At 29.2% G+C, this 110,436-nt stretch overlaps 6 protein-coding genes across 6 annotated transcripts; 2 read left to right on the plus strand and 4 right to left on the minus strand.

Annotated features, from left to right (window-relative positions):
* Positions 1 to 26,962: 26,962 nt before the first annotated feature.
* On the minus strand, positions 26,963 to 33,189 carry Phum_PHUM097020 (hspc200, putative; the record flags this gene model as incomplete). The annotated part of the gene is made up of 8 exons (XM_002423877.1): positions 26,963 to 27,316; positions 27,539 to 27,835; positions 27,914 to 28,252; positions 31,157 to 31,527; positions 31,633 to 31,905; positions 32,213 to 32,539; positions 32,974 to 33,001; positions 33,064 to 33,189. The coding sequence occupies 8 exons, from the start codon at positions 33,187 to 33,189 to the stop codon at positions 26,963 to 26,965; spliced, it is 2,115 nt and encodes a 704-aa protein (XP_002423922.1).
* Positions 33,190 to 49,823: 16,634 nt separating this feature from the next.
* Positions 49,824 to 61,959, minus strand: Phum_PHUM097030 (hspc200, putative; the record flags this gene model as incomplete). The annotated part of the gene is made up of 10 exons (XM_002423878.1): positions 49,824 to 49,966; positions 50,627 to 50,798; positions 50,880 to 51,096; positions 51,210 to 51,301; positions 53,324 to 54,031; positions 54,131 to 54,350; positions 57,489 to 57,726; positions 57,831 to 58,057; positions 59,717 to 59,988; positions 61,711 to 61,959. The coding sequence occupies 10 exons, from the start codon at positions 61,957 to 61,959 to the stop codon at positions 49,824 to 49,826; spliced, it is 2,538 nt and encodes an 845-aa protein (XP_002423923.1).
* Positions 61,960 to 65,335: 3,376 nt separating this feature from the next.
* On the minus strand, positions 65,336 to 66,190 carry Phum_PHUM097040 (uncharacterized protein; the record flags this gene model as incomplete). Its single annotated transcript, XM_002423879.1, has 4 exons — positions 65,336 to 65,354; positions 65,758 to 65,897; positions 66,013 to 66,068; positions 66,154 to 66,190. The coding sequence occupies 4 exons, from the start codon at positions 66,188 to 66,190 to the stop codon at positions 65,336 to 65,338; spliced, it is 252 nt and encodes an 83-aa protein (XP_002423924.1).
* A 2,469-nt stretch (positions 66,191 to 68,659) lies between these two features.
* Positions 68,660 to 85,716, minus strand: Phum_PHUM097050 (Paired box protein Pax-6, putative; the record flags this gene model as incomplete). The annotated part of the gene is made up of 9 exons (XM_002423880.1): positions 68,660 to 68,748; positions 68,831 to 69,069; positions 69,172 to 69,347; positions 69,432 to 69,514; positions 70,018 to 70,203; positions 75,104 to 75,323; positions 84,660 to 84,810; positions 84,927 to 85,170; positions 85,575 to 85,716. The coding sequence occupies 9 exons, from the start codon at positions 85,714 to 85,716 to the stop codon at positions 68,660 to 68,662; spliced, it is 1,530 nt and encodes a 509-aa protein (XP_002423925.1).
* Positions 85,717 to 89,545: 3,829 nt separating this feature from the next.
* Phum_PHUM097060 (uncharacterized protein) lies at positions 89,546 to 89,932 on the plus strand (the record flags this gene model as incomplete). The annotated part of the gene is made up of 2 exons (XM_002423881.1): positions 89,546 to 89,740; positions 89,855 to 89,932. 2 exons carry the CDS (start codon positions 89,546 to 89,548, stop codon positions 89,930 to 89,932), a joined length of 273 nt encoding a protein of 90 aa, XP_002423926.1.
* A 14,562-nt stretch (positions 89,933 to 104,494) lies between these two features.
* Positions 104,495 to 108,280, plus strand: Phum_PHUM097070 (uncharacterized protein; the record flags this gene model as incomplete). Its single annotated transcript, XM_002423882.1, has 2 exons — positions 104,495 to 104,578; positions 104,774 to 108,280. The coding sequence occupies 2 exons, from the start codon at positions 104,495 to 104,497 to the stop codon at positions 108,278 to 108,280; spliced, it is 3,591 nt and encodes a 1,196-aa protein (XP_002423927.1).
* Between the last annotated feature and the right edge of the window lie 2,156 nt (positions 108,281 to 110,436).

Below are 110,436 nucleotides of genomic sequence, written 5' to 3' on the forward strand. Positions count from 1 at the left end.
AAAAAAACTGCGTCGACGGTGGTTGTTGTTGTTGTTGTAATAATTTTTGTGTTGTGTTCGAGTTGTTTGTTAATTTCATAGGTCAACGATTATATATAAATTTTTTTCTACTTTTCTCCAGAAGTAAAAAAAAAAAAATAAATTTTAACTACAAACTTCCAAAAGATTCCAGAAAACTGGTAGTGGAGTGAGTTGCCATTTAACCTCATTCACTGATCATTATGAACTTTAAAATCGTTATTACATAAAACGAAAAACAGACAAGAAATAAAGAAAGTTTTTTTTATCATAATCAATGTTATTCATATTCCGCTACTACCACCGCCACCGCCACCGTTACTGCCGCCACATCTGCCACGCCTGCCACTACCAAAAATAAATAAATTTTTCCGTAATTTAAAAAAATTTTTTTAATTATTATTATTTTTTTTGTGTCAGGATAATGAACCTGTTTAATAGGAAAAAAATCGTGACTCTCTCGTCAAATTTCACATAACCTCTTCTTCTTATACATTATTATAAAAATGTTGTAGTGTGAGTGGTGGTAGTGGTTGTGGTGGTGGTGGTGGTGGTACGAAGCTACTACTACTTAAATAATTACAAATAAAAAAACGCGCGTACAATTTTTTTTTTTTTTTTTTTGACTCTTCTCAGAATTAATTTTGTCGTTTGTTACCTAATTGGTTTTTTTTTTCTCTGTCGTAATTATTGCAATTTTTTTATTTTTCTACGTATAATTTATTTTAAAAACGAGAAAATATCATTCGCGTTAAAAAGAAAAGAAAAGAAAGCAGAAGAAAATTTTTTTTTTTTGGATTGAACGCACGCGAATTTACTCTCCAAATAACGTCTCTTATGTTTTCCTGTCGTATTTACAAGCCCTCAATGACGTCACATTTTATTAAAAAGTACAAACTTACGTAAACAATCATTTAATTGATTTTTTCTTAAAGGGATTCTCCTTAAATCCGCTCCTATTTGATACCCCCAACAAACAAACACCAAAAGAAATTTTTTTTTCCAGGCTTTTTTTCTTCACAAAACTTTTTGTTCGTTTCATTATTTAATTATTAATATTTCACCTTTACCCTCCTCCTTTCCCTTCCCCTTCCCCCCTTCTGCACCGACACTCTCCCCCATTCCTCCGTTCCCCCAATCCCGAAAAAATGAATAAAAGATTTCGCATGAGAGAAAATTTAAAACATAGAGAATGATTGTCATGTGATTACTTTTATAAATAATTGAATTTATACCTGTTTGTCGGTCGGTTTTGGTTGTTGTTGTTGTTGTTATTTCAATTCGAATCTTTTCATATCTTTATTTGTATGACGATTAGCGGGTTTGTTATAATACAAACGTCTTCACCTGATTAGACAGTTTTTTTTTTTTTTTTGTTTGTTAGAATAATGAAATTAATAAGGAGGATGATGACCTCATAGTTGAAAATGCCGAACGGATTTTTTGTTTTGTTTTGTTCACGAACAATAAAAAATATAAAGAACAAACGAATGAAAAGGTTTGTCGTCGTCTTTGTCGACGAAGACGTCGACGTCTTCATCACATCGAATTCTTTTTTACACGCTAAAAAAAAAACCGACAAACAACAACACACAAAACAATCAACTTTTTTTCTTTTTTTTCCTTTTATTTTACGTCATTCGAAATAATCAACGATGATGATAATAATAATAATAAATCATAAATCAATAAATTAAAAAAAAAAAAAAATTATTTCCGATTGCGTTTAAATTTATTTCTATTAAAATAATAATAATAATAATGACAATGATAATAATGATGATAAAAATTGATTTTGTTTTGTTTTCGACAAAAGAATGAGAATAAAAAAGGAAAGAAAAACGACGTTACGAATCATCACAAAGGAAAATAATTCCATTTAAAAAAAAATTATTATTATTATTATTATTATTATTATTATTACTAATTATGCCAGGAAAAAAAGGAAAAAATTTCCAGGAAGTGGAAGAAAAAGAAAATTTGTTTTGGAGAACACAAAAACGTTTATTTAATCTATCGTATCGATCGTAAATTTCAATAATAAAAAGTTATTTCCAGTTTAAAAAAAACTAATTAATTTGTATTATTATTATTACTATTATTATTAGTATTATTATTATCAAACGGAAGATGAAGTACTTAATTTATTTGTTTTATAAAAATTTTTTATTCTACTTATTCGACCCCGACCGATTTGTACTTCTGGAAAAATATGAAAATCGATAAATAAATTTTTTTTTTTTTTTAATTACAATGTTGGCACCGCCGAAAAGCCGTAGGTTAAATAATAAATGGGGAGGTATTAACTCTCTCCATAAGTTATAAATAAATAATATAAATCGTGTCTTAATGGACAGTAATTACAATAATGTTTTTTTTTTTACATAATAAAAATCAATTCATTCACACCTGGAAAAATTTTGGAGAAAATTTTTTTACGAAGCATAAAGCATCATGCATTTTTTTTTATTACGACAACAACCGCACTACGAAACCTTTTTTCTTTCTTTCTTTCTATTACTTCTTGTTCTTAACAACAACAACAACAACAAACAACAAACAACAATTTTTTTTTATCCAGTATGAAATCCTGTCAAACAGGATCTCTTTCATTTTGCATTGTAACACATCGATAAAATACCAATTAAAATAATTAAATCTGAACATTCGAATAACCTTTCAATTCTTTTTTTATTATTATTATTAATTCTACAGGTAATCCTGTATACCTGACGTAAAAAAAAAACAAAAAGTTGTTTAATTGTTTCGAAAAAAAAAAAAAAACAAACTTGTCAACAAACAATTTTTTTTCTTTTTGACATAAATTTTTTTATTAAAATAATTTAATTCGCTTCGTTTCCGTTTGTTACCGCAAAAAAAAAAAAATTTGTTTTGCTATAAGGTAAAGAAATTTCAAAATAAAAACATTTGGCACATTTTTGCTACGAGCTCGACGGTGATTCGATAATACGTTTGCGATGAACAATAGCAAAGAGTTTGCTCGTAGCCGTTTACGAACACAATAGGTAGATGAAATGGGAAACAATGAGAAACGTAAGAATCCGTTTCCGTTAAACGTAAATCAAACGCACCGTTAGTGTTTTCTTATAATAAATATAAAAACAATTGTTCGAATTAATAGAATTATAAAAAGACCAACGATGTCGTTTAAATTAACATTAACGTACAAAACATTTTATAAAAAAAATTTTTTTTTTCGTTTTTCTTTATTGTTGTCTGCGCTTACTCGAGTTTGACGTTTCCGGAGTTTAGTCTCCCCAAGTAATGATGACGATAATAAACCTCCCGGTTAAAAAGAAACGCAAACAATTGGTTCGTTTAAAATATACATAATATATATATAAAAAAAAAAATGAAAACACGAAAGGGGGAGAAAAAAAAACCCTCCTACCTTTTTTTTTTAATTACTTTAATATTTTCAAAAAAAAGAGAGAAAGAGAGAGAGAGAAAAAGAGAGAGAAATTTTAATCGTCAGATTTTTCTTTCCTGCGTATACATATACATATCGTTTTATTCGAAAAAAAAGGAATCCTTTAAAAGGAAATCCTCTGTTTTATTTTAATTTATTATTTTAAATGATAATGATAATGATAATAATAATAATAATAATAATTTTCATAGGTTTTACAATCGTTTTCACTTACCTTTTTTTCTGCAAATTTTCTTGTTTTCCCTTTTTTTTCCTTCCTTTTATTTATTATGCAACCGTTAAAACGTAACAAAAAAAGAAAATTTCACTAAATTTTTAAACTTATTAATTAATAATTATTTAATTTAATTTTAATAAATAAAATAAACTATAACGTCACTACCACCACTATAATTTTTTTTTTTTTGAATTTTTTTTTAATACACAATTTTAACAAACAAACATACAAACTAACAAACAAAAGACAATAAAAAAAAAAAAAAAATTTTTTTCCCATTTAAAATTCGCGTCCGTTTCTTAAGGAAATCCGTCGAACAATGACGATTATGATGATGATGATTTGACAACGTGACGTTTAATAGCATCAACAACAAAAAATTAACGTGGCATTAAAAATTTGTCGTGGTGTAAGAATAAGTAAACAAAACAAATTTATTTATTTATTTTTTTTTTTAAATCGCGAAGTTTACGTAAAGAAAAAAAAATTTTTCCTACCCCCCGCCGGAAAAAAAAAAAAAATTCGTTAAATGTTTTTAGTTATCGATCCATTATTATTATTATTATTATTATTATTATTATTATTAATCATTGTTATCATTATTAATAATTGATAATTATTTTTTTTTAATATTAAACCGTGTAATTTATTAATAATTATTATTAAATAATTAAATTAAGTCATTCTACGAATTTAATTAAAAAAAAATAAAAAAACACGGCGAAATTTGTAAATAATAATAATAATAATAATAATAAATTTTGTACGGAACATTATTATTATTATTATTATTATTATTATTTTACTTAAAAACATTTGCCACGGGAAAAGAGTTTTAAATCATAATTATGTTTATAAATTTAAAAAAAAAAAAAAAAAAAAAAAAAAAACATAAAATATGTTAATTATGTTTATGAGGTGAGCTGGTTTTTTTTAAAATTTTTTTAATAGATTTTGATAAAACTAGACACACCCGATCGATGAATGACAAAACTTTTTCGTTATTATCATTATCATTATCATTATTATTATTATCATTATTATTATTAATTTTTCGATAATGATGAAGATGTATATGAATTTTTTTTTCCTGTAACGATATCGATAACGCAGCATTTCCAAAAAAATCAATTCCGTCGATCCCCCAAGTTGGTTTTTAAAGTCCCTGGAGAAAAGAAAAAAATTGAATGATAATTTCTTATCAGTAAAATATTATCTAATTAATTAATTAATAAAATTATTTTAATTATTATTATTAATTTTTATTAATAGATAAGATAGAGAGAGAGAGATTCGATACATAAATTATTGATTGATAAATCAATAAATCGAAAAATTATTTTAATTTTTTTTCAGGTTTTTGGCGGTTTTTTTTTTTTTAAATTTTTTGGAATGATTGATAATGATAACGATTTGAACGAAGTCGAGATTTGCGTGCGTAAAAAATGCCCGCCAATTTTTAAATTTAAATTGCGACAAAATGGCGGGAATTTTTTTTTTTTAAATTCGAAAAAATAAAGAAAAAATGGCGAAAATTTTTTTCATCTTTTTAAAACCTGGAGAATTTTTTTTTTTTGTGAAAGAGAAGGGGGAGAAGGAGATAGGGAGAGAGGGGATAGGGGGAGGGTGCAAAGTGGGGGTGGAAGGGGAGGTGGTCACAATAGAATAGGTTGTGGAAAATTAATAAAAAGTTTAAGGAGAAAAATTATCGTGGCAATGACAAGAATTAATGGAATTTTTTTTTCTCTCTCTGTTCAACCTACAGGACCTCATGTAAGATGATGATGATGATAATAATAATAAAATACGAGTGGAATTTCCGAGTGAATCAATGTCAGATTTTTATTTGAAAAAAAAAAAGAAAAAAAATCAATTAGAGTCTGGAGAAATCTATAAAAATATTTTCCCACGGAAGTTAATGATAACAATAAAAATCATGGTTGCATTAGTACCTGTTATCTAAAAAAAAAAACCGCTTTGCCCCCCGGGAAACGACAAAAAAAGTCTATTTCCGCTTCTAGTCCGCTTTTATCTCCCTCTCTCTCTCTCTCTATCTCTTTCTAAGAATGATTTTGCGATTTTCTTTCATTATAGTAAGCCACTTATCATCATTTGTGTTAACGTGATTAACGATGGATTCTTTCTTTTTTGATTCATTTTTTTCTTTTTTGTTAAAATATTTGTTGTTGTTATCATTATTATCGATTTTTTTTTTTAACCTCCCTGTTCGAACATGAAGATAAATAAATGATAACTATGTTATTATTATTATTATTATTATTGAAATTCGATAGAGATTTTTAAAAAAAAATATTAATCGATCTAAATATCGCGTATGCATTTTTCCGTTTTTTTTTTTTTTTATTCAAGTCGCCCACGTACGTTTCCTAAGAATTAAACGTCCATCTAGTGAATAATGATTAAATTTATTTACGCAGCATCCCTTAAGAGGGCAGCACCTATCAATGTAAAGTTCATATATAGAAATTGTACTGTTTTTCTTTTCTTTTTTTTTTTTATTTCATCCCTTATCCGGTTTCAGATTGTCGTGATTGTTTTTTTGTTTCAATTTTCTTTTTTTAAATGATTTATAAATTTGTTGATAAATATTACCACGTGGTATAATATTTATAATAATTTATTTTAAATAATTTATTTTGAAATTATTTAATTTTTCCCGACAGTTAGATATTTTATTTTATTTTTAGCATAAGCGACATCTATATTTTAAAATTGAAAACAAGATTGACAAGTTTTATAATAAAACCGTTAAATGTCTCTTGCCTCTCGTAAAACGTTTAAATGAATGAAAAATTTAAATGGATGCCATTTTTTATTTAAAGTTTTTTTTATTTAAAAAAAAAAAAATGATAACTCTCGATTCTTATCAATGATAAAAATCAAATAAATAAATAAATATCGGGGAATGTTTTGGAAGTGCGGGATATACCGAAACGGGTACAACGTAGGTGAAATTTGAAAAAAAAAAAATTATTTCGACCGTATACTTATATTCCATTTAAATTCACATCCTGTTGAACAAAAAAAATCAACCTTTAAACGTCATCAACAACAGTGCAGCAAGACAGGAAATGAAAAATCGAAAAAAATGATGATGATATTTACATAAAAGCGGGAAATATTAACACGTTTATGAAAAAAAAAAAAAAAAACAATCGAAATTCCGGTAGAAAAAAAAAAAATGGACACATGTGAGCATATAGGTAAAACTTTTCTGGTCATGTCCACAGGCAATAAAATGTTTGTAGTAAATCTACCGTAAGATTAGTCCAGGCGTAAGTGACGTATTATATATATGTTTTATAGAAAAAAAAAAAAAAAATTTTCCCCGTGTTTCTTATGTTTCCTATGTTAACCTTATGAGTAGAATCAAATTTACGTCAGATGAGAAAAAAAAGAAAAAAATGAATGAAAGAGGACTTACGGTTGAGGAGGCCTTAGACTCGGTTCCAAAGTCTCCATCCATCGGTTCTTGAATTATGAGGTCACTTTTTTTTTTCCTTTTTTTCCTTTTTTCTGCATTTTTCAAATATATTTTGTTTTGTTCTTCTGAAAGAGAAAAGAGTTGAAAAAAAATTTTAAGAAATTCAATTTTAAAAAAAATGATGTTCGATTCAAAAAAAAAAAAAAAAATTTTAAAACGACCCTAATTCGCCCTCGATTTACAAAATTGTTACGAATTTGTTTTAGATGAATGAATTGAGAAAAATCTGTGATTGGCAGAACATCTATATGTATCAGCAACACCTCATCGAACACGCACTGGCGGGGGGAAGGGGAAGGGGGAAGGGTGATGAAAAAGAGAAAAAATTAAAAGCGGTCGTTGAGTTGGGAGTGGCGATGATGACGATTCTGGTGATTGCGACAGCGGTGGCGAAGACGGTGGTGGTGGTGGTGGTGAAAGAAATGGGGAAGGTGGTGGGGAAGGCGGTGGTGACGGCGGTTACAGCACTAGAAAAAATAAAAATAAAAGATTCGGAAAATGCACGAGTGCAGCGACATAATTTTCCAATTTTTCTATACGTTAATTTCATTTCAATAAATCCATTCTTTCTAGAAAATTCTAGAAAACTTATTACAGACGTTACGCGCACACGCACACACTTAAAACGAATCCTTATTAAAATAAATAAATAAATCATTTGATCGGAAATAAATAATTAAAAAAAAAAAAAAAAACCTGAGGAAATTTTTTTCTTTTTAATTTTTATTTTGTTTCCGCCACGCTTGGAAACCAAATATTATTATTATTATTATTCATTTCCGGTTGAAAAATTATTTTAAATGACAAAAAAATTAATAATTAATTATTATTATTTTTCAATTAAAAAAAAAAATGGCGTTATTTATTAATTTATTTAACTGGAAAAAATATTATTATTATTTCATTCATTCATTGATTGTATCGAAATGCAATTCGTACGAAATTGTATGATTTTATTATTACTATTATTATTATTATTATTATTATTATTATTATTATTATTAATTAAATGGAATACGTAATGTATTAAACAGGGAAAAGGGAGAAAAAAGAAAAAAAAAGGTTTTAAAAAAAAAAAACATCCCTGCGGTTATAATAAATAAATAAAATATAAAAAAAAAAAAGGAAAGAAAGCTGTTGTGTGTTATGTTGTTGTTCTCCTCTCCAAAAACAGTGTGGGGGGAAGGGAGGGGAAAGAGTGTGGATTTCACGCTGGGATGCCCATCAATGGATTCATTTACCATATCCTGATACAATCCACCCAACCAACTTGCCCCTTTCGCTTGCTTTCAAATTTCTAACGCAATCCCTGCAGTGACGTGCAGCTGACGCTTCAAAAAAAAAAAAAAAAACGGCTCTGACCTATTTCAAATCTTTTACTAAATCGCACTTGAGTTTTTATAAAAAAAAAAAAAAAAAAATTCCTGGCTCATCCAGATTCACGTCATCTCCAGGGAATCATCATCAAAACGGACAACAACAACAACAACAACGGCAACAACCACGAACACGACAACAACATCAACATTTGATATTATTCCCATTAGCGGTGAACCAAAAAACGAGACACGAAAAAAAAAAAAAAAATGCTTTTTTAATAATTATTATAATTAAATTTGTTTGTTTGTTGTATTCGATAACTTATCGACGCGTTTGTTCGCCTGTTTGTTTGTTGGTAACCTTCATCTAAATTTAATAATCCAAATCATTTATAAAATTAATAATAAACTAAACGAAATTTTATAAATTTTTTTTTTTTTTTTAAATAATTTTTCGCGACATTTTCCATTATTATTATTATCATCATCATCACATCGTCATCATTATCATCATTATCATCATTATTATTATTGATTCGAAAAAAAATTTATTCGGTAACATTTTACAAAAGGAAAAAGACAAAAAAAAAAAAAATTAACAATGCATAAATAAATAAAAATTTTGTCTTTTCGCGTCTTTCTTGGAAAATATTGATATGACGTCAAAATTTATAATGACGTCAAATTATTTATAATTAATTTTGAATAATAATAATAATAATAATGTAAAAGCGTAAACGATGTGTGTGTGTGTGTGTGTATGTATGTATGTGTAAAATTTAATCAAGCGAAAAATATTAATTAGAAGAATTTTTTTTTTTTTTTGATTTTATTTCGTCGAGAATTTTATTTAAAATGTTTTATTTTTTTTCCGGAAACAATTCGGTTGTTTGTTTGTTTCTTTGTTTGCCGGGTAAAATTTCGAACGCGTAAAAGAGTAAGTAAAAAAAATAATTATAAATATTTTGCTTTTTTAAATTTTGAAGGGGAGGGAAAAACCGTTAGCAATTTTATAAAATTATTTCACACTGGGAAAAAAGAATAAAGGTGGAAAATTCAATGAGTTTGACCTTTTGACCCTTGTTTTTAGGTTAAAAGTACTAATTATCACACACTGCCTAACGTTTTGTTAATTTTATAAATTATTAAAAAAAATTTTCAATAAGTCAATCATCGCGTTTAAATAAATATTTTTTTTTTATTTATTTATTAAAAATTTTCGTGAATGCCAAATTCAGGGAAAAGTCAAAACGACGACGACGACGATGATGATGACGGCATTGCTGACGTTTTCAAAAAAAAAAAAAAAATAAAGAAAAAATCTGATTTTGATGAAATAAACGTGAACCGAACGAAAGAAATTGAATAACGTTCAACTCTACGACGAACGGGGAAGGGGGGTAAAAATTTGTCGTAAATAGGAAAAAACCTATTAAATTCAAATTTATATATATATATAAAAAAACAAGGCGGAACCTGGGGGAAGAATGGGGAGGAGAGGGCGAAGGGGAAGGATTGAGGGGAAAGAGAAAAGATTCAAAGTATGAGAATAAATGAAACTCCACCGAGAAAAAAAACGGGGAGAAGAAACGGGTGGGGTGGGAAAGAAAAAAAAAATTTTACGGGAGGATTGCGAACGGTTTTTCCCTCCTCCCCCCACTTCTACTTCCTTTTCCTTAAGAAAAAAAAAATGAGAAAAAATAAGAAAAAAAAAAGGAAAGAAAACACAAAACAATTTCATATTGATTTATAATAATATAGAAATATTTTTTTCTCTTGGATGATTTCAACAATTTGTATCAAAATTTTTATTATTATTATCATCATCATTTCATTTTTTTTTCTTTTCTCATTTTTTTTTTTTTTCGTTCGAAAACTTTACAACTTGAAATTCACTGATTCAGTGAATTTTCTTTTAATTATTTTCGAATTAATTTTTTTTTTTTAAATGTAAACAAAAATAAAAATTTACCTATCCTTATTATTATTATTATCATCATCATCATCATTATTATTATTAAACTAATGACGTCACATACCGAATTTAAAAAAATATATATATTCGTTATTGTTATTAATTAATAAAATGTAAACAATACCACGTTTCGTGTCCATTTAAATTTTAAATACCCGACGTTCTTCGTTTTGATTGGTTGAAATTATCAGCACGTGGTTATTGTTTTGAATGAACCGAAGTTAAACGATGATTACCGAATTTACATTAATATGTTTATTATATTGTATATATCGATACAAATTAATTGTAAATGAATGAATGTGATTCTTTTCCAATGTGACGTCATCAACAACATTCGTTTTTTTTTTCTTTTTTAATCACGTGAGATTATTAATTAATATATTGTTAATTATGTTTATTATATTATTATTATTATTTATTGACGTTTACTGTCAATCAATTTCATCCCTAAGGAACTCGGTATAATTAAAATTGAATTTTTTTGAATTTAATAATCATAACGTCATTTTATTATTATTTTTAAATGTGAAATATATTTATTATTATTGTTGTTGTTGTTTCCGTTTTCTTTTCGTTTTTTTTTTCTTTTCCGGAGTTTATTTTTTCCGACCCCCCCCCCTCCCACTCCTTTTATTTAAAAAAAAATATATATATATATAAATGAAAAAAAAAAATCTTTTGTTTTTGTATTTTATTGAAATTTATATAAAAAAAAAAGGTTTCCCAACCTCTTTTTTTCCTTTTTTTTTTCTTCATTCCTTTTTTTTCCTTTTTTTTGCCTCTTTTCAGTTTGTTCTTCCTTGTTTCAATTTCTGTTCTGGTTGGAAATTAAAAAAAAAAAAAAAAAAAAAAAATGAAAAGAAAGCGAATGAAATACGAAGTGTAGTTTTTTTTTCTCTTTCTCCCTATCCTCCCTTTCCCTTACTTCCTCTCTCTCTCTCATTCCATTCTTCTCTTCTTTTATTTTTATTTTTACTTTATCTCTCTCTCTCTCTCTCTTTTTTTTTCTTCCTGATTTTTATGAGGCAGTTCTTTGAAAACTATTCGAGCAAATTCAAAATATTTTTTTTTTTTTTTTTCTTGAAAATTAGAAGAGGATGAATCTCTCCTTTTTTTCCTTCCTCCCATCCTCCCCCGACTCCCACCCACTCATTTTTCTTTTATTTTTTTAATAATTTCTGAACTCTTGGAAAATAAAAAAAAATAAAATTATCATTAGCATGGAAAGGAAGAAGAAGAAGAAGAAAAAAAAAAGAAACAATTTTATTTATTTTTTTTTTCTTCTTCCATGCCACGAAAATAAATTATTATTTTATTCGTTTGTTTGTTTATTAAATTTATTATCATTATTATTATTATTATTATTATTATTATTTTTAACGAGACAATTTTTGATTTAGAAAACAATAATAATAATAATAATACTAAAACAAAAAGGAAGTAAAAAAAAATTTAAGAAAAAGAAAAGTTACCAACGACGCCATATTGTTTAAAAAAAATGACTTAAAACCGTTACGAATCGTCGTCTGCATTCGAATCGCATACGCACACGCACGCACACACACACGCATAATAAGGGATTTTCCACGGGGGTCGATAATAAAAAGAGAAAAAAAGGGTTTTTTTTTTTTTAACAGTTTATTATTTTCGCACATAAATATCCGAATCAATTTTCCAAGGTTTCATAATATTAGTCATGATAAGAAATGACTATCATTATTTTCCAGAGCCCTTTTTTCCCTTTTTCCCTTTTTTTTTAAACATAACAACACTCCATTTTTTTTACTATTTCAGTGGCGAGTTTAACCTTTTTATCCCTTCCCCCCCCCCCGAAAAAAAAAATAAAAATCATAATAATAAATTTATAGTAAATAAAAAATCAACATCGTGAGAAAATTTTTTAAAGAAATTAAAACGCGAAACTGGAGAAAAGTAATTATTTTTCTAATTTTTCCAGCATTTATCATGGAATTTTTTTTCTTTTTTATAAAATACTGGAACGTATTTAAATATATATATTTGGATTGAATCCGACCCTTAAAAAAAATCATCATCATCATCAATCATTTTATGGTAATTTTATGTCAGTGCATTATACTAAACAACATCATTACACTCGAACATAAATGTTTTTTTTTCTTTATCTAACGAGTTATGCAAGGGTTGTTGTTGTTGTTGTTGTTGTTGTTGATGATGATAATATTCGCGTATGTGTCATAATTTAAGGGTTGTATTTGACATTTCACAAAAAATATTCGAATTAATTTTTTTTTTACGTCAAATCCCGATCGAAAAATTTTTAAAAAATAAATGCGAAATGATAATCGTATAGCAGACGAAAAAAAAAAAAAAAAAAAAAAAATAATAATAATAATAATAATAATTTTTCATCGTTTTATCGTATGCATACAACACAGTTTTTTTTTTTTTTTAACTCCATAATGATTCGTGAATTTGAGATTTTAGTCGGAGCCTATGGAGAATTGAAATACAATTAAAATCTAATTTGTAAATTATATACAACTGAGTGATCTGCTTTATCGGGTAACCGAGTGGCGCTCACAGGGGATGCTTTATTGGGGGATGTTTTCCCTTTAGAATGGGGAGAGCATAAGCAGGTGCTTGAGTTTGGGTAGTTTGTTTTCAATTCGAAAAACGTTTTTTCGTATTAAACTTTCTCTTTTTCTTTCCCCCAAATTTTTTTTTTTTTTAAACTGTAAGAGAAAAAAAGATTGTTTATTATTATTATTATTATCATTATTATCATTATTAATAACTGAAAAAAAATAAAAAGTCAAAATAAAAATTTTCATTTCATTTAAAACGATGGAAAAAAAAAAAAAAATGAAGTCACATACATAATGAAAAAAGAATAAAAATTTAACGACAATAATGAAAAAATGTTTTCTCCCCTTCCGCCCACCCCCTCCCCCGCTCTCTACCCCCCCCACAAACGTTAAATTTAAAATTTATTAATGGGAATAATGTCGAGAAATGCAAAAAAGGTCATCACATACAAAATCACGACATGTTTAATATAGAAAAAAAGAAAAAAAAATTTTTTTTTAAAACCCGGCAAATTGAGATGTTAACTTTTAAACTCCCTTAAATCTAATATAAAATTGAGTCACGTGTGCGTGTGCGTGTGTGTGCGTGTGTGCAATTGGTAGTAGTTTCGATTCTTTACTTTCGATTCGAGATGCCTGTTTTTTATCGATAAAATATATTTCGATACGCACGTGCGACATGGATTTATCGCTCTGACAATTTTTTTAAATTTAACTATCATTTTTTTCATTAATATAGTATTAATAGTCATTTTAAATTAAATAAACAGTGAGAAAGAGTGAGATAGAGAGAGAGAGAGAGAGAGAGTACGCACGCACGCACTCGCACACGCACACACGGACACATTTTACACCATTCACGACAATAATTTGATTGAAGTTATCATAGTAAATTAAAAAAAAAAAAATGGCGGAGGGTAGAGGCATTATAAAACAATAATAATAATAATATATTTTTTTTCCTCAACCCACCCTTTGTCCCTCCCCTCCTCCCCCATCTCATCTCCTCTTTTTTCCCCCGTCACTCTTATAAACTCCTTATTATTTTTTCTTTCCTTAAAAAAAAAAAAATTACAAAACAAAAAAAAAAAAAAAACAAAAAGAGAGAGAGAAACAGAGAGAGAGGGAAATATTTAGAAAAAAAAAATGGCGACCACAACAATATAAATTTTTGTTATTTTTTTTTCTATCTCTCTCTCTCTCTCTCTCTTGGAAAAAGTCATTTTGGAAACTTTTTTTTTTTTTTTTCATTACGACAAGTCTACCGTTAAAAGTTAATTATTTTAATTTTAGAAATGAAAATTTACTTTCTCTCTCTCTCTCTCATACCTTTTCTCTCGTTTGTTTTCTCTCTTACTCTTCTTCCTTTTTGTCGTTACCTCCCCAACTTTCTTTTCCATTTTTTTTTCTCATTCTTTTCATTTTACTCACCCACGTTACATCTACTTTTCCTCTTGTTCCTTCTCTTTTTCCCTCCCTCTACCTTATACATGCACGCACACACATATATATCTTTTTTTTTTTTATATTGTTATGGCCGGAAAACATTTCTTTGTTGCTGTTTGTTGGTTGTTGTTGTTTATCATTAATTAATTAATTTGCACAACCGCAAAAAAAAAAGAAAAGAAAGAAAAAAAAAATTACGTTATAGTCGGTTGACCGTGATTTTCATATATATACATAAATTTTTTTTATATTTTCTCCAGCTTCTCCAGTTTCTCCAGTTTTTTTCTCCAGTTCGTTTGTTTTTTTTTTTTAAAGGATAAAATTTTGGAGAAAGTAAAGAAAGAAAATTTTAAAACTATTCGTATTGTAAATAGTTTTAAATAGTTTTTGTCTTCTTCTTCCTCCTCATCCTCATCATCATCATCATCATTACTATCATTATTATCATTATCATCATTTTATTCCTTTTTTTTCGTACATAGTAGGAATAATAAGAAAAAAGTTATTTAGTTTGTTTTTAAAATTTTTGGGGAAGTATAACGTGACGTTTTCCTTTATTAACGGTCCATTAGATGTTAAAAACCGGAAGTTATTCGTTAAAACCACAATACTAAACCAAAACGTGCACGCATCAACTTCCTTTATTTTCCTTTGTTGTCGTCATTGTCATTTCCTGTTTTTTTTTTTTTCCTTCGTTCGTTCTTTTTAAATGTTTAATGATTAGAAACGAAAACAACTTTTAAAAACTTTTTTCCTTTTTCCTATTTATTTTAAATAATAATAATAATAAATTGTTTTAAAAACGGTTTAAGGGAACAAAATAGAAAGAAAGAAACGTGGCAGAAGGAAAATGAAATAATAATAATGATAATAAAATGAAAAAAACCGATTTTTAAAACCAATTGATAAATTCATTATGTGTATATATGAGAGATAATCGATTTATTAAGAAAATTTGATTTGAAACAAAATAAAAAGGAGGTTCCCCAAGGGATACAAAGGAAAATTCCGACAAAAATGAAATTTTATTATTAAACTACCCCCCTACCCTACGCTCCCCTTCGATAAAAACAAAGGAAAATGATGTTTGATCATTCGTCGTCTTCTTTTGGAGACAATCAAATTTTTTTTTTTATGTTTTACCCTCACGTTTTTTTTTTTTTTTACAGTTACTAACTAAGAAATTTTAAATAAATTCGACGACAGCAAGGACAGCAACGGACAGCAACAGCAAAGACGGCAGAAACAAATAAAAAAATAAATAAATTTGTCACGATAAAAAAAAAATTTTGACGAAGGGTATTACGAATTTAAAAAACATGTAATTATCTGAAAACAACATGCTGACTGGTCGTGTGGCCAAACAATAACAGTTAAAAAAAAAAAAAGAAACGGGGAAATAATAATAATAATAACAGCGACACGATTTATTCGTGGAAATAGAAATGGAGACGATTCAAAGATGATAAACGTACCGTTACGACTCTATATACGTTCGCGTATATATCACATCTCAATAAACAAATCAAAGTTTCGACGGGTGTTGTTGCAATGTTTCGACAATGGGAATAAAAAAAAACAAGTCACGTGACAAGTTATTAAACAGTAACAACACTTCTTTATTTCGACGCCTGTACACGTGTCGGGAAAAAAAAAAAAAAAATTTTCCTTTACTAAAAACTTTTTCTCCTTTTTTTTCATGTTTACTTTATGCGGTATTAAAAAAAATTCCGAATTTTTTTTCTTTTTTTTTTTTAATTTCCTTCCATCTTTTCCTTTTTTTTATTTATTTTCCCGTCTTTATCCCGATTGTCACACGTTTCAAAAAAAAAACGAATAATGTCGTAGCTTTTTTTTTTCGAAAAAAAACGTGTCATTAACGATTAAACGTCTTTGTTATTTATTTTTTTCGGTTCGGATAATGTATTCCGTGTAAGAAATTTATTTTATTATTAAATCCTGGAAATATTTATCGCTGGAGAACATTACGTATCACGTGGTATTCTATTTTTAAAAAAAACGCGCGTTTATTTTTAAATCGTCCTTTTCCGAAGCGTTTTCATTTCGTTCTCATTAAAAAATTTTTAGTTAGAAAAAAAAATTTAAAACAAAAAAAATTATAAATTGATTGTTATTGTCATTTACTAAATATAATAAATTCCTTTTTCTTATTAAAAAAATGTTTCATTCAACGTATAACGAGAGCATAATTGATATGTCAACTCATGCGAACTGTTTCCTTTTTTTTCCTTTTTTCCTTTCCTTTTTTTTTTTTAACGTACACAATCGGGAGCGGAGTCACACACGCACACGCACATGCACACAATAAGGGTTTACACGAATCCCCCTGTCCCTTATACTACTACTACCACTACTACTAAAACTAATCCATGCAAATTTATCCACTTTTAATTGACAATGTGAGACGGACCTTAAATAATGTTTGAATCATCTTTTTTTTTTTTCATTCTCCTTGACGAATTTTAAAAAATACAATTGTTCTTTTTTTTTTAACTAACTAACTAACTACATCTTCTCTCTCTCTCTCTCCTCTTCTTTCTGTATTTGAAAAAAAAAAAATGGCGTCCGTTCGTTAGTTTATTTTCTTTTTTTCTGAAGAAATTTTTATTTAACGGTGTAAAGTAAAAACCATTCGACAGAGTGAAAAAAAAAATAATAATAATAATAAACCGCACGTGAAATAAGTAATAATAATAATAATAATAATAATAAACCTGCAGCTGAGACAATATTATTTACCTTCCATTAAAAATTTGACCAGGTGATGATGATGGCGTGGTTTTAAAAAAAAAAAGGAATTCTTTAAGATGTATATGGCTTATCTGTACGGTTGGATAAATTAATTGTGAAAAAAAAAATATATATAACTCAAGTATTAACACAGGAAAACAATGGAAACAACAAAAGGAAAAAAAGGAAAAAAAGGAAAAAAAAATAGAAAAGCACGAGCCTTAGTTTAAAAAAAAAAAAAAAAAAAAACTTTCGCTCGACTAAACCTTTTTTTTTTCTCCCTACCCTCCCTCTCTCTCTCCCTATTTAATACTTTTTCTTATTATATTCTCTCTCGCCCGTTTTTTGTTAGTATTATTATTATTATTATTAAAAAGAACCAGACACCGAAAAATGACAAAAGATTACATAAAAAAAAAAAAAAAACTCGGGTGTTTACCATCATCATTACAACATCTCAATGAAAAATTTGGGTAAAATATATATATAAATTACAAAACCTTTTTTTTTTTTTTTATAAACATCATCAATTCTTCTTTTTTTTCCCCCCCTTCCCCTCCCCCCTGCCACGACTTTTCTTTCCTTCCAATTTTTTTTTTTTAAACCTAAAAATGCCCCGTAAAAAAAAAAAAAATTTTCGCATGAAAACTTAAAAAAAAAGAATTTGCAATGGTAATGTAAATCTTTTATTTATTTATTTATTTTTTTTTGTTGCTCTTTTGTGGGCATGCGTGCGAGTTTTCCTTTTTTTTCCTTTGTTTTTTTTTCCTTTTTTAAAACGTATCTGGAAGCGTCGAAGCAAAAAGTTTTTTGGGGAAACAAAAAAAAAAAAACCGACGACGAAATTTTTTTCCTCCTTCTTCTCCTTCTTATTCTTTTAAATCTTAAACCTTTTTTTAAATAAATTATCATCATTATCATCATCATCATCATCTTCGTCGTTACGTAATAAATATGAGATCGAAAAAAAAAAAAAAAAAACAAAAACAAAAAACGAAAAGAAAAAAAAAATTCATAAACGAGAATTAAACACTCATAGAAATTAAGGAGATTGCCTTGCACGAGGGGGGTGGGGAGGGGAAAGGGGGGGCACAAAAGATTTTAAAAGAGTTTAAGAGAGAGAGAGAAAGAGAGATAGAGAGTTTATGAAAGTGAATTTTTGTTATTGGAAAAAACATCCGGAACGACGTCAAACAATATCCGTAATCAAGTAGGACAATGAATTTTTCACCCTCTGACCAAAGTTAAATTTATTTTTAACGAGGGATATCAGTTACTATAATGGGGATGTTTTTATTCTTTATTCTTTTTTTTTTATATAAAAGAACAAAAAAAAACGAGCGCGACGACGACGACAACAACAACAACAATCGTAACAACCGTTACGAATTGTTATGCAAAAATAAATTTATAATAATAATAATAATAGGTAAAAAAAAAAATGAAAAAAAAAACCCGAGTAATGTTTTAAATCTTTAAAAACATTTCAATAGAAAATTCTAGAATGTTTTTCCTATTGACTTTCTAATAAACAGGAAATAAAATCGATGATAATGATGATAATAAAACAATAAACGATTACGTGGAAGTAGAAAAAAAGAAGAAAAAAAGAAAAAAAAAATCTTCGTTTTAACGTTAAGTGGTTACGCGTATAATAACAATAATACGCGAGAGGGACGGTGAGGGGAGGCAAGGGGTTGAAAGGGAATGGGGGTAGCAGGGAGGGGAAGGTTTTTTCCCGATAAATTTTATAGATTTTCTGCCGAAGCTGTCTGCAACACCTGGTCTCGTTTATCAATGCGGTAAACCACCCGTGAAATCGAATGGTAATGCCAAGATAAATCTCATCTGCCATTGGTTTCACATTTTCTATCATTCAATATATATATATTTATAAATCTGATTAGTTTAGATTGATAACGATGATAACGATGATGAGACTGATAAGGGAAGTGATAACGATAACGATAAGAAATAAAAACAAAAAAAAAGAGTAAAAAAAAAAAAAAAATTTCTTTTTAAACGTTTTCTTTTTTATTTAAAAAAAAGAGAAAAGAGAAAAAGAAAAAACGGAAATCTTAATAATTTTACCGGATATAGATCGGAAAAAATGGCACAACCGGAAATACCTGGAAAATCTCATTTTTAATAATAATAATAATAATAATTTTTCAACAAAAGATTTTTTTAAAAAGTTTTTTAAACAAATAAAAAAGAAAAAAAACAGGAATTTTCCGTTGCACCTTGAACCGGAAGTGAAATATTTAAATGATGACGTAATGTGCGAATTTAAACCGTTAAACGCGCACTTACTCACACATATATTATTTAATATAAATGGGTATAAGATGGGAATCTTTAGCAAAAGGGAAAGAAAACGAATTTTTTTATTTTTTTCTTGGGGAAATTATTAGAAAATGAAATAAAGCAGAAGAAATAAAAAAAAAAAATAAAAAAAGTCAAAACGGACAAAAGAATCCAATAACTAAACGGAAACTCATTTTTTTCAAATAAACAGACACGCACACGCACACGCACACACACGTGAAAAGAATATATTGAGATTTTTTTTTATTTTTTATTTCTTATTTTTTTCAGGAAAAAAAAAAAAGGATAGAAGAAAATTTTCAACGACATATTTTTTTACTTAAAAGAATATTGGATATTTCTTTCCTTTTAGGTGATGGTGGGGGAAGAAAAAGGTATATGGAGGGGAGGAAAGAAGGGAAAGAGGGGAAAGTGATAAGAGAGAAGGAAAAAAACGAGAAGAGATTTATAAGTTGAGAAAATCTATAGAAGAAAATTTTCTTTATCTATAAACGATTTGATATTTAAAAAAAAGTTAAATTTTCTCGTTTGTACGGGCTATAATAAGCTACTTCTATAAACTATAAAAATTTTATAGTGCTATAAAATACTATAAAATATAAACTAAATAAAAATGGAGAAGTAGAAAATATTAGAAAAATTGAAGTATTTATCAAAATCGCGAGTTTTCTTTCCTTTTTTTGTTTTTTTCCGGAGTAAAATTTTTTAAAAACGAAATGATAATAATAATAATAATATGTGGATTTTTCTTATACAGAATCTTTAAGATTTAAAGAAAAAGGAAAAGGAGGAGGAAAAAGAAGAAAAAGAAATACCAGAAGTAAATGTTTTTTTTTTCAATCGCAACGATCGGCGACATTTTTTTTTTTTAAAATCGAAACGAAAAAAAAAAAAAAAACTCAAAATGGAAATTTAAAAAAAAAAATGCTTGAGGCAGAAGAAAAAAAAAAAAATTTCGTCGGGAAATTAGAAAAGGAAAATCCCTTCGCATATGACTAAGAGAGAGAGAAAGAGAGAGAGAGGGGCGGAGCAAATCCGCCATTGTGAATCCGAGCGTAAAAATCTCGATGAGCCAGCAGCCGCCGCCGCCGCCGCCACCACCACCACCTTTCGTTTTCTCTCTCTTTTCCATTATTATTACTACCACCCCCTTGTTGTTGCCCTTAGGTAGGGTAGGTGAAACATGTATCGATGGAGGGTTAAAAGAGGGAGGGGAGGGAGTGAATGAATGAGTGAATGAATGACAAAAAAAATTTTCGAAAAAAATTTAAATGACTATAAATAAATATTTAAATCGTTTGTAAATAAAAAAAAAATCGAACGTCTTCTGCTATTTATTTAAAAAAATGGGGGAGGGGGTTAATTAATAATATTAATTGATGGTAATAAAATTTATATATCGTTTGCCCGTTTGTTGTTGTTGTTTGTTCGGATATAATTAATCGAAAAAAAAAAAAAAATTCATCTAACTTTTTTCTTTTTTTTTTCCTTTTTTTTTATGATTACTTCCTAGAGAAAACAGGTTTCCTTTCTATTATTATCATTAATATTATCATTGTCATTATTATTATTATTATTATTATTATTATTATTATTATTATTATTATTATTATTATTATTATTATTATTATTAATTTTTCTGTCGTGTGAAACAAATGTAGAAGGAGTAAAAAAAAAAGTTTTTTGTATAATACGGATATAATTTCAGGTAAAAAGTCAAAAACACGTTGAAAATTTTTTTTTTTTGGGGGAGGTTGAAGAAAAAGCAAAAAAAACGACAGGAATTTTTGCTGTAGTTCATATAAATTTCGCGACTCCATCCCATTCGAAGATCAAAATAATAATAATAATAATTTTTTGTCCGACGAAGAGGAAAAAACGTGAAAGTAAAAATATTTTTTCTAAAACGAAGCAACGACAGGAAAAGCAGCAGCAGCAACAACAGCAACAGCAGTCGTTGAAATGCGGTTGGGAAGAAAATGAAAAATGAAATAGAAAAAAAAAAAAATGAAGACGAAGAAGAAGCAGAAGAAGAAAAAGAAAAAAAAATTAGATTGAAATCCGATGAAAGAAGACCGAATTGATAATCCAAATAACTCCCTCGGGTGAAGACAAGTAGAAAATCTTAGATTTCCATTTCTTCCCCCCTGTAACCCTCAATCCCACCCCCTAACTCCCCATTTCTTTCTTTCTTTCTTTCTTTCTCCAGACCGTCTTTCAGAATCAGACATTTTCTCATTTTGGTTCACTGGTTAAATTGTCCCCAAACTACAACAATTTGAAAATTTTCTCTTTTTCTTCTTCATACCACCATCACCACCACCATTACCATCACCGCATTCTTACCCTTTCGATTTGAAACTACCACCGCCACTACCATAACCACCCATCGACGAAAACCCAATCCACCCTTATTTTAAACCTAAAAAAAAAAAAAATCTTTCCGTTATTGATTTTATTGATTTTATCGAAAAAAAATTTTCTTTTCTTTTCTTTTTCTTTCTTTTTCATGTCCTGGAGAAAAAAAAAATCATTCGTAAATCGAATCGAAATCATTTTAATTAAATAACAAACTGGAATAATAATAATAATAATAATAATTTTTTTAAAATTTCTCCAGTAAAAAAAAACAAACAAACAACGACCATTTTTTAGGTTTTTTCAGTCGTAATAATAAATGGTCGTCGGATGGAATCGACTAGAAAAAAAAAAAAAAAAAAACAAAAATTTTCCAAGTAAATATTTTAAAACAGTAGGAGGAGGAAGAGGAAGAGGAAGAAGAGGAAAAGCAACAGGGGGTGGGGAGGGGAGGGAAAAGGAGGGAAAAAACTCCATACGTTCATATAAAACACAATAGTTCCAGTTGCAATACAAAAAAAAAAAAAAAAAACCGGAAAAAGATATCAATATCAACAATACACGTGCTCCTGCAATTTCCGATTCGTTTTTTTTTTTCACGATAATAATAATAATAATAATTCAACGCCTACTTATTGAACGATACGACGGTTAAATGCGTGCGTGCGAACGTGCGTACGTGTGTGTGCGTGCGTAAGTGCGTGTGCATGAACGTTTGCAATTTTCAAACCGTTCCAATTACTTTTTACCAATTTACTCTCTCCCTCTATCTCCCTCTCTCTCTCACTCACACACAAAACGATTCTTCATCCCTCTTATGTATACATACATACATAAAAACGTTTATTAGTTAGTCGTCTCCTTAATAATAATAATAATAATGAATCACATATAAAAATTTTTTTTCCTTCTTCTCCTGTAAAATTTTTACGGCAAAACCGGATAATTAAAATAATCGTCATCGTAGTAGCCAAGGGTCGAAAGTTAAAATTGGGGTTGAAAAATTTTCAACAAAGGGTAGGAAAAAACTGGAAAAATTAATTAATTAATTAATCGCGAGTTAATTAAACTGCGAAAATTTCGCGTTTAAATGACCGTTAAAAAAAAAAATCATTTACATAAAATTATCATTATTATTATTATTTATAAGTTATTTTATTTGCCTGGAGTGTGTGTGTGTTTAAGGTGGTGAATATTTCCAGGTGAATGAATTTAAATATATACTATTATTATTATTATTTTGTTAAATGGATGCACGGAGGGATGATGATTAAACGTACCATAACAAAAATTTACAAAAATTATCGTTTTATTATCATCATTATTAATTATTTAAGGTTTGAGGGAGTCGAGGAGGGGGGAGAGGTAGAGGAGGAGAAAGAAGGGGGTAAATAATTTTTTTTTTGGAAAATTTCCAAGTAAAAAATTTCCCAGTGAAATCTTGAGTGTTTGTGTGTGTGTGTGTGTTCATTTTTGGAAAAGTCGAGATTAGGGATGAAAATATACAAAAAAAAAAAAAAAGAAAACCCTCGACGTTTTCCATCTCTCTCTCTTTTTCCTTCTCTCTCTCTCTTTTTACACACTCGAACGATTCCATATTAAACAATAATAAGTTTATACGAAATTGCTTGTCATAAGTGTTGTGCGTGTAGAGAGCTTTTGACGAGATGAGAAAATAATCAGTTGCACTTGAAAAAAAATATTTTTATTGAAAAAAAAAATTATTATCATCATTATTATTATTATTATCATCATCATTTCTATTTTATTTCTTTCTCCAGTTTTATATATATATACGTAATAATTTTTTTTTTTTAAAGAGTTTTCCATTATTATTATTATTAATAATAAAATTGTTTTTTTTTTTATTTACTTAAACGTCTTAAATTGACTTTTTTTATGCGTGAGTGAGTGAGTAAGTGCGTGAGTGCGTGCGAAAGTGTTGGTGAGAGGAAGGGGTAGGAGTATGGGGAGGGAGGGAGGGGGTGGAAAAAGTTTCGGGCATATTTGAAAAATTGGGGATGAGGAGAAAAAGAAAACATTTGTCAATTTCGATGAATGGTCGTGATCGTAAGTTTTCCAAACGTCAAAATCAACGAACGCTTTTGACTTTTAAATAATAATAATAATAATAATAATGCGTACGGACACGTACGCACGTACACACCCACGCACGCACACACGTACACGATTCGATATTCGTTTAATTTCGTTTAATTGTGCGTGTGCGTGTGTGTGTGTTTAACATCGTGAGAATTTTTACGGAAAATATAAAAAAAAAAAAAGAAAATTTTGAGAGTCATCTGAGAGTAATTAAATTCAGGAGTGGGTGAAAAGGTTAAAGGTTAAAAGGGAAAAAGATTGATCACTCTTTCAAGTTTTTGGCACTTTCTTTATTTTTAACGAAAGGTTTTTATACTTTCTAGTCATCTCTTTCCATTAATCTTTTTTTTTTTTAAATTTTCATTCCGACTCTTGTGCGTGTGCGTGTGCGTGCGTGTGTTTGTGCGTTCATGCGTGAGTGTCACGACCATTTGAAAACTTTTTTTCGTTTTTTTTTTTGTTGCAAATTCCATAAAGTTTAACAAAACGAAAACGAAAAAAAAAACTTTTATATAATAATAATAATAATAAATAAAAGAAAAACGTTATTATGATAATAGTAATAATAATAATACGCAACGTTTATTAATAAAAGGTTAATAAAAATTTTTATGTATGTATGTATAATTTATTATTTTTTTTTTAATAACTAATCTAATTCTAAATAATTTTTTATCGAAAAAAAAAAAAAAAATTGTCATTATTTTTTTTAATAAATTTTAATCGATGCATTTTTATTAACTTATTTATTTATTTATTTATGTAAATAATTATTTTTTGTTTTTAATTTTAAATAAATAAATAAATAAGTTTTTATCGGTTATTTATTTATTTAAAAAAAAAAGAGATCACAATAAATCGCGATTCACGTTATTTTTTCCCACGTATATTATTAAATAAATAAATAAAATAAATCAATAATTTTTTCTTTTTATGTACATAAAAATCTTTTATATTATTAAATAAAAAAAAAATTAAAATTAATAAAAAATAAAAAATTCAACTTCAAAAAAACAAACAAAAATAATAATAATAATATTGATTGTAAAATTTAAAAAAAAATAATAACAAAAAAAAAAAAAAAACAAAAAATAATTAATAATTAATAATAATGATAATAATAATACTCGCGTACATAATAAAATCAGACGATGACAATAATAATAATAATAATAATAATAATGATAATTTTTTAATAAGACGTTGTCGTCACCGTCGTTTGATATTATCAACGCGTTATCAAACGCACTTAATTCATCATCATTATCATCATCATCATCATCATCATCATCATCGTCGTGATAGTAAAACGTACGCGTGCGAATTTAATGTGCGTAACAAAAAAAAATAATAATGATAATATTCGAAAAAAAAAATTAAATACATACATAATTTTTTTTATATAAATGCGTTGTATATATTTATATATAAATAAATCACGTGACGTTATCATTTATTTATTTAACTTTTCCATTATTGTAACGAATCGGTATACTGCGTTTTATTTATTTATTTATTTACTTATTAACTACGCGCGCGTTTCTTAATTATTTATTTATTAATTATCATTAATAATGCTGCGTGTATGTGTATGTGTATGTATGTCACTACTAATTTTAATAATTAATTATTAATTATTTATTTATTTATTTATGTATTTATTACTAATAATTCGGCCGATTCAAAACGGTAATAATAATAATAATAAATATAAAAAAAAATTATTTATTTATTTATTTTTTACTTATGCGGGATTATATATGTATGTTAATAAATAAATAGTGAGCTTATGTATGAATTTCTCCCCCCCCCATTCCCCCCCACCGCTTTCCCCCTTCATCCCCTCCCTTCTACCTTCCTTTTACCCCTTTTTTTTTGTGTATCGTTTTGAAAAATACATGAGCGGCCGTTCTTAACAAACAAACAAACAACAACAAACAACAACAATACTGAATAATAGTATAATAATGGTACATGATGATCATAATTTTAATAATAATAATAATGATAATAATGATATTATTAATGTAAAATCACGATAAAAATGCGAAAAAAAAAAAAAAAAAAAACTTTCTAACTTACGTTCAGGACTAGCAACATTTAAAAAATTAATAAAAAAAAAAAATGTACAAGTATATGCATTTGTATATATATATATAAAGTTTTCAAAAAGAAAATTTTTACAATAAAATGGGGAGACTTTCGAATCCCCCTATCCCTATCCGTTCCCCCCCCAGCTAAAAAAAAAAAAATCATATTTTTCTCATATTTGAAAAGTATTACAATACTCGAGAGGAGATCCTTTTTTGTTTACTCCGGTTTCTAATCTCCTCCGACCCCATGACCCCCGCCCCTCGCCCCGCCCCCCACTTCAAACAACAACTTTTTCTATTTTAGCTACCTTTGACGAAATTTAACTAGTTTTTATTACTATTATTTTATTTTTTATTTTTTCTCGTACTAAACAAAGAAAAATTTTTTAATCTTACGTGTATGTCTATCTCTATCTCTCTCTTCCTCTCTCTTTAAGGACATACGACGTCGTTACTCGAAACGTCGTTTCATCACCCCAGGTTATTTTTATATATATATATTTGTACTACCAAGGGGGGGTTGAAAAAATTACTCATTAAATCACCCTATTTCCTAAAGAGCTGCTCCGGAGTAGTAATAAGGGTCTCTCTCTCTCTCTCTCTCTCTAACTAACAATGTGTTTATATATAAATTTCGAGCTAAATAGAGAAAATAGAGATCGAAAAAAGAAATAAAAAAAAAAAAAAAAAAGAATGGTGGTGGTATCCATAGGAAAGAAGAAGACAAGAACAAGACATGTTTTTATACCTTCTTATCCGCAATTCTTCTTCTACCTTCTTTTTCCTTTTTCTCTCTCTTTTTTCGATATCTCGAATCGCGACGAGTTTTTATAAATCGTCGACGGCTACGACTCCGTCTCGCTCTTCGATTTTCTTTTCTTCGACTTTCGATTTCAAACAATCCCCTGGCATTTTCATTTCGTTGACCGACAACGATCTCGAATGATTAGGAAGTTGAGAATGATTATTTCCGGTGGTGGTGGTGGTGGTGGTGATGGTGCCGCCGCCGCTACCGACGGTGTTGTTCGAAGTGACGACGCCGCTTCCGACGATTTGATTCGCGGATTGCGATCGAGTGTGACCGTTTCCGCGTCTATTTCCACTTATTTGTTCTCTCAGAGTTATCTGATAAGCTACTTCGAAAGCTTGACCCAGAGTTAATATCACTTCGGTGGCTTGATCCTGCGAAGAGAAACGAAAGAAAGAAAGAAAAAAAAGGGTTATTGGGTCATAGTTTCTTTCTTTTAGACGGTGGTGGTGGTAATTTTGGCGGGTGATAAGTAGGCGGTACGTCAATTTCTATATGACATATGTCTTGCGTTAATCAATGAGCGTGACGATGCGAGTCCGTCGCGCGATTCATTAATTAACGTCGTGTAAAAATTCATGCTCATTCATGCTTACCATGGTTTCGACGCAGAAAACGTGACAATAGTGACTTCTGCTTATGTGATCTTTTGTTATGTATGCAAAATGTGTGAGATCGTCCGCGTCCTGACAGGCGCAATGAATGTTTCTGATTTCATGCTCGCAAACCAATTCTTGAGTTCCAGTATTGAGAAATTTAACGCCTCGATATGATATTGCCAACATGATATCCGGCGTCGCCGTCAATTCCTTACTCGTCTTTTTCAATTTTTGAATTGATTTTTTCGTTGATTCAGTTCCTTTGAGTTCTTTCACCACGGTCGAACCCAAATACTAAAACAAAAACAACAAAGAGAACATAATTTTCAGTTTCGGCCGACAGACGATGCGGAATCGAAGAACAATACTCACATTCGCGACGTAAGTTATATTTCCGGTAACTAATTCTTCGGGTCGGTGCCTCCACTGAGTCGTTAAGGTTGACGGAACTCCCACGAGCAATTCCGACGGGTTTCTTATGGGCAAATTCGGAGTCACGTTGGATTTCGCGGGCGTGGTTCCGCCATCTCCGATCGCCGTCGGAGGCGGCGGTGCGGGCTTATTCTTTTTGTGACTGTGCCTCAAAGTACCGCCAGAATTTGGCACGGTTAACAAGGGAAGAGAATTTTGAGTCGCGGTCACGTTTGTACAAGCATTTCCTCCCGGTAACTTTTCCCGTATTTCTTCTTTCAATTGTTGAATGTTTGATTTCTGAAAATTCAAAAAAAAAATCAAAATAAAATGTATAATAATAAAAAGTAATAAATAAATAAATAAAAATGGCGGAGAAAAGGTAAAAAAAACGTTTAGTTAAAAATCATAGAGTAATAAAAAAAAAAAAAATTTAAACGGGTAAATGAAACTTATGTGTGGTAAGTCATTGAACCGACATTTTGAAAAACTTTGATATGCTAAAGACGTGTGTAAACAGATTCATTCGCGTGTCATATTTAATTCAATCACGATGACATGCTACTCCTGCTGCTGCTCTTCTTCTTCTTCTTCTTCTTCTACTTCATCTTCATCATCATCTTTCATTCCCTTCCCTTTGCCCCAACTCATCATTTCATTTATATATATTAACATTAATTTTAAATTTTCTCAAAAATCATTTTCTCCCAATGTTTTCTTTATAAAATGTTTCCTCCTCCTTCCCCTCCTTGTTTAGATTAATTCGCATGGAATCACGTACCTAAGACGTTTTCTCTCTCTCTCTCTCTCTCTCTCTTTTACGTCGAAATGAACGCAAAAAAAAAAAAAAAAAATTAACACGTTCGATTTCGGTGGGAGTGGTAGTGCGTCGGAATTTAGATAAAAACTCGCTTGTGCGTACGTGAGTGAGTGCGTGACATATAATAATAATAATGATAATAAAAACACGCACTCCTCCTCCTCCTACTCCCACTTATCATTTCAAGGCGATTAATCTGACGATAGATTTCTTCGTTCAAACACCGGGTTCACCGTTTTAAACGTCGGTCGGTCGGTTGGTATACCACCTTCAAATATTCATTTCAAGGTTTTCTTTTCGATTTTCTTGTTTTTTTTTTTTCAAGGACAACCCGAATTTATCTAAACGTTATCTACCATTTAAAAAGTTACCGAAAACCTGCTACCCATTCCGCCGATACCTCATGGAAAAAATTTTTGAGTACTCATTCGGAAAAAAAAAAAATTTTGAAACAATGACTGAAACAATGACTGCAATGTAACGAAACAAAAGAAAACTTTTTTTTTATTACAAAATTAGGCATACGTTTGTGATTTAGGCTCGATATAAAAAAAAAAAAATAGGTCAAAGGTCAAACGTAAAATTTCCTACCCATTTATCCGAATCATCATTTAAAACAACAACAACAACAATGAAAATAAAATAAAAGTAAAATTAATAAAATATTTATTTGATCAAAAACGACGCCCTTTTGGACAAAGTCTAACAATTCACTCTCACTCTTCGCTTTTGGAAGGGGGGAGGGAGAGAAAGGGCGGGAAAAAAGAGAGAGAGAGAGAGAGGAAAAGTGGCAACAAGGTTTTATACCCATTGTTTAATAATAATGCGTTTATACCGCCATACGTTCGTAGTCGAGAAAATAAAATGATCCGCCGATTTTCTTTCTTTTCTTTTCTTTTTTTTTTTTTTTCTCTGTCATGTTGGTACGAATAACATATCACACCGACGATTTCGTTTACATTCTTCTTCTTCTTCTTCTTCTTACTCATTCTTTCTTTCTTTCTTTCTTTCTTCGTGTTAAAATGTGTTCGCGTTTTTCTTTTGTCTTGAAATATTTTATATATGACTCGCGATTAAAAAAAATTTTACACGTTTCCTCTTCCGGTTTTAAACCAAAACATTATTATTATTATTTACATCGTTTTCCGCATATTCTCTCGTACACCTTTTCACATTTCACATTTTCCTTTTTTTCCCTTTCCCTTTCCCTTTTCCTTCCCTTCTTCCTTTTCCGCCATCATTAATATATATTTTTTATATTATTTTATTTTTTCCTTTTTCTTTTCTTTTTTTTCTCTTTCTTCACCCTTACTTCCCCTCACGCCACGCGCGAATCCTTTCGTTCAATTTTTAAAATTTAATAATAATAATGAAAAAAAAAGGGAAAAAAAGAGAAAAATTCCCTTAAAGTAAAGCTGCTTTGCATTTTTTTTTTTTTTATTTTTCATTTTTTTAAATGAAAAAAATAAAAATAAAAGGAATTTTCCCTTTTTTTCTGTTTTTTTTCCCTTTTTTTTTCTTTTTTTCATTTCAAAACTTATTTAAATAAAAAATCTAATTAGAAAAATGCAAAAAAAAAAAAAAAAAAAAGAAAAACAGAAAAAAAACAGAATAAAAGAAAAGAAAGAAAGAAAAAACGTATTTATTTATTTTCATAAACCAGTTGTTGTTCCTAATATCAATATTTGCTTATTTAATCAAGTCAAGAGTATAGTATAGTATCCTCTTATGTACAAAATAAAAATAAAAATTCTCCGTCCTTTTCTTTCACCTTTTTTTTTCTCCCCTTTCTTTTCCTTTCCCCCTTTCCCTTTCCCTTCCCTACCTCCCACATCCCACCCATCCCGAATATAAAGAAATCAATAATTTATTTACTTGTTTTTTTAAAAAAAAAAAATTCTGATAAAATCCCTTCTTAAAATCCCTTTTCTATAATATTCCAGGTTTATCTATATGTGCGACATACGAAATAAACTTTCTAGAACTTTCCTTTTATTTTTTGAAGGGGGAGGGGGAGGGGGTGCGCGCGAGTTCGATATGTCGTTTCCCTTTCCAAAATCTTTTCTTTTCGCGTTAAATTTTTTTTTTATTTTTATTCTTCTTGTAAAATGGGCGGAAGTGAAAATTTAACAATGAAAAAAAAGAAAAGAAAAGAAAGCAGGCGGTGGTGGCGGTGTCGGCGGCGGTCAATCGGAAGTAACAAAAGCGTTGACGGGTGACGTAAACGCGTGAAATATTTCTCACGGTTTATAATCCCACGTTTGGCGGTTTTTTTTTTTTATCAGGGGGGAGGAAGGGAGGGAAGAAGAGTGAGAGGGATAGGGAGGAAAGAATCGATAAAATTTCGATCGATTTAAAAAAAAAAAAAAAAAAAAAAAACTTACCAACTGACTGAGATCCGCGGAAAGTTCGTCGAGGTTCGGACCGGAAGTCCGGGATGAAGAAAACAAAACATCCGTTTTATACGGCGAACCCCCACCCACGGAAGCCAAAATCCTTTTCCTGTGACCTCTTTTTGTTATTTCCAATACCGACGTGAGTTCCATTTCCCATATTTTTCTTATTCTTTCCATATCCAGGTACGAGTGCCTTTTAAACGTTTCCTTATATATCCCCAAATTTATCGAATCCAACCAATTACTTATCATTTCAAATTTTTTTTCACCATTTTCTTCTTCTTCTCCTCTTTTTCCTTCTTCTTCCTCTCCTTCTTCGTTGTTTTCACTTTCTTCACTTTCTTTACCACCGCCGTCATCTTTATTAAACATTTTTTTAATTTTAACATTGTTATTGTTATTGTTATTATTGTTGTTGTTAAAGTTGTTGTTGTTGTTGTTGTTATTGTTGTACAAATTATTACCGAAATTATTTACGGAAAATTGTTTTTTAATATCTTTTATTTTACAATTTAAATTATTTAACTCTTTTAACACAATCGCTACTTCTTCTTCTTCGGTTAAACCGATGTTTTTCAATTCTTCTTTGTCTAGTAAACCGTTTAGAAAGTCTACGTCGTCGTAGCCATGATCCAAAAAATTTTTTTCGTATCGTTCCAAATTCATAGTCGATAACCATTGCCCAACTTTTGTCAAGACCTTGGACACGTCCTCTGATTTCTTTTGACTGCTAAGCCCTGAAACAACACGTGAAAATTCTCTTGTGAAATAATAAATTAACATTTTCTCCTTCGGGAACAAAAAAAAAAAAAAAAAGTTGTTTTCTCTCTCACTATCTCTCTCTCTCTCTTTCTCTCTTTTATTTTTTCTTTTAAAAAAAAAAACTGGATTTTCACGCGTTACAACCAGTTTGATTACAAAATGTGTAATTTTTACTTCTGAAAAAAATTATAATTCATTAAAACTCCTGGAGAATTAGAGAGAGAGAAAGAGAGTGAGAGAGGTGGGGGAGTGAGAGAGAGAGATAAAAAAACAATAATGTACCTAATCTCGATTGTATTTCTTTTTCCATTTCTGCGACGAATATGCTATCGCGTACCAAACCCGAACTGAAACTCGCCATTATCTCTGATATTTTTGCCCATTCTTCCTGTTCGTCGAAGGGGCTCAATATTGAAAGACTTTTATCTGTTGTGCTCGAAACCAACGAACAACGGGTTCCCTCGTCGTTTCCCGTCGCACACCCGCCGTTCCCTTCTTTGGTTACGTTTTCGTAAACGTTTTTTAATTTTCTCAATGTTTTCGGTCTTTCGGCTGGCGTCACTCGATGACTCGAGTCCATGAGCTGACTCGTCGATCCCTTGTAAAGACCTGAAACATAATTTTTTAAATCAAAAAAATTTTCCAACGGACGAAGACTTTCAGCTACCTGAAAAAAAACGACAACTCGAGTTTTTTTTTTTTTTTTTGTTTTTTTACGCGAACGAACGTCAAAACAAACATTCCGACTTTTTTTTTTTTGCGTCCGTTAAATACAAACAAACATTTTACTCTCGTTTTAAAAGGTTACAACAACCTTAATTGCAGTGATGACGTAAAAACGAAAACAAAAAAATCCAAAATGAAAAATTCGTGAATGTCGTGACATTGCTTTCGTAATAACCTTTTGACCTTTCTTTGCAAGAAAAAAAAAAACTATAAACGCTCTTTAAACGTCTGTCTGAACACAGAAAATTCTAGAAAGATTTTTCTCTTACCGCCGCCACCTCAACAAATAATGGAAACCCACTTGATTTTTAAATTACTCGCAACCGCTTCGGTTATCGTTAAAGACTAATATTATTATTATTATTATTATTATTATTATTATTATTATCATCATCATCACTTTTTACAGCGTTCATTATCGGTACGCTAATGAGTTGTCGATTGTTTTTCGGTTTCAATTTGAACAATTTCGACAATCGAACAAAGCGATGAAGTGAAAACGAAATCAAAAAATTAACTCCACCGGAAGTCATCGACGAGATAATTATTATTATTATTTCTTTCTCGTCTCATTAACTCAAGGAAATACAAAAAAAAAAAAAGGAAAGAGTAAGAGGAGGGGAGGGGGCAACAAAAAAAGGTTTAAACCAACTATCCTGTCGCAATCTTTAAAAAAAAATTAAAATTAAAAATTCGTCTTACTTACGTTATGCATTTTCATTCTCATAATTTTTTTTTTTTTGCGTTCGGGATAAACAAACAACGAAGAAAATAAAAACAAAACAAACAAACAAAACAACAACCGCGCGAAATTCACATAGAAACTTTCATAATTTAAAAAAATAAAATTAAATAAAAAATAATAAATAAAAAAATTTTTTTAAATTTAATTTAATTTTATTTTCGTGTGGGAGAATGCAAAGAGGATGAGAAGGAGGAGGAGGAGGAGGAAGAGCGGAACGGAAAAAAATTATAAAACAACAATTACGTAAACGAGGAAAGAAAGAAAGAAAAAAACGAGCAGAAGACAAAAAAAAAAAAAAAACTCGGTAAACTAACTATACCGTCGCGCACATTATTACACTTTATTATAACCCGTTTGTTTCATGTTCAATTCAAAGAATCCAACTGTAAAATGCAAACAAACAAACAAACAAACAAACACGCATCGCATCGCATCCCATCGTCCATCCATTGAAAACAATTAAATGAAGTAAAAAAAACCGGATTTTTAAAAATGTTACCCGTTCTTAAGCTTTAACATTAACTTCTTCTTCTTTCTAATTTTTTTTTTTTAAATAAAACCTTGGCCTTAATCTTTTAAATTCTCAGCCTCGAATATAACACAAACAACAAAGACAACAACAACAACGACACAAACGACAACGACGACGACGACAATGACAAAAATAATAAATTAATAACAATAAATAATTGAATCATCATCATCAAATCATTTTGACCGTTTTTAGCTTCATTTTTTGGTAACAAAAACGTGGGAATAACAAATTTCTCTCTCTCTCTCTCTCTCTCTTGTGACCACGCACACTCGCACACGCACATTCATTATAAATGATTTACCAACGCAGTCAAATTATATTTATGACGTTAATAATAATAATAATAACATGCGAAACATGAGATTTTTCACGTTCTCCAGCAACACAAAAACTTTTCCTTATTTTTTTTTCTCCAGAACATTCGATAATAAAAAACGAACTTACGTCACAAATTATAACGAGTATAATAAATAATAAACTCGTGGTTACGCGCTTTTTAATTTCGGCTCTTGTAAATATTCTTTGTACCACCATCACAGTCACCACCACCTCCTCCTCCTCCGCCATCATCATCATCATCACCAATTTCGCTTTTATTTATCGTAATTACCATTTCCGTTTTTATTTTTTGAAATTATATTTAATAACGGTTACATGACAGCGAACATATTGTCGTCCTCGTCATCACCATCATCATCATCATCATCATCATCATCATCATCATCATTATCATCATCATCATCATTATTATTGTTTCGAATGAATTATAATTTTTCGCCATTTTTTTTTCTCGTTTCGTTTACGTAATGATAAATTTCTAAGAAAGAAAAATGAAAACAAAAAACTTTTCCGCACCGTTTAAATTTTTTTTTGTTTCCTTTTTTCCATCGACGTTCTTCTTATATCATTTTTTTTTGAAATTCCCGCCATTTTTTTTTGTTTTTAAATAATTTCAATCCAATTCCTTTCAATTCGTCGTAATCATCATCCGACCAATTTTTTTGTTGCTTTTGTTATTTTCGTTAAATCGCAAAAAAAACTCATCAGATTGAAAACTTATGCAATGGATAATTATGCAAACCCACGTGGCGTAATAAAATATTAATAATAATAATAATTATTATTATTTTTTAAAATCGATATTCTCGAACTCGCTCGAAACGATTTTATATTCTTCGATTCTTCCTCGACTCTGCCTGCGTTCCAAATAGCATTTAATAAATAAATAAATAAATAATTATTTATTTATTTATTTTTTCGATCGTAAAAAAAAAAAAGATGGAGGTTTGCTAACCGTGCCGTCAAATAGAAAATATAAAAAGCACCGCCATCGCCGCCACCGCCGCCGCATTTCATCCCTTCGTTCGTACGCCCTTAGTTTTTTTTTTTATACAAAAAAAATAAAAAAGAAAAAGTAAAGAAAGTAAAAAAAAAAAATTATAAAAAGGTCGACGAACAAACGACGAACGAGAGAGAGTGAGAGAGAGAGAGAGTGTTTGCATTATGTTAAATTATGGGTTGTTAAACTTTCAGGAAAGGTTTATTTTGAAAAGATTAACAAGTAGAAGAAACGAGAAAGAGAGAGAGAGAAAAAAAAGGTTTGATTTGATTTGAAGCGAGGAAAAGAAAAAAAAAAAAAAACCGGGAAAAACCTAATAGAAACACAAAATTTTATTTTCACTCTCTCTCCCCTCGACTCTTCCCCCCTCTTTCTCTCCCCACGACTCTTGCCCCCCCCTCTCACTCTCTTCTCCCTTTCGTAAAAAAAAAAATAAAATAAAAAATTTATCGCGTTTAAAATTTTAAATTTTCCTCCAAAATTCAATCTTTCCCTCACCCCCCCCCCCAAAAAAAAAAACTTCAAAAAAAAAAATTAAATTCCCATCGACGACGTCGGGTCCCCCCCCCCCCGAGCGATTTAACGAATGAATTTTCACCGTCAAAGTTTTTTTCTCCCCCTTTTGCCCTTTCCTCCCTTCCCCGTCGCGTAAATTCACTTTCTTTTTTTTTTAGTGTATCCCTCCTCCGCCCCCCACCACCACCTCCCCTTCGACCTTCGAGTAAGGGGGATAAAGGTTAAAAAATAATGATGATAATAATAAAATAATAAAAATCACGCAAAAAATCATCATCATCATTCTCTCGTACGGATTTTCTTCCCGAAAAATTTCCCTGGAAAAAAATCCCGACTTTTCTGTAGAAAAAAAAACTTTTCAAAAAAATTTTTTTTTTTATTAATTCGATTTCAATGACGTGGAAATTTTGCCTTTTTTTTTTTTTACTTTTCATTTCACGCGTGGCAAAAGAAAATGAAAAAGAAAAAAAAAACTTTCGAAACAAATTTGCAAAACACGAATCATTTTCATTTTTTTTTTATTATTATTATTTTCTATTTCCACGTTTCGATTGATCGATCTTACGATCGATAGATCGATGGATCGATCGTAACGAAACGTGTGGTATTTTTATTCATTCATTAATTTTTATTTTATTTTATCCATTTGAAAGCGTAATATATATTACAAAAAAAAAAGTAAAAATTAATGGATTTGTAACGGACCCCCATATGATATTAAATTATTATCTTGCCCCCCTTTGGGGCCTCGTTATAATCATTATTATTATTATTATTTTAATGATTACCGGTTAATTACGCAACAAATGGTAAAAAATTAAAAAATGTCGCGAGGCGAGCACGTAAAAAAGAAATTTTCCTTTTTTTGTCTAAATCCAATTAATTGTAAATTTAAAAATAATAATAATAATAATAATAATAATAATAATAATAATAATAATAATCGAACGTACGAACGCCCCCAATTTTTATTTACCGAAAACTTCAATTATCCGTTAAAAATTTTACAAAAATACCAAAACGACAACGCACGTCCGTCGTCGATTCTCGAATGGCCTTTAAAAATCGGCTTTTATGCGTTTCTGACATTTAAAAAAAAAAAAATTTCAGGTACAAATGTTTCTTATTTCTCTCTCTCTCTCTGTCTGTCTGTCTCTCTCGATTTGATTTGATTCGAGTAAAAATTTTCGTAATTCATTATATTTTATTTAATTTTTGTTACATCCTGTTTATCATTTCCTTTATCGAATCGTTTTTCGGATTCCGCGGCGGAAACGTTTTCATCATCATCATCATCATTATTATTATTACGTTTTCATCGACGTTAGAAAACCACATTTCGTCAAATTAGAAAATAAACCTGAAAAAATTCGAGTCTCCGCAAGAACAACAACAAAAAAAATAAATAAAATGTTTCGATCCACCACCGGATTCGTCTACAAACAACAACTACCACTACTATCTCTCTTCCCTCTCAACAAACAAACAAACAACAATCGAATTCTTTAAATAAATTTTTAAAAAAAATTTTGTTGAAAATCGAAAAAAACGAACCTGAAAAAAAATTTTCCGCCCTCCAATCAGTTATATCGACTTAACCATTTTTCACCACAACCGCTACTACCGTCATTATTATTATCATCATCATTATTATTATTGCTGCTTTCGTAACGTACGTCGTCGTCGTCGCCATTCGATTAATTATAGTAACCGTTTGAAAATTCGGCTCCAAATCTCCGGAAACGTCGATGACTAAACAAAAAAAAAAAAAAATGGCGATACGAACAAGAAAACGTTAACGTCAAATCCAAACCGTTCGCCAATTATTATTATCATTACTATTATTATTATCACTGTGAGAATTTAGAAAATCTCGGTAAGGCTAAATGCCAAATCGAAAATTTTCATTTCCATATATACATAAAAAAAAAATCGATAAAGAAAGCCAAATCGATGACGTCACGGTTTTCGAACGATTACGTTTTTGTTTTTTGCAAATTGCACCACACGACGGACACAATAACGGTAAAATCATTCGGTTCCATTTTTTTTTATCATTATCATTATCATCACCATTACCATTATTATTATTATTAATTTATTTATTTATTTACCTTGACGATATCGTTTTACGAAATTGGAAAAACGATATAGACGGTTGCCCAGAAAAAAAAGATTAATAATACCTGTCGCCAGTAGTCTGAGATCTTTTTTTTTTTTTTTTTTTTTTAACGAACTTTCCCCCCCTTTGCCCCCCGTCATCGTTTTGAATTTCGAAAACGATTTGATTACAATTTCCATTTTATTGGTACGGATAATAAAAAGTTATTATTATTATTATTATATTTATTATTATTATTATTGTTTCGAAACTTATTTTTTTACGAAAAGTTATTCGAGTCTCACACTCGTGCGTGTGTGCGTGTGCGTGTGCGTGCGTGCGAGAGAGAGAGATAGAAATATTTAAAAAGTCGTTTTCCGTACTATAACGATGACGTTTTCACTTTCATTTTTTCTATACTTTATTTTTTCCATCCAATCCCAAATTCCAACCTTGAAAAAACTGGAAAGTCTTGTGAAAATAAAAAATAAATAAAAAAAAATAATTGGAACAACTCAACACAATCAAAATTAAATTGGAATTGGTCGATTAAAAACCGTTTCGAACGGTGTATAATTAATAATAATAATTAACAAGACAAACAAACAAGCGAGCAAACAAACGACGACAATACGACACGCAACCGTGTTGTCCTGGTACGAAATCGAACGCTAATTAAAAACTCATTTTTTTGCGGATATTTACGGTTGTATTCCACGGTATCGCAACAGCAACAAACAGCAACAACAGCAGCAACAACAACAACAACAGCCACAAAAAAAAATTTTTTTCGACGCTCAATCTTTACAAACCGTAACAAACCAAAAAACAAAATTCATTCTGGAAATTTCCAGGCGTGAAACAACGGCATGACCTCGCGAAAGTATTCATTCGTGTTTCGCCTCGTAACAAACCGTAAAACAACAACAACTACAACTTTAACAACAAGTTACATTTCTTCTTTTTTAATCATATTTAGTTTATGACGATATCAAACAAACAAACAGTTTAAAAATTCAAGAACCGACAACAACAAAAACAAAAGAAAATTTCGGATAAGTGTAAAAAAAAAAAATTTCCCAAATGACAATGACCTAAAAGAGAGAGAGAAAACGAAAAGGAAGAAAGAGATAGACGAATCGTCGTCAGACGGAAACAGAGAGAGAAAGAGAGAGAAATAAATAAATTTAAATTCATGATGAATCTTCATGAAACTCACGCGAATACTTATTTGAACAAACAACAAACAACAACAACAACAATTACACCATTTTTATTAACTCACAAAAAAAAAAAATTAATAATAAAATCAACCAGGCAATACTGACATAATAGACGAGGATAAAGATGAAAAGAGAGAGAGAGAGAGAGAGAGAGAATAACGACTTTTTATAAGATCACATGATTAAGATTTTCAATTTTGAAATCGTTTTTTATTTATTTACAATCCAGACCTTAAAAAATAACGCACTTCACAGCTTTTGATTTTTATGTGCGTGTGCGTGTGCGTGAGTGCGTGTGTGTTTGCTCTTTCTTTCCTTTTTTTTTTTTTTTTTCAACATTTCGATTCGATGATTTTGACTTTCACACTAATGAAAAATAATCGAGAGATGAAAGATTTTAACATAAAAAAGCATAAAAATGGATGACTGCTCTCACTACTCGAACTAATGCTAACGTTTAATGGTAACGATTTTCAAGGTCAAATAAAACTTTTCAACTTTGAAAACCCTCTCTCTATCTCTCTCTCGCACTCTTAACGTTAATTATAATTATCATTATCATCGTCGTAGTTCGAGCACTTCGTACTTTAACCGTGCATAAAACGATCAGGAACAAAAAAATTTTTTATTTCTTATTCGATGTGCAAACGGATGAGACCCCCCCCTAAAAGCCTCTTATTCCTATTTTCGGTCGGGGGGGGGTTCTTGCCACAGCAAAATCACCAACTCGCCTACCTGCTACTGACGGCAAAAATCGATCATTATTATTATTATTATTATTATTACGGTTTTTTCTTTTCAAAACATTCCAAACAGATAAGTTAACGACGACGACGACGACGACGCGATAAAAATTGAAACCGCAATTTTACTTTTTTTTTTTTTTTTTTTATTGAGTCATACGATCTCATGCCGAAATGTGAGCAACGCCCCCCAAAATGAAAAATTTTCTCCCCCACGCATTCGTGCAAACATACAACAAACATACAAACACACACACGCACACGCACGCACGCACGCACGTTTAAACGATTCAAACACAGACGAGAATTTCGCCCACTCGATTTTATCGTTGTTACTATTATTAATATTATTATTATTATTATTACTATTCATTACTTTTATTTTATTATTATTATTATTGCTTTTTCTTAATCGTTTTTTAATTCTTCTCAACTTACCTTCCCGAAGACAAGTTTGCGTGGCAGCATCGGATTTAGGTTTGACACAATGCCGATTGTGTTCAATCGAATAATATCCTTCGTCTTTTGTCGACGTCGTCGTTGCCGTCGCACTCGTCGTCGTCGTTGTCGTCGTCATCATCATCATCATCATCATAGCTTTTTCGTCGGCTGCGTTTCGTAGTTTAAGATTTTCTTCGCGTTTACTTTCCGAACGTACGGTTACGAGCGACGAAGTCTTATATTTATTATTATTATTATTATTGTAATTATTGTAATTATTATTAATATTTATATTATTCTTATTGTTTTTATTATTATTATTATTATTATTCGATAAATACCCCTTCGTCGCATCGCACGCAGGCGGCCCGATCACTGTTCCATGAACAAAGAAAAAAAAAAAAAAATTTTTTTTTTTTTTTCCCTTCTTTCCTTCTTATAATTTCAACATCATTCAAACATTAAAATATGAGATTTTTCCAAACCCCCATCCGTGAACTGGCCCCCACAAAAAAAAAAAGAAGCGATTTCCAAACAAAAAAATTAAGCGCACACACACGATCGTTCAAAAAACGGTAATAATAATAATAACAATGTTAACAAACGATAAAAAAAAAACCGAACGGTGTGACAACGACAAAAAAAGTACGACGAATACGTGAACAATCCAACGCGAGTATACAAACAAAAACAAACAAACAAACACAAGTTTCTCGTTTAACTTTTTAAATACCGTGAGAGTACAAAGTTTCGTTGTTTCAAATCCGAACGCACTCGCCCGACTAATTTCCTCAAATAATATCACGCGTGATAAACTGCGAACACAAATAAACAAACAAACAAACAAAAAATTAAATTCTCGTTTATAAAAAAAAAAAAAATGGCACCTTGATTAAGAGAGTCCAAGAAAAAAAAACCGTTTAATAAGACTGATAAGAAGAATAAATCGAGTAATTACGCAAGATGATGATGATTATACGTTTTTCATCATGCCTTGTTAATAATAATTCGAGACAGACAAGAAGAGGAAGAAAACAAAGAAGAGTGGGGGGGAATGTACGGAATGTATCCGCGAGATTCACACACACACACGATTCACGCAAACAGAATGTGACAAGAAAAAAAAAATAAAGCCGACAGAAAATGCAAGAAAACGTGAAACCCGCTGATGCTGCTGCTGCTGCGGCATCGAAACTCACCTCACTCACGGCAAAGACAGAAAAAACAGTAAAGCAACCGTAATCTCAACTAACAGAAAGAACAGAAAACAATGGAAGACAAACAACAACAACAAACGAAACGATGATGACGGCATAACGACAGACCCCGTGAATTCTTTTATCCCATTTATAATAACAAAAGAGAAAGAGAGAGAGAGAAAGGAAACAAGTCATAATGAGAAAACGAAAAAGGAGAGAGAGAGAGAGAGAGTAAGAAAACAAGGAGCAGACGATGAAACAGATAATGTGAATGAATCAGAAATGATTATGACGGTGTTATTATGTTAAGCAAGCACTTTAAAATCCGATGAATGCTAATAATAAAAACTTTCCTTTGTTTCATTAACACGAAGCCAAAAAAAAAAAAAGGGAAAATTCCGTTCTCTCTCTCTCTCTCATGCAAGCACAACCCTTCCCGCTTAGAAAAAACCTTTTCTTATTATTATTATTATTATTATCATTTAAATCCGCGAAAATTCCAACGTAAACGAAAAAAAAAAAAAAAAAAACGTGTGAGACTCCTGTCGCGACACTCACGCACACCGGTCAGTGTCAAAACGTGATCTTCAAACGTTCGTTCGTCCGTTCGTCACTCGTCTCCCGTTCGAGTCAATTCGTTTCTATTAAAAATAATTAAATTTTTCGAAAACGTCACACGTCGCCGACTCCATTTAATGCATGAGAATCAACTCATCGAAATCGTTCGATGGGTTAAAATAATAATGAAAAAATTTTTTTTTTTGGGGGGGGAGACCGCAGAAACGACTTTAAAAGCAAAAGAAAAATCAAAATTTCACTACTGCTACTATTAGTATTATTATTTTTATTATAAAAATAAGCCGGGGAGCGCGCACACCTGTACACACACACACACACACACACCTGGTCTGGTACTTTAACCTATTGTCATACGTCATCCTCGATTTTACTTTCCCTTTTTGTAACAATAAACGATTTTTGTTTTTTTGTTTTTCTACGATCGGGAAAATTTCACCCAAACTTATTGTTAAGCAGACGATAGATCTCTAGTTCCAGGAAATTCCTGTAGGGTACAAATAAGTGGTCGGATTCAACCTGGATTGTTTCGTTCGGAGACGGGAACGTTTAGCACACTCGTAGCGTAGTTTTGCAAAAGTATCATTGTTATCATCGTCCCCACCTTATCATTATTACCGATAATAAACTAATAATAATAATAATAATGATGATGATGTCGTATGAGTGCAAAGACCGGATGAGTCGTTTGTCCACGTCTTTGTCGATTTTCTTCGAATTATCTCATTTTCGCATCGTCATTCGCTCTCGTAAGACTTCGGGTCATGCCATTTCTTGGAATTACGAACGACGAACAATTTTTTAACCGTTTTTGGTAGAAAAAAAGAAAAAAGAGCAAAAAAAGCAAACAAAAAATAAATAAATAAAACAAGAGTAAGACAAGAAGATTACGTGTAACGCCCCCCTCACAAAAAAAAAAAAAAAAAAAAAAAATTTCAACATTCAACAAATGAACGACTATTGAGCAATAGAGTTCAAAGTCAAAGAAATCTACAAGCTTTCTTTTTCTTTTCCTTTTCTTTTCTATTTTTTTTTTCACATTTTGGCACCCTGAGGCGGGAATTTACGTATTTTTAAAAAATAATTAATTTAAAAAAAAAAAAATCTTGTTTTTGATTTGTTTTTTACTTCTGGCAAAAACATTTTTTTTTTTTCGATTTTCGATTTTCGTGTTAGCGTAAAATTAATAATAATAATAATAAAGGCGATTTCACTTGCTTATTTTCTTTTTAAAAAAATTTTCCCGCCAAAAACCGACCGAAATTTAAATCGTTCTCATACAAAAACAAACAAACGGATGTGAGTCGATGACGACGTCATCGCGAGATATGCGGGCGACACGTTTCGACGACACCTGATCATCATGCACAGGTAACAAACGTGAATCAGAATGATAAAAAAAAAAAAATAAATGAATTCCGAGAAGAAAAAAAAAAAAAACGAATCAAAAAATCAATACGAAGTAAAACAACAATAATAATAATAATAATAATAATAATAATGATAATAAGCTACGACGAAAAGACAGAAAAAGAAAAAAACAAAAACAAATCAAATTCGTTCCATTCATTCATATTCCCGTATATTTTCTCTCCCCTTCTCTCTCTCCCACCCCTCATTCCCCCATCCAGCCAACTCCTTTTCCCTTTTTTTAATCAATCAATCAATCAATCTCGTTTCGATAAATGATATTAATTTTTTTTTTTTTTTAATAAGCGTTAGAAAAAGTTAGTCCCACAAGCAGGAGTGATTTAATGATGGAGAAAATAAAAAAAAAAAAAAAAAGCAACCGTCGAAACAAACGGTAATCGTGCGTACAACAAACAAACACTCACGCACACAAACACACAGCGAACTACGCGTCACAAAATAAATAAATAAAATTAATTAATAATAATAATAAAAATTAAACGGAAAAACTTCACACGTAAAAAAAAACTTTTTTTTCCCCCGATTGTATAAACGTTGTCGAGAGTATGCATATACTACTACCTTCATCGCACCGATGAGATGAAATCCCTATTAACAACATATGTTCTTTTATAACGTATCAATTCCAACAGTAACTAATTAATTTAACACGAAAAAAAAATATATATATATATCGAACGGATTAACCGTCGGAACACATTTTTTGCTCTATCTATCTCTCTCACTCTCTCTCACTCTTTTTCTATTTCTCCTCCTTTTCTAACTCTATATACCAACACACTACGAACGCGAACTCTTTATTATTATTATACTTTATTTTCCAACTCCACTACACTAAAATTTTTTTTCGTCACGATTTGTATTTCTACCGCACAAAAAAAAAAAAAACTCGATCTCGAACGTATATCGAGACAAAAAAAAATCGAAATCGATTTAATAGCAAAAAAAAAAAAAAAAAAAAAAAACCGCGAGAAAACGAGCCTGGTAGTAAATAAACTAACGAGCGAGAGAGTAACTAACCAACTGACTGACTGACTGACTAAATGACTAAATGACTAACCGAACAAACAACAACAACAAACAAGTGAGTAGCAGTCGACGTAACTCTAACGGCGTAACTAAAACCCGACCACCGACCGACCGATACACACTCGATGGTCATGCATGGCAACAACGTGTTGGAAATCAACATAACGAAACCAACTTTAAAATTATCGCGTTAAAAATTTTTTTCGATTTAAAAATCGATTCGCGTTGTCGAACTTCGAGTATCGAATAAAATAAAATCGTTTTATTATTATTATTATTATTTAATTGTAAACGGTGTTCGCTTTCACCTGTGGTTGGCAAGACGGTTTACGTAAAAAAAAAAAAAATTATGAACGATTCGTGCGTGTGTAAAAATTCACAATAATAATTGTAATTGAAAATTTAAAAAGTTACGCTCCTTAATTATCGTTATTATCATCATCATTATTATTATTTTTTATATTATTATTATTATTATTATTGTTTTATTTTATTTTTTTCTCTTCCGTATTATTATTATTATTATTTTTCATCTCATCCGCCCATCCATCCATCCATCCATTCGTTCGTTCATCCGTTCATCCATTCGACCATCCGTTTTCCATCCGACCATACGTCTATCTCTCTCTCTCTCTCTCTCTCTCTCTCATTTTTTTTTATCTTTTCCAATTTACCAGATGCGTCTGGTTTATCGCATAATTTTTAACTTTTTTTTTTTTCGAAGATAAAAAAAAAAAATGGAAAAAAGGTCGCGAACGTTTTTTTCTTTCTCATCAGGTCAAAAAGTTTAAAATGCATCGTGAAAATAGAAAACCCCACCCCCCGAAAAAAAATAAAAAACGTTTCATAATTATCGTTACCATTATTATTATTATTATTCAACGTCGTCGTTGTTATCATCATCATCATCATCATATATTATTATTTACATTTATTCAAATCCGACCGACGAACGCATGCATAGAAATAACAATTGCAGAATATTTTGAAACCGTAGATTTTCCACCGGGAAGAAGAAAAGAGACAAAAGATCAGGAATGAGAAAGACAAGAGAGAGAGGGGATGGGGGGAGGGCAAAATGCAAGAACCAAGTTTTGACGTCATCAAAACTCCCCCCGAACGTTGTTAATTTTTTTTTTTTGTAAACACTTTTTCAAAAAAAAAAAAAAAAAAAATTGATTGGCTCAAATTTTCCCGCCAAAAAAAAAATTTTCAAAATCTTTTTTTTCAACATTAACGAAACCTGATAATGATGATACCTATAATTATTATTATTATTATTATCATCACAACGAATATGAACGTAACGTAATGATTTGCAAAAATTGTAATTTAATTCGTTAAAACGAAAAGAATTTTTTCCTTTTTTTGCGTCGTCGTCGTCGTCGTCGTCGTCCTCGTCATCTTCGTTAATAAACTCATCATGTAACAACTTATTATGTAATAATCGTTTATTAATGTTGACAAACAAACAAACAAACAAACGTTCAAAAAAAGGGAAAACAAAAAACAAAAATGGTAAATAGGAATAAGATGAAATAAAACAAACAACGATTCGAAACGATATCATCATCATCATCACCAACATCCACAACGGCCATTAATTTAATTTAATAAAAATAAATAAATAAAATTGAAAACGAACGCGACGCGACGCGTTAAGTCAAGTTAAAAAAAAAAAAAAACATACCTGAAAAAAAAAAAATCGAATGTTTTTTTTAATAATCTTCTGTTCGTTTAAGGTACGTGACCTTTTTAATTTTAATAATGTGCTTAGACACGCACAGACTCGTCTAATGAGATAATATAAATAGTAAAAGGAAATGACGACGTTTTTTTTCTAACAATGAAATTAAAATACGTCATTGAAAACGACGAAAACGCATCGTTTAGAAAATCTTTCTAGAATTCGAAGAAGGAAAAAAAAAAATTTTCTTTTTTTGGCATCACTCGTTAATGCCACCCACCCCTACCAATCCTAAAACGATACCACACGTGATTTGATGACGTCACACAAATCCATCACCGCGAATTTCCCTGAACTCGATGTGGTCGACGATCGACGTTATGGAAAATAACCGACAGAACCTTTTGTCGGACATAAGATCACCACATCCATCACCCTCACATCATCACGTTCACACACACACGCACGCACGCACACACACACAACAAAATCAAAACACATGGCAACGTATCGTTTTCCCCGTTCACCAAGCAACAACAACAACAACAACAACAATAATAATAATAAGGCGTGAACGCGTGAAACTTGATAATTTTTTTATCTATCTATCGATTAAATAAAAATTTACTCTCGAACAATATTCTTTTCAAACGGATTCCGTTACTGTTTTTCGTCTCTTTTTCTTTTTCGAAACGTGTTCAAACCTGTTCTGAACAAAGTTAAATTTATCTCATTGATATCCGTCGTTTCGATTACGACGACGGAGAAAAAAAAAGAAAAAAAAAAAAACGTTCGTTCGTTCGTTCGTTAGATAGATTTTTTATAGAACAAATCCATGCACGAGGGGGGGTGGAGGGGAACTCGAACAATATCTCGAATCGAATTTTAACAATGATAACGACTTCCGATGAGCTACCTTTTTTTTCGTCATCGCGACTACCTGTTTGAACTGTACGGGGGACAATCAAAAATGTTTCGTTTTTCGACAAACGGCAACCAAACACGTCACAACGTCACCATCGAATGAATTTTGTTTTGTTTTTCAATCGATCTTGAATTTCAGTTTGTTATATTAATAACAATAACAATAATAATAATAATTATTATTATTATAAAACTCAAACATCCATTACGTAAATAATTTGATTGTGTGTTGGATTTTGAAATAAATATTATTAATTTAACACAATTATCATTATTATTTTTCTTGTTGTTGTTGTTGTTGTTATTTTGTAAATAAAACAAATTCCCTTTTAAAGTATAAAAATTTTACAGCCTGAATAATGCGTCAATGTCACACGCAACAAAAAATATTTTGTTTTGTTTGTTTGTTTGTTTGTTTTTTTTTTTTTCGTTGTTGTTCTTGTCGTTGACACATATACCGAAATAACCGCGTCGAATTACGATGATGATGATGATAATAATAATAACAATGTTTATTTCCTTTCAAAAAAAAAAATATTAAAAAAATGACTCGGGTTAAAAACCCGTTTAAAAAATTTTCGACAAACGAACAAACGAACGGTTTTCATTCTTTTTTTTTTTGTCTCGATTCGTAGCATCACGCGATGAAGGTAGTATGAAAAAAAGAAATGCGAGGTTAACAATAGGATATCGATTTGGAAAAATAAATAAATTCAAATTCATTTCATTAAGAAAAAAAAACCCCAGAGCTCACCAATACAACAATAACAATCGACGACAACGACAACGACAACCAAACACAATTGATGAGAAAGGTCAACGAACTTGAATTTAAAAAATCACGAAGAAGGTGAAAACATAATTTTTGAATGATGGCTATAATTGTCAGATGGTTTAAAGAAAAAACATTCACCGTAATAATAAATCCCGTATATGCGACGAGACGTTCGACGACGACGACGACGACGACGATGACACGTCGAAACGAAGAAAGAAAAAAAAAAGTAATAATAATAATAATAATAAAACACCAATAGAAACGAATGAATCGTGACTGGAGTCCATAAAAAGAGAGAGAGAGAGAGAGAGAAATCAAAATAAATAAATAAATAAATAAAAATCCACGTCGACCCGACGATCGATGATGACTATAATATGAAATCGATAGCGCGAACCTTTTTTTTTTTTCATTTTCTTCCTTCTTTATTCTCATTTTTTTTATTCTCTGGCGCCACGACTACAATCCGGTTAAAATACATCACGATGATAGTAATAAAAATTAAAAAAAAAAAGAAAAAAAAAAAACATGTTCATTTAGTTTCATCCCGCCATTTTATTACGGAAATCTTTTATTCGACCCGTCGTTCGTACCTTATCCGACGAGAATGAAAAGTGAAAAAAAACTGGAAATAGTAGCACGAAAGAAAGAAATTTTCAAGGTACTTTTCATTTCATTCGATCATTCCAGCAAAAAAAAAAATTCCAGCAAAAAAAATTCGTTCGTTAATTTCATTTTCGAATTTGAAATTTTTCTTCTTCGCACCTCAACAAGGGAAACGTTTTAAAGAAAATAAAAACGCGAACTTGACCTTGAAAAATTCTCATAAAATATTTTTTTTCCTACCACATATTAGATGGTAGTCAACGTCGGATAGCCAACGAAAAAAAAAAAATTACATAATAATTAAATATTTAAAATCGCCTACTTTGCTGTAGGCGTTTCACGGCAGGGAAAATCGTCGTCGAACACGACGACTTTTCCGGCCCCGCGACTCCTATTTTTTCCTCCTCCTCCTCAAAAGCGGCACTAAGTTCGAGAAAAAAAAAACTATTACTCCCTTAACGATTAAAATTTACGACTCGTGTAAAATTTAATGAGCCCCCCCAAAAAAAAAACCCAAATCGAAACAGCTCGAAGAATAGAATGAATCAATCGAGGTATGGGTTGCCATAAGGACACCATCGCGGATTCTTCGTTCGTTTTTTTTTTTACAAACTAATGATAATTTATTACCTAATTAACGCCCGCGGATCCGTAACGCACGATGGTAAGAAAAAACAAAATGGAGACAGAGAGAGAGAGGGAACAGTGAAGAACGGAAACGGATGATAACAACGAAAAAATTAATATTATGCCCAACTTTCGCGTTCGTTCGCTCTCGAAACGGCTTTCCGAAATAATAATAATAATAAATTTCAATTTTCCCAAAAGGTTTAATTCGATCATTTCGACAAATGGAAAACAAAAACAAAATCGTTTCGAAATCGAAACCAACGATTCGACGCAAAAAAAAAAAGGTTGTTGTTGTTTTTGTTGTTGTTGTAGGCGTTTGAAATTTTAAACGTTTCCATAACAATCGACTACACATAAAAACAAAGTAATCATTATTGTTATTATTATTATTATCGTAAGAACCCTTCTCTTTCACCTCTTGTTTTTTAATTGTTGCTATTATTATTAATTTCTTTTTCTTTATATAAAAAAAAAAAAATGTGTCAAGGCGGTGAACTTGTTAAATGTCAAAACCGAAAAACCGTCGCCAAACTCGAAAAGAAAAAAAACAATTCACGCCGCCCCCACAGACCAAAAGGTTGATTGACTTTTAACGGATAATTATTATACACTGATGTGAAAAGCAAAAAAAAAAAAAACCCCAAAGCGGCTCACCTTTCACCTTTCACTTTTCCTTTTCTTTCGATGGAGGCGTTCCAACAAAAAAAAAAAAAGAGACAAAACCGGAAATCCTTTGAGGAGACGAAATCGAAATCAACTCATCATCTTTTTGTGTTGGGGGTTGTTCGGAACCGTTTTCGTTCCCTTCTTTTTTACCCATTATTCAAACAAACAACAACAAACAACGTTTCCCCCTTCCCCCCGCCATCTCGTCTTCTTAATTTGGGAGTCGCCGCGTGTTCGGTGCCTACCAGACTCCCACTTTAACGGAGATTATCAGACTTTTCTGGCTCCGAAAAAGTTAAACAAAAAAAAAAACCGCGATAAACACCTGATTACTATGTTAACCTTCTCGACATTATAAAGTTTAAGGTACTACTACTCGTCGTTATTTATCATGCGTGTGCGTGTGCGTGTGCGAGCCCACTAAAATTTTTCTAATAAAATATTTTTACGCGTTTTTTTAGGCGCGATTTCCTTTTTCGTCCAAAACCATTTTTTTTTATTATTTACGATTACGTAAAAGTTCATCGCGACAAGGATGCTTCATATATAATATGAAGGTAACGGAATCCTTTTCTGAATAGGAAACGATTGCATTTCCGGTTTAAAACTTTGGTTATATCCATTCGCGTCAAAAGCAAAAGCAACAAACGACAAAAAAATTATTTTGAATTTCTTTTTTGGACGAAGCCAACAAACGAACGTGACACGTGTATACGTACGTGTGAAAAAGCAAACGATGACAAATTTACGACATTTTGAAGTATAAAAAAAAAAAAAAAAAAAAGTTGGTGACACGCTTACCGGCAAACGGTACGTCTCCGATGTACTCTTCGACGTTGTTATCAGTCGAAATGCTTTTGTCGCTCAAAGAAACGCTGCTGGAAAAACTTCCGCTCGAATCCAACGAAACCGGATACAGTAACAATTCTTCTTCCGTTTCCGTTTCTATGTCTCGCGACCTCCTTTTGTACTCCTGCGAAAAAACAAAATTTTTCATTATTAAAAAAAAAAAAAAAAAAAAAAAATTTTTTTCGCGACGATCGCGAACTCTCACCTCGTCCGAAGAACTCACTTCCGTTATTTCGATTTTAAAAAAAGAAGACATTTTTTTCTTTTTATTCGATGATGACGACGACGATCCCGGACCGGGTGAAAAAATTAAAGGTTCCGATTTTCCGACAGGACACGACGACAAACCCACCAAATACAAAATATAATTACAAATTTGCATGACCGGTAAAGAACGAACGGTTGGAACCACGATGAGAAAACTGAAAGGTTACCCGCGACTACGAAAGGTTTTATACTAACATTTTCAAAGTTCAAAAACCAAAAAAAAACAATTTTCTACGAATTTTTTTTGCCAAAAAAACGACAGACTAACGTTTCCGCAGAATTTTCATCATCTTCTGCCACTGCAAAAACGACATTTAAACAATAACATTTAACATTATTACGGATCAACGAAAAACTTTGCTGCAAAAAAAAATAATTTCTTACTTTTTTTTTTTTTTTAAACGGGGAAAAGTGGCAGAAGAAGAAGAGTAAAAATTCACCGATAATAATAATTTTCCAAATTGTTTTTCTCTCTCTGAAAAAGAGAGAGAGAGAGAGCATTATAACGTCCTCTAAAATATTATAATATAATAATTATTATTATTTAATGTTCTAAATAATTTTCGAAAGCGTTAATTATATCACGAGATCAGTGAACCTTCGTCCGATATATTGACCGATACCTGGTTTAAGGTCGTCAAACTCGAAAAAAAAACCAAAGTTAAATTCCGACCATAAACGACCACTTTTGCGTTTGTTGTATTAAAAAAAAAAAAAAAATGGACTCCGGTTAAATTTATAATTACGCAACTTAATTTAATGGGTCTTCGTGTTATTTATGCACCTGCGTCGTGCCACGACGGTTTTTTCTTCCACTTCTTTTTTACGTTACAAAAAAAAAAATTAGGTTAATTATCGAGTGGTTGGTTTCTTTTTTTTGTGGCAAATGAAAAACCTAGAAAATTGATAACGAGTTCTTCGTTTTAAACAAAAAGGATAATGACACGAGATGTTTTTTTCGTTATTCCTCCTTTTATTCGATTAACAACCTTTGACGTCAAAAATTCAACGAAAAGAATCGAACGCGAACCTTAAAATCCCGTTCGTAGAAGAGAAAAAGTAAACAAAAAGTTCATTTTTTGAAAAGACTCGTTTGAAGTAATAATTAAAAGAAAAATCGTCGCAGAGTTTCCCTTTCCTTTGGAAATCCTTGAAAAAAAAATTACCGAGAAATGAAAACAAAAAGAAAAAAGGTTTGAGAAAATTCGCGAATGGGGCAGGGGAGGGGGAAAGTGGTAAACGTAAAAACGCAGAGCATTAAGTCGAAGGAGTTGGTTTTTCGAAAAAGAAAACCTTTTACAGAGAGACTTTTCCGAAAATTCTCGGAAAAAGGTAAACGTCAAATGAAAAAGAAAAACAAAATAATTTTTGTTGAACCGGAAGGAGAAGAAGAAGAAGAAAAACAACCCCGAAGAGTTTTCCACCACCGTCGATGACGAAAGAGAAAAAACTTTTTTTTTTTTTATATAAACGAAACATTTTCCGAAATGAAAAAGGCTGAGTTTTTCTTTTCTTTTATTTTCTTTTATTTCATCGACTCCCCACATTTTCTCTCTCTCTCTCTCTTTTATTAATCTCCTTCGTACTTTCTACCCACACATTTTTTTCTTCTTTCTTTTTTTGCGGTATGCGAAAACTCAACTCCTTAGTTTCGAACCTTTAAATTTATATACATGTACACACATACACACAGTTTTCTTTTTTTTTTCTCCCTTCTCTCCTACTTTTTCTTTTTCTCCTTTTTCTTCTTCTTTATATAAATTTATTCCTTCAATAAGTTTTCTGTCGGTTGAAAATTTTTTTCAAAAAAAAAAAAAAAAAAGGAAAAACAAAACTAATGAACAAACAGCTCAAAAAGAGTTTTTCCACGAAAATATTTTCATTTCCTTTACCGAGACTCTCCTCCTCCTCCTTTCCTTCTTCTTCTTTTTCTTCTTTATTTTTCTTTTCACTTTTACCACTTTATTATTTATTTATTTTTATTTATTTTCATTTTATTTTTTCATCGTCAGACATCAAAACTTAATGATAATTAATAAATAAGAATGAAAACGGAAAGAAAAAAAAAACTTTTTTGTTTCATTTTCATTTTTCGCATCGACAAACGAGGGGGACGGTGGCGGTGAGAGAGAGGGGGGGAAACCAAATGAATAAAAAAATCTTTTACGGAAAAGAGAGAGAGAAAAAGAATAGAGAGAGAGATAAATGTACGGCGTAAATAATGTGATTCGAAAGAATCTTCCAAAAATGAGTTCGCGAACACTAACCAATATATAATATCATCGACCGGAAATCGGTTGTCGATGGGAAATGACGAATTTCCGGTCGAAAAATGAGCAGACGAAAAAAAAAAAAGTTACTAAAATGATCGTTTCCTCTTACCTGGCTCAGAGGTCTTATCCTTTCGTGTATGCTGATTTCCGCTTGCAGTGCCGACGGAGGCGGATGATCGGGAGTCGGTGGTTGTTGATAATTCGTCGGACTCAACGGACAAATCATTTTCGTCATTCCGTTTTTACCACCGTCGACGGGCGTTTTGATTTTTTTCCTATTGTCATCGAGCAAACTTTCCTGGGAAGAATTCAATGTGATGGAAGCGTTCGCTCCGTACGTTCGATTGTTTTCGTTGTTCGCATCAGTCGGAGTCATAGTCGAACTCGACAAAAAGGCGGGCTCGAAATTCTCGTAAACTCTATCTCGATCGTTTGGATTTCGACGTAATTTCCTACGCGGATTCGTCGTGCGAACTTGAATGTTGTCGTAGAACATTGTGAGAGCCACGGGTTCTTGTATGTCTTTCAAAACTTTTCCAGAATCTTCGCTTTTTCTCCTCTGGAAAATCGGCGAATTTTTCAATTCTTCGATGTCAATCGGAGCGATGTAATTTTGACGCAGCTTCATGACTTCGTACTGATCCGCGCTTTTCCCCCTTCGTAACATTTCCGGTTTTCGATTTGACGTCATTTCATCTCCGCTCCGGGCTAAATACAGGTACTCGTAAGCGCTTGGCGATGGCAACGAAACGTTCGGAGATAAATGAGTCGGAGAAACGGATAAATTTCTTCGCGGTGGTTTTTTCGGAGGAGTCGGCTGTAAAAAAAAAAGTGTGACGCACTTCCGCCTCTTTTTTCTGTCTCTCTCTCTCTCTCTCTCTCTTTTCACTCATACATTTTATAAATTTAAACTCACCGATACTTTGCTACCGGTCGATCCTGGGCTCGGCATTGATCCGGGACCCATGGGAACGTAGCTCCCGCTATAATCAGATGCAATCAATCTTTTATCCCTCATTGAAGGTCCGCTCGTGCTCGAAGTTGCCGAAGAAATGCTTATTTGATCAATGTCTCTTTGGTACGCGTCCTCGGATAGAACGCTTGAATCCGCGACGGATTTTGAAAAATCCAAATACCTGACAACGATAAAAATTACATTTTTTTTTTCTAAGGTTTCATTTCCTTTTTTTTTTTTTTATTATTAAAAATTTATTTTGAGGTTTATTTTCCTCCCGAACGATTTTCAACAAGTATTATGCCGCAGTTGTATTTATGTAATAAAATGTCAACTAAAAATAAAATAAAAAAAGAAAGAAAAGTTAATCCATTAATCATGTCGTTCTCAGAGCACACGAGAATAAATCTACCAAGAAAATGAAAAGAAAATAAACGTTCGAGGTGGCGGTGTTATTTTATCGAGGAGGTTTTTCCGAACAAGAAAGTCAAAAAAAAAAAAAACCCCGTTGAAAATTACCGGTAACTTCCGGCCGTTTTCGCGGCGAAAAAAATAAAATGTCGTCTGCTAAAAAAAAAAAAAAAAAATTCAAATTAAAGATGGAGATAATTTTCTTTTTTTTTTCAGTTCGATAACTTTTCTTTATCATACGTTCGGGTTCAAATACGTTCGTTCGTTCGTTTGTTTGTTTGTTTACGTTTGCAAAATATCGACGTTTCGATCTCGATTGTTTTTGTATCCGAATGATTTTCTTCATCGCTCTCTCTCTCTCACTCTATTATTTCCATTCATTTAATTTTTTTTGTTTACGTCCACCAGTTAACGAAAAATCGTGACGGATAAAGGCGGCGGCGTGAGTTTTTTTTTCAACAGGTAAGTAGAGAACGCGGAAGAATTTTTTTTTTTTTTTTATCGAACAAACGCGACGTTCGTGTTTCGTTTTTATTTTGTCCTTTGATGACTCCGCATTGTTTATTTGTTACAAAAAAAACAACTTCTACGCCATGTTGAAAAAAAGAGGGATTTGCGATATTAATTGACAAACGTTATTGAAATCGTATGATACGTTACGACCATCGGATAACGATTATTATGATGATAATAATAATAATAATTTTATTTTCAATAGCCTCGCGAAGGTTGTCACGACAGCTATCTCGTCCATTTCCTCGTTTCCGTCATTATTTACGCCATTGAGTTTTTTTTTTTTTTTGTACGCGTTTCAATTGTTCCACGAGGGACTGCTGCGATTTTTAAACAACAAAACCAGGTACCCACCCAAGGCCGAACGGGAATGTAAACAAAACAATCCAATTATTGGGATAGTTAGATTTAAATTAAAGCAATACTCAATTACTTTTTGCATAACCAGGTATCGTCAGGCGCGTTTTTTTTTTTTTTTTTTTTTTAAATTATTAATTAACAAATTTTTACGTTTCAATATAAAAAATTTTAAATCATTTAAATTTTATGATGATTTCCCTTGCCTCCTCCCTCCCCCTCCCCAAAAAAAAAAAAGGAGGGAAAAAAAGGGAAAAAAATTAATTTTCGAAAATTAAATAAAAAAGTAATAACACTAATTAAAAAATTTAACGGTTAAACAAAAAAAGTTTTTTTTTTTTCTTTCTTTTTTTCTTTCTTTCTACTCCAAGTGAGGGTTAACCAAAAAAAAAAGTGCAGTATTTCCCCCCCTCTCTCTCTTTCTACACAATGGAAAGAAACCCTTTTTTTCTCTCTCTCTCCTTCCTTTTCTCTTCTTCTCGCATTCTTTTCAACCGATCCACCGACCAACCGACCACATCCTCTCTTTCCTCCAGCCATCCCGGGTTAAAAAAAAAAAAAGAAAATAAACGTACCTAGAAAATCACACCGTGGAAAAACCGTTCGAGAAAATTTTTTCAATAATTCAAAAAAATTTTTGACTAAAAACTTCTTTTTCCCCCCAGCCCACCTCACCCGATGTTGGTCTCTGATGTTTTAAAGTATTAAAAACAAACAGTGAATTTTTAATTAAGCAAATGCCGGCATTAGTTGAACGCGGAAAGAAAGAAAGAGAAAGAAAAAAAAAACCTTTTCAGCAGAAAAAAAAAAAAAAGGAAAACCTCGTTTTCATAAAACATCATTTTCTTCGTGAAATTTTTTTCCCGTATTTTTTTTTTGTAAAGCAGAAGAAAAAAAAAAGTAGGAGGAAGACGAAGAGGAAAAAGTGGTAGAAGAGAGAAAGAGAGGAAAGAGAATGAAAAAAAAAGGCGGTTAAAAAGAAAATTATTTTCGGTGAGATTGTTTCGACTATTTAGGGTTTTTCTTTTTTTTTTTCGAATAATGGTTTTTTTTTTCTTTTCTTTTCTAATTTGTTTCTTTTCTTTGTAACGGATTTTTTTTTTTTTTTTATTCCCTCTTACATAATAATAATGATGATGATGATGATGATGATGATGATGATTACATACAAACGCAAACAAAGAATTTTAATTAATTAACAACAACATCGCAACAGACTTTTGAATTTTTTTTTTCTTTTTTTCCTTATTCGTCTTTTTTGTCTTCTTCTTCTTCTTCCTCCTCTTCCCCTTCCTTCTCTTGTTTTCTTTGCTTTGCCTAATTAAATATTTATTCGAATCCAATCATTCGATGCGTGATAAAAAAGATAATAAGTTGATTGAAGGCTCAGGTAGTTGTAATAATAATAATAACAATAAAGATGAACCAGAAAAAAAAAAATTTTATACACGTAAAAACATATTTCATAGAAGAAAGATTGATGATGATGATGATGATGATGATTCCGCCATTGAAATCTATTCATTTAAATCAGGTTCATCATTTTTTTTTTTTTTTTTGGCATTCGACGGCCTTTTACTCAACTCAATATGTTGGAAGGGTTAAGTCTTTTACGACACAACCGACGTGAAAAAAAAAATTATTTATTTATTTATTTGTTTGTTATAAATCAACCAATCGATTTATCCGATTTTGAAATAAAAATGTTTACGATAACAACAACAACAACAACAACAAACAACAACATCAATAATAATAATAATATTAACGTCACAAAAAGAAAACAATTGTTAATTATTATTTTTATAAGAAGACCATAATGTAAAAAATAAAAATAACTCCGGAAATTATAAAATGGCCGACAAAGAATAAAGATGAAGAGAGAGGGGGAGAAGACTTTGTCACCTGGAATTCCAAAGGTCGAACGATTTGTTAAACGTCGAAATCTGATTTTAAGCCGATAGAATGTGGGGAGAGGGAAAAAAAACCATAAAACCTTACGAGAAGTGAAAAAATGATAATAATAATGATTACTCACGAAGAATTTTTTTTCTTTTGTGCGTAATAATTCCAATTTTGAACGGGAGAACTTCCCGGAGAAGATTCCATTCCCGAATTCGCCGTATTGTTTCGGCTGGAATGCCTTCCGCGCCTTCCCTGATCCGTCATCACAACCTTAACGTTTTCATATGGGCTCCCTAAATTTGGTTGAACCATGGGTAAGTGCGATCCTCCCTCCGAATCGCTGTCGTCAAACTTTTGAACGTTTTGATGTTCTGCAAATATTCGTGCAAACAAAAAAAAATAAAATAAAATTTTACACCCCGAAACGAAAGGAAAAAATAAGGCGGGGGGGGGGAACCATAAAAAAAAAACTAACTTTTGATGATGGTTAATATATCCTGAGTGACGTGCTTTGGAAATTGTCTCAGCAAATCGAGTACAGTGTTTTGTTTGGCATCTTTCAGTCGCAAATCGACTCCGGCATCCAAAAGGGTTCTCACGACGTCCAATTTTCCACAGAGTGCCGCCTCGTGCAATGCCGTACCCCCGGAAGTTTTCAAATTAACATCCATTCCCGAAGACAAAAGAATTTCTACGACGAGTCTGGAAGAAAGAAAAAAGGTAAAAATTTTCCACGTACTTTTGCAACAGGTTCCATTCGGATGACATCCCGTGACACATCACATTACCCCCCCCCCCTTTCCTTTCACCTCCGCGATCAAAAAAAATTTTTTTTTTGATTTCACATTCCGGATGATAATTGGACGAGCGCGGTAAAAAAAAAAAATTTTTATAAAATCGAATGCGAGAAATTTCCGCCTTTCGTTCGAGAGATAGAGAGAGATAGAGATTGGTTAGATAAGGATAGAAAAACGAAAATTGAATTTTAAACCCATTTCCACCCCCACCCCCTCCCCCCATTGAAATTCCAATTTTTTTATTATTTTAAAAAAAGTTGGAATTGCATTTTTCAAATTCGTTCTCGAATACGTTCCGCCATTTTTGCGTGCGTGCGTGTGTGAAACATCCCCTTTCCTTCCTCCCCCTCTTCTCACCCCGTCAAAAATCAAACATTTCCGACTTTTTTAATCGAACGAATATCGCGATAATCGATCGATATTTTCCTGCGTGTGTAGGGCAAAATGAAAAAAAAAAAATAGAAAATAAATAAAACTTTTTTTTAAAAAAAACTTTTCCTGCTTTTTTTTTTTTATTTTTTTAATCCAAACTCCGAAGCGTGAAAACTTTTTTTTTAAAATGCAATGGTGGCGGAAATGCAAACGAAACTGTCAAAAACAAAATCGTCTCCCCATCCGTACCCCCCGTACGTAAAAAATAAAAAAATAAAAATAAATAAATTTTCGAGTTTTTCATTCCCCTTTTCAAAAAAAAAAAATCAACGTCTGTAAAGCTTTCGGAGCGTGGAGGGGGGAGGTGTAGGGGGATGGGGGGTGGGTGAGCGAACGCTCCGAGTATATTTACTGTAAATCTGATAGGAGAGAATACGTACATTTACGAGTAATCTCGGCTTATTTACGGTTGATCTATTTTCAAAACCGAATTAATAACTTTTATTTTATTTTATTCCTTATTTAAATGCGCCTGCAACGAACAGTTTTTTTTTTTTTTACGAACGGAAAAAACGAGAAAGAAAGGAACGAACGGAACGAACGGAAACCTCTTTCATGAAATCCAATCAATTTTAATTCTATAATAAATTTTCTATATAATTTAATTTTTCAAATTAAGATTATCGAGAAGATGTGGTAAACGAAAGCAAAAAAAAAATTTCCTCCTTTTTTTTTCTTTCATTTCTATAAATTGTTATTATTATTATTATTATTATTATTATTATTATTTATTTTATTTTTTTTTTTACGCCTTGTTTCGCCTAATTTAAAATTTAAATTTTTACCGTCGTCGTAACTCGTTTTCCTTTTTTTTTTTTTTGTTTTCATTTTGATTTTTCCTACTAAATTAAATTCCCTCGATTTTTTTTTTTTTTTTTTTTTTTTACTTAATTTTATTTACACGCGCAATCGCCAACAAACAACAGAAAAATCCCCCCTCCCCTACCCCCCCATTCACGATTACAAAAAAAAAAAAAAAGTATCGAGATCTTCGATTGGAACCGAGAGAGAAATAATTTTTTTTTTTTAATATCGTTTGAAACCGACTATTCGTTCCCGTTTTTTGAATTGACGGGGGGAGGGGCGAGAAGGAGGAAACAAACAAACAAACAAACAAAATTTTACAACTTACTTGTGACCGTTTCGACTAGCTAAATGCAAAGGAGTATGTGGGAAAACGCATCCGGATTTATAAGACCTGGAAAACGGTTGTATCAATTCCGGATGAGTTCGCACGAGGAGTTCAACGGTTTCCAATCGTCCATATTGAGCAGCTAAATCGAGAGCGGTTTCCTCTCGCGAGTTCCTTATAGTCGGATCGCACGAATGCTCCAGCAAAAGAGTCACTATTTCCGTGTGACCGTATTGGGCAGCGCAATGAAGAGCCGTTTCGTGGTCCTTTGTCTGTGCAAAAACAAAAACAAAAACAAAAAAATTTAAACAATCGTGTAAATCCCTTCCGGAAACGAATGCTCCTTAAATCAAACTCCCACTTCCTCACCCCCCAAAAAAAACAACTCCGCAATTATGGAAAAAAACGCTCCGACGACGAATCAAAACTTTTAAAGTTTTTTTTTAGAAAAAATCATAGAGAAACAAAAACTAGAGTCAATTTCAAAGCCTCCTCAATCTTTTTTTTTTTTTTTTTTACTTTTTCCCCGAAATTTTCCAAGGAGGTGGGAGGAAGGAGGGGAGGGGAAGAATGGGGGGAAAACTTGTCGGATTAGAAAGGTTTAAATCATATCAATCAGTTTGCAGGAATACATAATTCGTCGAAATTGACGCCGTACGAAGAGAGAGACAGAAAAAAAAAAAGTCGCTCAATTGTAAAAAATCTAAAATACACACAACAAAGAATAATCTCATTTGCCGCTGCCTCTTCCTCTTCCTCTGCCTCTTTTTTTTTTTTTTTATTTTTCTTTAATCCTTTTTACCCAAAAATAACTTTTAAAATTTTCGCCCTAAATCCCGTTTAAATCATCCCGTCAAATCAACCAATTTTTTTTTTTTTTTTTTTTATTTTCATGTAAAAAAAAAAAAAAAAATGGCGACATGTTTTAATTAAACCTCGATTTGATTGTCTTTTAAAGGGATAAAAATAAAATAATATCAATAACGATATTAATAATACTAATACTAATACTAATAATAATAATAATAATAGATTGAGTAATTTTCATTAAATTACGAACGTTAAATCAAAAACAAAACGAAAAAAAAAAAAAATTAGAACAATAATAATAATAATAATAAGGACTAACAGAATCGTTTTTTTTTTTTTTTCGATTGGACAAAAAAAGAAAAAGAAAAAGGAAAGAACAAGAATTGCGAAATAAAAGTAACAAAAAAAATAAAATAAAATAAAAAAATAAAAATAAAATAAAAACGTAATTTTTATTACGGGTAAAAACGTCTGGAAATGAAAGCTCTTTCGCAATATTATAAATTACGAAAAATAATATAAAATAAAATACACGGGAGGGGGGGGGAAATACAGAGAGAGAGAGAGAGAGAGAGAGAAACACAGAAAAAAGACAAAGAGAGATAGAAATGATTACAGAACAAACGAAAAAAAAAAAAAAAGTCAAAAATACAACAGCATCTGAATTGATAATTTATTGCAAACGAGGGAAATGCATTTACTTTAGCTGTAGATGCTGTTGGAAACAACAAAATCTCTCTGCGGCGGTTTTCTCCCGCAAAATAGATACGGTTACAATATATCAACAAAAAAAAAAAATTTAAATAATGATAATAATAATAATAGTAGGAATATTAATAGATAAACCGCGGTTGCACAACTAAAATTATTTTAAATTAAATCTATTCGTTTTTATGCCAAAAATTTTAAATCCGAAATAGATCGAGAATCGAAAAAAAAAATAATAATAATAATAATAATAATAATAAAATTTACGTGTCGGCCATAAATAATTTAAATTTCATTTCCGCATTTGCTCCTACTCATTTATTTATTTATTTATTATTATCATTATTATTAATTTTTTTTTTGTCTCTATCTGAATTGAAAATACTCTGGGTGTTTGTTTTCCCATTCTGACGATTAACGAATTTTCCAACGGTAAAGAGAGAGTGAGAGAGAGAGAGAGAGAGAAAAACACTTACGGTAAGATTGACGTTTGGAACTGATGGTCCGTGGCACAGAAGAAGTCTCACAATGTCGACGTTTCCAGCCCAAGCAGCCAAATGAAGAGGAGATGATCCTTTCGCATCGAGTATGTTTGTGGATGCTTCGTGGGTCAGCAAAAGTTCCACAATGTCCTGATGACCATTGAGAGCCGCGTGATGCAAAGCCGAATAACCGCTTGTGTCTTGAACGTTTGCACCCGGACCCCGACGAAGACTGTAATACATTTTGCCAAACGAAAACATTAGTTTAACAAAAAAAAAAAAAAAAGAAGCAGAAGAAAAAGAATAATAATGATAATAAAACCCGCGCGCGTTTGAAATTATCATACAATTTTTTAAAAAATTGATAATGACGAAATCTCATCTTTCCATAATTTCGCAATCTATAATTAGAAAGAAAAATCCGAGTCGAACGTCAAAATATTTCTTTTTTTTCCCAACAGAAATAACGTTCCTTCAATAATAATAATAATAATAATAAAAATAGTAATAATAATAATAATGGTAATAAAAACAAAAAATTAATTTGAGTGGGTTGTAATAGTTTAAAAAAAAAAATCCGTCCGAAACTTTGTTAAAAAAAAAAAAAATTGCAACATGACGTCGTCTTCTACCAACATGTTGTTGTTTTTGTTTCAATCGGCCTCCTTTCCTTTTCCCCCCCCCCTCCCCCATTTGCGGTATAAAAGAAGTAAGGAGAGATGAGGGGGGGGGTAGGGAGTTTCCGTTTATAATTGTTCTTCTTCGAGTTTAAATTGGTTTCACGTGTTCATAAATCGAATAATAATAATAATAATTTTTTTTCCTGCAGGTGGTTCCCCCTCAAATTTTTCGTTAACGAAATCTCTCTCCCCCCTCCTGCTCCCACTACTGCTCCCCGCTCCAACTCATTTCTACACGCGTTGTTAAGTTGTTCCACGACTGAGTAATTATTAATTTTCACTCGTGTCATCTCGTGTCGTTCTACTACTACCAAAAAAAAAAAAAAACTAATTTCTTTTTTTGTTTGTCGTTTGTTGTTTGTCGTCTTTTCTATTTTACCCATCATTCATTATTTATGTTTGTTTTTTTTTTGCAAGGGTTTTCCGATCGAGTGAAATCTATTGCAAAAAAAAAAAAAAAATGACGTAAATAAATTTCGCGATTCATGAACATATGACAACGTTCACAAATGGCAAAACATAATGGAAAATTTTAAATTTATTTATTTATTATTATTATTAATTTTTTTAAAACTTTCAAGCGAAGAAAAATTAATTAATCACCATTACTTTTTATTACCCAAAAAAAAAACTGGATATTAATTTGAATTGAGAAAAAAAAGGGAAAGCTTTTATAAACTCGTTAAACTTCATAAGAATGTTCAAACACACAAACACACAGTCACACATAAACAAATGACAAAAACAACAAACAAAGTGGGGGGGGGGATTAGTTTTCCCACTAATAGAAATTTCTATTTTGTTCTTAATTAGATATATATAAACGCCTCTGACAATTAATATATCAGGTCAAATTAATTACATAAATTAGCACAAATAAAATCATTCATTTTTTTTTTTTTTTTATTCATTAAATTTCAAAATATGAAAGTCACACAATAAGAAAAAATTTTCAAATCGTAATTATTATTAGTGGTAATAATGAGGGGGAAGGAGTAGAAGGGGAAACAACAACAAAAAAAAAAATTTCTTTTTTTTTTTTTTTTGTTCTTTTATTTTGGATTTTTTTTTAATTGACAACACGAAACAGGGTCAAGTGTTTCGAAAAAAAAAAAAGAAACGTACCCAAAAAAAAAAAATTTTGGGGAGACGGGGGGGAGGGGGGGGGAGGGGGGGGTTAAAAAATTAATTTAATAGAAAACCATAAAAAAAAAAAAAAAAAAAAAAAAAACCATATAAATCTTTCGAATGAAATATGTACGTGTTTTACTTTTTATATTTATATATAAATATCCAAACCATAATTTTTTTTTTTTTTTTTTTTTTTTTCAATTGTTATTTATTGAAAATAATTATTTCTGAACTGAAATAATATATATTATTTGAATTGAAATGATTGGGGTTTTGAAATGAATCATTTCTTGTTTGTTTTTTATTTAATGAAAAGAAGAAAAATTTTTTTTTGTTATTATTGGTATAATTAATTGTCAACATAATTATGCTATTTTATTAATAAATTAGAACGCGTGGTAAAAAGCCATGAGTTTATAAATTACACTTCTGATATAAAATTCTATCATAAGATAAATAATTATAATATTTTGATATCGAATTGTAATGATTTATGATATTAATCGAATGTTAATCAACAAACAACAATAATGTAAATTTGTAATACTTTATCGAGTATCAACAATAGACACAATTTTACTTGTAAAAACTTTTAAAAATGACTTTTTTTTTTTTTTCAAATCAGGTAATAAACAATGAAAACTTTTTCCCATTGCATTGCTTTGTGATAAAATATAAAGTCATAACAAAGTTTTAAGATAATGTTATGAAAAAAACTTTGTTCGAATAAAAAAAAAACGAAAGGGATGCTCGACTATTTCATAACAGAGATTATAAATTTTTTTTTTTAAAAATATTATTTATGTACAGTTTAAAATGAATAATAATATTTAATTATCACATAGAGGAGGGGGGAAAAAAAAAGAGACATTTAATTAAATTCATAATGAAATTCTCATGAAAAAAAATCAATTCACAAAACGTTTATGATATGAATTATAATTAAGATAATCATGTGATTCGAATAAACATTGATATTTGTTTATTTAATAAATAAATTCTAAGAAGGGAAAAAAACCCAGACAAAAATGTTTAATCACACTCTAATCATTATTTAAAATAACTTTTTCGGTTTTTTTTATTTCGAATAAAATAATATTATTATTAATGTTAATGAAAATGTTTAAAAATTATATAAAAATATGTAAGTGAAAAATATAAAGAAAACAAACATAAAATAAAAACAAGACAAACTCACATGAAGGTTAATTAAATAAATGAAAACAAACTGATAATTAAAAACAAAATAATAATGATAATCACCTGTTATTAATAAAAACTCTTAACAAAAGAAAAATTACATTTTTTAAAAACGTTTAAATTTATTTTATTTACAATGGATGGGGGGGGGTGGTTTAATAAAAATCGCACAGTTAAAAAGTTTATAAAAGTTAAAACTAAAGAAAAAGTTTTAAAAAAAAAATGATAATAAACAGGTTTTTTAAAATAATTATAAATAATCATGTATTTACCTTGCCAATGGGCCACTCCTCTTTGCCCTCTGGCTCAAAATTTTTTCTACCACCGATGCATTTCCATTCCTGGCTGCTTCTAGCAGCTCCTGGTCTTTCCCCATATCCCATTTATTACGATAATATCACAAAATATCAAATTTAAATGCTATTATATACAAAAAAACGAATAAATAATTATTTTATTTACAGATTTCCCATTGATTACCCTCCGCCATTTCTAAAACACTGTGGATAACATAAGAATGAAAAACAACCCTAGAAATTCCCCGATACTGCCACACATTTTATCAATGCATTGACATAACCTAGCTTTATAAACAAGGTTACGCGTAGTTAACTCAATTCAACATAACTGAAATGAAAAAAAAAAAAAAAAAATGATGATTGATTGATAAAACAGGTTTTTCCTTTTTTTTTTTTTTTTTTTTAATGACTCGGTAAAATTTCTTTCTTTCTCTCTCTCTTTCTTTCTTTTTTTTTATTAATTTAAAAGTGATTTTTCAAAATTTATAAAAAATATTTTTTGAAATAAAATTAATTGTAAATTTTTTTTTTTTTAATTTATAAATTAATTCCTTACTTGCTTTATTTTAATTAAAATTTAATATTTTTTGTAGATTTGTTTTCTGTTGTTATCATTTTAAACACTTTTTATAACAAAAATATTCCTTTACTTATATTTGAATGTTTATATATTTGTGTTATATTTTTAATTTTTGTCTATGTTTAATTCCTTAAATTTAAGTTTTTAATACCTACCATCAACTATAACTTCATCAAATACCATTATTCTTTTACATAAATTATTAATTTCACTTAAAATTACTTGAAAAAGGTAGTTTTCAAAATAAATTACAAGTATGTCATCATTTTGTATTCGTTTTAATAAAAATGTCTTACTCGAATCAATTTTTTTTTATAAAGTGAAATAATTTTCTTGTTGGTATTTGAATGTCACAATTTTTTTTTAAAATTTCTTTAGTATAATGAAACAAAATCAATAAATTAACATGACAAATAACACATTTAAGTATAGTGATTATACTGTATTTTATATGTTTGCAGTCTGAAAAAGTAAAACTTAAAATACATGTATATAAACACATCCACTTAAAATTAGTTTTCGATAAGTACTAATCATCTTCACCAACCTGATATGACTGTTACTTTAAACAAGTTTGATTTCATTTATTTAATCGTTAATAATTATTAAAATGTTTATTTGACAAAAAGGAGCAACTTTTAATGCTCCATGTACATATTATCATTAATATTTTTTATTTCGAGTTAAAAACATTTCAGGTATGTAAACGATAAAAAAATTTAATATATATAAATAATTCGAATTCAGGTGAGTATAACAAAAATTTTTTTAAATTTCTGATTATATTGTGTATATTATTGTTTTTTTTCGATAAACATCATTGCCATTTTATTTTTGGGGGGAAATGTAAAAATGATCAAAAATAAAAACAAAAGAATTTAATCCTCATTTTTAAGTAAATTTATGTGTATTGTAAATGATTTTGGGGGAAAGAAAAACTAAATTTTTTCTTTTTAAATTTAAAATATACTTAAAGTGTATTGTTGGAAAAAATTACAAAAAAAAAAAAATTCAATTGATCAAATAGATGTAAGAAAAGGGGAAAATTATATATATATCGTCTTGTTGCCTCCCCTTTTTTGAAAAATTGAAAAATCCTTTTTGTCTTTTATATTGTTCTTTTGTTTTTTGTTTATTTTTTCCCTTTCTAACTATTAATGTTTTTTGAAAGTGTAAAAATTGTTGAATGTAATGATTTATCATTACAAAAAGGGAAGAAAAAAAATGGTTGGAAGTTCAGAAAGGGGAAAAGAGGGTGGAAATAAATAAAAAAAATTCAATTTATATTTTTTAATGATTTCATTTATTTTTGTACTACATTGAAAAAACTTCATATTTAAGTACTAAAACACAAAAAATACTTTTATAATTTTTTTTTTTTTTTTCGTTTTTTTTTAATTTTTTTTTTAAATTTTTTTTGTTTGTTTTTTTTTTTTTACATAACCTTAATATTTTCTTTTTTTTTTTTTTTGTTCTGTTTGCAATTAATTATGTAATCACAGTTACAACATTTAATTAAAAATATAAAAATTATTATTTATTTTCATAATAAACATTTATCGAGAGAGAAATTATTAAAGAAAATAAAAAGAAAAACTAAACCATTTTTTATTTTGCCAAAAAAGAAAAAAAAAACCGACATTTTTTCCCCACCCCTACCCATTCGGCTACCTTCTCGTGCGATTTTATCTCACTCTTACGGGAAAAATTTAAATTAAATTAACAGGAAACGGTTTCGCGCGTTTTCTCAAGGTGGTAAATAACAACGTTTCATTTGTGATTATTAAATTGTTTTTTTTTTTTTAAATTATTACTTAGTAGTGATTGTGATAAAAGAATTAACCCTTTTCAACCCTTAATTTTTATTGGTTCGTGAGAAAAAAAAAGAAGAGGAAATATTACACGGGTAAGTAATCAAATCGATTTTTTCTTTTTTGTTATTAACCTTATAAGTAGAGCATTTGTTAATGACGTCACACATTCACTGGATTTTGTTTTTTTAATTAAAAATTATTTCACGTGTCAGATATATAAAAATAAAAGTATCGTCATTGAAAAAAAGAAAAATGGCGGCGAATAAATAAATAAATAATAATAATAATAATAGTAATAATGATAAAAAAGGAAAAAAAAAAAAAAAAAATTACCGTGTAACACGTTACCAGAATAATATGACAGAAAACGAAGATAAATTACAAAGTGGGCGATATGCTCGGTCAGCCCTTAAATACCATTTTTACCCTCATCGCGTAAAAAAAAAAAAAAACCTTCCGTTTTTTTTTTCCTTTTTCATCCCTTTCCTTCCTTTTTTTTTCCTTTTTAATTTCCATTTCTATTACTATTGTCCGTCAACTATTTCCGCTTTTCGAAAAAGTTTTTTTTTTTTTTCTCCGTGTTTAAACTATTGAATTTGAAAAAAAGTAAGTAATGAAAAAAAAAAAAAATTTTTTTCCTTCTTCTTTCTTCTTCTTTTCCTCCATCTTCTTTTTTCTTTCCACTTTTTTTCTACGTTTATTCTTATTTTAAAATAATATCCGCACTGATCAAATCATAATTATTATTATTATTATTATTGAAAATAAAATATCGTATCGTGAATAATGAAGATACTTTGGTATTTTTATTTAAACTACGTGACTTTGTTTTGTTTTTATATTGCTACACTTTTATTATTATTATTATTACTATTAATTATTAATATTATTATTATTATTATCATTCGGTATAATGTCGTTCCTGATAATTTATATTTATGTATATATGAGAATTTTTTTTTTTTTGGCACAATTTATTTTTATAGCACTATGATGACGTAGGTATTCACTTCCGGTTAAAAAAAAAATTTCATTTCCGCTTACTTGAGTACCCTGTGACCGATAAATATATATATATATATATATATATTTTATTTTTAATAATGATTATATCCGTTGATGCGCAGCCATCGGAGATGGTGTCGAACAGTCCGTCGGATTGTTTGTTGTTGTCGCGTTTGTTGTTATTGCCGGGTTTTCCACTAATAACCTCGGTGGTGGAAACCCGAAAAGTTGAGATCACTGAATTCTAGGCCAATAATTTGACATTGAATCCGGTGTTTGACTCGGGATTTGAACGGGTACGCTAACTCCGGCTGATATAACGCCTGGGGAAAAAAGAAAAAAAATCGAATGAGTGCTTGGGAGATGAAGGGTGAGGGGAAAGATGGGGGGAAATGTTTTTCTTACCCGTTCCGGAAGGTCCGGTCGAACTCGAACCCACGGTTCCGTAACTCGAATGTGTATTGACTGAATTTTGATGTGCTGCTGCTGAATTACAAGCAGCAGAAACTGCAGCAGCTCTAGAATGATTATAAGTTGAGCTTAAACTGTGAAGCGGATCGTGAAACATGTAAGGATAACTGCTAGCAGCATCCCTTTGCTGCAAGCAACTACCGTTCATAGAACTTAAACTCGAAGTCATCGAACTGTAAACAACCACAACAACAACAAACAATTTTTTTTTTTTTGTTTTCTTCTGCTTTTTGAGTTAATAAAATTATTATTATTATTATTTTACTCACTTATACGATTCCGACATAGTTGCAATCGGTTGCGGTATGCTACCATACATTGAATTAAAACCTGTATTAAGTGGTAACCTACTAGATGGCGTAGGTGGGCTAACCACTGGTTCGACCGTCCTTCTTTGATTTCGTAATTTTTCTTCTCTTCTCCATTTAGCTCTCCTATTACTAAACCATACCTGAAACAAATACAATTTTTTTTTCTTATTCCTCTTGATCTTCTTCTTTTTCTTCTTAAAGCGAAATTTTTCAAAATACCGTACCTGTATTCTTGCTTCAGGAAGACCAATTTTTTCTGCCAACCTTTCTCTGGCAAATACATCCGGATAATGAGTTCTTTCGAATTCTAAAAATAAAACAAACAAAAAAATACGATTTTAAGTTAAAACGATTCGAAAAAAAAAAAATGATGAAACAAACGGACCAACAAACAAACAAACAAACAAACGATTTCGTTGTTTTTCTAATAATAAGTAAAAAAAAAACGTTTTATAAATTGTTTAATTTTACGTGAATGAAAAAATAAAAAAAAAAAAATTTTTTTGTTCTAGAAAAAATTTCCTTTTTTAAACAATTATTATTATTATCATTATCATTATTTTTATTAATATTATTATCGGGCACAAAAGATTTTTTTTTTTTAACCGTAATTATCAATTTAATAAAAATTAAAAATTTTTTTTTTGTTTAATTTTTAAAAACGGGAAAAATTATTAATAATAATAATTGTTCAGTAATTTAAAATAGTAAAAATAATAATAATGATGATGATAATTCATGGAATGATTTCTCAACAAAAAAAAAAACACGAGGGGGGAGGGAGTAATTTTTTTTTTTTTTTTTTATTACCTTTTTCTAAACTGTCGATTTGTTCGTTAGTAAATGACGTTCGATTACGTTGTAATTTTCTTTTGAGTCTTAATCTTAATTGTGAATCTTCATCTCCGGAAGATCCGTGTTCAGAATTTCCATCGGATGTATTTTCTCCATGATGAGAACCGAGATCACCTCCTCCTCCTCCTCCTGCTCCTGCTGCTGCGTGAAAAATAAAAAGAGAAAAAAAAAATATTTATATATATTTTTTTCAGAAATCATTCCATTTTTATTTTATTTTATTTATTTCCCTCTCACCCCTCCCCAGAAAAAAATGCCACGATTATCATTATTATTATGATTATTATTATTATTAGAAATAGTTATTATGACGACAATATCATCATTATTATTATTATTTTAAAATGTTTAAACGTTTGATGAAATCCTGGGAAAAAAATTCGTCCGGTAAAATCGAAGTTTTTTTTAGTTTACGAAATTTTCTAATTTACTATAAAATGTATTCAAATAGTATTGTGGGGGGTGATGGGAGGGATGAAAAAAGAAGGGGGTGAAATGGTTCTCCCCACGTAATTTAAATTTTATTACTAATTATTTGAATTAATAAATTTTTTAAATTTTAAAAATCTCTTTCTCTCTTTGATACGATTTTAACGCCCTCAGGTTCGCAAATCATATCGAAAACCTTTTATTATTATTATCATCATCATCATTATTATTATTACTTATTGAATTTTCAATTAAATGAAGTTAATAATAATAATACTAATACTTATAAATAACAAAAACATTCAATCACCGATAATTTATTATTAAACGCGATAATAAATTTGATTTAAAAAATAAAAAATTTTATGTTTGTTGTTTGTCGTTTGTCGTTTGTCGTTAGAAATTTTTTAACAACCGTAAATTAAAAAAAAAAAAATTTTAATAATTTCTGTTATTTTTAATTAATAATTACGCGAACGAAAGAGTAAGAAAAAAATAAATAAATAACTAATTACGTAATAATTATCACTCTCGAAAGATTTAAAAAAAAAAATAAATAAATAAATGAATGAATGAATGAATGAATGATTAGGAATGAATAAAATAAAAATTAATGGATTTATAAAAAAGAAAAGTAATAAAAAAAAAGTAATTAATAAATAATAATAATAATAATAATAATAATAATAATAATAATAATAATATTTAAATAAATTTGATTTAATTGCGAGTGTTGAAAATTTTGCAAGTAAATTTAACATTTAAAATCTTCTTAATAAAAAAAAAAAATTAAAAAAACTTAATTTTCAAGTCGAATTATTTTAAAATAAAGTTGTTAAACCTGTAAATTAAAGGCTCGTTAATTTCGTTTATGAAAAATAAATAAAAAATATGAATAACATAATGATAATGATGATTAATAAGGTTAAAAAAAAATAAAAAAGGAAGAAAGAAGGAAAAAAGCGCGATTAAAAGCGTGAAAAGTTTGTTGTTTGTTTGTGAAGAGTTTGTTCGTGAAGTGATTGTACCTTTTCGCGTTTGTTCGGATAAATAGGTACGATAGATATGATAGTATTCATTTAAACATGTTGAAAAGTTATAAAGGAAATAAAATTGGGAAAAATTGGGAAGAAAAAAAAAAAAAAGGGAATGATGACAATTGAATAAAGCCATATAACAAATTGCATAAGGAATAATCTAATTATATGTTATACCATATTTTTAACGAGCTTTGCTGTAGAATAAAATAAAATTATGTGTCCTGCATCGGTTCATTTAGTTTACGGGATTGGGGAGGAGAGGGAAGAAGGGGGAGAGAGGGAGGGAAGGGAGGAGGCATAAAGGGATCGGTAACGAGGGACACACTGGGAGAAAAGTCTTTAGTATTAGTAGTGGTAGTGGTAGTGGGTAATAGCTCCAGGGGGTCTTTATAATAAAATTCAATAAAATTTTTTTTGTTCTTTGATTGTTTCGGGTTGGATTGTTTTCCCTGTTGTGAAAATTTGAAAATTTTCTTTTCCCGTTTTTACGATTGTAACGATTTTCCAGCGATACGTTTTTTTTTTCCTCCATAATTTTAAACGATATTAAATAAATCGGTTGTTTCATTATTTTATTGTTGTTTTTTTGGATAGGAATAAAATGAAAATGAAATTATTTTTATAATGTTGGCACGATTGTTAATGACTATTTTTTTATTTTTTTTCCTTTTATCTGGAGAAAAAGGAAAAGGAAGGAAAAGGAAAAAAAAAGGAAAACAACCGAAAATTTAATATCTTGATTCATTTCACCAAGTATTTGTTGCCGCTGGAAAACTCATTTTCTCTCCTCTTCTCTTTTCTTTTCTTTTCTTTTTTTTTATTTCTTATTTTTCCTCTTTTTAATTTGTTTTCCTTTTTTTCTTCCTTTTTTCTTCCTTTTTTTTGTTTTCATTCGCGTTTTGTTTCATTACGTTTCGTTGAAATCTTCTTTTATTACTTTCTACTTGGATGAATTTTATTGTATCTTCATTTTAACCCCGATCTACCACCACCCCCACCCCCATCTCCTCAAATTTTTATCGTATTTTCCTTTTTTTCCTTTTTTGTGTTATAAAAACCTGTACGCTTCCTCCCTCCCACTCTCCCTCCCTTTCCTCAAACATAAAAAATTATTTTTTTATTTTACACCCCTAAAATTATTTATTATCGAAATTATAATTTTACACCCTTTTCTCTCTCTCTCTCCCCCTTTCGCAAAAACATCGTTCGAAATAAATAAAAACGAACGGATTATTATTATTATTACGTTTGTTAATTTTTAAAACGAAAAAGTCACATCGACTTTGTTAAATTTTAAAACGGTATAAATATAAAACGATGATTTGTTAATTAAATGAAAAAGTTTATATAAAAAATTTTAAGTTATATTGAAGAGGGTGGGGGGTGAAGGGAGGGTGGTGGAAAATGATTTTTCCCTTTTATTTTTAAATCTTTTGATTTACCCTTTTAGTTTTTCTCCCTTTCTCTCTCTCTCTCTCTTTTCATTTCTTTTTATCTTAATCGTCTAACATTATACATATATATATTTAGTACGACAAATGTATATATTTTATTTATCTTTTAAACGTTTTTTTTTTATTTACACGACGACGACGACGACGATGACGACATTTTGTTTTTTTTGCAAATTGACGAAACGATATTAAAAATAAAAAGGAGGATTTGATTTATTATTATTATTATTATTTTAAAAAATTGTTTAATCGCGATTTGATTATTTTGTTGTCGTTATAAATTTACGATTTGTTTAAAAAAAATAAAAATTATTATTAAGAACTTATTTAAATAGTTTTAACCCGTTTGTGACATTGCTTGTATTGTTTGTTTGTTTGTGTTTGTACGCATACATATAAGATTCGTTTGTTACGTCGCGAAACGATATGAGAAAAGAAAATTTTTTTTGTTTATGGAAAATTTTTCCCCGTAATTCGCAAAAAAAAATAAATAAATAAATAAAATAGTAAATAATAAATTTAAGAGTTTAGTTATTATTATTATCATTATTATTATTATTATTATTATTATCGAATCGTAAATAAATAAAAATTTAAAATCGATCGATTTGTTATGAAAAAAAAATTTTTTTTATAGTCGATTGTCGAATGCGTTTAAAAAATGATTTTCCATTTTTTTTTTTTTTTTTTAAATTATTTTCATATTTTTCACGCGTTGAAGATTTTATCGATCAAAAAAAGAAAAAAAAAGTATAAGGGATGAAAATAATATTTCATTTTTTATATATATTTCCACCTTTTAAAATATAGGGGATGAAAGTAGATGTTTGGCGTTCGCCAAGTGTTATTATTCCTCGTTGATCGCCGCCGAGGAATAGAAGAAGAAGAAGAATTTTATAAAAAACTTCTTATTCCTTTTATTGTGAACGGAAGACTCCGGAATTTCACCCTTATAGTTGGTATATCGCACCCTCTGCCTCTGTTTGGTCCATCTCTGAATTCTTCCGCTTCCGTACACACCCTCAGTTACACCCCTTCCATTCTTCTACTACCCTTTGTTTAGGGAACAACCCTTGCTATGGATTGTTTGGGGGCTGTGTTGAATTGCGTCAGACGTACAAACAAAAAAAAAAATTTTTTTTCTATCTTTCTTTTTTTCTTTTTTTTTCCATTCCTTCCTTTCTTTCTTTCCTTTCCTTTCCTTTCCTTTTTTTTCATTTTCAATTTTTTTTTCTTTTTATTCTTTCTTTTACTTTCTCTCTCTCTCTTTCTCTTTTTTTGTAAATATATAAAAAACATGTTGTGCCACCCTTAAAACTCTGGTTTTTCATTCCTTTTTACGTTTCAATAATGAATGAAAACACGTTTGTAAACATTTGAAAATTTAAATCTTTAGTTTTTTGTTTAAAAAAAAAATATAAACGATTCCGTCTTCTGCTTTTATTATTATTATTATTAAAAAAACTTTCAAACTCATTTTTTTTCAGTCGGAATTATTTGCATGTTTTAATCGAGTCGCGAAAAATTTTTTTAAAATGGCGTACGACGGGTGATTAATTTTTTATTTTAATTTTACTCAATTTCGTAACAAACAACAACAAACAATTGTCTTCAAATAAAAATAATAATAATAATAATAATAATAATAATAATAATAATAATAATAATAATAATAATAATAAATTTCCTATAGTTTTAAACATAAACAAACAAACAAACAAACGGGGAAAAAATTTTTTTATTTTTTTTTAATCAATATTTTTATACTTTGCGGATTAAAAATTTTTTAGCGGTAATTAATTAAATATTTACCCCGATCGTTAAATATAATTATTACTTACAAAAAAAACAAACGAACAAACAAACAAATCGAACCGTCGACGTTTGTATTTGTTTTTTTTAAACCGGAAATAATAGTTAAATATGTATACATATATTTGTTCGCGAATGTGTTTTTATTTCTCTAATTTTGTAAAAAAAAAAAAAAAAAGAAAATAAATAAATTCGATTGACTTTTTGTTTGCTTGTTTGTTAAAACAACAATGACAAACAAAAATATTATTTATATAATAACATCGCGAATAAATTTATACATAAAAAATATGTAATTATTTTTACCTCTTTTTTGTAAATCATCTCTTGACATTTGTCCGGGTAACGTCGTCGTAGGATTAGGTGGTAATGTCAAATGTGTTGTAGGAGGTGTACCCGGGTACCAAGCCCAACCTGGTGCTTGACCGTTAAACATTCGTAATTTATCATAAACGGATTCATTTTGAGCCGATGATTGCTCCTTTTGTGCAGCTAAATTTCTTAAAACACGATTTATGGAAGACACCTAAAAAGAAAAATAAAATAAATAAAATTATTAATAAATAAAATAAAAATTCTCCGAAATGATATTAATAACAATAGTAAAAGGATTGTTTTTTTTTTTTTATTTTGCGGGGGAAAATTGTTATATTTCCTTTTTTTTTTTTTTTTTTAGAGATTTTTATCGCATTTGCGCAGTTGAATTGATCGATCGTGTAAAAACCTAAATCAAAGGAAAACCAAAAGAAAATTTATGATTTACATTTTCTAATAATAATTTCTTTTGTTTGTTTCTAAATAAATATTATCGTTAATAATCAAATTATATACAATCATCATCATCATCATCGTTTTACGTATTCGTGATCGGTGGGGGGAGGGGATAAGGAGAAGGAGGTAAACGAGAGAGAGAGAAAACATGAGTGGAAATAATAAATTTTTATTTATTTATTTATTTTTCAACCGGATTTTCTTCTTCTTTTACTCGTTTTCATAAAAAATTAATAATAATAATAATAATAATTTTAATTTAAAATGTCAAACGTAAATATATTCATAAGTAAATAATAATAATGATGATGATGATAAGGAGTAGATAAAGATGAGAGAAAAGAAGAAATTTTTTTTTTATGCGTGTGTTAAATTTTTTAAACTTGTCGTCGTGATGGTGGTGGCGGTAATAATAATAATAATAATGAGGGCAACAACAGCAACAAAATGTTTTTATGTTTTGTTTTCTTACGAAAGATTTACTAAAATCCGTACATCCGGTTATTAAAATCAATAAAAGATGAAAAAGAAAAAAAGTCGCCAGTTGTAATGATAAAGTCTAGCCAAGTTAACGCTTCGGTCTCCGTTAATAATATTTTTTATAGCAAAAAAGAAAAAAAGGAAATGAACCGTCACGTGATAATGATAATAAATGCTAAAAACGTTTGACATAATTAATATTTTTTTTGTTTCACTCCGATAATGATGATTACGATGAATAAAAGTTATGAAAAAAAAAAAAAAGATGAGTGAAAATAACAAATGTAATCAAGTGTTATCGATCATCACGTTATCAACTTTTTCTAGTACCACGTTTATTTGTCTTTGTATAGTTTTTTTATTTTATTTAAATATTTAAATCAGTGCAAACTTTACACAATTCGAACGAGTTAACTAAACGAACGCAAATTTTATTTTATGTCAACGATAGAAAATTTTTTTTTCCCCATTTTTGCTACGGAGAATCAAAAATTTAAATTTTTAACGGTTTTTTTTCTCTGTCTCGCATACGACTCTATTTGATACCTTTCGAATATATAAACAAAAGATTTCTCCAGTTAAAGTTTTTCCAGTTAATGTTTACTATAATGGAAAAAAATTTATTAAAATCTGGAGAATTTATAAAAAAAAAAAGATTAAAGTTAAAACGAAATAAATATTAGAAAAAAAAGTAATCGGGTTTTTTTATTTTTTATCTTGACGATTTTTATTCTCCAGGTGATACGAAATGGATTTTTTTTTATCACCAAACGCGCGGCATATTCAAACAAAGGATAAAAAAGGAAAAATGGAGCCAAAGGATTTTTTTTTTTGGGGGGGATTTATTTCTCGCATTCCGTATCTACTTTAAACGTCAAAATTCTCCCTTCAGGACGTTCCATGTTTCTTTTAAAAGAGGATTTCTTAATGTCGTTTTTCTTATATATATAAAAAATTTTTTTACTTTTTACGGTAGCATACAAAAAAATTATCACGGATTTTTTGTTTGTTGTTTGTTTGTTTATTTGTCACCTCCTTATTTTTTTTTTAACTTATAGCTTCTGGTATTTAAAAAATTAAAACCTTCGTTGACGCCACGTTCGTTCGTTTTTTTATTTTAAATCGAATAAAACTATCATTTCCGGTACTGCCACCGTTAAAAAAAAAAATGTTGGCATACCTGACAAAAATATATTTAAAAAAAAAAAAACCTAAAATTATTTTTACTTAATCTTAATAACCCCGAAATTTAATTTTTATCTCTCTCTCATAATAACAATTCAAAGAGGGGGGATCCCCTTAAATTTGGTTTATGGATTACCAAATATAATGGCATCGATAACAATAACAAAATATAATAATAATAATAATAAATTTTTAATATAATTTTTTTTTATTTCGGGGGATAACTCCATTTTTAAAAAGATACAATGGGAATTTTTATATTATGTGGAATACCGAACACACACACCAACCACTTAACGAATCCCACCACTACCACTACCACCACCACTACCACTATCACCACCAATTTTAAAAAATCTTTTCGTATGAACCGACATCAAATAAAAAATTCAAATCGAAGGTGACAGGTATATGGGGATTTGATGGTGTAAGAAAGGAGGAGAAAATAACAAAAGGCTAAGAAGGTATATATATAACGTACGAATTTATTATTATTATTATTATTACCCGAAGATTGTTATTGTTGTTGTTGACGACTCTTCTTCTCCATCCATCCATTTTTTTTTTTTTTTTTTTTTACCTTTCGTGGAAAAATAGAAGAGTCACCACAAATTATTAATCAGAGATGTGATACGAGATATACCAAAAAGAAAAAAAAAAGAGGGTAAAAATATTATTATTATTATTATTATTATTATTATTACGAAATGATTTTAAAAAATAAAATGGCGGCGGTTAATAACAAAAAAAACATTTGAGTTATGTAACCGGATTGAACGTTTCTACCGATGAGAATTTTTTTTTTTTTACCTTTTAAATTATTTAGAAGAAAATTTTTTTTTCTTCTGCTTTATTATTATTATTATTATTATTATTATTATTATTAATATTATTATTATTATTATTAGAAAAAAAAATTTATATTGAATCCGCTCCTGTTAAAAAAAAAATTGAAGAAAATATATGTATTTGAACATTATAAAAAAACGTGTCGGTTAATTTTCTTTCTAGAATTTTCAAAATAATAATAATAATATTTTTTATATAAAAATTAAATAAACCGTAAAATTATTTTAATGATAATAATAATAATAATTTAATGGATTTCAAATATTTATTTATATATATATCGAGTTAAATGATTAATGAGAAATGAGAAAAAGTTTTTCCGTTTTTTTCCCTCCTCGTTTTTTTTTTTTTTGAAACGAAAGGTTAAAGTAAAAAGAAAAAAAAGATTTTCGAGAAAAGGTTGAATTTACCCTTGGTTCCCATCATTCGGTAAAAGAATTTTGTGTATACTTTAAAACCTTTGCTGAAAAAGGAAACAACGTGACCGGAACTTTAACCTTTTTTATTTATTTTTTAATAATAATGATAAAATAAATTTTTTTTAAAATGAAAATTACGTTAAAAAGTTTTCCATTTTTTTTAAAATTTAATACTTGATTTAATAACGATTATTATTATTATTATTATTATTATTATTATTATTATTATTATTATTAATTTTTTTTAGTAACGGCTTCGTGACGTAAAAAAAACGTTAGTTTTAACTTTTACTAAATTTATATTTAAAAAAGATAAACGTTTCCAGTACGCGTAAATTTAAATTCCAGAACTTAAAAAAAAAAAATTTCTAAAAAGAGAGAGAAAGAGAGAGAGAGAGAGAGAGATTGTATCCTCTTCGAAATCCTTTTTGTGTTTTGGAAAATAAAACAAAAAAAAATTTTCTCAATGAAAAAAAATAAAACGTTATCGTTTTTTTTTCATACCCAAATTTCGTACCTTAACAAACATATACGTCATCATTATCAAAACCTTTATCAAAAAAATCGATAAAATTATTTTTTACGTCCGGCACAACGTAATTTTCTTGTTTACGTCATCGTTTAAATTTCCCCCCAAAAAGAAAAATCAATAAAAAGGTTTTTGTAAAAACGTTTTAACCTATTACCCAAAGAAAACATAAAAACCGCTGTTTGTTTGAAGAATTTACCATAAAACACACACACACACACAATAGCCTTATTCAATTCCCGGTTTTTATTATCATTATTATTATTTATAATAATAATAATAATAATATTATGTATAATTGAATTTTTAAAATAAAAAATGAAAAAAAAAGGAAAATTTTTTTTTTTTATGAATCGTTAGAAGAATTTGAATTTAATTGTAAATTATTAATAAAGTAGGGTTTTTTTATAAAAAAAAATTTTTAAATAAATACGTATAGGAGGTGGAATAACGATGGGCACACACGGACCCGATGTGAAAAAAAAAGAATACAATTTAAAAATAAGAAGACTTATTATGCATGGATATTTTTGATGAGTTAAAACATTTTTTTTAAGGTGCCAATAACTGGTTAATGCATGAGCGAACGTTGATTTTGAATAGGATCATTTAACCATGTGAGCCATTGAAAATCGGTCAAATGTGAAATAGGCAAGGGTGCATACGTAAGTGCGTGTGTGTGTGTGTGCGTGCGTGTGTGCGTGTTTATGCGCGCCCTGCATAACTACGTATAAAAAATATCTGCTAATTTACAAAAGGAAAAAAAAAATCAACCCCCTCGACGAAAATGCATTTTTTTTTTTTAATCCTTTCGAGAAAAAAAAAAAAAATTCGAATCCGTTCGGACATTTTTTTTTTTCGAACGTCATTGTTGTGTTTGATCATTGGTCAGATTAAAAAAAAGGGAGGGGGAGAGGTCCCTTAAGATGATACATTTATTAATTAATGATATGTTGAGAGAGAGAGAAAGGAACACCTGCTTGTACGTCACGAAATTTTTTTTTTTTTTCAACGTTCGTTTTGTAAAATTAAAAAAACCCTCCCACGCTGTGCCCCCCGCGAAAAAAAAATTCTTTTATACAATTGATTACGTATGCGGTGAAAGTTGTAATTTAAAAAAAAAAAAAATGGCTTCTGGAGTTAAAAAAAAAAAAGGAAAAATATTAGTAGAATAGAATTTTCTGTAGCAGATGTGTTAGGGTCGATTACCGTGGAAGAGCTCCCCTAACGATGAGCAGTACGGGGGAACTTTCGCTTCACTGCGCAGGCATTTTACTCCCCCATCTCTACAGCAGGATGCTGTAGAGGTATTCTCACAAAAATGGCGACTAATGGATCAATTTATAGAAATTTCATTGTTTAAACATATTATAATAGCCTTCGAATACACATATATATATTTTTTTTTCTATTCTCTCTCTCTCTCTCTATCTCCCCTCTCTTACTATCTATCTATCTATCTCTCTTTTCGATGGGAGGCCTTTTTTTTAAATTTAATAATTTTCACTGATTCCACGATAAATTTAAAAAAAAAATTTTCCATGCCTTTTTATATCGAGAAAAAAATTTTTTTTTTTATTTTTTTCCAGACTGCGGAAAATTTTATTTATTTAAAATAATAATAATAATAATAATGATAATGATAATGATGATAATACAATAAAAATAAAAAAAAAATTTTTAATAACTTTAATAAGTTAAAAAAGTTTGTTTTCGATTAATAATTATTTCAATTAAAATTTTTTCATGCCTAGATAAACTTATATTTATTAATCGATTATTAATTAATAAACTTTATTTAAATTTTTTTTTAATAGGTGAGTAATAATAATAATAATAAATAATAATTAATAATTATTAATACTTATTATTATTAATAATAGAATTTTTCCTAAGGTTTTGTTTTATTATACGTAAAAAAAAAAGACTTTTAACGTTTTTAAATTTTTTCGCTACGTCATTAATTAAACTTTCTCTCTCTCTCTCTCTTTTTCGTGTTTTTGTGAGCTTGTATTTATCCATCTCTCTCTCTCTTTCGCTTTATGTAAATAACGTAAATGATATTTAAATTTGTGAAAGGTAACCGAGTCATTGATGCTTCCATAATCGATTAAGCAAACCGTGGGAGGGGGGCGCGCGCAGTGGCGAGATTAGGAAAGGGGGATGGGTGGGGGGAAGGAAGGGGGTCTTAGAATAAAATAAATTGGTTTTGAATAATAAGTTTTTGTGGCGATAGGATGAGAGAGAGAGAGAGAACAGGGACACAACGGGAACGATTTTTTTTGTATCTCGCGGGGAGGTGGTGGTTTTTCGGGATACGAGGAAACAAAACGTGGCGGTCGGTGGGAGGTATTCAAATCAGCAGGGGGGGAGGGTATAATGTAATCGATAATGAAAAACCCGAATTCACCGAATCCATATATATATAATATTCTTTCTTGTTTTATATTTGTTCATCCAGAATTTTAATTGCGGAATATTTGTGAACGTTATTTTAAATTTGGGAATATAAAAAAAGGAGGGTGTTGGAGAGGGAGGAGAGCGGGATACGGGGGAATGAATGGGAAGAAGGGAAATAATACGTACAGTCACACGGAACAATATTTAAATTTAAAAAAAAAAATTACACGTTTTTAACACAAAAAAGAATAAGGGGAAAGAGAGAGCGAGACTTAGATATATTTTCCGGGTAGCAAAAAAAATGATTCGTAGCAAATTTAACGAACGTTTAAACTCTTTAACCATAGCAAAAAAAATTTAAAAAAATTTTATTTAAACTAAAGACAAAAAACAAAAAAATAGGAAAATTCGTGAATATTCTTTCTTCTTTCGATTTTTCTAAAAATTTCATCATTATCATTATCATTTACGCGCGTAATTTTTTTTTTTTTTTTAATTAATAAATCCGTTTGTAATAATAATAATAATAATAATAATAATAATAATAATAGACGAACGGACGAACAAACATTTAGACAAATTTAAATTAAAAAAAACGTTTTTATTAAGTAATACGTAACCGAAAATAACATTAATCAAAAATTTTCACCCTTAAAACATAGTAACAATAATGATAATGATGATGATGATGATGATGATGATCCCTCAAGAGTGTTAAAAAAAAAAAAAGGCACGTTTTTGAAATAGTATAAAATGATTTATTACTTGAATAATAACAAAGAGTTACAACATGATATTGCAAGTAATTTAATGTTTTACACGCCCGAAAACGTTTAATCAATTGGAAAAAAGTTGTGATGAAATTTCATTGCACTCGAAGAATGGCCAAAAGTTTCTTATTATATGAAAATATTAAAAGAGGGTTGGAGGAAGAAGGGTGTGGTGAAAAATGGGAAGAGCGGTGAGAGGAAGAGGAAAAAAAAAAAGGAATTCAAGAGTTAAAACATTTAATGTAATGCTAATGAACCCGATACTATGTGTGTGTGTTTAAAAAAAAAAAACTTTGGGAAAGGTTACATTGTAAATTATGTAACTTACACGAAACGTTTTCTTTCTTTCTTTTTTTTCCAGCGAATAATTTTGCACCCTTCGTGGAATAAAATTATACGAAAAACTCTCTCTCTCTCTCTCTCTCTCTCTCTCTCACATCACCTGGTTTTTAAACGAAACTCAAAAAAAAAAATAAAAATTTTTTTCGTTATTTCTCATCCATTTTGTTTTTTTTAAACAAACAAACATTAATAGGTCAACTTGAGAATCAATTTATTTGACCAAAGACTTTTTTTTTTCATCCATTTTTACCACCACCACCCTCTCACTCACTCACTCTCTCTCTCTCACTCTCTCTGGAGACCATTATCTTTGATTCTTCTTTTCCACTTTTACTTATTTTTCTTTTTGTTTTCATTTTATTCTTTCCTTCCCATCCATTATATGCTCCAGTAGTTTTTATTTATTTATTTATTTATTTTTTCTTTCTCCAGCATCCCTACCGATTTAACATTACATCCTCTCTCTATCTCTATCTCTCTCTCTTTCTCTCTTACATTCGTGTACGTGAAAATTTTTTTTCATTGATTTTTCTTCTTTTTTTTTTATCGAAAAAACACGATTAAAAAAATAATTTTTTCGTCATTCATTTTCCCGTTTTAATAATAATAATAATTTCCGGTTTTATTTAGTTATTAAAACGAGAGAGAGAGAGAGTTTATTTTTTTATAAATAAATAAATTATTTATTTAACCGATTCGAAAGTGATTATTAACGAACGAAAAAGCAAAATGGCGCGAGTTTTTTTTTAACGTACTCATACTCGTATTCTGTTAGAATAAATTGTCGAAGGGGGAGGAGGAAGGTAGGAAGAGGGGGAGGGAAGGAGCTAGCGTAGGTTGTATGTGTCAAAGGTTTTTTTTTTTCCTTTGATTTTTATTATAAAATTTATAATAAAAAAATAAATTGGAAAAAAAATTTTCTTTTTTTTTACCACCGGTTTTGTTTTAATTAAATCGATTTCGTTTTGGACATTAAAAAGGAATGAGTGAAAGAGAGAGAGAGAGAGAGAGGGAAAGAGACAGAAAGAATGAGATAAAAAAAGTGGGAAAAAGGAAAAAACTTATATTAAAAGGAAAAAAAGGAAAAAATGAAATTGCAATGACAAAAATTTTTTTTTCGCCCTTTGATACGTTAAAAGAGAAACTATGCACATTTTTAATAATAATGATATTAATAGTAATAATAATAATATTTAACATCATCATCATTATAATCATCATCATCATCGTGAAAAAGGATATAAAATTGACGAAACCTTTTACATAATTCATTCCAACTTCATTTCGATAACCTTCAAAAAACCTTTGACACAATTTTTTTTTTTTTCCTTTTTCCTTTTTGCAAAATTTTCGAGACAATAAAAAAAAGATGATGATGATGATGATGTTGATGACGTCAAAAGGTTATAATAAAATCTTTAACTATTTAAAAAAAATTCGATATAAATGATAGGAAAAATGATGATTTTTCACATGGCATTGTTTGATTTTCAAGTGTATTCATTCATACAGATGTTCAAGTATTTCTTTTTTATTATTATTATTATTATACTAAGGAGAATCGTATTGAACAAAATCCATTTTCTTTGATAATTTTTCTTACATATTTTTAAAAAAAAAAAAGGTAATACGTACACACGCACGCACTCACGCACTCACAACAGTACAAAATAAGAAAATTTTTAAGAAGAATCAATAAAAAAAAAAAGTCTTAATGCTATTATATACGTAAAAGAGGTTAAGTATACAATTTCCATTCGAATGATTTTTTGAAAATTAAACTTTAATCAAAAATAAGATTATACATTATGAAACATCTGTCCCAAAAAGTGCAGCACACACACTCACACATACGTAAAAGTGTGTACGTTTTCCCTCTCTCTCTCTCTCTCTCTCTCTCTCTCTCTCTCATTTAAAGTTCCCTTTATTTGTTATTTGAAAATTTTTTTTTTTTTTCGCAACAACAATAATCATCGTAACAATTAAATATATTTCTTTCTTCCTTTTTTTTTTATATATCGTTGGGAGGGGAGTGGAGGGTGGGGTAGGAGGACGATGGTAGTCGTAATAGGGAAAAATTAATCAATTAATTAAAAATAAGAGAAAATATTACTTACACTTGGAATGTTGTCGTTTGTACAAACACCCTCCGATAGTAAACGATCTCGTATTTCCCATGCAAATATCGATGGGCATTCACGTTTGTAATCAGCTATTTTTGAAACTACAGGTGTTGTCGCGACTCTTGGTTTAGAACCACCAATGGCTCTAGGTTTGATAGAACCCGTTTCGTAGTATCTAAATTATAAATTTAAAAAAATTTAAAAAATTATTTCTTGTCCGAAGTGATTTCCATTTGGCGAAGAATCGATTTCCGGTATTACCTCCCCAATATTTTCGATACGCATCCATTGGATACTTGTAATATTCTCGATATGTCGCATGGTCTTGCACCGGAATGTGCGAGTTCGACAATTTTTTGCCTTGTGCTGTCTGGTAAAGGCCTACCGTTGACGTAAACGCCACCCAATTGGTTGATACCGCTGTGTCCGGCAGCACTGCACCCGAATATTGTCGAAGTGTGTGCCAAAGTTGCTGCGGACGTGCTCGTGCAATGAAGGGAATCATCTGCAAACAAACAAACAAAAAAAGAGTTAAATGGGTACAAAAAACTTTGGTACGAATGGTTGTAGTCATCGTCGTCATCTACGTCACCGTCACCGCCATTCCTATCTAGTACTACTAATGCAATTTAAGATGTAAGCGAGTGGAATCAACCCTTATGAAAAACAAAAACGAATCACATTTTTACCTTACAAGACAAAAAATAAAAAGAAATCGTTGTTAAATCCTTTTTTTTTTACGGGGCACGCCCGCGCTTTTTGTTAGGGGTGCGTTTGTGCGTGTACGTGTGCGTGCGTGTATGTGTGTGTGTCTGTCTCGCCTACCTCGGGCAAAAGATAAACTGGAAGTTAAGTATGGTTAACATGGGTAAACGTTTTTTTTTTAACGTTTCTAAGAGATGCACGCACGTTTTCGGCGCCGCAAAGGGGTTTCCATGTCAACAAACACGGGAACGACTAAAGTGAAGAAGAGAGAGCTTGGCATGTTATCCAGTATAAAATTTCTACTGGAAATTTCACCTTTTTTTGGTTTATTTCCTTTTATTGTCATGGAATCAATTCCAGAATTACAAAAAAAAAAAAAAATTTAACGCCTTAATTGGGTTTTTTTATTCTCCAGTATATAAAAAAAAAAAATTGATTGATTTTGTTTGTTCGTTTGTTTGTATACTGTGTTAAGGGATAAATAATTTCATTATTATCATTATTATTATTATTATTAATTATGTTCTTCCGGTTAAATTATCAATAAGACAATAAAAACTTCCAGAAAAAATTTTTTTTTAACAGTCTAAAAACTTTTTTCCGCCTTTGTCTCTTTGTCTCTCTCTCTCTCTTTTTCTCTCGTTCTCTGTCTTCTACGTCCTCTTTCTCTCTCTCTTGCTCTGTTTCGTTGAATTTTCCTTTTTATCTTTTTTATTATAATTTTATATTTTTCTCTTGACAATTTTTTTCTCGGGTAAAATATAAGGTCAGAGATTGTAAATTTACAAAAGTGAGTGACCTTGAAGTCAATATTTGTTCAGTGTTCAGAAAATCTCGGGGAAAACGGTTAGGGATTTCTTTTTTTTTTTTTTTGAGAAAATTTTATCGACGAAATGAAAAAAAAAAGTGAAAAATCTTTTAAAAATTTTCCATCAAAAATGGATTTTGTTAATTTTAGATTAAAATCACAAATTTTATGGTGTGACGCCATCGTCGTGGATTCTATTAAATTTTCTTTTTATTATTATTATTATTATTATTAATAATTTTTCTTTTCGGAAAATTTTTTTTTAATTGTCACCATCGTTACAAAGCATTTTTTTTTTTTAAATCGTTTCACCGTATCCGGAAAAATTATGTTTCTCCCTTTTATTTAATTTTTTCCCGTTTTTTTCGTGTGGATTACAAAAGAGGAGAGACGATGACGACGACGACGACGACTGTCAATGCAATTAGCCAATTGTATATAACCATAACGAGAACCGACGCGTGGAAAACAGAAGAATTTTTTTTTTTATCGTAAAGAAAGGGAGAAAACTCGTATTGGGATTCAGAGAGAGAGAGAGAGAAAGTACGCGTGTGAAGGGTAAGAAAAAAAGAGAGAGAGTTAAAAAGAGAGAGAGAGAGGGGTTAAGTACTAGGACAAAAAAATAAAGCAACGCTCCAAAGGCAATTAATAACTATGCCAAAGGAAAAAAAAAAACCCCCGGAAAATTGTGCAAAAAAAAAAGCAAAGATTGTCAAAGGAACAATTTGTGGTATTTGTCGTCACTAAAGGGTGTGACTGGAGTGATGGTTATGGTGGTGGCGGTGGTGGTGGTGGTGATGGTGATGGTAGCGTTAAAGAACTCTATGTCACGTGCTCTGTACTTTGATCACATTTTCTAATAAATACGGATATATATATATATATATATATATATATATATATTAGAGAATTCTAAATTATTTAAGATGGGGAGGGGGTACGTGGGGGTGTAGGGCGTTGGGGAGGAAGAGAAAGAGGGGAGGGGAGTGGGTGAAAAGGCGGTGGCATAATCGTAACAACCGCCTCATATACTCTTACGGTTCAACGATCAAAAGCTTTTTCGCTCAACGACATCTGTAATTACACAATTTTTTTTTTTTTTAACGTTTTCCTGGAGGAGGAGAAGGAGTAGGGGGGAAGAGGAAGAGGCAAAAAAAGAAAGGAAGGAAGGTACGCATGTAAATATACGTACGCATTCGTTCGCATAAAATTCGCTTTAAAAAATTTTTTTAAAAATTAAAGTAAACCGTGCGAGTACGTTGGTGCTTCCATACCGCCACACCATACAATTCTTCGTTTTTTATCGAGAAAGAGAGAGAGAGAGAGAGAGAGGAAGAAAGAAAGAGAGGAAGAGAGAGGGAGAGAGAGAGGAAGAGAGAGAGAGATGACAAAAGAAAAATTTCTAATAATAATAAAATTCGAATTTAATTTTTTTTTTTTGTTGTTGTTGTTTGTCGTCGAGGAAATAAATAAAACGGAAACGGAAAATGATTATTGTAAAAAAAAGAAAAAAGGAAGAAGAAGAAGAAGAAGGAAAACCTTCTCGCTTTTCTTTTTAATATTTGATTTTCACCTTGGAAAAATTTTTAATTAACGTGTTATGGATTCGGGTTATAAACGAACGGATTCTATGACGGAAACGAACGTTAAACGTTCGCTTTGAAAAAAAATTTTATTTTTTTTGGTTGTTTGTTAATCTAACGTTTGTCAACCTCTCTCTCTCTCTCTCCATCACGCTCGCGGATGTATGACGTCACACATCGATGGATTATTTTCCTTCCTTCCTTCCTCCTCGTACAATCTTATAATAAAATTATTTTCAAAGATGATCGCGTTTAAAAAAAAATATCCACGTGTCACGCGAGCGTTTTTTGTTTTGTTTTTGTTCTTATCACTTAAAACTTAGTTTTTATTATATTTTTTGATAAGAAATAAGGAAAAAGTTCGCATTCACGAAACGCTTGTAAAATTTCATTTACATTTCACCGTAAAGCCTAAATCAATATAAAAGGTTTTTAGAAATTAATTTTATACTTGAGATAATGTTGCTAAGATATTTTTATATTAATAAAAAAGAAATTCATTTGAATTTAACATTTCTCGTGTAAAAAACTCTTATTTTTCATCATCTTCATCATATTCTTTCTTTTAACTTCTCCCTTTCCTTCCCCCTCCTCCCATTCTCTTTTCTCTTTTTTACGTTAAAAATTTATAATAAATAATAATATTATTATTTTCATCGTCGTCATTACGTATAAATAGAAAAATAAAAGGATGTGAAATTTGTCGTCGTTTATATAAAGTTAGTCATTCATTCAGTCATTCAGTCAGTTAGTCAATCATTGATTTTATTATTTTTTATTTATGACGTTTAAGAGAAAATTTTATTTTAAAAAAAAAAAAAAGGCGTCTGCTTGCGCTCTCTTGCATTTGTAGATTTTGTCGAAAACTTGTTAAGTTAATGCTCGAATGCGTGACCGGCTGACATGCGCTCGACGATGAAAAATAAAAGAAAATTTTTTTTTTTTTATATAAAATGGTGATTAATTCAACACAGTTCGTTAAAAAAAAAAAAAAAAATTTATTTAAACTCGTTTTTTATTTTATTTTTTCTGAGCGGTAAAAACAAACAAACAAACAAACGAAAGACAAACGAAAAAGAAAATATTTGGCGTGATGAAAAAAAAAAAAAAAAAATGAAAAAAATTTTTTGTCTTTGAGTTATCGATGTGATGATGACGTATTTAATTACCACATTTACATAATTCTCATCGATCAATCAATCAATCAATCAACCAATCATTCGATCGATCGATCGATGAGTATCGTTTGTAAATTTTTTAATAGTTTTGTTTTTAAAATTCGTTTGTTTTCCTAATAAAAAATTCGATAAGTAATTAATTAAATTATATAAAAGATTTTTCAATAACTTATATCGTTATTATTATTATTATTATTATTACTATTATTATGAAGCCTCTGTAATTATTTTTTGAGGTCAATGACATTTTGACAAAAATTTGGCAAAAGATTTTTTAAAAGAGGTTAATCCGTTGTCGAAAAAAATTTTTTTTTGGCAAGAGAAAAAGTAAATAAAACAAAAGGTTTAAGAACAATAATGGTTGGAATTTTTTTTTAAGGGATGATGATTTTAAGAAGAAGAGGGATGAATAGTTTCTTTCTTTTTATTGTAAAATTAATAATAATAATAATAATCGAAGGTAACTAACAGTACATTGTTTGTGATGGTTTTTTTTTTTCGTTAGTGAAAAAGAATAGAAATGGCGTAACGTGAGGGTAGTGAACCCTTGAGAAGGACAACAACCTATAATATTGAACCTTGTTTCGTTTTATGATAATAATAATAATGATGATAGACTTACCCTTATGTGGCATTTTCCAAAATGCTTCAGCAGCAGCACAGGGCTCTCTGGCCGAACCCGCCAAAGCGAGACTTGCTCCCAACAACGTTTTGTCTGTTGTCGTATTAGAACTTTTTGAGGAAGATGAATCGGCCTCCAAACGGCCGGCAAGTAACACACTCGCGCCCAGCGTGCCGTCGGTTACTTATTCAGAAAGAATTCTGTCGAAGAAAAAAAGGAAAAATCACAATTTAAATTGGAGTGCCTTTCGGGAAAACTATTATTATTATTATCGTGAAATGTTTTTAAAAAAGATCCCGTACGAGATCCCTACCACACAATCATACGACATAAAAGTAATTAAGATATGTCTAGATTTTGTTACTGATTAAACCATTGAAGCAATTAAAGAGAGAGAGAGAGAGAAGGAAGATGACTGACTGACTGTAAAAAAGCCGAAAAAGAAACTTTTCTCTTAATCGTATCACCACCCCCTCCCTCCCTCCCCCCACACGCTCAAAAGCATGTCCTTGGCATGTCCAAGTACCCTCCACCTTTACCTATCATCCATTTTTTCCTTGTGCATTTAGTCATGCAACTCATTTTCCGGAGTGTCTCTTTTATTTCTTTTTCCTTTTTTCCTCTTTTTCCTTTCCTTTTTTTTCATTTCCAGTAATTGCGTTCTCTCTCTCTTTTTTTTTTGTCCCTTTCAATGGAACCTCGCCAATTATTTCTTCTTTTTTTTTTTTTTTGTTCAAAACAACATGATCAAAACGAACCACTCCAATTTTCCAATGGTTCCAATCTTTTGTTAAAACCTTTTAAACATTCAACCTTTCATTTGACCATATATATATACTTGACATTAAAAAAAAAAAGTTGTCTTCTGACTGGAGAAGACATTTTTTCAAACAAACAATTTTTTAAAACAACAAACAAACAAACAAACAAAAAAACAAACACTTTACCGCAATTTTTTTTTTTTTTTGTTTTTTAATTTAAATCCACGAAAAAATAATAATTTACGCGCGTTTTTTTTTTAATAAATAAAACCCTATGCCGTATTATCATTATCATTATTATTACTATCATTATTATTATCATTATTATTATATTTAATATAAATTTAATTATTATCAAGTAAAATCGAGTAGAAAAAAAAACAAATAAATAAATAAAAAAAAAGGTTTAGGTCATGTTTTGTTACGTAAACAAAAAAATTTTTTTTTCTTTCTCTCTCTCTCTCAACACAAATAAGACAAGTAGAAGACGGAGAGAGAGAGAGAGAGAGAGAGAAAGAGAAAATATAAAAAAATTTTTTTTTCTTAACGATTTGTTTTTATTTGTTTTATGTTTTATGTTTTTTTGTTGTTGATCTGCGGGGGTGGTGATTTAAATTTATCATTATTATTATCACGGGATAATAAAATAATAATTTTGTAGTATTCCTTACTTTTTTTTGGGGGGGCGGATGGAGGGTCCCTTTAATTTTTCATCAATTACTTTATTACAAAAACGCGCGTTATCAATTTTTTTCTTGTTTTGATAACAGGAAATAAATGAACGAAATTATTAATTTTTCTTTTTTTAAATGAAAATTTTTCAGGTATAATAAAATTAAAATTTTTTTTTTTTGTTTAATGACACTTTTTAGAAAAGGTCTTTAACCTTTTTTTTTTGGCCCCTCGTGATATTTGTCATTTTCTATCTCTCTCTCTTTCTCTTTCTCTCTTTTAAATATATTTTATCGTAACCTTTTTTTTTAATTATTTTTTAGACATTTTTTTTTAATATTATTTTTTTTTAATTTGGCGCCAAAATTATTTTTATATTTAAAAAAAAAAAAAAAAGAAAATTTTTTTAATGATGATGACGATCGGCGGCGATTATTATCAGTTCCGGCGGTTACGATTGATAACGGTTATCACTTATAGAATAACCGTTAAATTAATTTTAAATAAATAATTGATTTTTAAATTTGATGTTTGTTGTTTTAAAAATTTTCCTCGGTTTTTGATTTTTCCGAAATGATTTTTTTTTGTTTTGTTACGTTTTCACGTTTGGATTCTGTGAGAAATTTTAAATTTGAAATGTTGGTAACATTGCCGTCGTTGTGAATGATGCATCTCAAAGAATTTTTTTGTTTTTGGTAGGAAATACGTTGTAGTGATGTTATTGTAATAATTTGATAAAACGACGGATTGTTTTTGTTTTTTAACGAACCTGATAACTACTGATAACGCACCTTTTTTTTTAATAATAATAATAATAATAATAATAATAATAATAATAATAATTTTCGTAAATAAAAAAAAAAAGAAATTATATATTTAAAATTTTCCGAATCGAATAATATATAAATCTTATCGTTTCAAAATTTATAAAAAAAAAAAAAAAATTACGTTATGAAACATTTTATAAAACCCTAGAAACTACTGGAAACTACTGGAAAACGCTGGAAAATGCTGGAATTTTTTTTTAACATTAAAACAAATTTTAAAAAATTAAAAATTTATTATTAAAGTCGAATAAAATTTAATTTTACTTTACGTAATTTTTTTTTTTAAGAATCGTTTCGCTAAAAATTTTCGTCGTTTTTATATAATTTTTGTTTTTGTCAACAACTTCCGGCGGAAACATAGAAAATTTTTATCGTTATAATAATTATTTTTAAAAAATTTCTTTTCTGCTCCACGTTTTATAATTTTAGTTTCGTTTTTTTTTATTTTGTCTATTTAAAAAATTAACGCTCGCGTATTTTTTGTTTATTTCACATCAAAAACGCGCGTAATTTTTTTTTTTAAATAAAAAATTATTATTTAACTTTCATTTCTAATTTTTTCGTAAATTTATTTATAGAAAAAAAAAAAAGAAAATTTTTTTAACCGAACGGTTTTCTACATTAAGTTACAAACACACACACAAAACGAACGTCATTATTATTATTATTATTATTAATATCATTCTAAAAAACGATAAAATATATATAAAAATGAATAAGAGAAATAATAAATACTTACTTAAATAATAAAACGGCGTGAATTTTCTTAAAGTCATGATGATGAAAACAAAAAAAAAAACAAAAAAAATAATAATAATAATAATAATTAATAAATAACTAAATCGATCGATATATAAATAAAATTATTAATAAGTATACAATTATCACTATTATCACACACTTTTTCACTATTATTATTATTATAAAATCACTTTCCGAAAAAAAAACGAACAAAAATTGATTCCGTTTTATCCGAACTGTTTAGTTTAAAAAATTTTTTTATTTTTTCTTTTTCTCTCGTATGCGAATAACGAGAAAAATTTTGCAATAAACCTCCCCGAAAAAAAAAAAAAAATTTTTTTTATTAAAACACAAACGAAGAAGTTTTCCGTTATTTTTTTTTTTTTTTTGTTTTTCCAAACGATTACCCAGTTGATTGCTTTAAAGTGTTAACCGTCGAAAAACCATAAACTACTCTTTTCGGTTCGAAGGATTTTAGATATAAATTTATCGGTTGGTTGGCAAGGTTTCGTGCACGGATGGATGGATTTTTTTTTTTACACGAATTCACGGTTGTCTAGTCTTCTCGTTGTATATTCTGAATGACCGGTTTGGTGGGCCGTGCCTTTCACACTAGAGATCCTTTACCATTCGTATACATTTTTTACACTCTTAAACTTTTCTCTCTCTCTCTCTCGTATGTGTATGTATTTGCCTTATCTTTCCACGTTACTAAATGTGTGCGTGAGTGCGTGTGTGTGTTGTGTATGTGCGTGTGTGTGTGTTGTGTGTTTTTTCGTACGTGCAAAAACATCGTAACTTATATTATAAAAAAAATTTATCGTGAGTTAAACGTAAGACCATAGTTTCCAGTCATACTGGAAAACGGTATAGACCTTTTATTCATTTTACCCTTAAAGATTTATATGTTTAATTTTAAAAAATTATATCTCCATTTTATCCCTATCCTTTTTATTTCTACGCGTTTGTGTTTGTTGTTGTGGTTGTTGTTACGAATCAAATATTTTATTTTATTTTTTATGAATAATTTTATAGTTTTATTTATTTTTTGTTTTGTTTCGAACGGATTAATTCCAGTTTTATCAATGTTTCGTTTGTTTAAAAAAAAAAATTTTCCAGTTTTTTTTTTTTTTTTGGGGGGGGGGAAGGGGGGAGTTTGTAGTGAGTTTTTTTTTTTTATTTAATAATAATTATCATGTACGAAGATTAAATAATTTTTATCAGCAATTATTGTTTCGGTAAAATGATGATAGCGTCGTAGGAAAAAAAAAATGATAATAATAATATCAATTTTTTTTTTTTTTTCCGGATCACTTCGTGGATATAAACTTTTTTTTTCCTGAACGTTTTTTACTGTTTTTTTTTTCGAAAAAAAAAAATTAAAAAAAACGTTTTAACGTATGTTTAACATATGTGTAAAACGGTTTTTTTTACAAGTCATAAAATTTTTATTTTTATTTTATTTTTTATATATATTTTTGGAAAACATTTTTACACGGAGTTATTGTGGAAAAAAGAAAAAGGGGGCGGAGTTAACCTCGTGGGCGTTTTTTCCAGTAATATTACAGCGAGTTTGATTTTCTAACGACAAAATTATCATGGAGAAAACTCTCTTTGAAATAATTATTATTATTATTGTTTTTTTTATTTAAAACGCGTGTTCAAAAAATTTATAAATTTTATTACGGTAATTATTAAATTTTAATAAATCTATTTTTTATTTATTAAAAAAAAATATTATTACGTAATTTATTAAAAAAGAAAAGAGGGTTTCTGCATTTTGTAATTCTTATTAGAAAATTTTCCCCCCATTTAAAATTATATCAATTTGAAAATAATAAAGGCGTGATGTTATTAATACATAAAATCTGAATGGTTAAAAAACATTTGCCTTTTATTTTACGTTTCCTTATTGGTCTATATATCGACGCCATATTAATTTTACGCTCCAGGCTTAAAAACTTTTTGTTCTTTTTTGACTCCAGGAGGGATAACGGCAACATCGATTTTAATATTCGGACATTTATTTCATTTTATCATGGAATTATACATATACATATATATTTGATATGATTTTCGTACGGAGTTTATTATTTTAGTTTATATTGTTTTTATTATTAATCGAACTATTATTATTATTATTATTTTCCGAACGATCGTTTATCATCGCACCTGATTTATCAACGTATTTTTTTTTTTTTTTTTATTAATTTTCCTGGAGAAAAGAATAAAAGGAGAGGAAAATTGTAATTTGTGCGCGAATTTTTTTTTTTTTAAATTAATTTGTGCGTTTGTAATTATTATTATTATTAATTTTATTACTATTATTATTAGTATTATTATTATTTAAATAAATTTTTGATTTTTAAAAATACATTTATTTATTTATTTATTTAAGTACATGTTTTTATTTATTTATTTTGTTTTTTTTGGAAAAGAAACCTTTCTCATTACTCTCCGCATTATTTATTTATTACCATTATTATTATTATTATTCAAGGTGGATTGTTGTTGTTGTTGTTGGTAATAATTTGTTCGTTTGTTTATTTTCTTTTTGTTATGTTTATTGTAAATATTTTTTATCTACGGTGATAGTATTATTAATATTATTTTTTTATGGGGAGAGTCAATGAATGAGATGAATGTAAAGAGAGGGGGGAAAATTGTTTTATTTATTAATAATTTATTACTCGTTAATTTTATTACCTAATTTTATTAATTAATAAAATCGTCAATGCCTGAAAAAGGAAAAGTGAAAAAAAAATGATTACTAATTTAGGGTAATAAAGCTAAATATTACGGTAATTATAATATGCGAATTGATTGAAGCAGGTAATAAATTGAGTAATAAAATTTTTATTAAAATTATTACATAAATTAAAAAAGGTGAGGATGGGAGGGGGAAGGAGGGAAAGCGGGAGGGAAACGTAAAAAAGAAGGTTAAGAAAAAAAAAAATTTGTTATTGAAATTGTTGTTTGTTTGCGTTTGTTTGCGTTTATTTGCGTTTGTTTGCGTTTGTTAGTGTTTGTTTATGTTTGCATGTGTGTCAGTTGGAACATTTTCTATTACGTAATTTTTTTTTTTTAAATTATTTAAATAAAATTTAAACTATAGAAAATATATACAAAAAAAATTGCAAGTTTTTTCTTTCTTTCTCTCTCTCGCTTATATGTTTATCCTTCTTTCTCTCTCTCTCTCTTTTATGTTTATCCATCTTTCTTTCTCTCTCTCTTTTTTCTATCCCTTTTTTTTATCTGTTTATACACAAAACGTTTTGAGAATCAATAAAAAAGAATCAATAAAGAAAAAAATTTTTTTTTTTTTTAAATTAACGGTTGGGGGGTGTTAAAAAAGGGTGGGTTAAAAAAAAACAACGTGAAAAAATTACCCCAGCACACGCACACACGCACTCCGTTTAAATTTAAAAATTTTTTAAACCTCAAAAAAAAAAATAAAAAAATTTTTTTTATCTTTTTCGACAAAACGACAAGATTTTCAAGTCGGCGGCATCTTTAAATTCATTTTCAATCACGTCATGGAATTCATTCCAGCAGAAAATTTTTGTTTTTTAAAAAACTTTCGTGTGGGGGATTCCCCTTTTTAATATTTCATAAGTTAAACATGAATTTATGCTTTTTTTTTTTTTTTTAATCGAAAGAGAAATTTTTTTTTTTTGTCGAATCGATACGATCGCATTCGTAATTTATTTCAATGCGTTTAAAAAACTTTTCTTATCAAAAACGCGCGCGTTTTTATTTATATAAAAAAAAAAAATCAAAGTTTTTTTTAAAAAAAATTTTTTTCCAGTTCAAATGTTCGATTAAAAAAAAAAAAAAAAAACATAATTGAAATCTTTCTGTTGTACAACATTGTCGGCTTTTGTATTGTTCCTTTTCTTACCTTTTCTTTCTTTCCTTTTTTTGTCGCAACAATTCAAAAACTTTTAACAAATAAAAAAAAATCATGCGTAATTATTTTATACTAAGTTCGGTAAAAAAAAAAAAAAAAAATTTTATAAAGAGATCGGTAACCTTTTGCAAAAATAAAAACTATTTTGTACACAAAGAGAGAGGAGGAGAAGAAGTGAGTTAAAAAAGGATAGAAAAAGGATTTAAAACCGCATTGAGATTCCTCTAAAAAAAAAAATGCAATTCTTTTTTTATAATAATAAAAAATTTTTTTTTTATCTCTCTTTCTCTCTCTCACTCGAGTTTATACGAAATTAAAAAAATATATACATTCGGTATTGGATTTTGATGGGGAAGAAGAAGGGGAGGGGGAAGAGGGAAAGGATAAATCCCCCGAAAGTGTTTTTCGACTCAAGAGATAATCCGGAGATTTCAATAGGAATTGCATGAGAAATAAAAGATGTCGGTCGCCTTTGATATAAATTTCATGTATACGTGAAAAAGTTAGTGCGTTTGTTGTCGGCCGAAACCTTTTTTACCATCCATCTTCATCTCTCTCTCTCTCTCTCTCTCTCTTTCCCATCATCATCATCTCATCCAGTTTTACAAAATAATCATTTCGGTATTTTTTTTTCACAGTTTTCCCGACAAACAACGACTGTGATACCACAAAATGTGCATTAAAAATTAATTATTTTCCCGTTTGTTTGTTTTGTCTCATCACGGAAACAAACGAATTCATTATTATTATTATTATCACGTCTTAACGTTTGTAGAATTGTTTAAAAATATTTATTCCAGGTTTTTATCCATAAGGAATATGAGTGATCCCTGATGTTATAACCTATGACATCACAAAAATTCTTTTAACCTCTTCCTTTGAAATTATTGTTATTATTATTATTATTATTATTATTATTATTATTATTATTATTATTATTATTATTATTATTATTATTATTATTATTATTATTATTATTATTATTATTATTATTATTATTATTATTATTATTATTATTATTATTATTATATATTATGACCACGTGGATAAATAGAACAATCGATAATTTGTTTGTTTGTTTTATAAAATTGTGATGGTCAATATTTTAAAAATTGTCGGACATGTTTAAAAAAAAAAAATTCTAAAAGATAATTTTTTTCATATTTGTTAAAATAAGTAGGTTTTTACGTATTTTTATTTTGTTTGTCGGTTGTTGTTTGTTATTATTATCATTATTATTATTATTTTTTTTTTAGCAACAAAAGGTTTCAAAACGCGATACTTGACGGGCGGTATTCATAGTACAATAGGTCACTATTATATTAAAAAATAAAACCTGTCACAAATTTTACTCAAAACACATTGATTGGACCACCTTCATTGACAAAACTACTTCTTTTATATACTTTTTCTTTTTATTTATTAATAAAAATAATAATTTTCCAGGTAAAATCTTTGTGAATCTGGAAAAGGATCAAAATGGGAAAAGAAAGAAAAAAAAGATTTTCAAAGGTTGCGTTCAAAAAGTTTTTTTTTCAAAACAAAAATTTTTTAATTTTTTTTTATTATATTTAGCGCCGCGTTTATTTTAATTAACGTGTTAATGAACTTTTGGAGAAAAAATTCGTCTTATCAGTATTTTCTCCAGTACTGATAAGAAAGAAAAAATTTTTAAATTGTTTGAGTTTAAGATAAGAAAAAAAAGTTGTAAAAGTGAAAGAAAAGTTTTTAAAACGAAACACGTGAAAGTTTTTTTTTTTAAATAATTCCAAAATAATTTCGTATGTTCTGGAAAAAAAAGAAAAAAACGCTGGAAAAAATCAATCGATAAATTAATCGATCGATTTACGATCGATTTTTCATTAAAAAAAAATTTCATTCGATTTTTAACTTTACATACAAAAAAAAAATTTTTTTCGTTTAAATAAATTTTTTTTAATTCTTAACGTTGCCTCTCCCCCCTCCCCCCAAAAAAAAATAAAACGATGGTAATAATAATAATGATAATATTTATTTATTTACATAATCGTCTGCTGCTACTCTATTCGTTCGTTCCGCATAAGGATTTTTTTTTTTTTAAATTAATAATAATAATAAAATTTTTTAAATTAAAATGTTTTTATAAAAAAAAAATTCTGTCAAAAATAAAATTTTAAAAACAACACATTATTATCATTATTATTATTATCGAAAAATTTAAATTTATTTACGCACGCACGCACGCACGCACGTACGCAAGCGTATCAATCGCGGTGATGTTAATAAGCGAAAAAACAGAGAGAGATAGACAGAGAGAGAGAGAAAGAATTCATTAACAACAACATCTTTATTTATGTCCGGCAAACTCGTTATTCCCTTTTGTTTTTTTTGCTCCGTTGAGTTTCTTTCTTAAATTTTTTTTTTTTTTTTTAATTATTTTATTTAATTATTCGTTGACGGGGCGGGGGGAGAGGAAGTGTGGGAAGGGGAGGGACGAGACGTCGTGAAAGACGTAGGGGGCCGGTATAGTTTAACGAGTTTCGATTTGATGACGTGTCGTAATTGAAAAATAATTTTTTGTTTTTTTTTTTTTTTTGAAACCAAAAAAATTGTTTTTTCTTATGCCGACCTGAAACGAATCTTTATTATCCCACTGACGTCACAGGACACGATTCGGGAATGAGATGGAGACTCGGGAAAACTTACGAGAATTAATGTTAAAAAGACGAAACCCTTAACGACGACAGGGATTTATCTCCGTGGGATGAGGATAGAGACCCCCAATAAAATTTTGGAAAAAAAATCTCCGACAAACACGTGACGTATTACTTTGATAAATAATAATAATAATAATAATAATAATAATAATTTTTTATTGAAACTCGTGAGATGATCACGAAGACGATTATTATTAAAAAAAAAAAAAAAGGAAAAAGATAAGAAGAAAAAAGAATGAAAAAAGGTATGCATGTCGTGGCGTTAGTGACGGTGATGGCGGCGGTGGTGGTGGTGGTGATGGTAGGGGCGGTAGTGGCGGTTCACGAACCTGAAACCTTTTTGTGTTTGTGTGTATGTATTTTCTTCCCTTATTTTTCATATTAGGGTGAATTTTTTGATTTTTCTTTTGATAAAATAAAAACATATCCGAGAGAAGTATTAGTGGAAGTGGTAGTGGTAGTAGGGGTAGTAGTAGTTTTAAAAGGTTTTTCTATTTTTCTCATTCTTTTCTTTTTCTCATTTTTTTTTTTTTTTTATTATTTACACGGTGAAGTGTCGCCATCTTAATCCGGTTGTCGGTTTCTTTACAATAATGGAAACTAATTTGTAAATAAATAATGAGTTTGACCTGTATCGATGTACATCAAACAATAACTTCAAATACTTATACACGAATAAGTATTATTATTATTCCTCTCTCTCTCTCTCTCTCTCTCTCTTTCATCGCATTGTGCGATTTAATGCATTCAATATTAACCGACCCCCGATTGTTACGTGTTCGTAGGGGGTAAGAGATGAAGGGAGGATGTCAATGGGGTCAGGGGAGGGGGGTTGTTGATTTTTTTTTTAAATTTAACGTGTTGACGCTCCTGCTACCACTTCCAATTTCATCCTTTATAATTACCACGACGACGAAATTCATATGTTATAAGAAACGTTTTAACGGTAACGCCTCCATTTTTTTTTATTTTTTTAAATAATCGAATTGTTAATAACCGTCAAGTTAAAATATTCTTTACATAATAATAATAATGATAATAACGAGTCGAAATTTTTAGTTTTTTTTTTTTTCATTCGAAAATGGTTTTAGATTACACAAAATATTCTTGTCATCTACCCCCACTTGTTACTGTCAGAGTGTCACTAACGTGATGAGTTTTTCTCTCTCTCTCTCTCTCTCTGTCTTTCTGTCTCTCTTTCTCTTTCGGTTGTTTCACGTCTTCATCTTTTGTTGTTTCATAATATATCTTATTCGTGTTGATAATAAATTCGTTACCGAAAAAAAAAAAAATTTTTTTATTTAATTCAGGAGGAGGTTTTTTTTTTTTTTTTTTTATAAGATTCCGAAAATTTATTAATAATAATAATAATAATAATAATTTGAAAACGTTTATTTATATTTATATGAAATATTCATGAATAATAAGACATCAAATTATGACAGTTGATAATAAGAATGTTTTAATCTCGAGTAACTCGCGGTGGTAGCCTCCATTTTGATATCCTGCTGACTTTTCTGAGATTCTTTTTTTTTTTTTTTTTTTTTTTTATAAATCGTGGAAACTTTTTCATTTTGTCCGTAAACTCTGCATGATAATTTATTATTATTATTATTATTATTATTTTACTATGTTTTATTATATTATTATCATCATCATCATCATCGTCGTAGTCCAGAAGAATCGAGTAGAGCGATGAGTAAATACTTGTAAATATCTTCGCGTCGACTCTAAAATTGATAATAATGATAAATTAAACAAATTTTTTTTTTTTTAATATAAAACTCGATGACGTATGCGAGTGATGCGTTTGTTATGAACAAAAAAAAACGCGGCGTAAAATCGTAAATTTAAAAAATAAATAAAAAAAAAGTTACGGAGAATTTTTTATTCTTAAAATAACGATCGGGACTGACTCTTTTTTTTTCCTTTACTTTTCATCATTATCATCATCATCATCATCGTCATCGTCATCATCGTCATTATCATCATCATCATCGTCATCAATGTCACGCCAGTGAAATAATTAAAAAAAAGGAAAATTCGGTCAAAATCGTTCGAAATCCTAAATAAAAAAAAATTCTCGCATAAGTATCGAAATTATCTTCTGACACGACGACGATGAGAATTCTCCAGCGTTTCTCGATGAATATGATTTTATATATTAAATTTCTAGACTTTCCAGAGAGTTAGTTAGTTAGTTACAACCGTCAAACGCATGCGTTTAATAATTATCATTTCATTCATAAACTTGAAAAAGTTTTCAAAGAATGCCGATTTCAATGAACACCGTCGCGGCTACTGTTATTATCTCATCATTGCACCATCATCATCACCAACACCACCACCACCACCATCACCATCACCAACATAATCGTCACGACGCAATATTGTTTTTTTTTTTAAATTTATTTACAATAAATTATTTTATTTAAAATGAAAAAAAAGGGGGGTGGACAAAAAGCTAACAAAATTTATTATTTTTTTATTTCGTCAAGAATTTTTTCCCGCCATTTTTTTAATATTTAAATTTAAATAAATTTTAGGCGGAAGAAAGAAGAGAGAAAAAATATATATAATAATTAAATTTTTTTTTTTGACGTCATTCGGCGGCATTTTTTATGATTGATTTAAATTCTCATTAATTAAAATCAAGCGGTGAATGGATAAAAAGAAAAAAGAAAGTGGCAAGTCATAGAGTAATGATTTTAACATCACACTAAAGAAAAATAAAATTATTATCATCATCATCATCATCATCATCATCATCATTTTCAATCTTATCCTTTCTTTATTATTATTATTATTATTATTTCTTTTCGGTTTTTGTTTAAAAAAAAAAGGAAAAAAGATGGATGGAATGTTGAAGAAAAATTGTAAACTTTTCAAATTTGCATTTGGTGATTTGTTTTAATTTATTAATTTTTCATTTCCGCTTTTAAAATTTCATTTCCGGTTTGAGGAATTTGTTATGTTTTCGATTCGTTAAAAAAAAAAAAACATAATTAAATAATAAAATTCGAATGAAACGTCACGAAAATGAATAAGAAAAAGAAGAATTCAAGTTTTTTTTTTTTTTTTTTAACATCATCTGTCATTTTGTTTAAAAAAAAAAAAAAAAACTAAAACAATTAATTAATATATTAAAAGTTATGATAGAAAAATTGTTGACATTTTTTTTTCTTTTTAGATTATGATGCCACCACAACAACAACAAAAATTTTTTTTTAAAGGAGATACAACTCGTATACGTCCGCCATATTGTTTTCCTTTTAAAAAAAGGTACGTTAACCTTTTTCTCTCTTTTTCTTTCATTTTTTTTTTTAAATACGCAGAAAAAAGAGAAAGAAATGATTGTATAATTCTTCTACATAAATTTATTATTATTATTATTAATAATTTACAAAAATCCAAAATGAAAAAATTCTATTTAAAAAAAAAAAATGGCGCCTCATCGTCTTCATTATCAGTCAGGTAAGAAAGAAAAAAAAATTAATTTTTATTTTAAAGGTCGTTTACCTTTACCTGTTTTTCTTTTTAAATAATAATAATAATAATAATAAATGAAAATAGTTTTTTTCTTTTTAAAAACTATAATTAATAATAATAATAATAATAATAATAATAATAATTGATTTATTTTAAGTGAACAATAACGTAAAAAAAAAAAAAAATTTTTTTTTTGCATTCATTACGAACGAGTTTTTTTTTTATTTATTTAAAAATCAGGTAATCGAATTATTTATATTTGTAATTATTAATTTATTTAATTAATAATTAAAAAGGTAAATAACCTTTTTTAATAATAAAATAGAATTGGCATTTAAAAATTATTTTTTAATAATAATAATATTTTTTGAAATAATTCATATCATATCGTGATGGTTTTTCTTTTTTTTTATGGAGGTTATTTTTTTTTTTTAATAAATGTTTTATTTATTTAATAATATTGTTATAAAATAATAATTACAACAAAGAATAAGATGGATTGTTTAAACAAAAAAAAACTTGTTCACATATATATATATAAAAAATTTTTTTGTTTTTTAAAATCTGTCAATTATTGTTAAATAAGTCATCGTCTTACTTATGGTTTACAAAAAAAAAAAAAAATATTTTTAATTAAATATAACTCAGTGAAGGATAAGATTAGTTAGGGTGGTCGAATTAGGTACAGGCATGAAGGAAGGAAGGTAGGCAAGCAGGCAGGCACACCCTTTGAATTTTTTTTTTTTTTTTATTGATATTATCTTTATTGTGACAACAGATCCATCAATAGTTAGTTAGGCTCATTGTTTTTTTTTTATTTATATCCAATAATACATCTCATATTGACATTTACTTTCTATTTAATGATTTATTTATGACTTTATCTTCTTCTTCTTCTTTTTTTATATAAATTTTGATTTCATCATTGAAAAAAAAATTTTTTTTTATTTAAAAAATTGATGTAATCTAACATTTAAATATTTTGTTTTTATAGGTTGGGAGATTGTAATTTAAAAATGTTTTATCAAATTTTATTTTGTAATTTGAATATAATTTCTCATAAAATTTTAAATTATTTTTTAAATTGAATGGATTTACCATAGCATCCTTATTTAAAATTTTTTTGTTTTAAAACTTTTGAAAATTTAATAAGATTGAAAAGAATTAAAGGATAAAATTTATTATTATTATTATTACAATTGTTAATTTTTGAGGAATGTCGAGGAAATTTTGTGGAAAATTTTTTTTAAGTAAACAACAAACACGAGGTTTTAATTTCCGGTTAAATATTTTGAATATCGGAGGCTTTGCAAAATGGAGACTCGTAAGTGCTGCCATCAGAGTAAAAGTGGCAAAAGTTTGAACTTATTAAAAAGAAAACATGGATTAAATAACAGTTACATAATACAAAAAAAAGAAAAAAAAAAAAAAACATCAATTATTTTTAGCATGAAAATCATTTGATTTAATTTTGTAATTTTACATTATTTATAAAAAACGGTATGGTTTTTATTTATTATTATTACAATCAATTGTTTATCGAATGATTTTAATTTAAAAATTATGATTTTCTTTTAAATTATTATTTTTAAAATTACAATATTATCATTTGATTTTTAATTTTAATTTTATTAATAACTTATTATGAATTTATAACTGATCGATATAAATTTTAATCGCTTTTTTAAAATTAATTTTTTACATCAGCATTTGTTGGTATCAGTATTTAAAATTTTTAATTTTTTTCTTCTACAAAGATTTTAATTAATATCAAAATGTCAAACTGACCTTTTCAATAATGATTTGTTAATTCTTTTTTTTTTTTTTTTTAGGTAAAATGGATAACTCCATGTATTTATTAACAGAATATGAAGATCTTTCTTGTATATTTACTCCATTAAAAAGTACAACTCGAATAAAGGTAATAAAATGCATGCATGAATGAATGAATGACAAAGAGTAAGTGTGTTATTTTTATTTAAAACTTTTAAACAAATTAAATATAAAAAACAAGTTAAAACATTTAGTAATTAATTTATTATATTAGTATTTGAATAAATTAGGAATTTGGACAAATGAACATCAATAATGGTTGATAGTAAAACAATTTTTTCAGTACACATGTTTCAACACATCAAATAGTTACCTAATATTCGGAGCTACAAGTGGAAGCCTTTACGTCTTTCAAAGGGAGCCATGTTGTTTTTTACAATTACTTCCAAACAAAGAAGGATCTGTAACACAAGTATCTATATCTCCAGATGAAAAATTCATAGGTTTTTCAACTGTCAAAGGTATGGTGTGCATATTGGAAAAAACATCGAATGGAATCAAACATTTGATAACAGCAACAGAACATCAAAATGAACAAGTTACTTGTTTGCAATGGAACGATGTGAATAATGAATTATTTGTGGGTGATAATAATGGAAAAGTATCTATTGTGTTAACATCAGTTTTTCCAGCCAAGGGAATGTTTCAAACTCCCTGTTTTGTTTTGATGCAATTAGACTCGAAAATTGTTCAAATGGATTTCAATTCGAACATGCTTTTAGTTTCTACGCTTACAAAATGTTACATATGTGATACGAAAAAAGAATTGTTCAAACAAGTTGGACATAAATTAAGAGATGGAGAATATGGTGCTTGCATATTTAAAACTAGAGAGGAAAATAATTCAGATAGCAATAATACAACAACAACAACAGACATAACAAATTTATCTAATTTGAAATTGTTTTGTGCTCGGCCAGGTTCAAGAGTTTGGGAATGTGCCATTGATGGAACGGTTATAAGCACACATCATTTTAAAGAAGCATTGGCTGTTCCTCCTAAAAAAATTTATTTTTTAAAAGATTTTAAATCTAGTCAAAACGTGAATTCATCTCGCGATGATGAAAAGCACGATGTTGTACAAACAAATATGAATTTCACCGAGCAATCATTTAATTTTCAAAAATTATACGCCTTCATGTCGAATAAATTTTTATTCACGTATAAAAAAGATGGCCTGTACATATTCGATCCGGAAAAATCCGTTTTAATTTTGTGGAACAACGAAATAACAAACATTGTCGATGCCAAAACCGTTAATGACGTCATTTACGTTTGGTCGGGTTTTGGCAAAATGTACGCATTGAACGTAGTCACGTTAGAAAATTTATTAATAAGTTTATATTTAAGTAAAAATTATTTAGATTTGTCAAAGATATGCGTTGAACATTTGAATTTTTTATTAAAAGAATCCGGGAAAAGTAATAAATTACACGTTTTGCACGATTTAAACGATAAATTATCAAGTCCGGATAACGGTTACGGTGACGTATTAAAACCCCTTATAGAGATATTCAAAGAAAACGCGCGGAAAAAAAAATTAGAAAACGTTCAAAGGATAAAATTTGAATTTTATAACGCGACGACCCAAAGTGATCCCCATCGCCATCGCCATAATAATAATAATAATCAAAGTGATGTAAATAAATTTTTTTTTAAAAATCATAAGAAACCTTTGAGGCCTTCGTATTTAAATTTAAAAGGACGTTCGCACAGCGTTTCACCGGAAAGATTTCAAAATGGATTTCAAAATATCGAAAGAGGTAGCACGTCGTCACTTCCGGATTTAAAAGACGAACAAATAAAAACCAAAGAAGAAGAAGGAGAAGAGGAAAACTCGATAAAAATTGATAATAATCGATCGGAACGTTGTTTAATTGGGAAAATGGAAAAATTTCCAGTCGGAAACGTGGAAAATTCAATTAAAAAAATTTTGGAATCGATAAACGATACCACCGGAAACGAAGAGGATTCATTAAAAAATACCATTCAAAATTTTTTCGATAGTTTTTTAGATTTAGCGCGTTCGAATAGTAATATTAATAATAATAATAATAATAATAATAATAATAGTTTAGATAGTTTAGATTCGTTGCCTTTTGAAAAATTAATTAATAATGATGATGATAAAAATAAAATCTCAGGTTTTTTTCACGAAAAAATAAATTCTAAATTTTTTTACGAATGGTTGGAAAATATAAACGGAGAAAATTTCAGGTCGAAGGAGAGAAACGAGGAAGGAGAGGAAGAGATTGATAAATATCCGGTTTTCCTCGTTGAAAACATCGATAAAAAATGTTTGGAATTCGATTACAAACTAAGTAAAATATTAAAATTATTTTCGAAAATATTAAACGAGGAAAAAATCGTGGAAATAGTCAAATCAATGAAACTCGAATGTTATTATAAATCTCTATTGGAAATATTAAATAATTATTGTGAAGATTGCACTTCCGTTTCCGGTAACGTAAACGATGATGACATGAAATCTTATCCGAAATTATTAAATTATATTTATTCACTGATAAATCACGTGAGAATGGAGGAAATGAGTAAATATTTCGATCGCGTCGATATAAATGATTTTTTTTACCTCGTTTTGAAACACGAAGAAAACATAACGGAAACGGGAAAATTTGGAAAATTTGTCGAATTGCAAAGCAACACGATTTTTTTAACGTACCTGAATAAAATCCTCGAATCCGACAGGGGAAAATTCGATAGGGAAATGAACGAAACGATTGAAAATTACGCGATAAATTGCCTTGAAAATTTCGATTCCGCTTCGAGTTCCGTCACGGATTATAATTGCACGTGCGGATTTCCAATATATAAATTCCAGTCCGTGTATCCGATACCGATATTTCCAGATTTGGGACACGCTTTGATATTGAAAAATTGGAAAGTTAAAAACGAGAAAAAATGTTTTGAAATGTGTCGAAGGATTCCGTACCTGTGGAAATTATTGATAAAAGTGAAAAGAAAGGATCCGTTCGAGTCGGTCATTAAATTGATTATACAAACTGGAGAATTGGAAGAATTGGAAACGAGATCGGGAGACGGGAACGTCGATTTAAACACGCTGGAAAAATGTTTGGATCTTTTGATAAGAGTGAACGAGGGATATTGTTTGAATTGTAACGAGAAAATCAAATCCGAGAGTGGTGGGGAGGAGGGAATCGTGTCCTGGACAAAATTCGGAATGATATCCGTCAAGTTGTCCAGAAATCCGGAAGACGCGTTGAAATTATTCGGGAATAAATCGAAAGAAATATTAAATTCAATGAAAATGGATAAAAATTTTTATCAGAGTTTAATATTTTGTTTGATTATGGGAAAACACGATAACAACAACGACAAACATAAGAAAAAAATTATCGATAAATTGTTGTTGTCGTCATCGTCGTCGTTGTCGTTGTCCATCGACAACGACGAATCCGACGATGGTTTATCGATAGCGTCGGAAAAAATCGGTAGGAAAATTTTTGGAGAAAATTATAGAAATTCCGAAAGGGATTTTTCAAATCATTGGGGAGTCAAAGTCAATTACAAAAATGTTTGTACCGTTTGTTCGTTGCCGTTAAACACGAAAGTTTTAATCGGGGAATCTGGACTCGTCGTATTCAAATGTTGTCGTCGTGTTTTTCATTCTGCTTGTTTGTTTAAAAACGATGGCGGTGGCGGTGGCGGTGGGGGTGTTGATGATGATGATGATGATTTGAAATGTCCAAATTGTGGTAACGATGGGAAAATGAAGACGAGCGCGACGACGACGACGACGACGACCTAACTCGGAAAAGTTTTTTGTTTTGATAACACCAAAACAAAATCGAAATATTTTCATCGAGTTTTTCCAGTTGTGGTAATCATTTCCGGAAAATTTATTATTATTATTATTAGTGAGATGCGATGTAAATTATTGTAAATAATTAAAAAATGTCAAACGATGAAAAGGCGAAAAGTTTTTTTTTTGTGTGCGTTACCACCGACCGCGTAATGGTTTATTAATAGAAAAGAAAATTCATTGCGCGTGACAGCAAATTTTTTTATTTTTTATTTATATTTTTTTATTTTCGGAGCGATAATGATAATAATGATAATAATAATAATAATAATTAAAGCGTAAATAATTCGTTTTTGAATTTGTTTTGCTGTCGTCGTCGTCGTCGTCGTTATTATTATTTTTTAATTTTTCTCTCGTTTTTTACCACACAGAAAAAATTAAAATCGATCATGAATGATGAAACGTTTTGGAGGCGAAAGAAGGGAGGGAGGGAAGGGAGGGGGCGGGGAAAATACGTTTATGAAACGTCACAAATCGTAGTAGCAATAATCGATCAATCGATCAATGATTGATAAATAAAAATTTCAAATCGTTTTTTTTTTTGTTTAAAAAAACGGAGACTGATAATAATAAATTTTTTTAAAAATTTGGGAATCCCCCAAAAAATTCGTATAAAGTACTATTCTCTCTCTCTGTCTGTCTCTCTCTCTCTTTCTCTCCTGTAATTTTTAGTGGATTTTTTCGCGTTTCACGTAGAGTGATCCATTATTATTATTATTATTATTATTATTATTATTTATTTTTATTTTTTTTGGCTGTGCCGATTTTAAAATAATTTCGTTACCGTTTTTTATTTTTTTTATTTTTATTTTTGTTTTTACAAGACTATTATTATTATTATCATTATTATTATTGTTATTTTCAAATGTTTGTTTTTTTTTTATTTCAATTGTATGTTCCTATATTTATTAAATAAATTTATTTATTTATTATTACGGATGTCTAATCGTTTTATTTTTTTTTATAAGGGAACGGAAGAGGGGGGAAAGTGATGGCGCGGGAGGGTGAAGGGGAAGGGGAAAAAATTATTAAAATAAAAATTCGATTGCAAATAATTATTATTATTATTATTATTTAAAAAAAAAAAAAAAAAAATTTTATTTTAATTTACACAAAAAAAAATCAATGAAAAAATAAAAAATAAAAAATTTATAATAATAATCATTATCATTATCATTCTCATCTTCGTTACAAAAATCAATATCATTATTATCATCATCATTATTCATTTTTTTTTTTACATATATATTGTCGTGGCCCGATTCGATTATCGATTCACAACGTTGATCTTCCTCCGCGTTCGTGGTATTATTCAAGATTGAAATCGAACACACTTTTAACGAAAGAAGAATTATATTGATTGTAAGCAACAGAAGAACATTTTACAACATGTTACATGTACAGAACAAATTAGTCACTAAAATAATGTTATGAACACTACTAGTTGTAAACACTATCACAAAACTAGACCTAGACACAAGTTGAACTCTAAGATATCAGGAGAAACCGATGAACTAAGAGTCGAACACCAAGAACGAAGTCTAAAGAAACAAGAACCAAGTCCTGAGAAACAAGAACCATGGCTGAGACGTTCAGCCTCCTTTTATAAGTTCGATCTATCGTTAGTCATTGTTCATTGACCAGTAATCAAGATTAGATAAGAAAACAAAAGAATGATTGTCCAGAAGCGAAGCTTCCAGAAATGCTGACTATGTCTCTACGATGTGAATGGAGTCATTGTTCTCCAGACATGCTGACTTTACGTCTACGATGTGAATGGACTCATTATTCTCATTCATTTATCAAAAAATATACCACATTTGATATGGGTTCATAACACCTCCCCCCTTAAGAAGGAAAACAATTTTTCTTTTGGAAAAGAAAAAATTTGTTTTCTCCTCTGGTTGAAATTGGAAATTTTCCTTTGCTGACACTTGCAGAATTCGTCTAAGATGAGAAGTTCTCGGGTAGATGCTATGACTGGATATCTTGTTCTGTTCCGTAGTAACATGATTCTAGATTGAAGTTGTAAGTAGTGGAAATATTTTCCAGACAATACTCAATTGTGAACACAAAAGGATTAGGTTATGACTGGATAAAGT

Source organism: Pediculus humanus, genomic scaffold, assembly GCF_000006295.1.
Source record: "Pediculus humanus corporis 1103172107447 genomic scaffold, whole genome shotgun sequence".
Classification (NCBI taxonomy): domain Eukaryota; kingdom Metazoa; phylum Arthropoda; class Insecta; order Psocodea; family Pediculidae; genus Pediculus; species Pediculus humanus.